General features: G+C 38.2%; 3 protein-coding genes across 4 annotated transcripts in view; 2 read left to right on the top strand and 1 right to left on the bottom strand.

The window, feature by feature from the left end:
- Positions 1 to 13416, top strand: part of PLA1A (phospholipase A1 member A) — a gene marked incomplete at its 3' end in the record, with an annotated part of 16126 nt that extends 2710 nt beyond the window's left edge. Inside the window, exons 3-11 of the mRNA XM_080363930.1 lie at positions 971 to 1148; positions 2502 to 2610; positions 4883 to 4984; positions 5847 to 5936; positions 6821 to 6988; positions 7955 to 8044; positions 8407 to 8515; positions 11945 to 12109; positions 13332 to 13416. Coding sequence (XP_080220056.1) covers positions 971 to 1148; positions 2502 to 2610; positions 4883 to 4984; positions 5847 to 5936; positions 6821 to 6988; positions 7955 to 8044; positions 8407 to 8515; positions 11945 to 12109; positions 13332 to 13416 — 1096 coding nt within the window. The remainder of the gene's footprint in view (positions 1 to 970; positions 1149 to 2501; positions 2611 to 4882; positions 4985 to 5846; positions 5937 to 6820; positions 6989 to 7954; positions 8045 to 8406; positions 8516 to 11944; positions 12110 to 13331) is intronic.
- Positions 13417 to 29633: 16217 nt separating this feature from the next.
- On the top strand, positions 29634 to 87741 carry TMPRSS15 (transmembrane serine protease 15; the record flags this gene model as incomplete). The annotated part of the gene is made up of 28 exons (XM_080359724.1): positions 29634 to 29778; positions 32217 to 32347; positions 32656 to 32723; positions 33442 to 33486; positions 35387 to 35520; positions 37212 to 37256; positions 41957 to 41998; positions 43526 to 43567; positions 45452 to 45571; positions 50936 to 51044; positions 54122 to 54231; positions 56194 to 56331; positions 57477 to 57626; positions 59915 to 60017; positions 60496 to 60646; positions 61819 to 61960; positions 66589 to 66678; positions 67998 to 68123; positions 68546 to 68677; positions 71206 to 71316; positions 73941 to 74073; positions 78237 to 78332; positions 81657 to 81706; positions 82153 to 82327; positions 84301 to 84482; positions 84729 to 84824; positions 85727 to 85866; positions 87586 to 87741. The coding sequence occupies 28 exons, from the start codon at positions 29634 to 29636 to the stop codon at positions 87739 to 87741; spliced, it is 3162 nt and encodes a 1053-aa protein (XP_080215850.1).
- Positions 87742 to 93024: 5283 nt separating this feature from the next.
- On the bottom strand, positions 93025 to 122985 carry CHODL (chondrolectin; the record flags this gene model as incomplete). 2 transcript variants are annotated; one of them, XM_080362366.1, is made up of 7 exons in its annotated part: positions 93025 to 93109; positions 97258 to 97360; positions 100007 to 100090; positions 100456 to 100518; positions 103821 to 103978; positions 104749 to 105061; positions 122895 to 122985. In XM_080362366.1, 7 exons carry the CDS (start codon positions 122983 to 122985, stop codon positions 93025 to 93027), a joined length of 897 nt encoding a protein of 298 aa, XP_080218492.1. The 2 variants fall into 2 exon arrangements, with proteins under 2 accessions (XP_080218492.1, XP_080218493.1); XM_080362367.1 differs by having other exon boundaries at positions 100456 to 100503.
- Positions 122986 to 144179: the final 21194 nt, after the last annotated feature.

The raw sequence follows: 144179 nt of genomic DNA, 5'->3' as shown, positions 1-144179 counted from the left end.
TAAGAAATTTTATTTTCCTTCCTTCCTTCCTTCCTTCCTTGCTTCCTTCCTTCCTTCCTCATCCTCTTACTCTTTCCTCCTTTACCCCTTTCCCTTTTTTTCCTTCTTTCAAACTTTTTATTTAAGAAGCTTTTTCTTCAAGATTCTTGTTCCTTTAACTTATCTCATTGGAGCTCATATCTGATCTATGAACAGCCTGGATTAGTCAGCCATTTAGAAGCCCTGCCAGACAGATTATACTTCTGTTCTTGAAATTGTAGGTATTTGAGCTGGGATTTTTTAAGTTGTCACCATTATGCAAGCTTATTTTACTGAGCCATTTTTCAACCAGTTGTGACCATATAACTTTATGAATTTTGATGTGCAAAAACCTGAGTGGAAAGTGCATAAAATACCAGGATGAAACCACAGAAGATGTTGCAGGGTCTTTTCAGAAAACCAACTGTTGCCCTCATGTGGCATAGCACACCTCCCAACAGGAGGTATTAGGGAAAGTGGGTAGGACACAGCCTCCTCAGTTCTCCTTGAATTCTTGGGTATAGAATTTAGTTTAAAGTTTTTGACAGATGAGGAAATGTAGGAGTGGAAGACTAGGTGATTTGATCAAGGACTTCCCTCCATTTGTTAGCAGAGTGGGATCCAGGTATTCCTGGTCAGCTCACTCCAGATGAGCTCAATGGGGGCTAACTGAAGCACCACACCAAGAATGAGATCTCAACCTGAGCCCTGCAAATGTTATTTCATTCATTAAAACATCTGTTTCCCTTCTGAATCAGCCCATTCTGGAAAGTGTTATTATACCACTGCAAAGAAACGGCAGGTGTGTATGTCTGACACCAGAAATAAACTTTTAGCAACTGTCTGGCAGCCTCCTCAGAGACATGTGAAGTTCCAGAACCAGTGAACAAAATATTGGCACATGCCCTACTTTGGAAGACAGTAAACATACTTGTTTCTGATGAATCCACAGGGCTTTGGGTACCAAACCTTCCTGGATTGAAGAGCTTGTCCATGCCATACTGCACACGAGCCAGGTGAATGTGATTGCCATAGACTGGGTTTATGGGTCTACAGGAGCCTATGCCTCTGCAGTGGAAAACGTCCCAGAGCTGGCCCTCTCCATCTCACAGTTCATCAGCAAGCTACTGGTAAGCTACTGTGCGCTTACAGTGAGGGACATGATGGCCAGTGAACTTCATTCATGCAAACAATCCAGAGAATTGCTCCCAACCTGCTGTCTCCAGGAGCTGGACAAGCAGGCTCTTTATTCCAGAGTGAGCACGGTGTAGCACTAAAGAGATTTCTTTTCCCTTTCTCTTAGTCCAGACTTGAGCATGACACTCTTTTTCTTCTTTCTCTTGAGTTTTGACATTTTCTGGAAAAACATTCCTGTTGTCAGCTGCCTCTCCAGCCTAGGATAAACCTGCAGGATGCCTTGGGTTTTCTCAGGTCTATGCTTCACTGGACATTCTTTTTCTTCTGCCCAGAAATTTTGTCCAGGGAGCTGGAGGGGGTGAGATTTGAGGCTCTTTTATATTTGCTATGGGCTGCAGATATACTTTCCAGTAGCTGGAAATCCCCAGATGTGTCACAGTTCATTCATGCACAGCACAGCACAGCTGAGCAACACTTACACAATGAGGGTGATAAATCTTTGTGTTGACCAGCCATGTGTAAACTCTATGTATAACGTTTGCACTGCAGATGTCAGGTCTAAGTGGCTGTGCTTTACCTGGCATTTCAGTCCATGGATAAATCCTTAATCTCTGAAAACATAAGCTTAAAATATTAATCAGGATATTGGTACAAAGATGGTATAGAGTGAAAAAAAATCCTCTGCTTTACTGAGAAAAATATTATTGACATGGTAATCACAGGTCGCTGAGCTGAGAGAAGGAAATACAGTCTGAAGCAAGCTGTGGAAAGAGAATCACAGAATGTTAGGGATTGGAAGGGACCTTGAAAGATCACCTAGTCCAATCCCTCTGCTGGAGCAGGAACGCCTAGATGAGGTTACACAGGAACATGTCCAGGCGGGTTTTGAATGTCTCCAGAGAAGGAGACTCCACAACCTCCCTGGACAGCCTGTTCCAGTGCTCTGTCACCCTCACTGAGAAGAAGCTTCTTCTCATATTTAATTGGAACCTCCTGTGTTCCAGTTTGAACCCATTGCCCCTTGTCCTATCATTGGTTGTCACCGAGAAGAGCCTGGCTCCATCCTCGTGACACTCACCCTATACAGCTACAGACTGTGTAGTTATGAACAGGAGCATGTGACCAAACAACCTGGTTAGGGTTGGGTTTGCATCTGTGGACCTGAAGAATGACTCTGAAAAACAGAAAGGGCAATACCCATCATTCCCACATGTATTTGGCTCTCTACCACACACCTCAAAAACAATCCCATATTAGAAGTGTTATAGAGCTGCTGCCTGGGCTGGGACAGGGTATTTCACCTTTCTGCTACAGAAACATTTATTTGTATTATAATCAATCTGCAGGCCTTGGGAGTCTCAGGAACATCCATCCACATCATCGGAGTAAGCCTCGGTGCACACGTTGGGGGCCTGGTAGGGCACTTCCATGGTGGTCAGCTGGGACGGATAACAGGTATCATAAAACCGAGTCTTGGATCATCAACTGCTCTTCAAAGGAGAGGATGAAAGGGCTAGGAAGGGGAGTCATCCATGGTGGTCTTTTAATTGAATAAAGGCTCTCTAGATCCAAGCTTATGGGCTTCTTCCTGGCTTCAGAAGAGCCTGACGATGGCTTTCCAAACATCAGTCCCCTCCACACCACCTCTAAACAATGCATGTATTTTCAAAAGGGTCCTTCTGCCTCTGCACCACTCATCAAATTGGTGCCAGCTTAAAACATATGAGGCTTCTTGACTAATGAAAACCCACAGCACCCACATGCTTTGCTTCCCCTTTTTACCATGTGTATGTCTGTAGTTCTTAGAATTAAAGCCCACAATGAATGTTGTTGAGGGAGAGCAGCAAGAGTGAGGTGCTCTGCAGGAAGTGGTTAGCTGAGAACCAAGAGACCAGCAAGGCAGGGAGGGACAGTGGCCTCACTGACAAGGGACACAGTCCTACTGTATCTGGGCAAGAAGAGCAGAGCAGATTCAGTGACAGGAACCAGGGTCATCCACAGTGCAATGATCACCAGGCAAGTCTGTAGTGCTGAGGGAAGTCCAAGACTGAGTCATAAAATCGAGTCAGCAAGATAAAAGCAGGACCAACAAGACACAGGGCTGGGCATGGCATCCCTACAATACAGCTCAGGCAGGGAGCAGAGGTAAGAGCCTGAACCTATGTTGGGAGGGCCCAGATAAGGCTGAAGTGTTTTCACATACCTTAAAAGAGCTGTGGAGCAAAACCAGAGTGAGTTTTAGATACCAGAGCATAGACTTTATTTTTATGAAGTGAGCTTCTTTAACCCATGCCTGTTCTTGTGGGTATCTTGTGGGTATCTCCCTGTGCAGGAAAGCAAATGGTACAGGAACTAGACTGAACAGCCCATATCCAAAATTGCTGAAGACCAATTTGTTTCAGTACTTGCAGAGGAGATGAAAAAGCATGAAGGAATTCAGTTGCATATAGTACAGCTTCAGTGAACAGTTTTCTTAGCTGCTGAGGATGTACATCTCAAGGAAGTTTATGCAGCTTGTGTTTGGAGGAGGTAGGCATAGAGAACAGAGGAAAGAAATGTGCTTGCCTCAGAGCTGTGCTAGAATTGACTGTTTCTCATGTTGTTGCCTCCTCAGGAAGAACTTTAAGCTACACCAAATAACACTTTTCAATATGCCTTAAAGCCTTCAACTAAAACTTGAACCTCAGTCTGTAGAAGTGGGTGAGGAACCTCTCAGCTTTTTGTATATGTCAAGATTAAAGAACACAGTAGAAAAAATAAAGCAGTAAAATCTTCTGATCAGTTGTACCCCTTTCTTTATGGAAAGAATAGGAAAGATTTTTTCTCCTTTCTTGCCCTTTTCCTCCTTCCCTTACCTCTCACAAACACAGACATATCAGTTTGTGTATTGTTGATATTTCCTTCCTTGTTCATTGAGAATTAATGGGACAGAGTCCAAGACAGTCAAACTGGCCAGCTCTGAGTCCAAGTGGCATGTGGAACAGAGCTGCTTCTTAAACTATTGTTATTGCCTGGGGAGGGAAAAAATTTTGTGCGATTACTTTTCTATGAAAATTGAACAGGATAAACCTCAGCTACAACAACAACAACAAAATTATCTTTATCCCACTCCTTAGTATTTCTGAGGATAATTTCTGTATTCCTTTGACTCCCTGGAAGCTTCTGTAGGAGCCAGGTTTAGGCAAAATTGTTAATGGCTTCTTAAGGACTCGATTTAATTTGTGGAGAGAGGGCTCAGAATCCTCTTTGTTTTAAGAATGTTTGATAGTATTGAGCCTTTGTAATCCTTAGACTGTTTAATGCCTAGGATTGTGAATTCATCACCTAACTGATGATCTTCAGTGACATTTCTCAGACTGTAGCATTAACACAGATGACAGTACAATGAGGGAAGGTGTTATGAGTTTGATTGTCTTTCACTGAAAATCCAAAAGACACTCTGCACCCACTCTGTCAGAGATCAATCTCAATCATGGCTTTGCAGCCTAGAAACCTGAGGTACAAAACTGCTGAAGGGTAGTGGAACAGTGGAGGACAAGGTAAGGAAGCTGTAGTGGAATTTAGCAGGGACAGAAACCATTCTGGAGCATCATCAGTGTGACCTGGGAATAACTTATCACTTCTGCCTAGCAACATTTTTAGTGTTTTGGATAAAATAACTGGTCCAGAAACAAGAAAGAGAGGGGCTGAAAAGCACTTGTTGTTGTGGCATTTGCTTTTGTTACAGGCCTGGATCCCGCAGGCCCTAAATTCACCAGAGCCAGCCCTGAGGAGCGCCTGGACCCTGGGGATGCCCTCTTTGTGGAGGCCATTCATACTGATGCTGACAGTAAGCTGGCTTCCATCATCTTTGGCCCATGCTTCTGTTCCTCCTGCTATCATTATTACTAAGGAGTCTGTAGGTCATTGTCCATTTTTTGCCAGATTACAATGAATTTAGCTTCACTCAGAGAAAGTTTCTTGATTACATAGGCTTTAATGATGAATTCCCGGTAGGAATTCCCAGAGTATTTCAAGCAACAGACAGGTAGAGATTAGACAAAGGCCAAACTTCTAGCAAATGTTTATTCCTTAACCCTGTTGCAGCAAAGTGAGTTTATGCAGAACCAGCTCAGCATGGCTTTTACCCCCCGGAAGGAATTTACATGTTTAGTCTCACTTTGCTTTTTCCCACCTGACATAAGAAATGTGCTACTGCGAGTGCTGGAAAGTAACAGAGTCAAACCAACAGCAGCAGGCAGCAGCAGAGTAACTTTTCCAAAGCACTTAGCGTCTATGTAAGCAGAACATGTGCTGAATAATAATGTGGTGCCTTTGAGTCACACCTCTTGCCTGAAGATCATGAAAATCTCTACCAACGTAACTCTCAATCATGCCTCGTAATACCTCATAAAGTTTGTGGTCAGTTTTGTTCTCCTTTACAAGATGTCACCTAAGTCACGAAGGTGGTGGTTAAATCACAGCTCTCAGTCATTTTGATGTCAGGGCCTGGAGCATGCTCTGTTCCATGCAGCAAAGCTACACAATACAGCTGTAAGAACACGAGATCTGTCCTTCTTGTCTCCAGTACTGGAGCTGGGTCCAGCACTACTAATGTTCAGCCAGTTATTGGGACCTGTCATACACCACATGGGGTAAAGCCTATAGAAGAGCTAAGTGAAAAACTGAAGTGGCATTTCACCTCCTTTCAGATTTTGGGATCCGAATTCCTGTAGGCCACATCGATTATTTCGTCAATGGAGGCAAAGATCAGCCAGGATGCCCCCGATTCATCTCTGCAGGTGAGAACACTCTGTGGCCAAGCAAGGAGCTTTCATGGCCATTTAGCAGCCTGTGAAAATGCTGTTTGGCAACCAGCTCCTGCTATAGTCAGGGCAGACGTCTATACATGTATTCATAAACACACATGGCAGCAGAGATTCACAGCCCACGCCTCCTCTCAGCAGTACAACAAGCAGCTGAAATTAAAATTGTGTACAGGCCAAGTGTCTTGGCAGCATCACTGTCAAGAGACATGGTTTTGGTGACACTTCTGTATGAGCCAAAACCCTAGTATCAGTAGAGTTTGCATCAATGAAGAAAACATTTTTGCTATAAAGGCTCTTAGGTACTACTAGCAAAAGCTGCATTTTGTTTTCATGCTGCAAGCTATGCCTATTCCTAGAGAGACAGCTTGTAAAATTACTGCCCTTTCCTTCTAGAGAATAGGACTTTACACAGTAAATAGCGTGGATAAATATTCAAATATGCTCTGGATGAGCCAGCTGCATTGAAGGTCAGTTTACAGGGGACACTGACAGTACCTCACTTCCCATAGCTGTGAGCACAGTGCAGGTGGGAGTCAAATCTATTGTACCCCCTTGCAGAGAGCTTGAGGCCTCATCAATGGTATACTGATGGCGTGGCAGCTGTGTGGTCCCGCTCTTCCAAAGAACTCTGTTGGTCTGGGAGATACACTTCTAACTTCCTGCATAACTTCTCCTTCGGTGGGGCCTGGATTTGTAGTCACAGAGATGCTCTGCAAAATGTTATTAATGGGAAGGGGATTGCTGCAGGATCAGTAAGAATGTTTCTTGACTCTCAGTTCCTTGGAAAAATGCAAAAAAGCTGAAGCCAACAGAAAGGCTCATGGCTGCTTTTCTACAGGTGATTTTTTTTCTTGCAGGCTATAAGTTTCTGATCTGTGATCACATGAGGGCCGTACATCTCTATGTCAGTGCCTTGACACATTCCTGTCCAGTCATGGCATTCCCCTGTGCAAGTCATCAAGATTTTTTAAATGGTCATTGCCTGAATTGTGCTGACCCCTTCCTGTTCTCCTGTCCCAGAATAGGTAAAGTACCAGTATGCTTTGGATCTCTTTGGGGATAGTGAGAAGCTGTTTTGTTTTCAGGTTTCTATAGATAAACTCTAAAAGCTCATATATTGCGTGAGGTAGAACACTAAAATTCATGAACATTTCTGATGTTTAATCATTTCACATGGCCCAAAAATGAGTTGAAAGAGAGTCTCCAGAAACACCTGCCTAACAAGGGGGCAATTAGCTTAAAAAGTGTCTGGTTTTGAGAAGCAGCTGGAAATTTTAGCCCAAGCCTGAAATCCCATTCTTCTACAAACTACTCACTGTTGCTGTGTCACCTCCTTCTCATAAATTCCTGCCATGACCACCTCAAAGATGAATTCCCTGAACTGGGAGAAGGTAATAGTTTCCTCTTTTAGGCTTCCGAAACTGGGTTGTGGCATTAGGAGAGGAAGTGTCCTCTGCTGCTACTTGCAGTCTGGTACCAGAGGAACATAAGGAGAGCCCTCTTTTGGTATAGGTGCTCTCAGATCAGCTACCCACCTCACCAAGCCACACTGTCAGCAACTCAGTGGTGCAGGCTTCAAGTTATGGTGGTCTTCTCACTTGACCAAGAAATTCAAGTTCCCAGCACCTTGTGTTTGCATTGTCATTTACAGCTACACTAAGTTTCCTGACTTTGTAGTCTTTAGTCTTGCTCATTTTGCAGAGGTGCAACTGATGACACAGTTTGTTAGCAGAGGAGTGAAACAAAGCCACCAAGAGGTACTCTGATGATGGTGACCTGGAGTAGTCAGAATAGTTTTTCTGAGGGAATGTTAACCTGTCAAACAGACACCACAAACCTGTACTTGCTCTGATTTGCACAGGTATAAAAAAGGGTCTGTCCTCTGAGACAGGCTAGTTGGGTTGGATGAATGAGGGTGAGTTAGGACCAAATATATTTCTGTTCTGGGTCATTCATGACTTTTCCTGCACTGGCTTTATTTCCTCCTGCAGGCCTGCTGGAGCAGGCAGGTCTCAACATGAGAAGGCTGCCCAAGGAAGTGAAAGTTTACTTAAAGACCAGTCCCTCAGCCCCATTCTGTGGTAAGTAGCATGAGAAAAACTTGAGTCGGAAGGGTGTTGACCAAATGAGATAGATCCTCTGAGGAGGACAGGTAGTATCAGAATCAGCTGCTGGGGCTCAGGCAGTCTGAGACACACATCTGAAGAGCAATAACCCTGCACACATCTCCCCCCAAAAAGCCCTTTCTAATGGATTTCTTAGTGTGTGCAGAGCCCTGGATTGCCCACTGTGCCTCTCAGAGCACATAGACTAGTTTCTTAATTGTTTAATTTTCTTTGTGCTGGTGGGGCCAGGGAATGCGTGCTAGAGGCCTTTTTTCGGCAGGGGTAGGTCCAAACAATAGTACGTGCCCTCACTCCCACATACTTTTCCTCTTGTTCAGTCCATCATAGCCTGGTTGAGTTCCACTTGCAGAAGAAAAGAAACATAGTCACCAGCATTGAGATAACTTTCTGCAGCAACAGCACCAGGGACACAGCGAAGATCACCATGTGAGTGAACATGCATGCTTCTGGCTTTTTTTTCCCCAGCTCTCTGTGTAAGGATGTTCATTCTGCTCCAGGAAATGCACGACAATAGCGTTTCTTCCTAAGTGCAGTCACTGAGTGACGAACCACAACCTTTCTTCTTGAGTCTTTCCACATTTACCTTGAATGCATCAGGCATGTGCCACCATTACTTGGTAACCATGGCTAGGTCCACCTCTTCTCTGTGGGCACAAAGCAGTTGGTATACTCTGGAAACCCCAAATTTGTATACTGCTGTGTTGCTACACTGGTTCCTTTTCTACACCATACTCTTGCCTGGTGCCAGTTCAAACCACAATCACTCTCAGATGGTTATTAGCCCTACTCTGACAGAGATGGCTACAGCAAGAGTCCATCCACTAGAGGTTCCAGACAGATGGACTCAGACATTACTCTTGATGCCCAATAGGACAGCAGTGGCAAAGAGAAGACATGTGCGTCTCTGTGCAGTCAGAAGTGTGTTCAGTAGCTTGTTGTCCCTGCAGTAATGCAGCAGAGCACCCAGGCTCCCATTGTAGGGAAGAGTCCAGGCGGCAGGGGACCAAGACCACGTGTATAGACAGATGGATCTCTCTTGAAAGCACCACCTTCATCCAAAACCTATCTGGATTAAAGGATGAGACTCAGACTTCTGTTCCACAACCCTTGCCTCAGGGGGATCTCCCCACCACAAAGAAGTTTCACAGAAGTCTTATTTTCTTTTTCTGACAACTTCCTGACCACTGCTGTGGGCTGGAAGCTGCAATAGAGAGACGCAGCCAGCACATGCTGCTGACCACTTCAGGAAGTCCGCTAAGGATCTCCAGCCAGCTTTCCTAGGCTCAGAGAAGTTCCAGTGCTGGCTCCCACATAGTCCTTACAACTAAGCCAAAACATTGTGACCTGAAGCTAACTGTATTGGTGCTTCAGTCCTGGGCACCACGAGATAGGGGTGAGAAATAGGGAATGGGAAGCTATTCTCTAGGGTGGGCTCCAGCGTGACATAGCTGCTTGGTGACAGACACTGCAATTTGGAGTTCATACTCCTGCCTGGTGGAGCTCAATCTCTCCAATGACTCCACAGCTTGGAAGCCAAATCTGCCCCTTCCAAAGATGCAGGAAGAAGAAAATAGTAACACCCGGGTCAAATCAGGACCCTTTATCTGTTCAGAAAGGCAGGCAGCACTTCTTTTGGCAGTTGTCAGACACAGGAGTGTCCAGCAAGTGGCATGTGAGCAGTGGAGGGAAAGGATGTCTGCGGAAAAGAGACAGGCAGATAATCCTGAGGCTTTGCTGTACCCTCAAGTTTTAATGAAACAGGGTAACCTAGTCAGAGATACCCTTACCCTGGCAGAACAGCAGCTGTGTTTCATTTAAGTGCCTTCCTAAGAAACACAAGGCTTACAGCGATAAATCTATAGATTTGAGAGTATAAAATTGAAGATATTCCTTTTAATTCACACTGTAGCAAAGAGTAAAGAATCTTCCCTACTCTAGGCAAAGTGAAGCCCTCCAGTGCAGTCAAGTCCAGAGTGTCAAAGAGGCATCTAAACATAGTTTCTAACCCCACAGTTCAGATGCTAATTGATCACTGACTTATTTCAGGTGATCTGCCATGCATATGTGGCATCCTCTCGTTCCCTGGAAATGCATAGGGACCTGAAGCATTCAACCAGTCTCATACCTTCAGCAAGTGACTCACATGGTTATATGTTGCTTGGCACTGCCCTTCTCCTCTCCCAAATATCAACTCTGATCTCACTCCTTAGGATGCTGTTGCCCTACATATTGCTTAGAGTGCCTCAAGGGACATGTCCCCAAGGCCCACAGCTGCCATGGGGCTGACAGTGTAAGCACCTTGTTACACTGCACACTTCTCAGCTTACACATCGCATAACATCATCTTCCATATCCAAGAAAACATACTTCTGAAGCCAGCCTAGAGTCCTATATCCACCCAAAGGTTGTGCGGGGCTGGACCAAATGTCAGTCCCGTGAGTGCCTTTCTTTAACCTGCTTAACCTTACCGTGCTCCTCTGTCGTAGGATAGGCCTGGATCCTGCCCATGGACAATATGCAGTAGAGAGATGGCCTCCCCTCTGTTTGTCTATTTGCTATCCATTATTTACCTTTATAATCATAATTTAATGATGTTTCCTATTTTTGGCAGCTTCAAGTCAGACACACACAACATCCAACATCTACCACTCCAGTCTAAGGGAGAGACTGGATGTACTGGTTTATGTTGGCCTCTCTGGCCTAGGAGGATGCTGAGTGCAGCTGTCAGCCCGCTCCCAGGAGCAACTTCCATTAGCAGAGTTATAGGCTCTTCCTGATACTTTTGTCACCTCTACCCTTTCCCTGCCATCATGTTTCTGATCAGGCAGTTGCCTGAGTCCTTCTGGGGTTGTGTTGAGTCAAGCTACGTGCATATTCTTCATGAATACAAGGAAATCAATGATCTCCAGGCTCTTAAAGGTGCCAGCTAGATCAAGCATCAGAAGGCCCATTGGATGGACTCCACAGAAGGGAGGTGATCTACCTATGTAAGATGGCTGAGCAGCACACCTTCCTACCACATGACCAACTGGGCTCCGATCATTGGCTGTTCACCCAATCTCTGGCATTTCTCATTTCATGTTGCCTGAGTAAGAGCATAGGGACAGACAAACATTCCTCTATCCAAGCATTCCACCTCCAACATGGTCAAAAAGTAAATACCTAGAGAAGAGTATACAAAGAGGCAGTGTAAACATGTAGCAATACTTCCCCAAATAGCTTCCCAGTGTCTGACTAATTACACTTTGGGGACTTTCAGAGCTGAAGGTGGGATCTTTGTCCTTACTAGCTCCCAATGCTTTTGTCTTCCATGAACTTGTCCATTCCCCCTCCTGTGACTTGTATAGTCGTATAAACTTTCTAACATCCACAACAACCCAGAGCAGGGACTTTAACAGCTTAAAATGAATGGTACTCTGTGCAGTGTGTAATCTTTTTGAGCCTCCCACCCGTTAACTTTCTTTGATGACCCCTAGTTCATGTACTAGAAGACATGAGGAACAACCAACCCCTAACCATGCCATTCATTATTTCATAGATGTTGACCTTACCTACCACTTCATTCTCTGTAGCAATCTATGTTTTAATCTGTATGTAATAGCATGAAGGGTTGTAATATAGCAGTATGATGGAAGGAAGGCTATTTATACAGAAATACTCCTGACTACAGAGATGAAAGATAGAGAGACAGCCAATAAGACTCTCATGCAATGTCCCGTTTTGGTAGATGAGTCTTCTCACTCCATTTTATTATGTGAGGGTTTCAAAACAATAACCCGGGTGCACATCTGCATACAGCCTGCGTCTGCAGATTGGTTGAATGTTCTCCCTCACATCTCTCACCCTGCCTTGCAGACCTAAGCACAAGGAGACGGGAAAGCGGCTACTGGCCCATAGAGTTCCCCTCTGCCAGATAAACAGCGTGACACTGAAGTATCTCCCCAGGAATCAGTTCTGGAGGAAGGACGAATCATCCATTGTTGGCAAGTTCTGTGCAGCCCTGCTGCCCCTTGATAGCAAGTAAGTTGCAGAAATATCTTGCAGGGATTCATATCCCGCCCCCATTCTATCCCACCCCCTCTGTGTAGAAAAATAATTTTCCACGTGAGATAGAAAAATTTCCAAGGTAGTTTTCTAGTTTTCTATGATTCTTCTCCCAGGATAAAAGTGTGCCATGGAAGTAAAATGGCTGCAACTCACATCACCTTGAAGATGCTGAAGTCACAAACAATGACAAAAGCTTATACGAACTAGAGGGTTCTCCTTTTGTCATTGCTTGCTCTCTCCATCTTCCCTCTGTGTACAATGGGCCCCATCTGAAACACGACAGACAGGATAAGACAACAGAACACCAGTAATGCATTTCTGCTTCTTATACTGAACAGGTTTATAAAGCACTAAGGCTAAAGACAACAATTCTGCATTTTCTAGGACAAGCATTGTAGAGTATATGCCTTCAGCCATAATTATCTTATTGAGAGTAGAAGCAGTCAAGTCCTTCTCATCCCCAAAAAGACAATGGTCTTCTCCATAATACAGTATTCTTACCAGGAGTTTTGCAGATCCAGAATTCTTGCAGGTAGGGAAAAATAGCTGTGTCTATACTCATAGATTAGACTCTGTCCACATTGCTTCTGAGTTGATGCTTATGCTGGCTCCAGGCTGAAGCAAGGTAGCGGGCTCTCCAAAGTGGGGAAACTCAGAAGCAGAAGGGAGACTTGTGTTCACATGCAAATTCTGTTCTTATGGGCAGCAAGGAGACGAGCACAAGGCAGTAGAAATATATCCAGTAGGTCCAGATAGAGATAGGTATTCTTATGCAAATACCAGTCACTCCTTTTACTGCTTTGCAGAAAAAAGCACTCCACAGTTGAGATGGGCTTTTTATCCCTTACAGATGGGACAGCATGGCACATTGCCTTAAAGGGGTGCTAACCTGCATGCCTGGAAGCACCAGACCTGGCTTTGATGGAGGTGGAAAGCTGTAGAGGTGCACAGGCTCACAAACACACTCTTACCACAAAACTGGGAGCACTCAGAGCAATAAAAGTGCTGCTAAGAGGAGATGGTGGAAAGGTGAAGGACACAGCCCGATACAAACCTCTCCAGCCAGTTAATCCCAGCCAGGACACATCACCCTGTTCGTCATATACTTACAAGGCAGCACAAAGTCCACCAGCAGCTTGCTTGCCTCTGTGTTAAGACAGCAACCTCAGCTGACTTCCCTGTGCTCTTCCCACAGCAGGACGATGTTATGCCTGCCTTGGAATGTCACCCTCCCTGCCAAGACAGAGATCTCCTATGAGCTGCCTGCTGCTTGTGCTTAGCACTGCGTTGGGAGCATGCAGACGTACCCAAAACTGAAAAGGAGTCCTAAGCCTATTGCTACTCTCTGCTCACAGATGGTACTTTCACCATAAAACTGGATGAGTTTTTCACTTGCTGCATTAGGGACAGGATGCCAAGGAAGAGTGTAGCAGATCGGTGAGTATGAGATTGACTGGTCACATCAAGACACCTCAATTAAAAGTCTGGATTAATCTCTTGCCTGTGACATTCGCCAATTTCCAGTCAACTGGGACCTCCCTGATTAGCCAGGACTGATGAGAAATAATGGAAAGTGTCTTGGTGAGCACCTCTGCCAGCTCCCTCAGTACCCAGTTTCCCATCTGGCCCCATAGACTTATGTGTGTCTAAGCAGCGTAGCAGGTGGCTAACCACTTCCCCTTATATTATTGGGGCTTCACTGTGCTCCCCATCCCTGTCTTCTGGCTCATGGGGGTGTATACCTGGAGCGTGCGTGGTCTTACTTTTAAAGACTGAGGCAAAGACGGCATTTAGGACCTCAGCCTTTCTCTCATCCTCCATTAATATGTTCCTCCCCTTAGCATCCACCAGAGGGTGGACATTCTCCTTAGCCCTCCTTTTGTTGCTGATGTATTTCTAGGAGCATTTTTGGCTCCCTTTTACAGCAGTACCCAGGCTCAGCCCTAGTTGAGCTTTGGCCCTTCTACTTTTCTCCCTGCATAACTTCACACCATCCTTGTAATCCTCCTGAGTAGCCTGCCTCTTCTTCCAAAGATTATAAATTCTCCTTTTATCACTGAGTTCCAGATGAAGCTCTCTATTCAGCCAGACTGGTCTTCTTCCTTGCCAGCTCATCTTTCGGCACACAGGAACAGCCTGCTCCTGTGCCTCTAAGATTTCTTTCTTAAGGGGCAAACAGCTTTCGTGGACTCCTTTGTCCTTCAGGACTGCCTCCCAAGGGACTCTGCTAACCAGCCTCCTAAACAGATCAGCATCTGCCATTTGGAAGTCCAAAGCAGCAGTTCTGCTGACTGCCCTCCTTACTTCTCCAAGAACAGAAAACTTGATCATTTCATGATCACTATGCCCAAAGTGACCTTCAACTGACATGTTACCCATGTGTCCTTGTCTATTCACAAGCAACAGGTTCAGTGGAGTGCCTTCCCTTGTCTCACTGACCAGTTGTGTCAGGAAGTTGTCTTCCCTGCACCCCATAAGTCTCCTGCTCTGTTTCCTCTCTGCTGTGCTGTATTTCCAGCAGACATCTGGTAAGCTGAAGTCCCCTACTGTTGTCCCAAAACCAGGGTTCCTTAGCCAGTGTACATACAAATAAGCCAAGGTTAGCACACAGAGACAAGATACTGTTTATTACAGAGTTGGGCAAGTCTGTGTGCTAAAAGAAAGCCAACATACCAGAAAGAAAAGTAGCAGGCATTATATACAAAATCTTATCACTACTCAGGGCAGTCCTAAAGAGCTAATTGGCTACAGATTTGCATATTGCATTACGTAAACCTTTAAGTGTATAAAGAGCAATGTTCAGCTAAAGGACACTTTATCCAACAGTTTCGAGATATGTGTTAAAGCAGGTCTCAACTTATTGTGCAGACTTCAAAATGTCTAAAGCTGCAAGGTCAGTAGTGTCTGTAGTTTGTGACTAGGTGTTTTGCAAGTTGCTCTTTTCCTGGTCAGACTGACCTGAAACTGAAAAGATTTGCATATCCTTAGGTTAGCATTTGTCAGGATTCATTCTTTTAAGTGCTAATAACAACAATTCTCCCCGTTTGGGGACTTATTTGTATACATCTATATATCAAATAAGTCTCACCTTTTCTAAAGTCTTTTAGTGACTGCAACACAACACTTCATCACACATTGCAACAGAGCATACAAATTTAACAATTGCTAATACAATAATGGCAATCAATTTCTTAATACACGTCCATAAATCAGGAATCCAGGATATCAATTATGTCCAAAATTCTTGAAATCCATAAGATGTGTTGTTTTTCTGTGGCTCATGTAAAATGGCAGTATCTTTCTAGATCTCCAACTCAGTAGTTTTTATTTTAGATTGACCAACATTCAAATGAAGTGTTTTCCCGAAAGTGGTCCCAAGATATGTTAATAGGAAGGGGTATTCCTAATACAGGAACCCCTTTATATGAATTTTCCAGGAAATGTGTGCCTACTCAGCAACTAGTCTGGGCATCTCCATGGTCTTCTGGATCACCATAAAATGTACATTTTGGGTCTATGGATTCTCATGATTTGTCTGTGAACTTACTATACCATATAACAGGCAAAGATTTATGTAACTGTAAAATGTTTAAACAAATATCTACAAAGAAACAAGGCTAATATTAATGCTACAATCAATACTAATAAACATGTGGTTGGTTGTGTTTTGGTGTCATTCGGCCCTGTGTGGGCAGCTCTGCTCTCTAGCCATCCAGTTTAATGAACTGGCACTTCTTCCCAGCATCTCAAAGTTCTTAGGCCTTGAAGACAGCTTCTCACACATGCGTCATCTCTGTTTAGACAATAACGTCTTGTAAGGGGCCATTACGTTTGACTCCTTTTTCTTTTGGGGTTGCAGTAGAGGCTTCTCACCTCACTGCAGTGTCCCTGTAGGTTCTTTTGCTCAACAGCGTCTCTGGTCCAGGGGTCATTCTTGTTGTTGAGCATTTTTGGTGCTGTTGGAGTCGCATTTTCCATAGTGTTCTGTGGAGTGTCGGTCTGCGCATGTGCTTGGAGCTTCTCTACCCAGAGGTGTAGAGTCAGGGACAGGTGGATTAGCACTAGGAGTCCATGATTAATCTGTTGATATGCCTAAACTGTGTAGGGAAAGGTTGCACAGTCATCTGGGATGCAGTAGCCATGGGCAGGGGAAATGGACAGTCCCTTCACTAGTGTTTTAGGGACTCAGTTGAAGACTTTTGGGAGTGGCTGTTCAGCGGGAGTGAAGTAGGTTTAATCTCCAAGGATTTCAGGCTTGTATGTGTGGGGCTTAAAGTTTGATCTATTTGTTTGAGTGGCAGGCTGTAAGTTTGACTCTAGGTGATATTTCTGAATGGAAAGTAGACCTGTGGAATGGTTAATTTGTTCATCACTATCTAGGACATGGGGGCAGCCTGGGGACATGCTGGGGCTCTGGGCCACAGTGGGCTTGACGCAGGTGTCAGAACAGCTCATCAGTCTCTTTGGGGAGGACAGAGATGACATGCTGATCGACCGCAACTTATGGGTACGACATTGGGGGGGACCCAGGCATCCAGGAGGGAGTCAGGCTTCAGGGAGAGGGAGGGGGTAACCCTGATGTTCAGGGTCACAGGGGTGGGGTGAAGGTAAAAGAAGGGATACGGGACAGGGAAGGTTTTGATGTGACATCAGGAGGAAAAAAAGTTGGACAGAACCAAAGTTCAGGGTCATGGGCTTGGGGTGGGGGGGGGGAGGTAAAAAGAGGCAACACAGGGGTGAGGAAAGGGTTTTGATGTCACACTGGGTGGAACCAAAGTTCAGGGTCACGGGTGTGGGGGGAAGGTAAAAGACAGGACACAGGGTTGAGGGAAGGGTTTTGATATGACACTGGGCAGAACCAAAGTTGGGTGGAACCAAAGTTCAGAGTCACGGGGGTGGGGGAAGGTAAAAGAGGCGACACAGGGGAAGGATTTTGATGTGACACCGAGCGGAACCAAACTTGGTCGGAACAAAAGTTCAGGGTCACGGGGTCATGTGGGGAAGGGAAAGAAGAGGGCACCGAGGCAAGTTGGGGACTGGATTGAGGGGACACCAAGGCCCCTTGGAGAGGGGTACGTGGGGGTTCTGGGTTGATGTGGTGTCCCTTGGGGATCCCGGTGTCCTAGGGGAAGGTAGAGGAGGGGACATAGGGGTACGTGAAGCAGGTGAGTGTAACAGGTTTGTGAGTGTGGGATTGAAAATTCTTGTGAGGGGTTTCCCTGATTTTCAAGGGCTCTTTTTTTTTTCCTTCTTTTTTTGTTTTCTTTTTTTTTTCCTTCTTTTTTGTTTTTTCTTCTTCTTCTTTTTTTTCCCTTCTTTTTTTCCTTCTTCTTTTCTTCCTTTTTCCTTCTCTTTTTCTTTTTCCTCTTTTTTCCTTACTTTTTTTTTTTTAATTTATTTTTTCTTTTTTTCTTTCTTCCTGTTTTTTCCTTCCTTTCCTATTTTTTTCATTCCTTTCCTCCCTGTAGTTTTTCAGAGCCTTCCCAGTTTCTGCTGTCATCTGATGGCTGAAGTGTTATTCTTGTGTGCATGTTTGGCAGGTGAGGGTCCAATGCAACGTACAGAGCTCCCTCATTTTCCCCCAGAACTCCAAATCACAGGGACAATGTTGCTGTGCAGCTGCTAATGACAGCCCGGCGCCTCATGCAGAATAAAGTCCTTCGTGCCGTGTGTGTGTGTTCTGTGTTCCAGCATCATGTATTGTACCTGCTGTGATGAGTTCGTGCTCCATCGTGTCACCGCAGCTTCGGCAGCATCCCGGGTTTCTTTGAACAGGTTGTCGGTGGAGCCGGCAGTTGACAACCTCCAGTCACATCAAGGTGCTCCAGTGTTTTTTCCTGGAAATTCCAATGGCCTTGGTTTTTATTATTTTAATTTTAACCAGTTATTTACTGTAAAACATTTAGAATAAAAACATTTAGAATAAAAACTTAAATAAGAGTAACTAGAAGAGTCTTTGGGAGTAAATAATGCCTACTCTAGCTATTACTTAAAACTCTGCAGACAGTAATTACCCACAATTTACATAATAGAATCAAAAATAGCAGAATACTGGAGCACTAATTGGAAGTAATACGTGTAGAGAAAAAAACCCTAGTTCATATAAAAAAAAAAAAATCGTGTGCTAGTTAATCTACTTAGTAGTAAAGTAACAATTAAAATGTTAGAGTGTAAATAAATGAAAGGAATATTTTGTAGGGGACTTCTAGAGCAGGTTCCAGGTCAGCACATGGTTCTGGAGCAGGGTTGGGTTCTGACTTGGGGGGAAGTCCTAAAATCTAGTTCAGGAGATGCTCCTATTTTGACATCTCTTAGAGGATTTGTGATACTTGTTGCTGGTGGCGGGTGATCCCTAGGCAGGAGTAGGGAGCCCTGGGGAGGACTGTGGAGTCATGAGGAACTGAATGGAGCCCTTGGTAGGACTGGGAAGCTCTGGGGAGATGAGACAAGTCCGGAGGAAGTCTGGGGAGTCCTGAGGAGATGAGGTTCACCCTGGAGAGCTGTGGAAAACTGAGGAGAGCCCTGGGCAGAAACAGGGAGCCTTCAGGAGCCAAGGAGAGACCTGAGGAGGACTGGGAAGATGCAAAACACTGGTGGGCAGAGGTGAGGCCTGGGGAGGAATGGGGTCCTCTAGGGAGGAACTAGGAGAGCTGGGAAACCCTGGGGAAGACTGGGGAGCCTGGGGGAGCTGAAGCAAGCCTTGGGGAAGACTGGGGAGTCTCAGAGAAATGAGCCAAGTCCTGGGGAGAAGTGGGGATTCCTGGGGAGCTGAGGCAAGCCTTGGGAAGATAAGGTGAGATTTGGGAAGCCATGGAGAGCCTTGTGGAGATCTGGGGAGCCCAAGGGAGATGAGGAGAGGCCTCGGAAGCCCTGGGGAACTGAGACGAGTCCTGGGGAGAACTTGGGGAGCCTTGGGGAATCGAGGTGAGCCTGCAGAGGACTGTGGATCCCTAGGGAGCCCTAGGAAAATGAGGCAAGGCCTGGGGGAAATCTGGGAAGGTGAGGGGTGTCCTTGGGAGACCTTTGGAGTCCTGGGGAGGCAAAGTAAGCCCCAGTCTCTTTTTTTATAAGAGATTCTTACAGAATCTAATTCTGCTTTGTCATTTAGTCCTACCCAGAATGTAGTTCTGGTAGAAGTTATGTAGTCCGTGTGGCCTTGCTAGAGTGTAGTGCAATAGCATTTTAATTTTTTATAGGAAATTACAGCAGACAATTTTAATAGTAATATAGTTACTGCATTTAATGAGTTACATTTTTACACAGGTTAGTATGACATCTATCTTCTTCTCCCTGTGCTCTAGAATAATTAAGTTTAAATCCCTACTCAGTCACATTGCAGATGCAATCGACGCAGTAAGAGAGCAGGTATTGTCCTTTTCAGTAAGGGTCCAGATGACTGTGGTCAGGGTGGTGGGTGAGGCCCGGGGTATATGAGCCACAGCCCCTCATCAGGGAGCTCGTTCTGCTCCTGGGCTGCTTTGGTGTTGGTGTTTTGCTGCTCCTTCGTTCCTGCAGTAGTTTGCAGCTTTTGAGCCGTCTGAGGTAGAGAACTGAAGGCATATATTTGAGGTAAGGGGTTCAGGGCCATTCAAGGTACAGCAGTGTATATAATAGAAAGTATGTTTGTAAGTGTGTTTGGTTTGGTTTTTGCTTTGCTTAGCTGTGTGTTTTGTTGTGGTGGATTTTATTTATTTATTTATTTATTTTTTTATTTATTTATTTTTTAATTGCAGAAGTTGAAAAGGAACCTGGCAACTACAAGAAGATGCCCATTAGCTAATGTGGTATTTTCTTCTGCTGAGGATGGTTTCAGACTCCTGGCCCTCTGAAAGCTAAGTGGAAGGACTGGGGCTGGGGAATCTCTAGGCATTGTAGGGAGGGGTTTTAAAGCTGATGTAGGGGAGAAGACTGTCCAGAAACAGTTGCTTTTGGGCAGGTAAAGGGTGCAGGTAACTTTTCAGCACAATGCTAGCTTGGGCAGGGCAGCTCCAGCCTGTGTCTGTGTTGTTGTGTAGTTTGGGAAGTCTGCCTTGTGCCTGTTAGACGTTCCTCAGGTCTTCATAGAATCATAGAATAGAATGGAAGGGACTCACAAGGACCATTGAGTCCAACTCCTGTCATTGCATATGACAACTCCATAGCTCACACCATGTGTCGGAGGTTGTCGCCTGCCTAGCCTCTTCTAGCTTTCTGGGAGGGGCCCTCAGTTCAAGAAGGACAGGAAACTGCTGGAGAGAGTCCAGTGCAGGGCAACAAAGATGATTAAGGGAGTGGAGCATCTCCCTTGTGAGGAAAGGCTGAGCGAGCTGGGTCTCTTTAGTTTGGAGGAGACTGAGGGGTGACCTCATTAATGTTTACAGATATATAAAGGGTGAGTGTCACGAGGATGGAGCCAGGCTCTTCTAGGTGACAACCAATGGTAGGACAAGGGGCAATGGGTACAAACTGGAACACAAAAGGTTCCACTTAAATTTGAGAAGAAACTTCTTCTCAGTGAGGGTGACAGAACATTGGAACAGGCTGCCCAGGGGAGTTGTGGAGTCTCCTTCTCTGGAGACATTCAAAACCCGTCTGGACACCTTTCTGTGTAACCTCATCTAGGTGTTCCTGCTCCAGCAGGGGGATTGGACTAGATGATCTTTCAAGGTCCCTTTCAGTCCCAAACATTCTGTGATTCTGTGAGGGGCTGTTCAGCAGGAGTGAATGAGGTGTGATCTCAAAGTTTTAACCATAATCAGACATTTTTGGAATGAGATGAGCATTTCCAGTGAGCTCGGGTAGTGGTGAGGAGAATGTGGGGTGGGGAACTTATCCCAAGCACTACAGTAATTTTGTTTCTTGCTATCTTAGGTGCCACAAGTGACAAGGGCTTTGACATCCGCCTCTGGAATGAGCAGGTGAATGGAATGCACTGACACTTTTGAGGAGGTAGGTGTTGTGGAAGTGGTTAGCATTGTCCGATGTGATACTTAGTGCTGGCATTGTCTGGTTTTGGTTATTTTTGTTTGTTCTATATTGCAGATGTTGAAGAGGAACTGCAAGAACGTCCCTGTTAACCAATGAGTGTTTTCTTTTCTTGAGGATGGATTCGGATTCCCAACATTACTTTTATTTTACATCTAAATCTTCTAAAGTTAAATTAGAAAGTGAACAGTGAGTCATGACTGTCTTAATTTAAATATAGCCTTTTTTTTCCTGTGTGAGGGGGAGTGGAGGAAATAATCATGGATATTAATTCTGAATTAAAATAAAAGTAGTGCAAAGTACATGTGATTAACAGACCAGTGAATCTGTTACATGTGAAAAGGATGTTCAGCAAATTAACCGAAAACTGCACCACCTGCATCCAGCATTGTTCAACAGAAAGGACCCGGTTCTTCTTCACGACAACGCCTGACCACATGTTACACAACTGACGCTTCAAAGGTTGAATGAATTGGGCTATGAAGATTTGCCTCATCTGCCATGTCATTTTTGCATTACAGGAATAAATAAACTTATTTCTGGTTGGCAAAACTGTGCTGATTTTTTTTAATGGTTCCTTTGTTGATAAAGATGTGTTTGAACCTAGTTCTAATTATTTAAAATTCGTGGTCCAAAACTGCAGTTACTTTTGCACCAACTACTATTTCTCTGTCCTTTTGACCATCTGTTCCCTGCACATACAACTGATGGATCAAGTTGATGGAGTCATCAGCTCTACTTGTTACATCACTGTAATGTCTATTTTGAGATAGCTGGAAGGAACATAATAGAGTTATTGATGACTTCTGAACTTGAAGTCTGTCCTCGAAGAGAACTTCAAAAAAGATATTGATATAGCAGAATACAGATGGATGCAGCAAACATGGCAGTTAACCAGTTGATGGCTCTGAATATTGACACTGAAGTGATTTGAAGTTAGTTTTCCTTTGAAGCTCCAGTCAGCAGGTTCTTTGGGTCCTACAGAAGAGATGTTCTGGTTGCCTCAGTTGTATTTTCTGCCAGGATTGTGAAATCCCAATGGCACAGGTACGTGGACTAGAATAGGCATGTAAGCTGGGATGCAGCTGTGTCAACTGGAATATCTTCTGCCCCTTTGGAACATCTGGGATGACTGTGCCATTCCAAAAAGGGCTGGCAAATGTGCTGCACAATCCACAGGAGCCCTATTTCCTTCTGGAAGAGTAGTTGGAAGCCAGGCAAGAGGTCTGTCTGTTGAGGCATCAGAATTGTTCCCCTGAGGCTAACAGCTTGAAAAAAGAGGGCCCAGAGGAGAGTTTCCCAAGTGCTAAGAGGTGGGACTCCAGTTCTGGAGCAGTGATCATCTGGAGAATGGGAGGAGACTTGGGAAAGAAGAGATGGTAAGGGTGCACTTCAGCAATGGAAGAAGGAAGGGAAGAATGTGATCTGGCCCAAGGCCTTGAATGGCAAGAGTGTTCCTGTTTTGTATGGCGTTTCTCCTGAAATACTCTGACTAAAGCCTGTTACCCCCTGTTATTGTCTCACTTCTGTTTCCACCAGGATTCCATGAATGTGGTCCAGAATACCTGACATTATTTTTCGGAGCTTTCTTTATCTTCCTCTCTGCTCTGTCGTGTTGGGAACTTGATGGTGTCTGGGGCTAAAGGGAGGAAGTGGGTGAAAGGGTGCAGAGTTTCCCATGTTGGAGTCTAGTTTTCATCTTTGCAGTGAAGGTTCAGAAGCACCAACTCCTTTAGTGTCTTTCAGAAAAGCTTGGACTGTCCTGTGGCCCTGTCCTGTGGTGGGCCGCTCCCTGCCCTGTGGCCCTGAGCTGTGCCCTCACCCCGTAGCCCAGCCCCATTTCTTAGCCTATGCCCTATGGCCATGTCCCTGCCATGCCCTGTGGCCCTGTCCCTGTAATGCCCTATGCACTGTTGCCCCACTTCCATGTCATGGCTCTGCCTTTGTGCTGTGGACCTGCCCTGTGGTTCCACCCCAATGATGCTCCACCCCTCACAGTATTGAGGGATTTCCCCCTTGCTTGAAAAGGCCAGAGTTAGCCCTGCTAAAGTCCAGGGTTGCAATTCTACTCACTATTCTGTTCCTGCCACACAAGATGCTGAACTCCACCATCTCGTGGTCACTGCAACCCAGGCAGCCTCCAACCTTTACTGCTTTGATCAGACCCTCCTTGTTAGTGAGGATGAGATCCAGCAGTGCACCTCTCCTAGTCGGCTCCTCCACCATCTGCATGAGGAAGTTCTCATCAATGCACTGGAGGAACCTCCTGGACTGTGGCTGGCTGGCTGAATGGTCCTTCCAGCAAACATCAGGGAAGTTAAAATCACCCACAACAACCAGGGCCTGTGGCTGTGAGGCCACTCTCAGCTGCCCATAGAAGGCCTCATCAACTTCCTCAGCCTGATCTGGTAGCCTGTAATAGACACCTACAACAGTGTCACCTCTGCCAGCCTGCTCCTTGATCCTGACATATACACTCTCAACTCGCTCATCATCCGCTCCTGGGCAGAATTTAGTACATTGTAGTTGCTCTCTCACATAGAGAGCAACTCCACCACCATGCCTGGCCGGCCTGTCTTTTCTGAAAAGGGCATAGCCATCCATGACCACACTCCAGACATGTGAACTGTCCCACCATGTTTCTGTAATTGCCACCAGATCATAATCTCCCGACCGAACATAGGATTCTAACTCCTCCTGCTTATTCCCTATGCTGTGCGCATTGGTGTACAGGCATTTCAAGGAGCGAGCAGAGCACTCCCATTTCTCCCTAGGGGCATAGGAGGCCACCCGGTCCTCATCAGTTTTAGAATGCTGCCCCACTGGGACAAGCCCAGCTACAACCCCATCCCCCTTTGAGCCTAGTTTAAAGCTCTCCAAATGAGCCCAGCTAATTCCTGCCCCAGCATCCTTTTACCCCTGTCACACCCACCACGCTGTGGCCCTGTCACTGGGCTTGGTACCTTGGCCTCCCGATTCGGCCCCTGTGCCATTCTGGGACTTGGATATTGCATTGCACTGCATTGCATTTTTTTATTGTTTTAGGTTTGGAAGCTGATCTGAAAGGGTATCTGCAGTTAGGAAGGTTTTTAGCCACTGGATGTATATAAAAAATGCTCACTTCTTTTTGCCATCCTTTTAAAAATATGTTTATAAAATAGGTTGATCTGTCTTACATTTTCTAAATATATGTTTCTCTCTCTTACATTTACTTTGCTTTCAGGCTGCTTTGAGTGGGGTGGGGGGAGGTGGGGGGTGGTGTCACTAAACAGAGCCAGACAACGTTAAGTGCTATAAAACATGTTGCAAAAAGCTGGAGTATTTACCAAAGGCTTATAACCTCAATAAGTCTGGAAGACCATAGCAAGAGTAATAGAATCATAGAATCATTTTGGTCGGAAGAGATGCTTAAGATCATCAAGTCCAACCATAATGTATATCTAGCACTAAACCATGTCCTTAAGAGCCTCATCTATATGTCTTTTAAATCCTTCCAGGGATAGTGACTCCACCACTTCCCTGGGCAGCCTGTTCTGATGCTTCACAATCCTTTCCGTGAAGAAATGTTTCCTAATACCCAATCTGAACCTTCCATGGTGCAATTTGAGGCCATTTCCTCTCATCCTATCACTTCCTACTTAGGAGAAGAGACCAACACCCTCCATGCTACAACCTCCTTTCAGGTAGTTGTAGACAGCAATAAGGTCTCCCCTCAGCCTCCTTTTCTCCAGGCTAAACAGCCTCAGTTGCCTCAGCTTCTCCAGACTCATGCTCCAGGCCCCTCACCAGCCTCGTCACCCTCCTCTGAACTTCAGTGTCTTTTTTTGTAGTGAGGGGCCCAAAACTGAACACAGGATTCAAGGTGGGGCTTCACCAGTGCTGAGTACAGCAGCACCATCACTTCTCTAGTCCTGCTGGCCACACTATTCCTGATACAAGCCAGGATGCTGTTGGCCTTTTTGGTCACCAGGGCACACTGCTGACTCATGTTGAGATGGCTGTTGAACAGCATCCCCAGGTCCTTTTCTGCCAGGCAGCTCTCTAGCCACTCTTCCCCGAGCCTGTAGCACTGCCTGGGGTTGTTTATTCTCTCATCCTGATTAAAAGCTAGGGAAGACAGAGGAGAACCATTCCCCTGCCATTTTAATTTTCTTTTTAGTGCTTCAATATTGGCCTATAAGGCACAAGTCTATATGCACAGTACTTTTGCTGTAATTACTTTTTTTCACAGAAAGCGTTACATTGTGTAAATTTACTGCAGTTTTCAGCTGCTGCTCCATACTAGCTTTCACACTAATTCCGTCAGAACAGCAATAATGTTGCTAATGTGTCTTGACCTTTGTCTTTTACCTGCCTATTTTGCCATTCAGTGTTATCAGTTGAGTTAAGACTTGAACTCTTTCTCATGCATGCCGTATCTGTTCCTGCCTCATCTTATTTACTTGTCATAGAGAACTTTTCATTGGCATGAACTTTTCATTACTCATATGGTTCATGCTATTATCTGTTTTCTTCTGCTATCAGCCTCCAGTAACTAGTGTTTGATTTATTGATTGCTATTATTTTCACTTTGTTCCCATCATCCACACTTTTTTTTTTTTTCTCCTAATAATAAGAGAGAATTTAAGGAAGCACATGCATTTAGGGGCGCAAAAACAGCTAACTAATTCATTATGACTAAGTAACATTTTCTGAATGGAAAGCATAATGTTATACTCAGCTCACCTCATTTTATCTACCTAAAAGTTAGATATTTATGCCAAAATATTTATTTATTATGTTTCTTTCAGTCAATGAAGAAGGATTAACTGTCTCCAGAAAAAAATTCTTCCCCTTTCCATTAGACCTCTAATGTATGGTGAAAGCATTCCTTCAATCTCAGTGCTAGCTGTTAGCTCTGATAGTTTCTGCTGAAGTAAACTGGATTCAACACAGATTTCCTTTATGGATATGCTTAATCTGCCCCACTTTTTATTACAATCTACCAAGAAACACATCTCTCTGATTCTGACTAAAAATAAGATCCTCTGATTCTGTGTTGGGAACTGCTGGATTCACTTGCTGAATATTGAGCTGAAGCTACCCAAAGTCAGACAAGGTATAGACTGGTCTGGAAAGGAACCTCAGTGTTGTCATGTGGAATCTTTCTGGATGTGCTTGAACAAGGAAAGTTATGATTTTGTTAGTGCCAGGTTGTGTTGATTGTGGTTTTATTGGTGTTTTTTGTTTGTTTTTGTTCCCCCCCCTTCCCAGTGTGTTGTTGTTGGTTGTTTCATTTTTAATTACTTTTTTTGATATAGATCAATTAACATGGAATCATAGAATGGTTTAGGTTGGAAGTGGCTTTATGGGAAGGGATAGCTTCCACTAGACCAGGTTGCTCAAACCCCCATCCAGCCTGGCCTTGGACATTTCCAGGGATGGGGCAGCCACAGCTTCTCTCAGCAGCCTGTTCCAGTGCCTCACCATCATCATTGTGGAGAACATGGAGGCAGATAAGTTCCCAGTAATCCATTTAGACTATTTCATTGAACAGTTAATTTCAATCCTTATTTCTTAATCCTCTTTAAGGGCTGTATAAAAACTGTGGAGCTTTTATGCTTTTTTATTTCCTTTCCATTATATGCTTATTGGAAGTCAGAATTTAATTAAATTGTGAGTACATAAAATAGTCTAGATGTTAGCTTGTGACAGGAATCTAAAACTCCTCAGGACCCTTTGTCAGAACGTCAATATGGTCTTCCATATAAAGTAAATGTATCAGTTATTTAGCTGCATTCAGTTACCCATTAGTGGTTTATTTTGCACACTACATATCCCATCTGTTTAGTGATCACACCTAAGAAACTCTTGTTTCTTGTCAGATGTGCATGTGAAAGTTCCTGGGTAATGTCATAGAGCAAACATCCTTCTTAGACGACTCTATGAGCAGATCTTCCCACTACCAGTAATCTTCTGATGTGATGAGACCTACCAGATATAAATTCAGAGTTTTCAACAATTGTTATTTCAATATATACTCAGAGCTCCAATTTGGGGCATGCTTAAAGACTAAAGGCAGGTATCAGTGTCCAGCTGCCTTCTCTATCTTCTCTACTTTTGACATACCTTAGCCTAATGGAGACCTATAGTACTTGGTCCTCTGAGCAATTATACTAGTTAAATGGCCCTGAAAACAGATTGGTTTCTTGGTTTGGTTTTGGAAGGGGTTGGTTTGTTGGTTGGTTGTTTTTAAATAGTTCAAACTGTAGGACTTCAGGGGGAAAATGGAGACATTGTTCCTTCACACCTTTCACTTGACCAAAATACAGGTATTTCCAAATTTGTTGAACATTTTTGTGTTCTACAGCATAGTTTTTTCATCATCTCTAGTCCAACTTAAAGAAAGTTACTCATTGCTCACATTTTTAATACTGTATGTAGTTCTAAAATTTTCTGATCCTGTCTAAGAACCTCAGGAGAGGAAATGCCGTTCTAGAAAACTGAAGATTCAGCAAGTTCTCCAAGTTGGATTAGCCTGGAAATAGGTAAAAATGGGAAGTATAAAAGACAATGTAGTTCTCTTCTAAGTCATGACTCCTCTGCCCAGTTATGTCTTGCTGGGTCAAGTATGCATGAAAAGATGTTTGAATAGCACATGATTGATTTATATTATGCCACTATTAGTCAAGCAATATTAAATAACGGATTACACAAGGAATCGTATATTTTTAACTACTAAAACATCTGCTAACTTGCTTACTAAATGAGGTCCATGTTTTTAATTGTGGGTTGGACTAGGTGATCTCCAGAGGTCCCTTCCAATGCCAGCCATTCTGTGATTCTGTGATTCTGTGATTTAGAGGTATTCTGAATGGATGTTCAGAAAAAGATAAAAACTTAAATCTCTTGCAATGAGGGGTATTGAAGTTATTGCTAAATAATTACAAGTAGTTAGAGATACTACAATGCCATAGTTCAGCAAGGTGTTCAGCAGTACAAATTTTATTTCCTCTTATACACACGTAACTGTACATATACATACACACACACATGTATTTATATTCATATATCTGTATGTGTGTCATATACAATATATATGAAAGCAGTTTATAGTCTGTCTAATATGATGACTCAAAGATCTTACCTGTTTGCAGGATACAGGCTGAGTTTACTTTTGCTCTGTCAGGGCAATATGATTAATCTGCCCTGAATTTTGCCAGTGTGAATCAGTTCAGCTGGACACTGAATCTTAAGACAAAATGCACAGTTCTGGTGTATCTTTATAGCTTTCATTTTAAATAAATAATGATTTACTGTTATTAATGCGAATTATCACTGGATTACTTTCAGCGTGTTAGTAATACACTAACTCAAAGATACTTTTGTCAGGCCAAGATTTTGATCATGGTTTAGAATGCTTTAAGTCTGGCTGGTTGTGTTGGAGATGCTTTCAAGGATCTCCATTCTCAAAGACTGGGCAGGCAACTGTAATGTTATCCAAGAGTTTTATTTTGGGCCTTTCTGACTTATTTCTAATATTTGTTATCTCAATTTCTGTCAATTTACAGTTACCTAGAACCTCCCTCTTCCAAAGATTGACTCAGACAAGTTTCTCTTTCCTTTTGTGGGTGGGAACATGGCTGGTTTACTTGAATTCATACCATAAATATGGATTTAGGACCTATGGTCCAGGGTCAAGAGTGGTATCTCACAGAACACAAAACATACAGTCAGTATGACTTTACTCTTCTGGAGCTGATTTATTCAAAAGTTTTCTCAGATTATATTTGTAGCAAGAACTTTCGGACTGGAGAGTGCATTAATTGTTCAATTTACCCTTGCTTTATTAAGAATGCATCACTGGCCATCCACAATTCTTTAACTTTATCAAAGGCTTGCTTCCCATATCACATTTATGCCTGGCAATAAAGTATAAAACAAACATACATTTCATAATTCTTATCTAGTTAGTTCTCTCGATACATGGACCTTACACAGATTAAATTTGTATTGCTGAATTACTGTTCAATGTTGAATTCTTGTTGCTGAACTAGAGCATAGCGCTGAACTCATTTGCCAGCATTACTTATACAAGTAAAATTACTTTTAAATAAAATTTTAAAGTAGAATACTAAAATGTATGGATTTCACTGCTGTCTTCATAACTGCACTTGTGAAGAATTACCAAAAAACGTGTATAAGCACTAAATCTGACACCAACATGTTATATTCAATTTCACTTTAAAATATCAAATGAAAAAGTAGTGCAAATGCAGTGAACAGCCTTACACTTCTGTGTTTTTGCTTGTTCTTTGTCTGAGACATAATCATGTTTCCTTTCTGAAGAGATTTCTTTTCTTCATATTGTGTATCTTGTGCATGAATATGGTTGTTCAGGAATGTTGTAAAAACTGATGTCAATGAAGTTTTATGGTGTAATTAATTTACAGGCTTCTCCTATAAATATCTGTTCAGGTGGATTATTACCCTCCTATTCAGGTTATTTGTGTCTTTTGCCAGTCCTTAATTTATACAAGCTTTTAAGACAGAAATGAAGCTGAGAAAATCATCTGAGAAGAAATATGTTCCTCTTAGTTACTATGAAATTTTGTTTGTTTCTCTGCTTGCAATTTTTGTACTTGTTTGTGTTGCACTGGTTGTACTTTCATGGCTAGCAATCCAGGAGTTAGAACAAGGTAAGTAGCCAGCCTTTAACTTTTTCAGAAGTTCTTCAGTAGATGTTCAGACTTCAAAGGCAGTGATGGTGTCATTGTAATTATGTTTAATATTTCATGCTTTTAATGCTGGGGGAGATGGGGGTAGTGTTATGTTTTTCTCCTCTCCTTCTCGGCAACTGATGAAAGCAAAACAGGCAAAAATACAAGCACTTGAAGCATGTTCTGTAGCCATAGAAAATAATTTTCATGGTTTAGACTTTGCAATAGGTTCTTGGAATACAACTCAAACTGTAAAGATTTGGTTATTCAATTATATTCATTAACTAGGGAAGGTAATACGGAAAATTGCAAATATTTGCTTTTTTTCTTGGTGTATGAGGTCTGACTCAGAAAGATATTGATAATCCACTGAAGTCTGTGGGGAGCTTCTACATCTCTTAGAATATTTTCATTAAAAAACAAAACAAAACAAAACAATTATTTTAGATAATTTATTGCTATGAGAGAGATCCTGCATTAGACAGTCAGCTCCCAGCCCTATGTACAGTTAAAGTACTTAGCCAATGCTCAGAGTGTGACAGAATCAAGCTACTGATACTCAGTAAACTAAACAAACAAAAAAAATCAATATAGGATGATTTTCAAATGGAACTGAAATTTTGGTTTTAAGATTTTGTGGATATATGCTAACTGTTTCATGGTAAGGCTACACCTGGAGTATTGGGTCCAGTTCTGGGCTGCCCAGTACCTAAGACATATGGAGCTACTGCAGAGAGTCCAGTGAATGGCTGATGAGACTGTGGAGTCTCCGTCCTCAGAGACAGTCAAAAGCTGTCTGGGCATGATACTGGGCAACTGGCTGCAGTTGGCCCTGCTTGAACAAAGAGGCTGGACCACAGGACCTCCAGAGCTCTCTTCCAACATCAGCCCTTTTGTGATCTAGATTTTTGTTTGAAAGAAAATGTATCTAGGTCTATGGAGCCCTCATAGCTAATAGCAAAAAGATGTTTTGAAATGAGGTAAAGGAAACAGGTTAAGCAAAAGGTTCAAGAACTATATTTTAAAATTATAATGATTTTCATAGGTGAAAAAATAACTCTAATACACTGAAGTTTTTGGTGCCTTCATTAACCAAGTGTCTACACTGTTTCATACTGAATAACATGAAGATTAAAGTAACAGTAAGCCATACTTTTTCAAAAAATGTTTTATCAGAATATTCATGTTTATGCCGTTAGTTGGTATTGTTTTTCATTCCTAATTTTAAACCTTGTTCTCCCTATCGACTTCCTTCCCCTCTAACAGAATACTATCACATTCCAGGGAAATAAAATGAGCTTAAAGGTAATGATAGTCTACTGTTGCATATAGTTAGAGACAGGCTTTAATGGCTTAGGTATTAGAAGATGAATAGGCAAGAATTTAGTTATGTGCAAAAGATAATTGTAAAACACTTAAAATATATATTTGACATATATAACAAAAGAAACATTTGTTTAAATAGATTTGCAATTGTCTTAAGGATAAATGACCTTCAAAGAACTCAAAGTGGTCTGCTACTAGTTGACAGTGGGAAGTCAGTGTCACTAGGCTATGTATTCTATCACAAGCAGTTTATTATAGAATTTATTAGTTATCTGCTTTTGTGTTAAAACTGATTTTGGATGTTAATGCCTTCAAACACAACGCAAAAATACCACTGGGACTGTAATTGGTAAGCAAAAGGCATTTTCTATTAACTACATTAACTGAGGTCTTGTCTGAAAATTTCCAGCGTGTTACACAGTGAGGAAATATGTTTGTGCATAATGAATTGCTTTATGCATACCTCATATGCTGTAACATATTAAAAATCCAGATAAAATTTTAAGTAAGGACCTGTTTCTAATTTTCTCATAAATGTTCCCAGAATTTCATGCATGTATTGGTAAAAAAGGTCAGGTCAAAAATAATTTAACTGGTCTGACACTAGTGTTTCCAGCGCTGTTATCAAAAACAGTGCACATTTATACTAAGAGTATACAGCAGTTAATACAGAGAGTGTGAAGTAGCAATTATTAGTATTTTCAATACAGAACACACAAAACCTCATCATACACTAACTATAATTCTTCCCACATATATTTGTCCCCTGTGTTAGACATAACTGGGCATACCATTGTCTCCTTTATCCATTCGCAGTGCAGCTGGGAAATTCAGCATTTAAAACAGAATTGGAGTAATGAAAGCAAACTACAAACAGTATTCATAAAAATATGTTTACAGTTGTAGATATTATAGACATTTTAAAATGTCTATCAGTTTTTTAAAATCAGGAAAAACATCTCTGATTACAAAGAAAAATAGAAAGCTAAAAGTTACTGTATTGATGATCTGTGTGGAATAAAATCTAATGTAATGCTTTTCATTTATTTCTATAAAATTCAGAACATTGAATTTTATTTTTAATTATCTAGCTGAAGCGGATGGGAGTATTCATGCCTACATGGGAACATTTAAAATACTCTCTGGGACATCCTTCAATCCTGATTTGCAAAACAGATCATCAGTTTCTTTCAAAGTCCTTGCTTTTGATGTTGAACAACTGGTAAGAACACATTGGTCTCTTGTTAATTCAAGACTATGTAGTAGGTACATTAATTCCCTAACACAATCTGCTGTTGATGCCCTCTTCTCTCTCCAAAATGAAATATTTCAGGTCCTAAGCCTGGTCAGAATTTAATATATTCTTTATGTGTGAAAATCAGTAAAGTATCAAAGAAAAAGTTTGCTTCTGTAGTCTAGAATTGAGAAGGAAATATTTAGTATTACAACCATGAATGCAGTGTGCAACTGGCTATACTTTTAATAACTTGTAGTAACTGTATTGGTTCAAGATTTCTCTTTTCCGCCTAGATACAAAATGTCTTTCAAGCAAGTGATCTGAAGAAAGAATTTGAGAGATGTGAAATTTCCCAGTTCATGTAGGTACAGTTTAATTAAACTTTACAATAACTTACCAATAACTTGTTTTTCAAGACATCATTGGGAACGTCCTATATTATTCCTTTCAGTTCTTATGTCTCCCAAGTGCTGCTGTGGGAAATTTGGCACTACTGGGTTTCCTTGGGAAAACTTCCTTCTTGGGCTCCTGAAAGTCCATGCCTGCTGTACGTCATGCTATGTTTGCAGGGTTGTTGACTCTTGCTGTCTAGAAGAAAGTTCATGTTAGAGATCTGCAGGCATCAGCTGAGATGAATGGAAATACACTCATATGTCCCTGTGGACACAGCTCCACTTAAATCATATTCCTTAAGGTGTTAGCAAGTAAAGCTGTCTTTTGACACCAGGAAAAGCTAGACCCTGTGAGTCCGAAAGAGTCGATAAAATAGGCACAGTAAGACCTGCTTCATTTATTAAATCTTCTTTTATCTCATTTTTCAATATCTCATTATGTTGGTCATCCTACTGAAGGTCAGCTGGCAAAAAAGTCCAGCATATACAGTAAAATCCATAGTGTTAATTCCATCTATACTGTTCTTTAAGAGGTCTTAATTCAGTGAAACACATGTAATACTGTCTCCCATTATTAAACTTTCAGAACCTGCTTCCATCCTGTTCACAAGATCGTAAACTCAAGGGGAATTATCTGCTTTTGTGTTGTGCTTTAGTTTATTGTTGTTTGTTTTTTTTTTTCTATAGGAAATCTGACGATGGTCGTGAAAGACTCGAGATGTCAGAGAATAGGTAATTGTATATAACAAAGCTTATTTAAAGTATGAGCAAGAGACAATGATATTATTAATTTGGAAAGTTCTTTTGAGGACAGTGACTGGATGAGAAAATACATCTTTAGAGATTGGATAAGGCCCTCTAAAAAGCATATGAAGCTTCAAGACATATCTTCCCTCCAACAACATCCTTTAGGATGAGAAGAAAAAAGATCTAATAGTTGCTAAGACTGTTAATTTAGAAAGAAAAACGGGAAACCTAAGGACAGTGAATTAGATAGGAAACTAGCTAGCAAGGAAAGGCTATCAGTTTGTGGAGAGCTTGCTTGTGGAAACCTACTTAAACTGGGTGGCTGATATCACTTCTTATCATTGGCAATGAGTTTTTGACAAAGAAAGGTCTGACGACATACTATGATAGGTGACGACAGAGCAGAGGACAAAAGATTAGGAGTCCAGAAGACCTGGAAAACCTTGAGAAATGAATTATTAAATTAGTTGCCTTGCAGGTGAGACCACAAAATTAAAGCGCACATTACGTGACAATGGATGATGCAGTTCTGTGATTCTGTGATACCAGCCGTTTATACAATAGGAATGTTTTCTGTAAATACATAAAGTGGATAAATACTCAGAGGAGAGCGTTCAGTTTGCTTGCAAAAGAAAAACAGGTATTAACCAACTGTGAATACATGTATGTTAACAGTGAGCAGCAGATTTGAATTAGATTATTTTTTTGACTGGAATAGTGAGGGCATAAACCTAATTGGTTAGAAAGGTGGAGTATGATCACTTTATGAAGGATTTTATAACGTTAAGGGAATAGAATACAGAGTGGTAGGAGTAGGTCATTTCCATTTTTTTGTCTTTGTGAAGATCAAATCAGCACAATTCGATTTCTGCACATAGAATGGGACTATTCTCTTACCAAATTTGGGCATAAAAGATGGAGACATCTCTGAGCTAGCTGCTCAAGACTGTAAGTGCTGGGTTTCCAGAATTTTCACATCTGGTCTATTTTGATGGGTTTTTTTAGGAGATCAGTCATGCAAAATGATAGCTTATTTCTTCCCATCAATTACAATGGGAATCTAGGTATCTGCACCGCAAACATCTATACAGATACTCCTGTATCTTGACAAAAAAGACCACTGAAATCACAGAAAACTTGATGTCAGTGGATGTTTTGTCTGGTTTTTAATAGATCAAAAAGGAGCTGTCTGCATTTCTGCTTTGAAATAATACTTGAAATATTACTTTGTCTCAAAAATTATTTTCTAGTTGACTATGTTAATTTAAAAGTTTTTACCCCTTTGGGCAATCTCCTCATTATTTCACCCTTGAAACTGCTGTGTCACAAAGATAGCAATAAAAGCTTTTGTTTTGTCAGTGTGGCCTAAAGATTATCAGAAACATGTAAGAAATTAAAGAGGAGAGTTTTTCCCTATATTGCAAACTGTAAGCTGTGCTAAGCAAAATAACAGGATTGATCACCCCTTATCAAAAACAACTGATGAGTCAGTTGCAATCAGGTAGTATAAATGCTTAAAAATAAAAAATTTTGCAATTAAATTTAACAGAGAAAAGCTTTAGCTAACATATTTTGACACTAGCTTAATCTTGCTACAAATATATAACTTGAAAATAATATGTAGAAGGGATGTGAAAATGAGTAGATTAAAAAAAAAAGAGTAGATAAAGAAAGAAAATCTGTTTCTCCATGGTTCAAACCTACCTGATAATGAAGAGGTTTTTCTTTATGTTTCATCTTAGCCAGCCAAGATGTAAAGATACTCTGACTTTGTAAATGGAAGCTGTGTCGGAATTAAATATTGTCTATGTGATACGTCATATATTGATTGGATTTTCTTCACTATCTTGCATATCTAATCACCTTTTCTGTCTTATGTTGCTAGTGTTATTGTGACCTTCGACCTTTATTTTACCCAGAAGATAACAGTTGAGAAAGTAAAAAATGAACTGGTTTTGGGTATCAACACAGATAAAACTCAGACTTTGAAAATTGATGTGAACAGCATACAAGTCACAGGTAATGCTAGCAAACATTTTTTGTCTGTACAAATCCTTGAGAACCACAGTTTACGCAGATTAAAACTTTGACTCCCAATCAGCAAAAGAGCTCCCATGGGCATTCTCCTTCCCTGTTACAGAACTTTCAGCAGCAGCTGAAAGAAACATTTACAATCTTGTCAATGAGAAAGTGTGAGTCAGCGTTGGGTGTGTTCATGAAGGAGGCAGTAAAGGACGAAGTAGTGATTTCCCAGTTAAAACCCCTCAATTTCATCTCATTTATGTAGCAAAACCTTTGTAATTTCATTTTCCCTCAAGTTAATGCTATTAAGCCCCAACCGTGTTGTTTCATCAGTAAATGCAATTATCATTGTGTTTTGCTAAAGAATAAGGACAAGGGCTCAGCCTCACAGAGAATGAGGACTCATTTATTGAAAAGATGTCAGTAAGAACAATAACCTGAATACAGGGTATGGCTTCTGGAGAAGTATGCCCAAGGAACAGACTTCATAATCCTTTAATGCTTAGGTGAAGTGTAAATGAAAAAAAAATGAATGAGGCTTTAAAGACTAGGTAGTTTTAAATTCTGCAAATATACAAATGTAATGACTTTATTTAAGTACTGGAAAATTTATCAAAGCCTAAGTGGAAATCCAGCAAAATCAATGTGAATCATTGTTTTTACCTTTGTTGAGGTAACAGGTCTTCACTGAGGATGAGGGTAAAAAGGTGGTTTGCATCCTTTGAAGTGGAAGTTGATTAGCTGATCTTTGAAGACCTATGGGAGATACTATTAAGTAGCAACTGATTGCTTTAGGAGGAGTGGGACATCTGGTGCACAATGTCTCTTACTCTATTCTAAAAGGTTCATTTTTTGCCAAGTACTTCAGATATTCAAAGGCTAAATTCAGAGTCTTGACATCTTTATTTCTCTTTACTGCTTGCACCACATATAAAAAGTTGTTTTAAATAACTGCACATCACTGTGGAAAGTGATTGCTCATTGTACTTCAAAAATGCCACCAAAGAAAAGTACGAAGAGCTTTTTGAAAGATTGTATATCTGTTGATGAACTTTGAAGTTGCCAAGCTTTTCTTGTTGTGCATCATTAAAATGCTGCTTTTCACATGATATGACCATTGCATCAGGAGTGCTTCGATAACATAACCTGTAACAACTGTAACTAATTAACAATTACAATCATATATGGCAAGATGTTGTGCAAGATGAGTATTATTTCAGTTTCAGAGGGGGAAGGAACTATGACACAGGTGCGACTTGCTTGAAATCACGGTTTTTTCATAGTGATTAAAAGTAACTTGTAAATTATCCCAGGTTAATTTTAACTCATATATCTGATCCAAATACTTTTCTATAAGACACAGGTGCTCTGTAAAGCTCCATAGTATAGAAAATGTCAAGATGGAGATTTTTCAGATGAAGATATATTGTATGAAAGACAATAAGTAAGGACTGAGGATTGAAAGGGATTATTATAGACCTTTCCTCCTGAGGAAGATCATAGAGTTTGAGAAAAGGCTGGGAACAAGTTGAGATGGTCAAAAGGAGGGAAGTGGGACACTGCTAGTGATTCAAAGTGAAACAGTCATAGCTAATTTATTTTATTTTTTAGCCTTTCTTTCTGAGTTATATAAAACTAGATACTGTGCTATAAAAAGTGTTCATAACAAACAATATGCTTTCTTCCAGTGGCTGCTGAAAATCCTACTACAACGATGCCTGTAACTTCATCAGGTCAGGATCTTTTATAAAACAGAAACTATTTTTTATTATCAATACAAGATGAAGACACTTGCTATTCAGACAGTATAACTTAGTAAAGCTTCCTTGGCTGTAGTTATGGCTTGATTGTTTGGGTCAATTCAGTGATAGTTAGCTGCCCTTCATCATTTCTGATCATTTGAGAAACTGTGATCTGAAGTCTGTAGGAAAGCTCCAAGAACTTAATTAGAGGATCAAAACAAAACCTGAGTCTCTGTCAACCAGCTGAGACACAAGCTGAAGTTTTTGCAGCTTTAAACAGGTAGATGAGGCTGGAGTCCTACTCTTATGCTGTGGTTGCTGATGCACTGAGAAAGGTTGACAGACTTTCATTCCACTGTTACTAGAAGTCTTACAATGAGAGCGTATGGAGCAGACACAAATCCTTGGTCTTGCATTTTCACTAAGTACAAATGTGCCAAAAGTCAGTCAGACAGCTGCATAACACAGCAGGTTCTTTGTAGCACTAGGTGCAGGTATTGTTATGACGTTTGTTCATGAGTAAATATGTATAAGCATAAGTATGTACATATGCCTGTGTGTAGACATACAAATACTAGACAGGTTTGAGGGTCTTCTATTCACACTGCAATAACTGATTTGCTGAGCAACATTATTTATAAGAAGATGCACACACACATTTTAGTACTAATATTGAAGTTGTCACAACTTGTTTTGTTTCAACAGATCCCGTGAGTCTAACTACAAGCCCCTTGACAACAACTTCAGGTCAGAACTTCTACATACCGGGGAAGACAAGAAAGCGTTGTCATGACGTATTTTGATGGGAAAGAAACACACAGAGATCTTTTGAAGTTATTGAAAAGCATGTGACTAGATCTAAAAGAAACACATTTCAAATTAACTTGGGTTTCACATTAATTTTCTTACACTTATGATGACATTTGACCTTCAGGATCAAACCACTCAAGCAGGCATTAACGTATCATTACCTAAGCTGGGGTGTGGGAATACAGCAAATACTGCACATCTCATAAGGGCAGATTGGTTGCTGCTTAGTTCTGCCCAAGTAACTGCAGAGACACTCCCAGAGAGCAAGAAGTAATGTTCTAATGTTGCATTGTGTTTGCCCAGGTTCAGGACAACTCACCACAAGCAGATCCTCAACAACTGCAGGTAGGTAACTATGTATGGGGAGGAGCAGGAAAGTTGTATGAAACAGTCCTCCATCATTCAGTTCTTGCACCCCATTGCTACAAGTATGCAACATGAGGGTTTACCTTTGATTTGATTGAGGAGATCTCTTCAAAGAGAAGGGACTTGTAAGATTCTACATTCTACAGAAGTGGTATATGTGTTCTTATGTTGATGTATATATTGACACTTATACTGACTGCTTGTTTTTACTTCCCATCATTTCTTTGGGTTTTTTGAAAAACAAAACAAAACAAAACAACCTGTTAGCAGACTCTCACATGACCTCCAATGGAAAGAAAGCAAAAGCTGATGAATCTTTGAAAACCTCCACTAGCCTTATCAATCGATAAAATACATATGACAGATAGATCTTTGTTCCACTGCAAGCATTATGGTAATACAACTCCAAAGTGTTAGTCAGTAGTTCGTTTCTGCTATCCTTCTGTTGTTTTGAGACATGGTTTTTGTTTGAGGTATTGTATATTGTATCATATTATATTTTAGATATCACTAAATAAAAAAGTGCAGATCCTTACAGTTAAAAAGTAGTATTACACATCTCATCAAAATGAATGATTTTTAGTTACTATGACTTATTAGGTTGGAGTCTACAAGTTTTGCTCACATTTTATTAAAGATATTACAGTCTGACCTGTTCTATAGGACAGAATTTAATTGATATTCTTACACTGGTAGATACAAACAAAAAAAAAGCTAACCCACTTGCAGTCAAAGCTATGTACACATGATTTAGCTGTGCCCTGGAGGCTACACAGTAGTTTAAGTTATGAATTGTGCTTGAGTAGAACTTTGTAGCTGAAGTGTAGCCTCTTATGTCCACAGCTTTTGGATATGATTTACATCTCTCCCTGAATCACTACCAAATATAAGTTGTGAATGCCCTCTTCCTTTTTAACTAAGGATGTTATTTCTTAAGCAGTTTTAACAGTCACTGAAGAATACGTGCAACTGAGCTGAAAATGTCAGTGATGTGCATAGATGTAAAAATAGACAGAATGTCCACTTCATGGAGCTGGTTGATTTTTCCTCTTTTCATTTTCACTGATGCCTGGTATTTCCAAGCAATTGATACAGTTACCATGGATTTAGCAGTTTCAGCTCATAACCTCACAGAAACACAATTCTGGCTGGAGGACAAATTGTTGCTTCATGACTCTTATGTTACATTTTCAGTCTTAACACTTTCCATTCAAAAGCTCAAAGCTTTTCTAAATTTATATATTTAGGTTTCTTAGCAGACTTTGCAAAACCAGTGGAATGAGTGGCAACAAGCCATATGTGCGTTTGGGATACCTGCCAATTTTTCCACCTTTTTGAATTTTCACTTATGTGAAAGTAAAGCACAGTTACTAGGGTCACTTAATACAGTCATATAGAAGCTAAAATTGTCTAGACTTTCAGGAGTGCTTCAGGGTTTCACAACAATGATTTACAGTCAATTCATAATTCGTGCTACAAGTGCTCTTGCACACAATGGCACTGTTGCCCTTTAGACAACTTGGTTTGTTTTTTCATCATGATTACTATTCCCTTTAATACTTCTGATTTTAGAATATGTTAGTAGTTTTAAAATATGGTAGGTGCTTTGTAGCACTAGATGCAGGTATTGCTATCACATACTACATACAAATTAACACATACAAATTCTCCAGGGCAGGTTACCAGACCAGAAGCTTCGTGCAATTTATGTGAGTTAAAGAAATGCACCTATGAATATAGGAGCCAAGTATCTATTGACAGTCTGATTATAGCCATAATGTTGAAAGGCTTATTATTATTAGTCCAGTTACAGGCCTAGTAATACGCATAGTCCAAAGTGCATAGTTACTAGAGATTATTCCCAATGATATAGCTAAAATTGCTAACATAAAATTTTTCTCCTATCTATACCTTCCTCTGCTATCTTGATGCTCTCCTGATTCATAAGTTCAATGTTGCTAATCTTCCTGAAGAAGAAATGGGGAGGTGAGGGGGAGGTGCCAGAGGAAGGGGTAGGAGAAATGGGAGTTGTCAGCATCCCAGGATGGAAAGGGCATAATGTTCCTGGTGTGGATTCCTTCCCTCTTGCTCTTGGCTCTGTTTGGGATCATTTTTTTTATGTTTGGTAACACTGTCTGCTTCCTTGTTCTTTCTATTTCAGTCCAAAGCCTACGTTATACACAAGTTCTAACACATGTAGTATGTTTACATCTATTCAGTGCTTGGGGTTTGGCTCTGTTGACCCTAAAAACAGCTTTATCCACCTCACGTGTTACTTCAGTGAGATTGCCCAGTGACTGACCGTTTGTGAGTTGTGCTTATACCACTGATGCCTCTGTCACTGTCTTGTGCTTTTACTTTCATGGCTTTTGCTGTCAACTTGTGCATGCACTTTTGGGAATGTCTGTAACAATCCCAGTTTTTTCAACAACCTCCAAGATACAGCTTCCTAATCACTTTTGTAAGGACTTCCTGCTCTTGCGTGCATCCATGTCTTAGATCTTCAAATGTTTCATTCCTTCTGAAATAATGATCCTTTAGAAAATGTACAGACAAATATGTAGGTAGATATATGTATATAAGACTTTCAAAACTACTGTGAAGCTATGAATGAGGCTTCCTTCTCTGAAAGCAGCTGTGTGAGAACAGTCTATCCATCTGCACTTTCCCTTCATCTTCTGCTGGGCTCTCCTGTCTCTCTGCTGGTAGAACTTCATCCTTAAATTTGCCGACACAGGATGCTTTGTAACCTGTTTAATACAAAATGGCCTAGCTTAGTTTAATAGCATCTGCTAAATCAACATGTTTTGACAGATAATTAGCAGGAAGTCCTCATGCAAGTTTGTGCACTGGTAGGTCTGGGAGAGCAGGGATATCTAACAACAGCAAGCCTGTGATGGCCAATGATCAGCAACTTCTGCCAGCAAAACTGGTAGATGACAAGCTATAGGGTAGGCCTTACTACACCTCTCACTTTTTTCCTTCTAGCCTTTCATTTTATAAACTAAGGGAGGGATCCTCTAACTGTAGTGACATGCAGATCTTTTCTGCTGGGGACATTGTCATCCTGCTCACATATTTGAGTCTTAATGTAGTAAGTTAAAACAGTAAACAGGAAACCTAATGCAAATTCAAAGAGGCAAAAAAAAGACTATTTGGGAGCTGAAAATGCCACAGGCATCCTCAGTACGAAAATAATTATTAAAAGCACCACTAAGTAGGAAGCTGTGTTGAAGCAATCACAAATAAGCATTCATATTTTCCACAGTGTTTGGCGGTTTACTATCACTAATTCAAATGTCCTTATGTACTTATGCATTCTTTCACGTGTAAATATGTATAAGCATAAGTATGTACATATGCCTGTGTGTAAACATACAAATACTAGACAGATTTGAGGGTCTTCTATTCACACTGCAATAACTGATTTGCTGAGCAACATTATTTATAAGAAGATGCACATACACATTTTAGTACTAATATTGAAGTTGTCACAACTTGTTTTGTTTCAACAGATCCCGTGAGTCTAACTACCAGCCCCTTGACAACAACTTCAGGTCAGAACTTCTACATACCGGGGAAGACAAGAAAGCATTGTCATGATGTATTTTGATGGGAAAGAAACACAAAAAGTTCTTTTGGATTTATTGAAAAGCATGTGACTAGATCTAAAAGAAACACATTTCAAATTAACTTGGGTTCCACATTAATTTTCTTACACTTATGATGACATTTGACCTTCAGAATCAAGCCACTCAAGCAGGCATTAATGTATCATTACCTAAGCTGGGGTGTGGGAATACAGCAAATACTGCACATCTCATAAGGGCAACGAAGATGATTAAGGGAGTGGAGCACCTCCCTTATGAAGAAAGGCTGAGGGAGCCGGGTCTCTTTAGTTTGGAGAGGAGGAGACTAAAGGCGGAGCTTATTAATGTTTATAAATATATAAAGGGTGACTGCCATGAGAATGGAGCCAGGCACTTCTTGGTGGCAAACAATGATAGGACAAGGGGTAATGGAATCAAGCTGGAACACAAGAGGTTCCACTTAAATTTGAGAAAAAAACTTCTACTCAGTAAGGGTGACCGAGCACTGGAACAGGCTGCCCAGGGAGGTTGTGGAATCTCCTTCCCTGGAGACATTCAAAACCCACCTGGACATGTTCCTGTGCGACCTCACCTAGGCGTTCCTGCTCCAGAAGGGGGATTGGACTAGATGATCTTTTGAGGTCCCTTCCAATCCCAAACATACTCTGATGCTGTGAACACTGTGATAAGGGCAGATTGATTGCTGCTTAGTTCTGCCCAAGCAACTGCAGAGACACTCCCGGAGAGCAAGAAGTAATGTTCTGTGCTGGTTTGACTGAAAATGGGTTAATATTCTTGTTGCAGTTAGAAACCTTTATTTTTCATAGCTAGTAAGCTCATTATTCGGACTTATTTTGAGAACAAGCAGATAACACCCTAGCACAGAGCTAATGTTTTTAGTTGCTCTAGTCTGAGCACCAAGGACACTGAATGCTCTGCCTACAGGTGTGAAGCAACGAGGCACAGCTTGACTGACACCCACACTGATCAGTGAAAGTATTCCATTCTGTTAGTGTCATGCTGATTATTTAAGAAGTCAGGGCCTTCTGATTGTCCATTCTTCTGCTTTTTCTTGCTTACTTTTGCTATCAAAGCTGGGGGAGTTTTTGGTGTGGGACATTTAGTCTGGCTTTTGCCATTTTGCAGAGACCTCTGAGCCTTTCTGCCTTTTTCCTCTCTTTTCTTTATCTGGGATTGGCTGTGGGACCAGGTGCTGCTTGCTGGGACTGGCTGCTCAGTTGTGGACAGAGTTAGTGAGGAAATGCCTTGAGTATCTTTTATTTCTAATTTATATATATATATTTCCTAGAAGTGCATTAGTATTTTTTAATTTTATTAAACTGTATTTATCTCAATGCAAGTTTCTCCCTTCCCTTTCAATTTTCTCCCTTATTGGGGGGGCTGGGGGAGAGGGTGAGTGAGCAGCTATCATGGTGGTATTGTTAGCTCAGTTTAAACCATGACATGTTCTAACCTTGTGTTGTGTTTTCCCAGGTTCAGGACAACTCACCACAAGCAAGACCTCAACAGCTGCAGGTAGGTAACTATGTGTGGGGAGGAGCAGGAAGGTTGTATGAAACAGTTCTCACATCCCATTGCTACAAATACACAATATGAGAGTTTACCTTTGATTTGACTAAGGAGATCTCTTCAAAGTGAAGGGACTTGTAAGATTCTACATTCTACAGAAGTGGTATATGTGTTCTGTATGTTGATGTATATATCAACACTTGTACTGACTGCTCTTGTTTGCTTCCTATTATTTCTTTGGGTTTTTTGAACCAAAAAACCTGTTATCAAACTCACACATGATTTACAATGGAGAGAAAGTCAAAGCTGTTTGAATTTTTTAAAATCTCCGCTAGCCTTATCAAATTGTAAAATACATATGACATTTATATGCATTTTTGAATGGGTCTAATGTATTTACTGCCATTTTTGAGTATAGCAATCACATTGCAATTTAAGGAAATCTGCTTTTTAAAAAAGAAGTCAAAATGTTTTCTAGAAAATGTTAATTTCTTTACATCCAGTAGGTGGCAATGCTGTTTAGTTTTCTGAGTTGAATAAAACTGGAATTGATTATGTCCTATATAAACAACGTTTTATTGCATATTTGGCTTATGACAAACATATTCCTAGATTATAGGCTGGGTTTTTGTTCTGGATCTGGAATGCACAGTTTCGACCCTGCTCATCTGTGGCAGTTAATTCATTGGCACTGTATCACCTCCAACACTTGACTAAATATCTTAATTTGTTTCAATTACCAACTGGATGCAAAATGGCAGCTCTTTTGCATTACACTGCCTGTATTGCTAATACTAAAAGTGTTTTGTAAAGCACTTTGAAAAGCTATATTACATTCAAACCAATTCCAGTTTTTGTCATTTATACTGATATCATAAAACACAATATCATACAAGTATTTACTTAATCTAATTACATAACTAACAGTTTTGTGCAAAAATAAATCAATCAATAATGGTTAGAGGCTGCAAGACCTATTTTACAAATTAATATTTTACCTTCTTGTGTAAGAAATTTTGACCTTTTCCAGTAAGCATTTACTGAAGTAAATAAAAGGAATCAACTGAATAATTTTAGGTGAATAGTTTCCATAGCATTTAATGAATTTTTCAAGAATTTTAAAATGTGTATTTATTTGAAGCTTATTTTAGCTGCATGTTTTTGTTCACTTTAATGAGACCCACTTGAACTCTACAGAAGTCTGAGACCAAAGCCATTCAAAGACTAAAAGAGCAGGTTTTCAGTGGATGAGCATTTATGCTGTAGGAAAATACTATTAGTGTGATTCCACAATTTTAATGATCTGCTCGTGTATTTTTTTTTTGCAGAAATTTGCTCTTAACTTGTGAATTTAATTTATAAATCTGAAAAGAATAGGGTTTCTGATATTCCTTGCATTTTGAAATCCGTTCTTAAAGGCTTTTGTTTTCAAGATACGCTGGTTAAAATATGAGATTCTTTAGTATGATGAAATGCAACATTTTGTTGACGTTGAAGAAATTATATTAAATTGTACTTAAACTGGAGATTTTCAGTCTTATTTAAACCAAAGTCTACTTTTCTCATTTTATTCAAGCATAATAAACTGGAAAATGTCATTTATTATATTGCACAAAGTAGTTTATTCAGGTAGAAGAGGGAAATGGGAGTTCATGGAAATATTCTTCCAGCCCTACTTCAAGCTTAGATTAAAATAATATGTCACTTTCAATAACTTCCTCTATTCTGCTTCAAAATTATCTTTTCAGTATGTGGTATTTCATTCCAGGTTTCTAAACATGCAGATTTGTAAAACACAATAGAATGGTTTATTTGATTTGTGCTAGAGTAACCAGAAGTAAGTCAGTTTTCCTTTGTAGTTTTCCTTTGCTGTTGTCCTTATTATTTCAGTTGAGTGTTTGCCACCTGCTGAACTTTGTAATGATGGTGTAACTTGCATTAGAAGATATTTATTTTGTGATGGAGTCTCGGACTGCCCAGATGGTTCAGATGAATCTGAAGAAAGATGTGGTAAGAACATAAACCCCTGTAAATCAGTCTTTTTAAACATACTTATACCTGTCAATAGTTGGTAAATAGTTTATAGGTAAACTCCACAGTGAAGTTCAAATCAATTATACTACTACTACTAAGAATGACTTATCTTTCGTTTGTAAATGGAAACAATTTTATTTAGAATTCTCTTTAATGAAGAATATGCTCAGTAAAAAATGAAGAAATATTACAATCTGACTATATTAATATAAAATAATATAAAATTATTGTTTACAATCTAAATATTAATATAAACAAATATAATGTAAATGATTAAAAATGTAGACATTTCATATGAAGTTGTGCACCAGTAATATGAAATAATGTTCTTTCCAAATAAATTATAATTATGATGCTATACAGACATGAAGTCAGATTACCTCATATTAGAAACCACTTAATGACATATTTGGAGTCAGAAGAGAGGCTTCTCTTTTGATTCCAGCATAAAGAATATCATAATACAAAACACTACAAAACTGAGATGGGGTGGGCAGGGGGCTGGCTGGGCAGTGGCAGCATTTTGCAACCAGGGCAGTTGAGCACAGCTGCTGCTACGGCAGGATGGAGCCCTGGCAGGACCTCCAGCTCTGCTTGTAGGCTGCTCATCTGCATCTCACTACACCAAGCACTGGGAAACAGGAGTGTTTGTGTCACTCCGACGCAAAGGTTCAAGTTGCTGCCACCACAGTGGCAAGGTGGTGATGTGAAAATCTGGGCAACCAGCTCCAGGTGGCCCTGCTTGAGCAGGGGATTGGACCAGGTGACCTCCAGAGGTCCAACATCAACCCTTCTGTGATTCTGTGAAAATCTTACAAACCTGAAACTTGATTGGCTTTTAACTGAAAAAGTTCATATCCTTCAGTGCCAATGAGTTTGTTTGCCTTTATCTGACTGTGTGGATTCCCCAAGCACCTTTTTTTGTACAGAGCAGTCACTGCTCTGTGGAACAGTGAACACAGTGGAATTGTACCAGTCATACAAAAGCTAAAACTGTCTAGATTTTCAGAAGTGCTTCAGAGTTTCACAATGAGATTCACAGCCAATTCATGGTTTGTGCTACAAGTGCTCTTGCACGCAATGGACTATTGCCCTTTGGACAACTTGGTTTGTTTTTTCATCTTGATTACTATTCCCTCTAGTACTGATTTTAGAATATGTCAATAGTTTTAAAATATAGGATACAAGGGTGAATTTCAATAGTATCTTCCTGCATTACACTGAATTCAGTAAAACCTCAGATTCTCAGAAGAGACTCAGGCAACTGAACACGTTTTTGGTTGTCTTGTTTTATTCATCAAAATGATCTTGAAGTGTTTCTCTCCAGCTTTGCAATGCAGTGTAGTAACAAAAGGCATTACAAAAGTGCAGTTAGCAATTTCAATTAAAGGGTCTCCAGAGAAACATGAAAAACTGAACAGCATCTATTAATAATGGTTGGCATTGCTGAAAAGCAGCCATAAGTGTACTCATAAGTGTAAGGAAAGGGAGACTGGAGGCTGATTCCAGGAGCTGTTTGCAGTTATTGTATGTCTAGGATAACATTTTGTGATTACCTACCTCACAGCATCACCACAGTGCTGAGAGAGATTAATCATATGGAAGCCAGGAAGTAACATAATGCCTTTGGCACAGAAAGGTCCTGTCAAGTGAATTATGTGGGCTTGATCTGACCAGTTTGGGAGCTTCTCCCTGCAATTCAAGGATAACAGGATTAAGCCCTCCTAATGTGACCTGTATCCAACAGAAGTAAATAGAAATGGACAGCAAGATGCATGTTGGGGACGCAGTGTAAGTGGTTCCTGCTAAAGATGTCTCCTGTCTCATTAGGTGAACAACTGAGGCCTTCCTGAGGGCTCCAGGAGGAGGCAGAAATGTAATGACTTCTGTAACCCTGCCGACCTTTAACTACAGCTGCCTCCTCCCTGCAATGAGGAAACACTGTGAGGATCTTAGAGCTGGCTGAGGTCATTGCTGGACCACTTTCCATCATCTTTACCAAGTCTTGGGAAATGGGAGAGGTGCCTGAGGACTGGAGGAAAGCAAATGTTACTCCAGTCTTCAAAAAGGGCAAGAAGGAGGACCTGGGTAACTATAGACTGCTCAGCCTCACCTTCATCCCTGGGAAACTGATGGAATGACTTATCCTTGGTGCCATCTCAAGGCATATTAGGGATAAGAGGGTCATTAGGGGCAGTCAACATGGCTTCACCAAAAGGAAGTCAGGCTTGACCAACCTCATTGACTTTTATGAGGACATAACAAGATGGATGGTGGCAGAGCAGTGGATGTGGTCTACCTTGACTTGAGTAAGGCAGTTGACACAGTCTCCCACAGCATCCTCACAGCTAAGTTGAAGGAGTGTGGTCTGGATGAACGGGTAGTGAGGTGGACTGTGAACTGGCTGAAGGGAAGAAGACAGAGAGTTGTGGTCAATGGGGCAGAGTCTAGTTGGAGGCCAGTATCTAGTGGAGTGCCTCAGGGGTCGGTAGTGGGGCCTGTATTATTCAATATATTCATCAATGATTTGGATGAGGGAATAGAGTGTACTATCAGCAAGTTTGCTGATGACACTAAGCTGGGAGGAGCGGCTAATACACCAAAAGGCTGTGCTGCCATCCAGCGAGACCTGGACAGGCTGAAGAGTTGGGCAGGGAAAAAATATAATGAAATATAACAACGGAAAGTGTAGAGTCTTGCATCTGGGTAGGAACAACCCCAGGTTCCAGTATAGGTTGGGAAATTACATATTAGAGAGCAGTGTAGGGGAAAGGGACCTGGGGGTCCTGGTGGACAACAGGATGACCATGAGCCAGCACTGTGCCCTTGTGACCAGGAAGGCCAATGGCATCCTGGGGTGTATTACAAGGGGATGGTTAGTAGGTCGAGAGAGGTCCTCCTTCCCCTCTACTCTGCCCTGGTGAGACCACATCTAGAATATTGTGTCCAGTTCTGGGCCCCTCAGTTCAAGAAGGACAGGGAGCTGCTGGAGAGAGTCCAGTGCAGGGCAACAAAGATGATTAAGGGAGTGGAGCATCTTCCTTATGAGGAAAGGCTGAGGGAGCTGGGTCTCTTTAGTTTGGAGAAGAGGAGACTGAGGGGTGACCTCATTAATGTTTACAGATATATAAAGGGTGAGTGTCATGAGAATGGATCCAGACTCTTCTCAGTGACAACCAATGGTAGGATAAGGGGTAATGGTTTCAAACTGGAACACAAGAGGTTCCACTTAAATTTGAGAAGAAACTTCTTCACAGTGAGGATGATAGAGCACTGGAACAGGCTGACCAGGGAGGTTGTGGAGTCTCCTACTCTGGAGGCACTCAAGACCTGCCTGGACACATTCCTGTGTAACCTCATCTAGGTGTTCCTGCTCTGGCAGGGGGATTGGACCAGATGATCTTTTGAGGTCCCTTCCAATTCCAAACATTCTGTGATCTTCAGGGAAATAGGACCAGCGCCAGCTATTTTCCTGCTCATTCATGAGACACTAAACCCTGACTATCACTGTGGATGAGCAGCCTAAGGACTTTTGCCGGAGTCTTTCTGTCTCATTTCAAGTTACTCACTGTCTCTTAAGAGACAACAAGAAACAAATAAAAGGAAACAAGAACAGAAATGAATTGTTGAAAACAGTAAACCTTTGCATTAATTTTATGAGAACAGTATGTTCTCATTTTCTTACTGTCAGTGCTATTAACTCCATTTTAAATCAGGGTATGTCTTGTTACCCACTTGTTAACAGTATCACTTTTTTGCAATCTTCATTAATAACAAGCTGAGCCTTTTTTTTTTCCTCACACTGATTTTATTATTCTCAATGGGAAATGGTTGTAAATATTGGCCTGTTGGTAATGATAGGAAACACACTAATTAAAATGGACATAAAAAGTGCTTCTACACCACTATCCAGCTCTAGAACTATAGCCTATTCTGATAAAAAGATTATATAAAATAGTAACCATCTCTTTCATGTACCTTCTTTCTCTGTGTATTTAAAATCTTATGTGTTCTGTTTTCTGCTCAAAAGCCATGAAGATTATAAAAGGGAATATGTTTCTATTCCATCTCATGAATTAGACATATCATCATTGATGAAGTTCATTCTGCACAGTCTTTATCAACAGTGCATGTCTGAACCTTACTGAAACAAAGCTTAATTTTTATGTTGTGTTTGCTACAGCGACAGTCAGAAAGAATTTTACACTTATAAAATGAATAGACAAGGAGCCCAAATTTATCATTTCATGTAGCATTTCCCAGGGGAGGAGTAAGCTCAGTAAAATTTCCATTTAATTTTCAGTACGATTGATTATTCATAATTTGGACAGTCATTATAGGTATGGTTTCATTTCTGATGTTAATGAAAAGCACCATCTAATTTCTGACTATGTCTCACATTGATGATCTTGTCCTTACCTTTACTGATAATCATGTGTGGTACTGATTTTGTCCTTATTTGAAAGCTCTATGATGCTTTCTGAAAAACTGAAGAAAACCATATTCAGACAGATTCCTAAAGTACTGTTCATGAAATGCAGAAAAAGTTTCAATAGTGCTTCAGTGTCTGCTGAAATAAAATAACTCTACATGAATTAGCATTTTAAATCTTGCTGAGGCTTAAAAATACATTTTTTTAGGTAACTGATTTTTAAACTGAAGAACATGCATTGAATGGAATAGTACCACCAAGGAAAGAAAACTAATAAAAGCTTTTGGAAAAGATACATGATGATGGATGACATTCAAATCAGATGAATGAATTTGATAGCTGGCAGGAAACTTGGGATATCCACTTATCTCTTTGAGTACTTAGTAACATACAAGGCAAGGGTCTAGGAAGCTCATAAAAGTAGAGGCAGCGATATTTAACCATATCCCTTCTTGCTCTTATTCGCATGATATGAAGTTGTTTCTGGTAGTGCACACTCAGTTTCCTGATTTAAAGTAGCAGTAGGTAAGGACTGTTAAGGCAAGATCTTGTTTCCTTACAAATGTATAAAATAAAATGAAATTAAAGAAGAAGAGTTGCATCAGTTGAATCCAACGGTTGGATTTTAATTGTTTGGATTGGTTTGGATTAGTTTAGTTGTATTGTCTCTAATTTAAAAGTGAATTTTCTGTACTGCTTTTCTTCTCATATAGTACTTTGAGATCAAATAGTCATAGGAATTAAAAGTGGGAGTAAGCTGGTAGTGTGTTTTACTTTGTCTTCCCATTGTTTACAAAACACTTCCAAGGTAATCCATGTAAACCGATATCTAAGGTTGCCCTCATGTTGGTTCTGATTCTGTTTTTCAAATGGTATTTTGACAAATGTTCTTCATTATATCTTTACAGCTTCAGTTTGTGATGGAAAATTTATGTTGACTGATTCCTCTGGGTTTTTTCACTCTATGAATTATCCAAAACCATATAATGAAAATATCATTTGCCAGTGGATTATACTGTAAGCCATTTTCCAATGATTTTCTATCTAAACTTTTTGATTATGAGGTGATATTGTTTCCTGCACACTGACCGTATGCCATTTGTTTGGATTCCCAAATACCCCAGTGTGGAAAATATGTAATAGCATTTTCTCTTTATGCAACTTTTATTAAAAAAAAAAATAAATGCCTAAATCCCATAACTATATCAATAATTTTCCCACTTACTAAGATTCTTAGGTATAATTTGAGAAATCTTGTGTATTATATACATGCACAGAACATATTTGTAAGTTCAGAATAAATTACTTAACTCAAAATAATGACAAGATATATGTTTCAAAGTATTACAATAAATACTTCTTTTTAGATAATGGTTTTATATTATATAACTGTTACAAACAGATAGAGTCATCAAGAACTCCCTTGTCATTTACAGGTACATATTTCATTTGAGAGTTAACAGTATCTGGGCTCCTCCATCATTTAGGAATATGTTTAAAAAAGTGCATGAGTATCATTTGACATAATAGCACCAAATGCCTTTTGAACCCTAGGCACAAGAAGTGGAATTTGTTTAATCAGGGCTACATACCTACAGGGAGAGACAGCTATTTGACTTTGGCACTCTAGGTGCACTTTAGAGGACAGGGAGAAGAAAAGGTTAGCCATAGTATGTGATAAATCTCATCCTAAAGCACACATCTGAAATGTTAGATGATTGCAATCTGGAAGCTCCTAAAAATACTTACTATCATGGTATCACAGTATGTTTGGGATTAGAAGTGACCTCAGAAGATCATCTAGTCCAATGCCCCTGCCAGAGCAGGAACGCCTAGATGAGGTCACACAGGAACATGTTCAGGTGGGTTTTGAATATCTCCAGGGAAGGAGACTCCACAACCCCCCTGGGCAGCCTGTTCCTGTGCTCTGTTACCCTCACTGTGAAGAAGCTTCTTCTCATATTTAAGTGGAAACTCTTGTGTTCCAGCTTGATCCCATTACCCCTTTTCCCATCATTGTTTGCCACTGAGAAGAGCCTGGCTCCATCCTCATGGCACTCACCTTTTATATACTTATAGACATTAATAAGGTCCCCTCTTAGTCTCCTCTTCTCCAAACTAAAGAGCCCCAGCTCCCTCAGCCTTTCTTCATAAGGGAGGTGCTCCACTTCAGTAATTACTGCTTTGAAAGGCAGTAATTCAGATTATGGCTTTGTAATAATGGCCACTCTGATTCTGAGAGATATTGATTTGGTAGAAGGGTTTCAAAGGAGACTAATGAAATGCCTTTAAAATTGGATAAGATTTGGAGTTCTCATTCCTAAGGCTCCTTTGGAAGTGCTAGCCTTTGTGTTTGTTCAGAACTTTCATCTTCCCCTTGACACTTCAGGAGAAAGTAATGGTTTTTCTTCTGTTTAGTACGTTTGTTCCTTTTCATCTTCAGCAATGCTATCCACCAATAATTACTGGCTGCACCTGGTTTTAAGATATAGGTGTGTCATATGAAAAGCACAAAATTGTATCCTTCGGAATATAAGCCTGACTTGTTCCTGAGTTCATGGCATCACAGAATTTAAGCAGGATAAATAAATCAGATCTCAAGTGCACTGCTTCCTTCTGAGCAGTTGATTTTGCTTCAAATGCTGCTATAGCTGCAAGAAGCATTGATTAGGTTGATATCTATACCAGGTATGCAGCTAACAAAAGCTCAGTTTTGGAAAGTATCATGAGTAATTGTAATTAATATAGTACAGGTGCCACAGATCTGTGTAGCTGCAGATTGATTGATGAAAAAAGAAACCATCTGATTTTATTTGCCAGTTATTTGCTTTAAAAAAATGTGGCAACACTTGACAGTAAAGGCCTGAAAAATTCAAAGTGATACTCAAATTTTGTCTTAGTTTCAAACAGAATTGTTTCTATGAGGGAGCCTTTTGGGTTTTTCAGTAACCAATGAGAGGCATTTTGTCCTATTATTTTTATTAAGCCTGTAAAAGCTGTTAAAAGTCACCCTATAATACATACTAAAGATAATTTCTCTCTACCTTTTTTGTCTAGAAAGATTCCCTCATTGTATTTAGGAAAATTTAACTCCTCCTCAAATGAAGATATAATTTCCTCTCCTTTTAAGAGTAAGAACAGTATGCCTAATATTTTCCTGAAAGATTAGCTTCCTGAAAGATTACCTTTCAACTATATATAACTAACACACACACATAAAAAACAAATGCAAATATTCAAATATTTTCACCACACTTCCCTACAAATTAGTACTGACAAGCACCAGCAGATTGCTGTGTAAAAGTTGTCTTCACTGGGTCTCTCAGTTCCAGAAAGCAACAGGAATAGGTATAGGAAGCTAACAGATTGTGATAGTAGAGTTTTAGAATGTGGACTACTGTGTATGTTTAGTGCAAAGGCAATGAGACAGCTAGTTAAAGACAGATTACTGAAAGACCAGAACTGCAGCAAAATAAAATGCAACATTTTTTACATCTAGTTAAAATTACTTCTTTTATTAAACTTGCTAGCTGATGGTTAGGTTTGATAACATGTTCCCAGAGATCCTCAAATCTTCATGTAAATCCTGTTTTTATCATAAGAGACATTATTTTGGACCTTCAGGAGAGAGATTCTGATTTCTCACTATTCATATTGATACTATGATACTATTCCTTTGACTTCAGGAACTCAACTTGAGTAGTGAGATGTAATCTATTAGTAACATGTCTGTAAAAATAATTGTAAATTAATGAGATTAGAGACCAAAAAACAAACAAACAAACAAATGAAAAAACCCACAAAACTCTGTTCACCTGAATATCACATTCTAGAGTTTAAAAGATTCAGTTCCTAAAATATATGTAACACCAGTGAGAAAAGGAGTACTTTTACTGTTACAAAAGTTTTATGCCCTATTCCTTTGCTAATGTTACAAACTAGAAGTTAGCTGAAGAGTTCATCTTGATTAAAAAATTTCGCATCGTTTCTGAACTTGGCATCATTCAAGCATGCAATGAATTTACTGCAGTCAAAAAAAGATTACTAGAATATGAATTTAAGTTTTAAGGTTTATTTTTTTCTTGCTATCTTAGGGTGCCTCAAGGGTTGTCCATTAAACTGAACTTCACCTCTTTTGATACACAACAATATGCAGACATTTTAGATATTTTTGAAGGTATAGGACAAAACAAAATTTTAAGAGGTAAGTTTATTTTTTATTTAATATTACTTTTCCATTATTAAAATGTAAGTGGCAAAATAAGGGTCTGAGGTGAAAAAAATTGCATACATATGTTTAAGTGGAGAATTAATATGTGTTAAATTACTGTGTTAGACAATTGATCTTGATATATATATCTACTCTTACAAAGTGGCCAGATAAATGCTTCCCTAACATATTAAGAAATGTCTACCTGTTTTTTTAAAAACTTATTTGAACAATCTTGATAACTTGACCAGAACTATGGTCTTGTGGGGTCCACGTTTCATTGGAAATATTTTGTCAGAAGATCCTGTAACATCACACATGGTAACATAAAATTAAAACATCTAAACTTAAACTGTTGAGAGAAGTACTATAATACTCCTTGAAACTCACTGGAAGCATGACATTGCTTTCCTCAGACCTTGAAATGTAGATGGTATCTCTGTCTCTATATTCTATCATGGGAAACCGAGATTTTTCACAAGACTCAGTCTATCCAACTGAATTCCATCAGAGGTGATATGCATGTACTTGAAGACAAATATATAGAGATTATTTATCCTTACTTTTGGAAACAGGGAGAGAGTGGGAATGTCAAATAGTAAAAGACTCAGAAAATAAAGAATGGAGAAATTCTACCCTTTCAGTACTGTTTTGAACTTGACCTCCCTTTGGCATTTAAATTTATTTGTGAGAGTTTCCATCGATAACATTCTCTGCAACAATGATTATCTTGCATGGTTTTAAGGAGTTCTGTGGGGATGATGAGTGATACCACAAATACATAAAGACAGCGTTATAGACTGTGGATTACCTAAAATTTTGCAATTTGAGTGGCAGATTTCCATGTATTGGAAATACCAAATGTAGAGGGAAGGAGGACTACAAGGCATTTACAGATTAAGACTCTCCTCGTAAGTAAGTAAAAGAATATGAGAAGGAGGAAGGAAAGTAATGCACATATAATTAAAAGTGTGAAAGATTATGCCCATTGTCTTTCCCTAATAATTTGATGTTGTTTCAAATATCTAGTAATACAACTAGGTAAACAGCTCCTCCTCAGGAAAGCAAAAAGTCCCTCTGCCTGTGCAAAACTGGGTGAGGACTTCAGAAGAGAGAGAGCAGAGGTAAAAACTTTCAGAAAAGAGTGAGAAATTCAGGATTTTCTTTATCCTGAATACAGTTACTAGTCTAACTGTTGTTGCCTGGCATCATATCCGCTTTAAATGGAGAAGCAACTATTTTACTGTATGATGATTTGTATTGGTCCTTTCATTTCACACATATGGAATTTATATGAGTGAATTTAAATTAACTTAGCATTTGAAGTCAAAATTTAGATACATTATACCTTAGAATCATAGAAGTGCCTAGTTTGGAAGGGACCTTGAAAGATATCTGATCCAACCTCTCATGGGAAAGGGAACTTAGATGAGATTATCTAGCACCCTGTCCAGTTGCTTGTCAGAATGTTGTGATTGTTCCTGTGCCTTCATGTGTACATCACAAAATTAAATTCCTATGCAGTTTCAGAGTTTCCTTATTCTTTGAATATTGGTAAGTGTATGTGTTAATTATTAAACTGTAAGTATACGTAACAAAACCATGTAATCAATACTATGATTCTAGAGTTTCAGAGTGCATATCTGTAAATTTTACGAACATTTACAGCATAATTACCAAGGATATGAAGATTATAGTGTTGAATATGTGTACTATAAGCTGATATCCATACTTAAGGATATGAGAGATGGGATATGCAAAATACTTACATGGCAGCCAGACAGCTAAATGTCTTTAGGATTTTGAAGCTATTGTAGGCAGGATCACAGTACAAGAGTGAAAACATTCTTTAAGACTCAGAAAGCTAATCCACTGTGTTTTTGTGACAACAGTGGGAATTTCGATACGCATGGAATTGTTTTTTCTCTGACTATATTATTCTTTATTTGTTCTCAGCTTCTCTATCAGGGATTAATCCTGAAACAATTTACATTTTTTCTCATGAAGCTACAGCACAATTCGTATCTGATTATTCTGAAAATCATGATGGCTTTAACGCAATGTACACTGCATTTAATGCAAGTGAACTAAACAGTAAGTGTTCTTTTTTGTATGTGTGTTTGTTAGTGTCCACTAACTAGATCCACTTTGAGAAATTTCCTACTATTTTAAAGATCAATTTGTTGATTTCACTAAGATTGTCCACTGTTTTACAGGCCTGTAGCTAGCAGCGGGGTGATGTCTTACAAAGTTAATCTGTTTAAATAAGAGAAAGACTCTGGTCATACCTCCATCAGATGCCTCTCAGCCAGTTTGTTCGCTAATGGACACTTTTAAATCACTGACGCTAATCATTATTCTGCGATAACACTACAGGATCTGTTCTCCAGAGTTTCTCATGTCCTAACATGTGCTCCCAAATGGTAAAATTAATATCCAGGAAGATACCTACTTCAGCAAATAGGCATTGGAAAAAGTCCAGATGCAGTAAATCTACAGTGACAATAATACACAGTAATATGACTCATGCATTTGTATTATTTAGTAGTCAGAAAAAAATGTTTAGATGCAGATTGGACAAGTGAAGGCTTCTTCAGCTGCTAAATTTTGAGCAGGATGTGAATAAGGGATGTGACTGGCAAGGGCTATGCTTCAGGAGGCACGCAGGCTGCCAGCCAACACTTGTCATGTGGAAGCCTTTGCTGGGGGCTGACCAGGCTTCAAGGCACCATAAAAAGACATTGAGCAACATATCATGGAAAGATGAGGATGTTGCAGTGAATATATGCAAGCAAAGAAGGAGGACAAGGAAAGGGGCATCCCTGGTGCATAGAGCACAGCATCTATATTGGGAGTATTCAGTTCTGGTGGTGGGCCCTGTCAGCTGGGACAAACCAGACCCTGGCAAAGAAAAGAGTCAAAAAGCATGGTTAGTCCTTGGTGTTAGCTATGCAAGGGGTCCTCTCTCATTCACCCACCACTTCACTTGTGAAAGAACAAAAAAGAAGGTTGATGAACAACTGCAAGAGCATGAAGGCCCACTTTTAGCAATTGTGTTTTGTTAACAGGTACAAATGACACATTTATTTGAGCAACTATGTTGCATTGCACAGAAGAAGTAGTTGAGTCACCATGGGTTCCAGAAAAAATTTACATTGCTTGGCACTCATCCTTCTGTATTTCTGAGAAAATACTTAACATCTCTGTCATTTTTATTTACTAGAGGTTCTTATTCACAGATTATGAGAAAATCAATTGCACTTTTGAAGATGGCCTTTGCTACTGGATACAAGATTTAGATGATGATTCAGACTGGGAGAGAGTTCAGGGACCCACCTTTCCTTTTATGAGTGGTCCTGATTTTGATCATACACTTGGCAACGAGTCAGGTAAGTTCAAATACAAGTTGCTTATAGATTAAAGGAGAAGCTTGATTAAGCTTATGTTATACCACTGCACAGTGGGTTCTTCATAGTGGTAGTGCTGTGACATATTTTTATTCTGCCATAAAAATGAGTCAGGACTACCAGACAAAATATTTTATGCTACTCATTGCCATCTTGTGGAAATATACCAAAACTTGAAGAAGAGGTAAAGGAACACATAAAGTGATTAAAATGTGAACTATTGTCAAGTTTCAATGTAATTAATGTACCAAAGTGCCTTATCTGAGAAAGGAATTTCTATTGTGCAACAGTTTTATAGGTCGAATAGCTACATGTGTACCTTAAAGAAAAGTGTAGTTATACAGGGAAATCACTTCTATTTCATCCCTATCTACTAGTGACATCCTCATGGTTGCCACAGAATAATTTTGATTTAACATAAAGTTGACTTGCAGGGTACATAGGGCACCTGTGTCCCCAGTTAGAGTAGCACACCAAACACAACAATTTTCAGCACATGCAAAAGAAGCAAATGTTCCAGCAACTGATATAGCAAAACAACTTAATTGGAAGAGTGATCATATCAAATGTGGGTTTTAATGAAATAGATAATACTGACAGGAATCAGATTTTGAATGTGTATCATGAATGTATATACCAGAATTAGACTCCAAAACTTTTTCCTGCTTCAATAGGAAAACCAAATAATCTCTTTTTCAGATGGTCAGTCCAGTGAGAACTAATTAACTTAATTTGTATTTTGCAATGGTTATTTGTATTCTATGCAAGACTTACACAGAACTTATTCAGTGACAAATAACTGGAAAAAAAAAGCAAATTTTTCTAGAAAAAGTTACTCCCAGGGAAAAAAAAAATATTATTCAGTACATTACTAGACAGAAATTATTCACCTGTCTCTGAGTAAATGCACATTTTCTAAACAATCTTCAGAACACTGTTTTATCTTCCCACTTAAATCACAGAATACAAATAAAATGAAATAATATAAAGTTTGCTTAATAAAGCACTTGACAATGATTTCTAGCTCCCTTGTAAATAATAATTTATTTTAGGTGCTCTCTGTTTCGCTGAGTTACATCTAAGCTGACATATGCAATGTTCCTATATTTAGTGTTGCTATTATATTGAATGTTCAAATTTCTATGACCTGTATTTGAAATAAGAATGTGATCTGCATCATCAGTATCTAGCTATTACATACTTTCAGGAAGACAGTATATTTTTGTTTTGCTGCTCTTGAAAAGCAAAAGACTTAATACACACTCCACAATTGATTATGAATGCTCAGGGAACTGATGAGACAAAGGCAGAGAACTGTCATTTTGTCTGCATGAAGACCTCTTCTGAAAAAGAAAGCTATGCCCATTTCTATCATTTCTAAGTCAATAAAGGAAATGAAAGGCCTAATTCAGATTTCAAAGTAATTTTCAGTTACTTCAGCCTCCCACAAGAAAAAGCTAGCTATTCTAGAAGTATAAATAAGATAATATATTATATGTAATTTAAATTATATATTTATTTGTATATTCTATTAATATAGTATTTAAATATAATATTAGGTAGGTAGATAAATTAAATCCAATACAACCATGATTTCAATACAGCAATAACTTTATTTTAGGACTTTTAACTCTGCCTAATTTTGCTTTTCTTGTGACAAATCACAATGTTTCTGTAGCCTGACCTCACATTATCTTTCCATATGACAGCAAGAAGTCCAAAATCCTATCTACAGGTAATGAACTCACAAAAATCTAAAAACCCAGTTTTCCCATGTAATATATATATAGTTTTTGTTTATCATGCTTCACCTTGCTTAAAATACTAATGTAGTCATTTTTTCCCCCCCTCAACATGCAACCCATATTTCCCATTATTATATGGATAAAAGTTACAAAAATATCGGGAAATTTACTTGCAAAATTACAAGAAATATTGAACAGGAAGACATTTTTACAAACTAAATAGAAAAAGCTCAGGTGAATTGTTGCTTTCACTAAATAAAAGATAGATTTCCCACTGATTTTGAAAGGACTAGTTTCCTATATCATGTTTAGTTCTGAGGAGTGTCCAAAAAGCTTAAAAGCTGATTTTAATCTCATTGACTGATGAATGTAACTTGGGAAAATCATTCACATCTGTTGTGTAAGGAATCTTCCAAGTCATGCAACACTATCTGTGCTATTATTTTTAATATAAAAATTCTCATATAAAACAAAACAAACAAACAGTAATTCTGTGCTGACTAACATGTGCTCGTTATCTTGCAGGATTTTATATTTCAACACCCATAGGTATTGGATTCATAGAAGAGAGAGTCCGGATTCGGAGTTTGCCTTTGGTGTCTTCAGATCCATCTTGTCTAAGCTTTTGGTATCCTTACAGAATTCCTAAACATATACTTTGTTTAAGAATAAAACCAAATAACTTTCTTTCATATAAAATATTAATCCAAGTCAGTGTGCCAGCAACACAAGCCTGCTTCTGTTTGGATTTCCATGATCAGTCTCAGTTCCAGGCCTGAAACATTGTCTCCTTTAAAGGCTTGATGGTTGCAGCTAGCTTCAATGTATTTTCTTTTTCATGCTGCATCCAATATTAATTTCTATACAGAAATGATGTTAAGAATCCCTGATATGTTTTTTTGCTATAAAGCTTAGCTGGGCCGCTGCAGAAAATACAGCAAAGTACCAAGTAAAACTTCCAATTAAACATATAATCCATTTTGTTTTCATGCTTATTGAAAATTTGTCTTAATTCCATAAAACTGTTTATAAAATAAAAGTCTTGATACTTTTTCGTGAAATTTCACTTTGTCCTAATAATACTAAAATTGCTCTTCCCTCTCTAGGTATTTCATGTACAGTCCTAACGTTTACCGTTTAAGAGTTATCATAAGTAATGAGCATGGCTCAGAAAAGATAATTTTCCAGAAAGAAGGAAACTATGGAAACAACTGGAATTATGGACAAGTAACTTTAAATGAAACATATGATTTTAAGGTTTGTTAAACTACTAGTTCTTTAAAAATATTTTTTAACTAAACTAATGTCAGAATTTTCTGCTGAATGAACTCAATGATCCACAGCTCCAAAAATAATATCTAGCACTGTTTACTAATGCATGTCATTAAATAAAAGTTAGCATGCAGAAGACTGGGGTCCCCATTTCAATTGTCATCCACTTCACTACTCTGAAATTTAAATTATTATTATTTTAGAAAACAGAAAACCTTAACATTGCCACAGGAAAATCAATGCTATCATGAAAAAGAGCTTTCTACAAGAGTGTTCAAAGTCTATCAAAATCCAATGTGGAGTTTAAAATCTTGACAATGAGTGTGATATGAGGCACTTAGCCATGAAAAGATTTAAATTGAGTAACTTCAGATTCTGAAGCAGTATTTTCACTAATTAATTACAGAAAAATTCACTGGAAATGTGTTCTGTACAGAAATGTATTTGGTATCACGTAGTTAAACAACCAACCTGACTTATCTGTAAACAAAAGAAAACTTATACTAGACAATTCTTTCAGCAACTCTCTACTGAAAACATTTTTAATAAGCATTTGGGATGGCTGGTTCTACTGTAAAAGCTTTGATTGATGCAAAAGCACTGCCAGAAAGATGCATTTACCATCTGAGGAAGTAAATGCATCTGCAACCTGACTGTGTCAGATTTCCAGCAAATGTGTGCTTTATGGTCTCAGGATGAGTGATACACCTAGCAGCATTTCACCAGCGTAAATTCCTTGGTAGTAGGATGACTTTAAATATGCGGAAATAAAACACAATAACAAACAAATTATACTAATGCCAGTTTTTCATGGGGATATGCCAGTAGGTCTGGAGAAGTTTGGACTGATGAGTGATATAAAATTTCTATTTCAAAAATCACATGTATTTATGTATTAAAAAAATAAAATTATTGAATAGTTTTAAATCACGTTCATTCTTTATACAAGAAGTTACTGCATTTCTGAGAATGATCCACTCCATTTCCACAGTGTTTTGAACGGAATCCTGTCTCATCCCTGATGCCATTGTCTGAGTGTAGCACCAGTGTAGATTTCAGTGGAAGTAATAGCATTCAAGAAAGAAGACAGAATGGTTCATTGTAGGAAGCTGTTTCATTAAGTTAAAAAATTCTAATTCTTTTTTCATGAACTTCAGGTTATATTTGATGCCTTTAAAAAATCTAGTCAAAGTGAAATTGCATTGGATGACATTGGCCTGACCATGGGAAAGTGTGATGAAAGTAATTATGTAGAGCCAACTGCGATTCCAACTGTTACTACTCTCCCTTCAGTTCCTAGTAAGTAAACACTAAATTACAGTTGATTGCCATTTCCTATTTCTGTATGTATGTGTTATTCAGAATCAACCTTCAGTTTTATAAAAATGTCTCTTCAGCATTATGAAGTTGTCTTCAGCATAACATACTAGGGATCAGGTTCTCTGCCCGTGTCTCTGTTCATAGCAACAGAACCGCTTCACAGCTTAAGTTATCAGTAGAGTGTCTTCCAAAACTTGAATAGTTGAGGATAACTGAAGAATTTAGATTCCTCTCTAAACTCTTTAATTGGTAAAGCTTCTAGGAAGCTGCTGAAGGGGAAGGAAGATGAAATATTTGAAGTTATAAGCAATGTAGCAGTGGAATAAGAAATTTAGCAAAGTCACATAATAATATCACCAGAGGTCTCAATATTAAAAATTCACCAAGCTCTGAAAACACATGCACACTGAAAACTCCCATATTTAGGGAAATGAATCTATAAGAGTGCCAGAGTGACTTAAGAATGGAGCACAAACTATGTGGGTGTCTAAAACCTCAAACAGTGGTATTATCTGGAACAAGGCTCACAATGAGAGACCAATTTCCATTATACATTTGGCCATATTGACATTCCTACTATATATGACTGCACTAAAAAGGAAAAAGAAAGCAATATTTGCTTTGAAAAAATATAAATAGGGAAACAGAAAGGACAGAAGGACATTTAGCAGTTCTTCTGGTTTTGGAGGAAATGAGTGGACAAAAAAAAAAACAATCAAAGGACTCTCTCCACTGCCTGATCTAATAAGAGGTTTCAATATTTGTGTAAATGATGGAATGAGTCAAAACCTAAGCCTGATTTCTTCATTTTCACCTTTGTTAACTCTACTCCTCATGGTACAGTAGGAGTGACGAATAGGCACTTGGTCTAGTAATGATGGATGGGACTTTTTTCCTGCTTGAGAAGTCCTCATCTTGTTTTATCTCACTAAATTCTTGGCACTTGTTCCAAATCCCAGATTCAGTGGGAAACTGGAAGAGGGTTGGCTCGATTTGCACATTATTGCTATCTTCTTCAAGTCATGTAGAAGTTAATGAAACACGAAATGTCTCTATGCACATATGCACTTCTCCAGACAGGTTGTACAGGCTGATCCAGATCCATCACATTGCAGAGCCTTTTAGAGGAAAACACAGTGATTTAAGCTTCCTCAAAACATTCCAGTTTCACAGAGCTATTTAGAATAATCTCACCGAGAAAAATATGAAAAAAATACCCACAATCATCATTATAAACATAGAAAAAGTATATAAAACAATGAAAAAAGATTGCATATGATGTTAACCAGGTCCACACACATTCAAAGCAGAATCTGGTACAAATATGAATAGAGCATGTGGGAAAAATAATTAAAATATCTTATAGGGCTTTGTAATTTTTAGTGAAAGAAGGTTGAACTTTTCAGAAAAAAAGAGATTTCTACAAAAGACCTATCCACAGATGGCTTCAAGTCATTAAAACAGGGAGTATGTTCCAGGACTGGTTCCTGTTGGATTTACTGTAATTTACAAAGCACAGCTAGTTGCTTTCTTGACGGCATATAGAAAATAAATATGGTCTATAATTAAAATAATAGAAAGACTGTTTGCATTGTGTTCATGTTTAAGCACTGTGTACTAATATTGTCTTTCTGTCAAATCTATCACCTCTAAATCTACTACATCATGACAGGTAAGAAGGAAAAACCTTTCAAATATAAGAGCAAAATTCAGTTTTAGTCCTGAGACACAGAGAAGTAAAGTTCAACAAGATGTCTCTGTCAGCAAAATTAAATTTAAATAACACTAGTAAATTCAATCATAATTTACCAAGTGAGTTTTGGAATTTGATTGTTGTTTTCATTAAAGTAATATTGTGGAGAGGTGCTGATGTCTGCCACCTCCAGCCATCTTTTAGTTGTTGTAGGTAAATGCACTTTACAAGTTAGCATCATTCTAAATACCAGCTGAGTGCCACTGTCAAAACTGCAAAGAAATGTCATTCAAACTATAGTTGTCTGCTCTAAATATGGTGATAAACTTTTAATATTTTAAAAAGGAAGTGGTCATGTGGCACATAACTCTCTACGAAACAGATTATAAAGGATCCGTATTGTCCTTCAATATGATGCAAAAGCACAGCCTAAGCTGTTGTTGGGGAAAAACTAACTTGTTTAATTTTATGCATGCTATGTACACATTTATCTGTAACTGGCAATAAAAAAAAAAAAATAAATTTAACAATCATCTTCAAAGAAGTATGAATTCACTTTGATGGATGTCATGCAAGCTTACTAACACTAATGTTTTCACTACAAATGTCATGTCTATAAACAAGAGATGAAAGAATTTGAGCTCAGTTAATTTATTTTGTGAGGATTAGAGCTTTAGTAAGCAGCACTGGCATCATTCACAGTGTCACAAAAGCTCACTGAAAAGTCAAAAAGTTTTTGGTGGTGGGATACGTAAGCTGAATTTGCTTTTGTCTTTTACATAAGACTGTCAGCTTGCAGTTTCATCTAAACCAAAGATTGCTTTCATCTTCATATTAATTTATAACATGTCTTTTAAAATAAACATCAGTGTGGAAATTATGGTGTAGATTCCACACTTAAGATGTGTTATGTGAATATAAATTATAGTTTTGTATGGCAATATAAAGTTTTGGCCATAGAATGGACGAAGTGTTTTATGAATAGGCCATATGTCATTTTCTACAGTGTTGAGAAAATAATCTATTGTGCTCAATGAAAGGACCAAGATGAGTAAAATCAATTACTTCTATGCCTTTTCCATGTAAGAGAAAGATCACTACTAATGTGCCTTATGTGTAGTCAACACCAGATCTGATTTCATAATAAGTTGCCCTTGTTCTGCTATTAAGAAAGCTGATTTTGCTCTGGTCATATCGTCAGATGATACTGGCTAATAATCATATATTTTTCATGCAGCTTTACAATACTTGTGTGTCTGTACATGCAGTAATGTTCATTTAAAAAAAAAAAAAAGCCACTGCAATCTTTGTTTGTTGTTAACGGCATTTACAGAAAGTAGTCTTCATTGTGAGCTGTACAGATGAGACATAATATCCCTGTTAGTCAGCATGTGTTTGTTAACAGTTCCTTTTCCTTTCAGAGAGTTCACCTTTTCTTGCCAGGAGTGATTTGGTGAAATGGAGAATTCTATAAAATGGCTGTCATGAGAAAGTTCAAACCTTTCTTGTGTTTAGTGGAGCTTCCTCCCAGTAGGATTCAATGGGTAAACTCAGTAGGACTTGTAGATTTTGCAGTCCCCAACTAAGTGGCTTAGAGTATGCAATACTGACAGACATAATGAAACACAAAATTTGAGCCATAAGGGGGTAGCCAGGAGTGTTGAAGTTTTGCCAAAGTCTGAAAGTTTAAAAAAAAAAAAAAAAAAAAAATTAAAGACAACAACAAAATGAAATAAAAAATATGGATTTATTCTGCTTTAACTTCTATTTCATGAAGCAGGTGGAGGGACACTGTTTATTTTTGAATAAAGTAATTGCGAAAAACAGAAGTGGAAAAACACCAAAGTTCATTCTGATGGTACAGCTAAAATGAAAATAAACAATATTTCTCACCATGAAATGAAGTTTTGGAATATGAAGCTGACGTATTTCAGATGTAAATCACAGTCTAAACTAAATATTGAAAGATGATATTTAACACTTAAAATACAGTTAGCTATGTCTATGTGTGCGAATAAATGTATGTGTATATATACATAGCTGCAATATTTGCTTTTAAATACATTTTATTCATTTTTATATATAAGTGCATAGACTCTATGTTAAAGACTTTTCTGAGTGGAGTAGTTGTTTCAAGGAAAAAGCAAATGGTTACTTTTACAACATAAAAGGTTTAACAGCAAAAGTTTTACAGTCCTGATGAAATCAAAGTGACAGTATAAGGTCTTTTTTGCTATGAATTTTATTTGCTAGATGACAAAATGGGCATTATGCTTGAGTATCTCTGCTAATGCTACAAGATCAATCAGATAATAAGCAAGGCATACCAGTTAAGTGTATAAAAAGATTATATTTGCAGGAGACAGGGCTTTCCTCTTTCTTTGACATTTTCTAGCTTTTGTATTAATGTACTAGTAAGTCATGCAGTTAACTGTATCACACTCCTTTCTTCATATATTCTGTCATCTGCACAGCTTGGCAGACCAATAATCATCAAATCAAGGGCAGACTGTGTCCTTTCCCTAACTACATGGGGAAGACTTCTCATAGCACCGTCAGGAACACAGTTGTCCACCTGGGCACTAGCACTTCACAAACAGCAAGATATGAACTCTAACTGTAATTAACACTATGGCATCAATTGTATGTGTCAACAGGTCTGACTTAAGGCACTGTAACTAATAAGGACAGAGAATTTCTTACACACCTTGTTTCCTCAATGCTCTGTGTCCTTATCTTTTTGGCTTCTCACAACTCATTGTTTAAGCTTTGTACCAATGACACCATAACTGAATCATTACAGTGATTAAGTTAGCTCTTCATCAAATTACTTTTTCCAAATTATCTTTGTTACGATGGATTTCAGAAGTAAGACAATAGTTTAATAATGTATTTGAAATATTTTCTTTTTCAGCTGACTGTGGAGGGCCAGTCGAACTCTGGGAGCCAAACAGTACATTCAGTTCTGAGAACTTTCCAAATAATTACCCTAATCAAGCTTCTTGTAAGTCATTCTTCTCCAAGTCTTCAGGAAAAATTTAGCCATATAAAAGTACAGATATACTAAATCTGCTTTCCCAAGTCAGGTCCTGTGAGGCAAAAAAGATGTAAACTATTTACAGAAGGATCTTTTAACTGAAGCCTATATGGTACTTAGCAAAAGCTAAGGAACCATATGCCAGTTGATTAAATGGATGAAAACAAGCATTAACCCTTAGAATGGGTTCAGACAAGCCAATTCCATCATGCCTATTATGTCAAATATCTGTATGTCAAGAAAACAACAACAGAAAAGGTCCTGAAAGTCCTCGTTTTACCATTACACCTCAATGTATTTGCCAAGTTAATATAATAATCTCTTCTGTTAAATAGCAAACCATTTGTAGGGGCAAAGAATGTGTGTATGCATTTTGCAAGGGATCCTCTCCTTATTGAATACTTCTTAGCATACTAGTGAAAAGACAGCCTCATTCTACTGATGTTACTTGATTTAGATTAAGCTACAGCTGGCAAAAGTGAAAATGTTTCAAGGTGGTCCATTATCTGTTGTTGATGGATGAAGCAAGGAAGAACACTTTGTCATGGCTTCTTAATGAAATTTTAAGTATCTACTGCTTCACTTTTAACTAGAGAATTGTGTTGGGATGCTAATCACAAGAGTTGTAATTTTGTGTTTCTGTCTCAGTTGAGGTATGGCTCCCATTCCCAGGTATTAATTTCACAAGTTCCCAAATTAGATTCCTACTAGTGAGAAAATATTTTTCATTCTATGAACAGCTAAAAAAAAGTGGCTTTTTGTGTGTGTTTACTTTTGTTTTTGTTTTGTTGACTTTCATTACAAGATTTCCATAGTATCTACATTTCCATAGATTAAATATGACAAAGTATAGGCTAATCAGAAGCAAATACTTTTTCTCTAGAAAGACATCTAACTTGAAAGACAGGCTCCTGTGACTCAGAACAGAAATCATCTTACTGTCAAATAAGACTTAAGTGACAAGACTATTTGTCACATTTATACAGTTAAAAAAGAATGAGCTTTGCTACTTTAGAGAAACTCACAGTTATGATGAATAGTAAAAAATGCATGTGTGTATATCTTGGGAGCCTAAATCCAGTTTTCAAAAGTGTTTTAGACAATGAGAGTCAACTGGATTGTGACAGCATAAGTCATTTATAAAGGTCAGATTTAGACTTCTAAGTGTCTTGACTGATTCTTAATAGTTCAGCAGATATTCTTTTTCTCCAAAATCCTTGAACATGAAAATGATATAGTGAATGTAACAACTGAAAAGGTGATTTCTGTATGTTATTATTTTCTAGGTGTGTGGTATTTAAATGCTGAAAAGGGAAAAAACATTCAACTTCATTTTCAGGTTTTTGATCTGGAAAGTATTTATGATGTAGTTGAAGTCAGAGACGGCAGAGGATCAAATTCCTTACTTTTGGGCAAGTAACAGCATTGGGGACTAAAATGATTGTAATCAAACAACTGGAGCAAACTGATACTATAGTATGAAGGAAACGAATTATCTCTAATTTCATTCTATAATTCTTCACGTATCTGGGTCTCAGTGTGACATCACATTTCCCAAATTTTTACACACACTCAGCTTTCTATGCAATCCAAATGAAATCAACTTCTCAATAAATAAGACTGCTCATGTGTGTGGACAAACAGAAGCACAACCTCTTAGTCAAACCTTTTATTTCTATACTGATGTGTCAAACTTAGGGTTGAGCTTTGATCAATGCAGTCTGATAGTTAGGAGAATAATTGCATGTAGTAACAGTGTTTGCTTTTGAACCCAAATTTTTGAAACATGTAAGAACAAAAAGCTTAAATGTATTTACGTTCTCTTGGAGAACAGCTGTTTATACAGGACGAGACCCATTGCCAGATGTCTTCTCTACAACAAACCAGATGACGGTAATCTTCCTTACAGACAAGTCCACAACAAAAAAGGGATTTCTTGCAAACTTCACTACTGGCTACAATCTAGGTAAGAATATGAACCCACCTATTTAAGAGGTTATAACACTGGTCAAATACATTTGAGAAAAAGTGGAGATTGGAAGGTTACTCTCAGTTCTTGATCAACAGAAATATGAAATGTTAAAGAGAAAAAGCCTAGTAGTTACCCATCTATACTTTATGTTTTCTAGCATGAAAAATGATGTTTTTGTTGCTTTAGTGTAACTGGACCAATGTCGGTATAAACTGCAACTCTATGTGATATTATTTGAAACATTGACTCAATTAAAGACGGACTATTCCCCATACAAGCCCCAGAAAAGATCACTTTGTGACTCATTTAAGGATGTCATTAATATGTGTTTAAATGCATTTGTAAAATAGAAAAACATATATGGTAACTCTGATTAATGTTTGCTATATGGTCCTTCTTGCCTCTTTAAAATTTGGTCTTTAGCATGTGAAGGATCTGGGAAGAGATAGTCTTTTAAATATTTGGACAGCAGTGTTTCTGGTCCCAGCCTGTCCACTTCTGAAAGATTCCTGTTTTTGTTGGGAATTTTAATTAGACTTGTCACTCATGTAAGTAATTCAGCAATCAGGTCTCCAAAAAGATTAAAAATGGAGCCAAATGCTGAAGTATTTGGACAGACTAGCAATATGCTTACCAGGACAAATACTTACACTAACTCTAGGCCAAATTTTGATGGAATTAATTAAAGACTTTGTATTACTTCTGTGAAAGTCTGACAGCAGAAGGAAAAAAAAAAAAGAGAGAAATAAAAAGCGGGATGTATTCAGAGATGTGTGAAGTACCATTTATTGGCATGAACAGAAAGTCAACGAGTATCTAATACATTCTTTTCCCAACTTCAAATATCATAAAAGGCAAGTGTCTCCCAGGTCTCCCAGCATGTTTAGCTAGCTGCAGCTTTTTCATAGGTTACTATTATTATTGTTAGCAATAACAATAATAATAATTTTCTCAATCTTTAAAAAAATCTTAACCATTGATTTATCTTTGTAAAATCAACTCCATTTAGTCTCATTTTGCAAGACTGAGACGTAGGTTTATACAGATACAACCATTTTGCCACTTCTCGTTCTGCCTTCTCTACATCATCTGCTCAGTCCAAGAACACTATGCATTTGGGTTTTTTTTTAAGCCAGTTCATCATCTTTGCTGAGCCAGCTTTGCACATATTTTGTTGCAAAATAAAGATTAAGCTTAGCAAAGCAAAGTTCTCAAAGTGGTCATTGCCAGTTCTCGTTAAATATATTAAAAAGGTTTCATTTGCAAAAGAATTATGCTTATTCATGATCTTTGCAGCCAAAGGGCAGAGACTAATAGCATTAGCATGCATGCCCAAGGAGAAAAGGATAGATAGTATATCAATTAATTTTACAAGAAAAGAAGATTTTTCTTTCTATTTTATTTTTCCATGAAATACTGAGTTTTTTAAAAGAATGTATAATTTGAAAAGATTTTTTTTTTTCTTTTTGCAGTATGCAATATAATAAAAAACCCATCTACATGAGAAATAGGTCCTGTGTAAAATCTGGCATTAGTTATGGCTACTGTGTGTATGAAAATCTGGTTCATGCCTTTTCATAAACAGATTCTTTTGCTTCCATATTGGACAACAAGCCATACTGACTGACGAATGAATCATTTTGTATGAATATTAAAAATTCAGAAGCAAAGGAACTACCTTGACTTAAATAAGACTTCTAGAAAATTAAATGTTTCAGCCAGTAAGTCCAGGAAACTAAAATAAAGAAAGTAAAGAATTTTCAATAGAATTTAAGTTTATGACTGTATATTTCCTGCAAATGTAAAGAATGATACCATTAAAAATACACTTTGTCCATAGAAATCATTACATTTTTATATTTTCTCTCTATCTGATTTGTTACATAATTGCTACTGAAGTAGCTTAATACTACTGTGGTGAATGCTTTCCTCATTTATTTCTGTTTCTCCTGCCTCTTCCACCTTTCCTCCCAGACAGGTTTTAAAAGGAGACTCCTGGCTTCCAGTGTCTCTAGACTTTTATGTTTGACTTGACATAGTTTATGGCCTTTAAACTTTTGTGAAAGTGCTGGATATCTGGCACTCAAAATCATTAGTCACTTTTTGACAGGATTTGATCAGAATTTGACTTTTCTCATCCTTCCAAGGTTTAATATGTGTAACAGAAGAATGCTAGTAACTGAGCAATGCTAACTTTATCAGAAACTACAATGTATAATACCATAGATTTTATTCTCATTTAGCGTCTATTTATCTGAAAATAATATTTGTTTGGAAAAGGGGAGGGGAGGTGAGAAAAGAGGGGGAAGGGAAGGGAAGGGAAGGGAAGGGAAGGGAAGGGAAGGGAAGGGAAGGGAAGGGAAGGGAAGGGAAGGGAAAGTGAGAGGGAGAGGGAAGGGAAAAGGAAAAAAGGTTTCACATACTGTCCATTCAATTTATCTTTCAGGTGAACTGTGTGATCTCTGCTAAACATCTACCTTCCTCATAATTATGGATTAATTTAATTTCCTGTTTTCTTTCAGGAGCTTGTGCAGCTGATGAACATCAGTGTGGTAGTGGGGAGTGTATACCCTTGCACAACCTTTGTGACAACATACCTCAGTGTGAAGATGGGTCTGATGAAGCAAAGTGCAGTAAGGTTTCCTTCATACAAAGAGAAGGAATGCATGAATATTTGGTGGGAATTACCTAGGAAAACAGCCACAAAACCACTACTAGCATAAACTGCTGCAGCCTTAGGCAGGCCATGCCAATTTACACAGCAGTATCTTGTTCAGTTTGTCAGGACCAAAAAAACAAAATCACTTTTCTAAGATAGTATATGTATGCTGGTGAAGATCTCTAGAAAAGGTAGGAAGCTCCTCTGTGTTTAAAACTGTGGCTCCTTATAGTGGTCTTAAAATTAAATGAAAACTCATTACATGCTTTCCTTCTGTATCCATTTCGTATTCCCAAATTCTACCATTTTTTTTCTGTAATAATTTGAGTTTCACAGTAGTACTAATTCTGCAGTGCAGGGTAGAGAATAATGAGTGTGCTACCTATGGAAAAGAAAGGTTTCGTGAAGGCATTGCCACAGAGTGAAGGGATGGCATAGCTGCAAAAGCAGCATTCATTGATCATAGTTGATGTGCATGTTCCTGTAACAAGGAGATCAACAGCTGCTATTGCTTAGTCATCTAGTAAAATGGTTCTTTCCAAAAGGTAGGTGTCCAGTGTATGACTTCATTTCACAAAACATGGAAATAGCATTCTCTAAATAATAATTTAAATGTAAAACTGATGTTAAAATCATGTTGGGCCTAACACAGAAATTAAATTTCTGCTTCAAAACAACTGCTGTTCTGGCAATTTATTAGGGAGCACTAATGGAAGATTTGAAAGCAGACTTTTAAGCTCAGTACAATATCAACTTCCTTCATTTTAAAGGGGACTGCTAGGGATTAGATATGTCCTTCTATGTGTGCTGACAGTTCCCATTGATTTCAATGTCTGTAACATGCATATATATATAAATTAATGTATATTAAAGTATGTAGACATGTATATATGTCCAAAAGCACATATTCACTCTTCGCGTTAAATATTTTGTTGCAAACATGTTCTTCTTTCAAAATGTGTAGAATAAAATTTACTTCAGCTTCTTCTTAAGCAAAGAGGACTTGAATGTTTTTTTTTTTCAGCCATTGCTAAAGAAGATCTGAACAAGTTAGCCATCACCTACATTAACATGATGTGCATTTTTGCCAAAGATTTATTTTGTTATAGATTGTCTATTACTTCATAACAAATTACCTCACATTAAAGAACTGGCAGAAATGTTTCCAAAAACCCATTTAATCCAAACATTGGCTGAATCTGTCTAAGCCTTAAAATAAAATGAAAATTCAATTATGCATCCTCACATGAGTCTTTTCAGTTTCCAAAAGTCTTGCTCATTTTCCTGAAACCAATTTCAATTTCTGATCAGAAGTGGCAATTTTAACTAGACAAACTGTCATTTTCAAATACTCCAAATTCTGAGACTTCCCAAGGACTGCAAAGGAAAGGCATAGGATATCTCTTCCTTTGTAGAATTCTAGAAATATATGACATTTGAATTAAGCAGTTGTTAAGTGCTCAATGACTCTCTTATTCCCTACCAACAATGTATTTGGAGAAGAACATAGATCTGGTGAGGAGAAAGAAAAAGGAATTGTAGTCCAAGTAGAAGAGAGAGGAGATGTCAAAAGTAGTTTGGAGAAATCTTGCAGTGCAAATAATTCTGAGATTTTGCAAGACTACTTGAAAATTTCTCATGATTGAGGTTTATCATTAATTAATCACTTCTATCATTCACATGCTCTGCGTGCCAAAGAGGTATTCCTAAATTTCTAATACTTTTTCTACTATAGTGGGTATGTTTTACTTTTTTTGGTGGAAATATTTTGGTGGAAAATGGTTTTCTGAACAACTAAGATTAAAAAAAATATAAAAAAATTGGCAATCAGTAAGTTTCAAACACATTATGTGTTTTCTCCTACTTCATGCTGGCAACAACTGTCATCTGTCTGCAATGCAGCTGTAGGTCCTGAAACATATGTGGGATTCTGTTGACCTTCTTATACCTTATGGTCAAACTTCCTTAGTCATTACATCAATAGCATAAGATTTTTCACCAAATACTTAATCAGTTTCTGAATTTTTGTTCTGAATATTTCAGTTTGGGAAATGTTTTAACAGAAAGATTGGTTTTCAGGGAGCTTTTATTTTTTTATATGTGTATGTTTTAGCTAAAGCTGCAATGAAAACAGTGAAAATTCTTGTAGCAATCGGAAATGGAGAATCCAATTTTTCTATCGTCTCTTGTTTTAACCTTATTTCCAATCAGTGTTACTGAGCATCAGATAGCTAAAGCTTCACACAGCATCTGGAAATGACATAATTCTGGCTAAGAAAAAACATTGGTTAGAGTCAATGGAAAATGTTGTTTTTATTGTCTATTCATGAGACATTTGCAAAATACAGTGTATGAAATTCTCCTGTGACAAAAATATAGAAGGAGATAACAATAATATTTCCTTCCTGTGGGAACACAACATCTGGAGTTACTGGGCTCATTACCACTGTATTGTATTTTAACTTTTTGTTTTGTTTGGTTTTGTCATTCTTTTTTGACAATAATAAATCTGTTTATGTTACATTTCTGATTGTTTGGAGTGGTGGGGAGGATGGTTTACCACCTATCTAAAGTGCTTCTGTCCATTTTAATCTGCAGTGAGATTGCTTAATGGTTCTCTATACACCGAAGGGCTGGTACAGGCCAGGATTGGGAAGACATGGTACCTGGCATGTGCAGATGATTGGAATGAAAATATTTCAGACAGTGTTTGCCAGATGCTGGGGTTAGGGTGAGTGAAAAATATTTATTGTCCTTGTAATTTTTTGCAGGTTTGTTGAGTCTATTTATTGATGTTTTCCTCATCATTTTACTGCTGTCTTTACCATCCAAAAAAGGGCAAAAGTATTATTCTGTGGCAAGTGAATGCTTGATATGACAACAAATTTGTAATTGTTGCAAGCCCTGTTTTAATGGCATCCATTGCAGGACTGATCACTCTGAATAAAGTGGCCCAAGTGTAAAGCTGGAGCAAACAGGTGCCTTGGATGCTCTGCTATCATACTAATGTTCATTTCAAGTAAATTCAAGACGATCACTCAGGTATTCTGCTGTTGGGCTTCTGATGCATTTCATACCTATCATTAGACCTGAGCTGTTGGGAAGGGAAACTGTTTCTCTTGAGGAATACTTAGAAGGGGAGAGAGGAGGGAAGCATATGACTTATAAAATAGATTTGGCTTCAGTCACTGTTCAGCAGAATTTCCAGGGAAAAGGTGGGGACAGTTGAGTGATGAAGTGTGTTTTTCAATCTATGGTAAAATTTATGGCTGAAATTCTGGCATTACTTACACTGTGTGCAACTTCATTGCCATCAACTGGACAATAAATGGCTTTCCTACAGTGCTGAGGTTTTAAGGGAATGCCACTCATTCAATTAATAATAAAATTAAATTCTAAGCTTGCAATTCATTATGTTTGTCTCTGTCCAAAGTAGGATATCTGCAAATGCCCTTCTGATAAATTGATTCTAGAATAACAGAGTTAGTAGGACTTAGACGAATATCCAAATGTTATTTGAAAATACTTGTAATTGTTGGATGAATGTGTGGTGGTTTGTTTTTTTACTTTTCTCCCTTTGGGTAGGTACTGCATTTACATAAATATCAGATAGCTGCATGCACAAATCCTGATTGTAATTTATGTATATAGTTATCTCATTTACTCATGCATATAAGAACATATAAATTACGACTAAATGTTTTTCTAGTCCAACACCTTATCCTTTACAGTGGCAAATAGACTTCTTCCTCTTTCTCCTGCTCCCCCTTCTCTTTTGTCTTTATAACTTTTGGACATGAGTCATTTTGTGGTCTGTTGATTTAATTTACATTTTATATTTTATAGACTTCAGTGAACTTTGTCTTCCATGGTACTTTCTGTTACCTTTTAAAAATAACTTATGGTTTTGTCTCCATAACTTTCTGTGGCAATATGTTTTACTTTGTTTCTATAAAATAGTTGGACAATACTTACTAAATGAATTTCTATTAAATTTCCCAATTAGTTCTTTTTAATTCCATTTCTCAGTTTATTACATATCTTTAAACATAAATTTCATCACATTCTTGTATCCTGGGTGCTACAGTTATTACTGATCCTATAGAATAGGATAAAGTTCTCATACTTCTCATATATATATAAAGTTATATATATATAAAACTCCTGTAAGCATCATGCTATTTCTGTCTTTCATGAATCCCCCTGTAGTAGCATTTTTGTTAATAAGTGGCACCATATTTGTTACTAAATGGATGTTTGTAGTAACAGGTCTTGAGTCAGATATAGCTCATGCTCCTATACTGAATCATGATTTGTCAAATAAGAAATGTATTTAAAATAAAAAAATAACAGGGGAAAGAATTGTAGCTATCAGACAATTGCATTTCTATCCTTACTCTGAATATTTTTTTGAGCATGGTATAACATTATCTGAATCTTCCCCAACAGTTGCTACTGCTTATTGTTACTGAGCACATCTGAGATAGGGTTAGAGACTGAAATCATAGTGATCCACAGAGTATTTAGTTACATGAGGACCAGTAATATCTGAGGAACTTACTGCGCAGGTATCTCTGTAGTTCTGTGTGTAAGAAACTTCTAAGAAAATTCTCTAATTTTCTGTAAGTTTTGCCTAGTGGCCACACTGAATTGAATGAGGGTTACTTTATACCTAGGTTAGCCTCTTAAAGGCCATTTTTGTCACAATCTGCAAGATCTCTAAAAGACCATTTTCATTAACAGAAGTAAAATAGCTGTGATGCTCCATTTCTGGACCTGCAAAACAAATTATATTCTTGTTACTAAACTGAATATCTCCAAAGAAGTGTATTATTTCTTATGCTTACAGAAATGCTTAACCCACATCATTTGCCATTAAGGTAATTAAAAGAGTAGCAGATTGATTTTTGTGGTCGCTTATAAAGCTTAGATATTTCCAGTTGCACTCCAGAGCACTAAAAAACCAAACAAAATTAACAAAGGTTTTTCTCAAGAAAAGGCTTAGATTTTATTTCAAAAAGCTGGGGAAGATTAATAAAGCCCCTGTGGTTACAGAGATGCTCGGAGAAGTTCCAAACTGTAATCCAGAAATTTCAGTGTTCATAAAAAAAATATGGATGCAGAAAAGTGGGAAATAGCTTGCTGAGTCTTTGCTGAAACAGACCAAGAAAGATGATGAGGTGAGATGAGAGACCTTCACAAGTATTATGAGGTTGGTGGAAGATTTGACTTGCAAGGTTGATAGTGTTTGCGCTGTTACAGAGTCTGTTACAGTAATCTAGTGAAAGACACATGAACTGAATTGAAGTTTCCTGGCATAACATGCCATGGAAATTGTAAGCCAGTAATATTCATAAATGTATATACTCTAAGCTTTTTCTGGTAGCACATTTATTTTTTACACTGGTAAAAGCTCCTGCTCACAAACTTTCTCAAGAAACAACTTCACAACTTATTGTAGCTGAGTGATATACTGGTCTCAATGAAGTTCCTCATAGAATTTGACTCTGCATACCTTTATTGGCACTTCACTATTCTCCTGGACCATCCAAAAGGCTAAATCAGGGTTCTGGGGGAATCTCTGAAGTTTATATTAGTATACGGGTGGTTTATATTGCAAAAAGTCTGTACACAAGGCTGTACATATATCTAGAGAGAGAATTAAGTGGGCTTTGTCATTTCCAGATTGAGAAATGCTGCAGTAATGATTTTTTCAGTAGGATGCATCATACAGCTCTCCCAGGGGCACAGCAGGGTTATTGAACAACTTCTTTATCTCATGCCTACCCTTACTTCCCATACACAGTAGATTTGCAGGCAGATTCTAGTCTTCATACTTCCCAGGAAAATTAGATTTAACGTACTTGCAGAGATGGTACTTCCTTGATACACAGGTATTCCCTGTGTATTAAACCTGCACAAATGGTTCTCTTCTTTCTCCTGAGATATGTATGTCTAAAGGGTCAGATGGAAGTAGGCTGTCACACGCCCCCAAAATGAGTTACTCTGACCACAGCTATCTTTTTTGCCCATGCTTTCTCAAGTGAAAGAAAACATGTTTCCTGGGTGTCTGTTCCAAGCTGATCATATGCAGTATCACAAAGTATATAATACAGAAGGGATTATAAAGTAAATCTGGATAGGGGTTGTAAACATCAAAACAACTTATCTCACTAGTAATACACGGAATTCTGGGTGTACAAAAGCCCATTGTTACCAAAAAAAACCCTAAAAGCAAAACAAAAAACAACAAAACAAAAAACAAACAACAAACAAACAAAAAACCCAAAACAAAACAAAAAAACCCCACAAAAATGTGAGTTGAACCATCCTGTTCAATAGCAGACAACCTTGACTTATTCCACAAACAGTTACTTTGATTTCAACAGATTTATTAGGTGAAACTTATCTTTCCATCAGATTCATCATGACATAAAATATAGCTTCATTTATTCTCTAGGCACAGAGGTATAGTATCAATGTAATTACCCCCCTCAAAAAAGCAAAAACTGTGTTCTTCCAAGGTTCGGCTCTTATAATAATGTTCCAGTTTGCATGCTGTTTTACTTCCATATATGTAAGAACTAGTACTGCAAACTCTTCATTGTGGCACCAAAAATCAGAAATTGATAATTTACCACTATTAATGTAATTAATTTATTTCTCTTTCAATATCATTGTAACATTGGAAGTCTTAGAATCAGATGTAAGAGTGAAAATTGCATTTTAATCCGTGTGAGTTTCAAGCTTCAAAAATATCCTGATAAATAGTAATTATTTTAGGAAAAAATATTATGCAGTTTATTCCACCAGCATAATCATGTCCCAAACATTCCTCCACTGGTGGAACAGGATAAATAGCTAAAAATACACATGTGTATCTTTTCCTTCCAGGAATGCAAATATGTCATCAACTGTATTATTCACTGGAGATGGCCCATTTGTCCACATCAGCAAAGCAGCTAACGACAGCCTAATATTTCTAAAAAGGTGGGTAGACTGAATTTTCTTCCTCATACAAAGGATAACTTGAAGTTTGGTGGTGATCATCTTCACACTAATTTCTAACTCAAGTTTATCTGATGGGTAACATGATTCTGGATGAGTTCTGGACTATTATTGCATCTAGGTTTTATTCTCTGTCTATAGTTGATTTCTATGTTACATTGGGAAACTCATCCCTCTTCCATTCTTGTCCATCTATTGTAAATTTAAAAGGATGGAGATGCTTGCTACATTTTTAGCTAGCATTCAGTACAATCTTAAGTGAAGTCTTTATACATTTAGTTTGGCAATGATAAATGCTGCTATTTTTACAAAATATTTTTTATTTAGACATCTCTACAGTATGAATATACAACGTAGCAGAAGAATTAAAATGGAATGCCATTCACTCATGGTTATATGGTAGTTATCACACTAGGTACTCTCTGTAATCAACAGAGAAAAATAAGCACTCCAAATTGGATATATTAAGGCATCTCTTGAAATACCATGAGTCACACTTTGTAATCCACTGATACTATTTATACAGAGTTAGGATTAAGTGTGGATTGCGAAAGTAAGCAATCCACAGACAGGTATGTTTATACAAATTAGTTCCACTCGAAATATATTTTATCATATTCTGATATTTCTCAGTCCAAATAACAGCTGGAGTGATTCTAAAGGGTCCTACAAACTGGTATAATTTCTTGCAGATTAAATTAAAACATACTATTAACACAGGATTATATTCTCAGGAAATGCTGGGATTTACAATATACCTCCAAAAGGAGAAAGGCTTGCCATCTTCAATTACTGTCTTTTTGCTTGTAAGAGAGCTTATTATACACATTTTCCTGGAATTCTACCAAAGCACTGAGGCAGAAAATTACTGTCTAACTGCTAAAATGCTGAAACCATGTTGAGAATGGCAAGAGCCAATGGTCTTTAAGGTTTCCTTTAGAAACATACCACATAGTAACAAAGCAGGAGAGAATTCTTGATTTGCTATGCTATATTTTATTTCCAGCAAAAAAAGAAATTAAAAAAGATACATTTTGTGTTCTAATTTTACTCTGTTAATCCCAAACATTTATCCTTCACACTTGTGGTTAAAGTACCTTTAACTAATGGAATACCATTGCAAGCAATTTTTCTTTCTTTCTTGAGTGGATGTCTAAACCAGCACTGTTACAAGAGATCTTAAAGAGCAGTAATGATTTAAAGATGTCTTCTCTTAATATCTATTAAACACTAAAAAGTGATTAATGTATGGGGAAATGGAATAAGTTCATTTATCTTAGTTGTATTTCTGTTGCAGAAATAGGTATCTTCTACCATGTTTCATCTTGACAGCTGATACAAATCATTTTACAGGATGACACCATTACAGATTCACACAGTTTTTTTGTACATATAATCGATGATATGACACAGATGTGATAATTTTTAAAAAAATCGTTAACTGGTAATCAAATTATAAAATGTATTTCTCACACTCTCCTGTATCTTTATTCAAGTGTAACAACCATTGAAGCAAAAGAGGGCACATATAATACTACTTGAAAGCTGTGGCGGTGGAGATAGTAAAACTGTTCTCTGATGCTTTTAGGTAATGTATTTCTTGGCAGGATAGCTTTGTGACAGGGCAAAATCCGCCTTGAAGATATATGTCAGCAGATTCCACAGGTATAATTGCTTTTGCCAGTATTAAGTAAAAATCATACTCACAGATGTCCCAGCTACTCCAGATTTCTGCCCAGCATGCTGCTTTGTAGATGACACTCAGAGAGGCACATAGATGGGTACATGCAATGCCTCTGTTGCGTTTTGGATTCTCCTGTGCTGACCAAGAGGCAGCTGAGGACTGGTGGCTTAAAGTGCAGGCAAGGAAGTGGTTTTCATACTGTGAGGTAGCTTCAGAAAGCAGAAGAAGCAGAGGGCCATTAAATAATTTTTACTGAAGTGATCAGTAGGTACGAGTGGTTGGACAAAGACCTTCATTGCATGTGACTGCCTGCTTCAACATAAAAAACAGGGAAAAAGCTGACATGTTGAATGTTAGTTTGGCTGGTTTAGGCATCTACCTAAGAGAAAAGCACAGGACCAGCTACCATATGGTACCACTGACTACCATTTTAAAGCCTATGGAGGGAGCTTGGTCTATGGTAGTTGCTACGAAGTTTTTGCAGAAGACGGTATAGATTTCCTGTGGGTTTATGCTTTTCTAGTTGTCCTACTTAACATTTGTCTTACTACCAAGGGACTCCCTTATGAAGTCAATACAGATTTAAACACAAATTACAGAATTTGTTTTCCATTTTTAAAATACAGCTTTAAAATTATGCATCTATCTTGAAGTGGAAAATGGCTATATGGGACTTCAGGACTAGAGGCGTATCTCTTTATTACACCCTCTGTGGCGAAGATTTAACTTGGGAGATGGGGGATGGTTACAGTTCCCACTTGTCCTTCTTGTACCACTATGCCAAAATGCTGGGTCACGTCATGCGTTATTATATCAAATTTTAGAGCAAATATAGTGAGAGATACATAATACCAGATCATGTTTAAAGTACCCTTCATTTTTCTATTCAAAAATGATGTGGGAAAACACAGTAAATAAGCTGTTGGCAGACTTTTTCTTTCTCTATTTCTATGTGTATCCACTCTAAAATACAAGCACACACACTGTCCCAAGTGTTTGGATTCATTACAGGCTATGACAACAATCTTAAACATTCTGGGTATCAGAAATGCTTGTGTAGTTTTGATCTCTGGGCTTGGGCTTTTCATGCTCTTGCTTTATATCTCTGCTAAGTGATTTCTAAGCCTGTACCTGCAACTATATATTTTACAGTGCACTATAATATTAGTAAAAAGATAGAGTGGTAATAAACTAACCTCTTAAATTCTTTGATCACACTGATCTCTAGTGGTAAAGTATTGAAAACGTCTCAAAAGGTAGAAAAAGTACCATATGCAGGTACAATTTTATTTGGAATCTGTCACAGACAGATGACTTGTTTCCCTGAAACATGAGAGGAGTCTACATGTAGTTTCATAACATACACCAATTAAGTGTCCATTGAAAAGAAATATGTACATTTAATATCATGTATAATATCATGTCCTATATTTGTAATTAAAATATAGTTAAAACACAGACAAAATATTATATTTAACAGTGATACTAATAAACTAATGTACTTATGTATGTAAGTATATATATGCTTATATACATGTATGCATATGTATGTATGTGTATTTGACAGTCATTTTGTGTTACTTGGTGTGCAGACACGTGATTTAATTGCAATTTCTTTCTAGAGAACACTGTTCGAACAACCTGGTGGTTCATTTGCAATGTAACATTAAACGTAAGTACACAAACCCTGGGAATATGTCACACAGAAATCAAAATGTTTACTCCATAAAGCCTAATGTTTAAAGTTTGAAGTGAAAGGTTAGGGAATGGACTATAAGAGCTATTCTTGTAATGATATAAATACAAGAAAATTTGCAGTCTTCACTTGTTTTCAGAAAGAATACAAGTCGTAAAGTTGCATCTTGATTTTGGCTATAAAACACCAAACTTTTTTCACAGTAGTGGTATTTTCAAATAATAGTTCGAATACTACAAAACCTATTTTTCCAAGAATATTAGCCAGAGTAACAAACCATGCTATATGCCCCTAAAATATAGATATTTGTTTTTTAATTTTTAAAAGGTTGTTTGTTTGGTGGAGTTTGTTTTATTATTATTATAATTACTATTCATTCATTCATTCATTCACTAATTTATTTATTTATTTATTTATTTAAGCTTGTGGAAAACATCTGATAATACAGAACAATCGAACAAGGATTGTAGGTGGAAGTGATGCCAGAAGAGAGGCTTGGCCTTGGATAGTTTCACTCCACTTTAATTCCAGACCTGTTTGTGGAGCTTCCCTTGTCAGTGATGGATGGCTGGTGACGGCGGCACACTGTGTATACGGGTAATGTTCTCTGCACTCAGAGCCTAATGCATCCTGATACTCCCACAACACGCAAGTACCCAAATGGTGGATAGTTATCAGGAAAGCTGGGTTGAAGTATGACCTGAGCCATCGATCAGTCCTGTGTAGAGCAAAACACACTTTCAAAGGACTGTACTGAAATCACTAGGGAGCAGCACTTTTTAGAGTGTTTCTAGATGCTTGCTTTAGAATATAAAATTAATATAAATCCACAAGTGCTTCTTCTGACTCCAGGGCATCATTCCAGCTAGCTGAGATGGCCATATGACATCCATGTCATGTCTTGTGTTTTTGATTTTAATGATGATGAAACTTGGTTTTTTTGCATTTGGTTTATGTGCAGGTTCACTAAGGAAGCATCAGATTATAAATAATTTGTGAGACTGATATAAAAACATTAACAACTAGCTCACTGTTTAATTACTGTGTTTTGAATCACTTAGTGGGCGCAGTTAAAGGCTCTTCTGGTAAACTCTCAGTCCTTACTTTAAAGCAGAGAATCATGGAAACTAAGCAGCACTTTCTGAACAACGAAGAATTGCTCTTTAAATATATGGTATTAACAGTGAACATTTACACTTAACCCATAAGTAATGTGGGCCTTCATTAATTAGTTGAATCTCTGCCCGTTGTATACAGGATGACATCATACCTCATAAAGGTAAACCCAGTGTTGCATGTTCCTCCTGTATATTATCATAGATTGATCAAGATTTACTGCGCATCATTGAAATGAATCTCGATTTATGTGCATTCATTAGGCAATATTGAATATTCTCTACATGGTGTTATTTGTGCCATTCAAAGAAGTGATGTATATTTAAATATTTTCTAAGGTTTGATTCCATAACACCTGTAATAAAAACAAGTGCTGTAGAAGACACCTAGAAACTGGAATGGCAAAAAAAAAAGACAAACATTAACATTCAGATTTACAGTAGAGCCTTCATTATAAATAGCTAAGTAGTAAGGCAGTGGAGACTCTGCCAATACATTAATGCTGCCTCATTGCATGATAGAAGCTATATTCTACACAAAGACATTGAAATGAGAAGGATCAAGCCCTCTTAGTTTTTGTACAGTAAATCCACACCTGTCTTCAGTACTTTTCACTTAAATAACTTTTCTATTTTCACTTAAATCTCATTTTATCATCTTGACTTTATTGTAATTTTCCTAAGCAGGAGCTTTCCATTTCACACCTTAATTCTGAACATTTAACTTCAATGCTCCAGATTTAGAACATGATAACTTCTTGATGTCAAAGCAAAAGATCCGCAGAAACCAATTCAATACTGCAATCAGGCTGAATTCGTATTTTTGAAATCACAGTCTGGTTGATTAAAAAATAGCAAATTATTATGGTTGATTAAAAAATAGCAAATAATTGAGTTTTTTAACTTAAATACAGCCTGAAACCAGCACACATAGCTCAGCAAAAAATGCAGATTATCTCATATTTTGGCTTAGCATATATTTTTCAATTTAGATTTAAAAATTAAGAGACCAGTGTTCTGAATCTATGAGCTGCAGCATCTTCAACAACATTTTGGACCAATTTTTCTTTGGATATTCCATAATAATTTTCTAACTGTGACTGATATTAATTACCTTATATTAATTACCAGCTGTATTCTTCACAGTGTTTAAAAAGCTCTAGTAATTTAATTCATGTATTTTCATCCTCTGCGCTACTGTCTGATTAATTCTTTATAAATAATGCATTGTAAGCATAACATAACAAATATCAACCACATAGTTCTACAGTGTGGATGTTTAAGATAGTATTACTATGATTAAATTGGAAGCACATCTGCTACATCCTGTTTATTTTGACAAAATGTGCAAATGCTATGAATTACCATGAAGTTAAAGATTTGTATTTTGCCTAACATATTTTTTAAAACCTTAGTTAATCATTCATAATTTTGAATATTCCTTGCAACTTCCAGGAGGCAATTAAAACCATCTCAATGGAAAGCAGTTCTTGGCTTGTATGACCAATTAGATACGACACAAGCTTCAACAGTAGTTCGAAACATTGATCAAATAGTTATAAATCCTCATTACATGAAGCATACAAAAGATAGTGATATTGCTCTCATGCACCTTCAAGACAAAGTGCAATATACAGGTGAGTTGTTATTTTCTCAAGAACAGGTTTATTCTATTATGCAAGACTCTAAATGTGGTAAGCACATCAGAGTGATGGGGTGGTTGTACATTTTTTACAACCTGATCATTGTGGAGTCAGTCCAGTACTTCTTGGATATCTTGCCCCCAAAATGGATTTGCATTAATTAACATTTTCTTACATAGCTTCATAAAAACCTGAATACAAGGAAGAGGTTGAAATTGATTCTTTGTTTCTCATTCACAGATTACATACAACCTATTTGCTTACCAGAAAAAAATCAACAGTTTTTACCAGGAATTAATTGCTCCATTGCTGGCTGGGGTACTATTACCCAAGGAGGTGGGTTGTCTGCTTAGAAAATTACGACCGTGATAACACTGTGACGCAAAGCTTGCTCCTGATGCTGCAGGGGTTGCTGAGGTGAAATAGTTTAGAGACATAGTGCTTCATATGAAAATTTGGGAACTATCCCCCTCCACTGTTGCTTCTCTAAAACAAAGTAATAGACTTATATTTATTAGGAAAAGTATATATCTAAGATCATTGAACTATGAAAAAAATCTCATTACATCCTCTTAGAAGTTATGATGACTACTTTTCTCAATATGAAGTATGTGCATCTTATTTGTAGATATTGTATGGAGGAAGAGGCAGATTAGTCTTTCTGACAATGTGCAAATGATTTTCCCCAGAAGTCAGGAATACTGACTGTAGCATGAAATGTATGTTCTGTTTGCATATCCCGTGCTACAGATTTGGAGTCTCTGTGAAATAATAAGCATGACATTTCACTTTCACAGTTGCTTGTAAGCATTTGCTTCTACATTTTCAGAATAAAACTGTGTTTAAAATTTTGGGTAGGAATTAGTAACAGAATTTTTAATAAAAATTTGAACTAATAAAAGCAACACAATGAACAGTGAGGAAACATTGAACAATCCAAACTCCTAAGCCCTTAATTATCCCTTCTATCTGCCCGCAGTGAGTTCATAGTCATGGATTTTAGTAATCTGGAATTAATTATAACCAAATTCAGTCCCATTACACAAATGAAAGACAGGACTCAGTTAACGAGAACTGTTTAATCAGTGACTGTGTTACAGGGCCTGAATGATACAGCAGCAAGGCCAGGCTTCCTGCTGTTCATTCCAGCGTGCTGGAATGGGAATAAAACCATCCACATTCTGAGTGGGATGTACATACTTATTACAGTGGGTAGACATACTTTGTATTTTCATCAGGTCCCACTTCAAATGTATTGCAAGAAGCAGAAGTCCCTCTCATTTCAAATGAAAAATGCCAACAATTGATGCCAGAATATAATATCACTGAGAATATGATATGTGCGGGACACGACGCAGGAGGAGTAGATTCCTGTCAGGTAAAAAAATACAAGTGACTCATTTCTACTGCTAGCATACACTACATCTAATTACTGAATAAAATGCTCCCTGATTCTCCAGTCATTAAAAACAGGAAAATCACTGTCCATGATGCAATTTCTACTCACAGTATGTTGCCCATTTAATACTTTTTCAGGATACAAGTTGAAAAGATAAAAATCTACTTTGTATTATCTTGACATGAAGGGCCATGGAGGAAGATAAATATGAGGACTGGCAATTAATTTTGTGTACTAAAGTTTGAATAATTATGGCTGAGTAATTCCACGAAGGGAAGAGGGACATGCTTAGGGAAAAGCAGAGTACAAAGAAATAAATATCAAATAGACTGAAGTCTCAGAAATGCTTCGTGCAGGGAAAGTGAGAGAGCAATGATGCTTTTCCCCAGAATCCATAGACTCTGGAGACCTTTTGTAAGTGAATGCTACAGTATTTTGGAGAGTCTGCCTTTATGTACTGATCTTATATGCTGCTTACTCGGGATCTAGTTTTTATCCCTTCCAGCTCTGCTTATAACATGATACTTCTCTTTGAGAATGTAGTCAGAGTTGGCTGTCACATCATTTTTCTTCCAGCAATATGGAGTCTATGGCACAGAGGCTGGCTAGTTGTCCTCAAGTCTGTCAAGGAGCACTCACATAATTGCTCTTGCTTTGCCCTCACAACCTAAACCTTCATCAGGTGCAGTGACATTGGCTAGTTTAGTCTAGAAGGAGGAGTGTATGCAAGCCTAATTTCACTTGCCATTCCTTCTGCCTCTGTGGCTTTCCTTTTTCCTTTTTGTCTTCTGGACCTCATACTGAAAAAAAGCAGTGTACCACCATAGGCTGATATACAGTACAAGTGACCAGCGTTGTGATCAATGACCATTCAACCATGAGCAAAGATGAACAAGTGAGTCCCGACTGTGCTTCAGCCTTTAGGCTGCTGTCACAGCCTTTGAACTTTTGCCAATGCCCTAGAGTTATGGGCAGAAGTATTTTAATAGCCGAGTCCTTGCAGAACTCCCCTGTAAAGCTCCATTCACAAGACCATGAGAATATAAAAATACTACGGGTTCAACTAACTTAAGAGACAACGAAAATAGCCATTGTCTTTTTTCTCATCAAAACAAGACACTCATGGCTGACTCATGCCACACTCAGGCTGTGGGACGAATCAAATTTAGTCTCCCACACTATTGTAATGCTACATCTGCTGAACTATTGAGAAGGAGGTGTGAGAAAAGGACACCTCTTCTGACAATCTTGCCATCTTTTTCTCTAAATTTGAAATCGCAGAAACTCTAGGGTGACTGAAAATAGAACTGCATTTTGGCTGAATAGATTTGACTAAAATATAATTCCTACACATTTACCCAGGCTTTGTGAAAGATGAAGGGCTAAATGTAAAGTTAATAAGCAAAAAAAATATTTTTAAACCCAATCCTGTATTAAAAGACTGATAAGAGCTTAAGATCACATCCTTTAAAACAAACAAACAAAAATCCCAAACCAAACAAACAACTAAAAAAATGGAAATGGACTATCTCAAGATTTTTTCCACATGGAAGAATTCATATTGATCTCACTTCAGTGCCCAAGACATACTGGGATACAATGTCTGCAATAAAAGATAAACACAAACAAAACATCATAAACAGGCTCTGCTTCAGAGTTGACACTGTTCACTTTTAACTTTTGAATTTCATGTTGCAGGGAGATTCAGGTGGCCCTCTGACATTTGAAGATGGTAACAAGTGGGTTTTGATTGGTGTAACATCATTTGGCTATGGGTGTGCCCTTCCCAAACGACCAGGAGTATATGTTCGAGTCACCATGTTTGTGGACTGGATCGGAAAAATAATCTATTAGTTTGATATCTTTTAAATGATAGAAATAAAATTTAAAGGTGGAAAGTTAGCTATTGTATAATGATATAAACCAGACTGGCTCACAGTTAGATAAATTGAATCAATATTTAAATTTGGGGGAGCAAACTCCATTACCAATTGAGAGCAATATTTCAAAACAGATGTTGTGGTTTTCTTAATAAATGGTTTTATCATTTTACTTTTTTCTTTTATACGAGACCATGGTGAAACAGTTTCTTTGAATACCACTGTATTAAATGAATAGCTTTACGAAGCATAGGCAATAAAAAAACATTGCAAACTGCAAATGCTTTGTTGAAAAATGGTCTAAATTATTAATTTCAGGCCAAACGTTAATTGTTTTTATGTTTTTACATTGTATTTTTCAATGTGCATTTTCATTTCAATGCATAATCATCTCTTCTCAGTAATCTCACCACATATCAAAATGAAGGTATAGGTTGTCTGTTTAAACTGGGCTCATGGGAGTTCTGTCTTGTCTATTACAAAAAGCTCTAGAATAAGGTTTATGGATTGTGCATAAAGGCTGATCGTGTATTATGCTGCTTTCTAATGAATAAACTGAATGTAAGCCAAAAGTTCTCTGTGTGTAATTCATTGGAAACTAATACAGTTAAATAAAGATTGAATATAGCTTTTCAGTTTTCTTTTTAGGGTAGTATTTTGGCAATTATTCAAACAATTATAGGTATGTGCTTGTCTACACCCAAACACAGACCCTCAAAGCTGCAACTTCCTTTCATAAAAAGTAATGTTTTTAAAAAACCTCTGACAATAATGAGTATCAGCTGTTCCTAGTGAATAAAGAGTAATAGGGTTCTATTTGATATAATACATACTTTTTCTGCACTGGTGACTTTTAATACTGATTTTGTGCTTTGTATAAAACTATGATGACAGCCAGTTACAGCATTCTAAAAGGGAAATAATATGAAAAAAAATATGCGTGTGGGGTTTTTTTTTATTTGTTTGTTTTCAAATTTCCTTGAGCTCTTTTCTAAATAAGTTTCTCTTAAAATATAATTATCTGCTTTTTGAAATGTCTTAAATTCAATGATGTCTTCTCAGTAGTGTAACATGATGCATTTCTTTGATTTCTGTTTTCAGCCTAGTGTAGGAATTTAATATATTTTTAATTCCAATGTACTACATGAAAATACAAAATGCATTCTAGTTTATTTTGTATGTGTATCTACACATACACACATAGATCTATGTTTTTTGTAAGGATCTCCCACATTATGTGCTTACAATGCTGAATGCAAATACAAAGTGCTCAGAATACAAGGCAAGCTTACAAACACAAGCTGGCAGTCACTGATAAAAAATATCAAGTCCCAAAGTGCTTTCAGGTCTTTATGAAGCATTAGAGTACCAGGTCCAGGTCAAAATATTTAGCTTTATCACCAGATCTGTGACCACAAGGACTACAGACAGATGTAACTGAGCCAGAGAGAAGATAAAAGATGGTTTAGACACCTTTCATACAAACCACACAGCTTTTAACATTAGAATATTAGTTGCAAACCCTATAGTTTGTAGTACTCTACTGTTTCTGCTGTTACTCTCCTTCACTTGAAAACAGCCACTGAAAATAAAGTGCATTCTGCTAGCCGTGTAAATTGATTTGGATGAAGCAATTATGTTAAAATGCCTAATTAAAATGGGACATGATTTCAGCAGTATTTACCATACCTCACTCTTGTAAATGGTGTTTCAGTCTGTTAATGAGGTACAAGAGCCAACTCAAAGCAGATCCAGTTACTAGAAAATATGCTTCCCAGAAATACAGTAATACACTTCTATTTATGTGTACTTTTTCCTTCAAAAATGCAAAGCACAGATGTATTTGTGAGGTATACATGAATAAACCATCCCCTCAGACTAAAAAAAATCCTGTTATAAATGCTGGTATAAAAACATATGTTAATATAGACTAGTATAACTAAAAAGAAATATTTTATTTCAACTAATTTATATCTAGATAAAGTTAACATAACCTTAGTCGACTACATTCTAGACTTCATTCAGAATCCATTACCTCATTTGTCTGCATATTAACCTTTGGAGAAACCAGTTGTCACTATATTAAAATATGTGGGCAGAATAGATTATTTTCAACTGAATCACAGGCCCAAGATGCTTTGAAATAGGTGGTGGAAGCTTGAGCTAACTTACACTTGTTTGCACCCAAAAAAGTATAAAAGATTAAAGGAGGATACTTCTTCCTTGCAAAAGGCCAAGTTCACTATGGGAAAAAAAAGAAAAATTATGTTCCTCAGGAAAAATAGGGGCAGTGGAAGTATAATGTTTCCATGATGCCAAACTGAAGCCATGCCAAGGACCAGCTAAGGTTTACTGTTCATCCTTCAGTCCTTGCCTCACCTGCTGCTGCCATTTGGAAGAGATTTAGACGCAGTGAGCAGAAGGCAACATGGTCATCATGAGGGGACCCCATAGTTGTAGATAAAAACCAATGAGCTTACCCAGAGTATCTCTAGTTGATGAAATCTGTCACCTGAAACTGGAAATCATTTTGCTTTCTCCATTCTGTACAGTTTAATGTGAATATGAAGGAAAGAGTTTTTTGGTTTTGTTCCTTTTCTTTTTAAATTGGAATTCTGTTGCCAGTAATGAACTATATCACATAAATATCTCTTGTTTTCTTGATAGCCCCAACAAAATCCAAGGGAAATAGCAGCATGAATTCTAATTTCTAGGTATTTTCTCTACAAGTGTTAAACACACCTATGTTTCTACCTTTCCTCTTTTACCCACGCTCCTATCTCCTTTTTTTTTTTTTTTTTTTTTGGTGGAAGTAAAGGAAATAAAGATGAAAGAATTTGTTTATATATGAGATTTGTATGTTTTGCACGGAGTAGAATCACCTACTTAAAGTTGGAAGTCATCAGACCATAAGTTTGATCTGGGCTCTGTTTGCAGTCTTCGAAACAGATTCTTAAGATTGTTTAGCTTTTACCTTGTACCTAGGAATTACTTACTCCTAAGTGAAGGAAATACATGGAAGGAAACTATTTCCTTCCCCTAAGCAGGTGATATAATATGGAAATATTTTGTTCCAATAATCAATATTTCTTTTTACATACAGAATTTGAGTTCATTATAATAAAAACATTGCATGACACTTTCCATTCTTCCTTCACATAGAGTTTAAGCCTAGTCCATGCTGATAAATGCCCAGCAATCACCTTCTCCCTGTAAGAAAGTAATCTGAAGGTATTTGCATTCTCCTAATTGCTACATGGAAATTACTTCTGTTACTTCTGCTGCATTAATCAAAATATCAGTTGCTACACCTTTACGTGTCCTTCGGAAGCATAATGTACTAAGAAATAGTTTTATGTAAATCTTTACTCTCCTGTCTTCCCGATTTTATTTGAAGAATTAAGCCTTCAAGACCACTAATAAAAAAAAGCTAAAACCCATCAGGTTTAGCAACTGTTCCCAAGAAAGAGGATTCTCTTGCCCCGATTTGAGTTAAGCAATACTTAACTCAGGAGAAAAACAATTCTGGTCTTGGTGATCATACAGGATTATAGTATTTTCTCTCTATTTACAACCCCTACAAGGGAAATGGAAGTTAGTAACCGAACAAAGAAAGAAGTTGTGACTGACTGGGAAAACTATAGAATATTGTACGTATGAACAGCACTACTTACCATACAGAACTACAGAAGAAGGCTTCTTCAAAGAGGAAGTAAAAACATGGCATAACAGCAACATCAAGATGCTTCCAGAAGTGCTTCAGCAATAGCATTGCACAATTAGTATTAGAGGTATTGAACTTTAAATACCCTTTTAATTTTTTTCCCTATACTTAAAAAAAAAAAAATGATACACATTTGTCTTTAAAATTCAAAGCTGTGGCCAACATCAGCTAGCACAGTGTAAGCAACCCAAAGAGTAATATGCTTTTGCTTCTGTCCTGCTCTCCCCAACTTTCACCAGTAATAGTTTTGCATCTGTGTTAATGGAAAGCCAATCGGCTTGAATTTGTGCTCTTGAACTCCTGCTGCAACTGCAGCAAAACCCCTTAATGATCTGCTACAGCACCAGACTGTCACCAACAAATCAGCCAAAGTGCTATTGCTACCACCTCAAGATCTACTCCTGATGACTAGCAAAACCGTTCTTATGGCACAGAAAGCTCTTAAGGAGCCAAAGGGAATGGACATTAATGATGTTAATGATAACTCTAAAAGAAGACTTCAAATGTATCAAGGTTACATCTAAATCTGTCTATCAATTAACATAATTAATGCTTTTCTAGCTAATAGTCTGAGTAATGTCGGAATCTATTAGTTTCACTCCCAAGAAAAGCCATATTTCTTCTCTTTGATCCAACTTTACGTTAGTCCTAACAATCTATTAGCTATATTTAAATGATCTTTAATGTTTTTTTTTACATAGATTTACTGAGACAAGTAATCTTAAACTCTTACCATTGTGATATTATTTTTCTTCCCCAGAAAAAGTAAAAATATTTTACTTAAATGACAACTAATGGCTGCCTTCAAAAGACACCCATTAATGAGGTACCACTTGCCAAGTGATTTATGCTGACCTTGGACCAATATGTCAAAAAGTTATGGTCCTTCCCTGGCAAAGTGGATTCATTATATGACATCAAATGACTTTTATGCATCCTTGAATTTTGCCACATCAGATTGATGTCACAACACAGTGGCTATCTCTGCTAGTGACCATGTTAGTCAGTAATACAATAATTTGTGTGCTTGAGGATCAAAAACTGTTAGGTGTACAAATAAATACTAAACAAATATTTTGTATCAAACATTTATGCAAAGATAAATAATTGTTACATTGTAAAATTGTCAGTTCCATTTACAGTACATCAACTACGTTACAATGCATGAGAGACTAAAGGAAACAAAGAGGGTTTGTTTAACTACAAACAATTGTAAAACTGATATACATTGTAGATATTTTCCCATAAAAACTTCAAATGCTCTGTTCATTTCATTGCTCACAACCAGCTAACTTACATCTCTTAGCAAAATAAACACATACCCTTTATTTAGCATGGCATATTTTGTTACTGAATTAATAATCAAACACTATATAAAAATGATCTGAACATTTGCCTCAAGGGGGAGCTTACAGTTCATTCTTGTAGATCCTTTGCATTTTCAAGCCATTCCAAGCTAATGTTCTTTGATGACATTATAATACATCCTGACTGCAAAATGTTATTTTTGCTTTGTTTTCAGTCAGTAAACTGTTATACCTCCATGCTACTGTCCTTCCTAGGCGTCTTTGAAATCCATAGTGTGGACTGGTTTGGACTGGTTTTTGTTCTTCCTTTACTGAAAAATAAAAATATAAACTATTTTCAGTGCATGTGTGCCTTTGCAATCCTGATTTAAGTTTGTGATCAGACCAGGTATTTCATCCCCTATTTGAAGGCCATCTTTGTTGCTTTCATAGCATCGGTTCCCCCTCCACAAAAGGGTCATGCCCACTCTGCACCAAGCAAAGCACTGCAGTGGCAGGTCGAGGTAAGCAACTGTTACCAAAATTACCAGACCACCCTGCTTAACAGCGCTCCTTCCAAGAACTAAAATTACTTGGCCTGATTTTTTGTTTTGTTTTTTGTTTTCAGTTCACATTTATCTAATCCACACCTACTCATACAGAGTCGCCTTTTCAGAGATGGGTGCAGACCCCATTTGACCAGGGTGGTGGGAGGCTGGGTGCTTCCCTTGTCTGAGGGGACATATGGGAGACAAGAGGGCACACACCCCTGAACCCACGTCCAAGGTGCTCAGGGTGCAGCCCACCCACCCCAGGGGGCTACTGCAACCCTGCCCACGTGCACCCCAGAACTGCACCCCTGCGACCACGGTACACCAACAGGTGCCAGCACATACTGGTATGCCAGAAAGTCTCTCCCCTTCAAGGCTTGACCTAACTCCAAATGAAATAATGGCACATGAATCAGACTCTTAGCAATGAATGACTGGTAGAAAGCTTCCTTAGGCCTAGTTTTCATTCAAAACTGTCAATAGTAGTTTTTGTGTCTGTTTTTATTTTTTTAAATTAAAAAGAGAAAACTGGTTCCAAAAGCACTTGCTCTGCAACACTGCAAAAATTTTCACTCTGATCTTCACAGGGAGCCCTGAGGTATCCAGCAAGTTGGCACCAGTCCTTCCACATAAGTAGCACCTCTGCCATGACTGCCACAGCACACCACCTTCCCTCCCTTAGTTGGTAGATGACAGTGCACTCAAGTCTAGTGAAAAGGCACTTCATGAGCCACTGCAGCTGCATTTCAATCAAAATGTTTTATTCTCTGGCTAGGATTTTTCCACTGCTTTGTTTTGTTTTGTTTTTCCAATTAAGTAAAAACCAAAGGAGAAGAAGTGGCTGTACAAAATTCTGCAAGGTGGAAACCTGAGAGCCAAGATCCCAACAGCCCTATGCATTCAGTTTTCTTCCTTCCCTGGTGTGTAAATGCGAGCCTGAGTTGATTTAAAATGTACTTTGAGGGAGCTGGACGGTACAGTAGTTTTTAGTTCCTCCAGACTTACCTCTGAAGTCCTACCAAGTAATGCATTATGTACCTGAGCCCATTGGAGTAATTTAAGAGACTCCCAGTGGTTTCAGTGGACTTTAGATCAGGCCACAATGCTATAAACAAAGCAATTGCAATTAATCAAGTAGTTTCAGCACTTCTTTCTTTAAGAAATTGTTTCACTACTTACTTCCAGATTAATATAGCAAAATTAGGTATATTTTATAAATTAATGATGAAATGCTTTGAATGGAGACTGCTTGCCACACAGCAGGAACAATTTCTAAATACCTTGGATCAGAACTACAGCTGTATAAAATGAGCTTATCTCCAGCGAACCCATGCTGATTTTCAACAGCTATACATTCAGTTCAGGAAATAGGGTTTAGTAAGAGGGGTAAGGAAGATACAGGAAATAGCTTGAGCATATCACTATTTTGACCATCAAATGCAATCATAGAAACTGAGACATATACCAGGTTGGAATTTAAACTTTCTGCAAGGCATTCAGATGATAATGGAGATGGGTCTTTGAAGCAGTTTCTCCTTGCTTCCCTGGAAGAAATGAAAGGGAGAGCATCTAAGCATGAATGAGCTGACCATTTCTGCTAGCTACAGGGAAGATGTTTTGCTTTGCCTTATTACTACCCTTTAAGAGCCCAACGCCAGGCAAAATTAGTCATGACCTTTCAAGCTAGGCATGTCCTGGTTGGCCATGGATTGTGGCTTTCAGAGGAAAGGTCACCATGCTGTGGAAGCCTAAAAAAGAATGAGAAGTCAGGTTCATTTGGAAAGCTGGGGATCCCTCGTTCCCCAGAAGGATATAATACCTTTCCTAAAGCTCTACAATGTTCAGATGATCAATTCAAATAATTGCCTTTGTTGTTTGTTTTTTTTCTAATTTGCTTTTTACCCAAGAAGTGTTAATTTGAGATGGACCAAAATGATTTGCAAGGTAGGTCATATGTGGAAATATAACTGAAACATATGGAGCAACATTTTTTTAAAAATGAAGTTCTGTTTCAACAGATAAAAAATAAAATACTTCATTTTTGGTGATACCAAAATGAATTTTTGAGAAAATTTGTTTTATTTTCTTTAAATAAAAGCTTTGGTGCAACCCAAAATGAAGGTTCTGGAAAAAAAAAAAAAAAGCTTTGATTTAAATCCATTTCTTCCTAATTTTTGTATCATTTAATCTACCAAACTAATCAGTTAACAGAAAAATAAAATCTTCCAAGCTGAATTTCCAGTATCTGTGTCATACAATTTTTAAGTCTTGGAAGTTCAGATGAATTACTTCTGGATGAACTGCTATAGCATCAAAGGCCTGATCAAAGCCCACTGAAGTCAACAAGGCTATTTCTATTGATTTCAGTGGGCCATGATTCTCTCATTTTTCCCCAGGAGTTTTTGAGAGTTAAACCTTTTCTGGGGAGCGAAAGAGCTGCCAGAAAAGATATGAGCATGTATATCATACTTACCAAGAAATCCAGGTCCATTGTAGTGAGGGTTCCAGAGTTAGATTACCTTTATAATTGCTATATGGTTCCTTTATTACTCTTTTTGCTTTGTTTCCAACATTCTACAGCCCCAGCACTTAGGTTTGGATACAACCTTTCACAACAATGAATTTGCCTGCCATAAGACAGGTTGGAAAGTGCACATTTTCCTTTTCTTTATAGGAAAATGCATAACATAATGACACAATCTAGTTTATGATGCAGAGCTAAAAAGATCTTCTCCTTATGTTCACTTGTTTCAATGAGACATCACTAAAGAATGCTGCAAACATCAGTGTACACTCACTCATAGAGCCATATGTAGACTTGACACTTGGAGTGTTTTCTCACTTGAAATAAGTTATTTCAGCTATTTTCAGAAAGTCCTAAATAAAACCCAGAAAGAAAAAATAAAGACTAAAAGTAAGGAGGAATTTCTTTTTCTAATTTCCTAAAATAGTGCTGTCATATTCCTTACTAGTATTCCTGCTCTTCAAGAGGGTTAACAGCTTGTGAATCTGTTTATTACTCTCGTTGTTTTACCAAAATAGGGCTTATCTATAAAACACATTTTGGTTGAAACTTTTCTGGATTACATTAACTTGAGAATGCTTCCTGAAAAAAATTTGCAGTATGAAAAGCATCCTTGAAATTTTCAGAAAGATTAGTTCAGGAAAAAAAAAAAAAAAAAATTACATGTTGTCATGTCTTGGTAAATCACATTTTGAGAAAGATAAAAAGTTCAAAGAATTTTAAAACATGAATCAAAACATATCCTGTATCACAGACTGAAATGTTTCTTATTTGCATAATAATATGTTTTATGCTACATCTGTGTGCACATGTGTGTTTACTTTATGCATCTTCTTTGACAAATACATGATGTACAAAGGATTTGCACTGGTGTGTGGCTAAAAACATGTTTTTGCTTCTTTGTTTTCAGTTTGTCTGCTCCAGTGGCCCGCCTGTTGCTCATATGGGACAAACAGCATTAAACAGCTGCTGGCCCTTTAGATTTCTCCTGGGAAAAAACTACACTTTTGGTCAGAAATTGGGGAGACTCCTTGAGTTCACACTGTATCAGTGAGAATCCCACTATTATGCCCCAAAGCCCACATGCTGTATAGGTGGTAATCATGATGGAAGAGGTAAAGTGCTGACAGAACCTCAGTATAAAAAATGGTCAGCAAAGATATCTTCTTCAGAAACAGGTGAAGTCCTAATGGCAATGTACTTTGGGAGACCTGGAACTATTTCATTGTATTATGGAAAAACCTAATGATGAACGTTCAGCTGTAAACTACTTGGATTTTAATGGATGAAGAGATGCTTATTTGCATATTTAGAGACAGATGTAAGCAGTCTTTCAATATGAATAGCTTGCCAATGGAAACATGAATTCTGCCTTATAAAACCATTCTGTATTAGAATATTTTACCTTTTATGAAGCATCTGGAAACAGCAAGTCCCAAAAGCCACCAGTATCAACAACAGTAGTGGTATAGTAGGTATTACGACGTAAATTAGGTTTGGAATTATACCTATAAGACAGAAAGTTCTCATTAATGTCTTCCATGCTAAAATACTCTTAACCACATGAGTAAACATCTGGAGTAAAATATCGGAAATACATTAAATTACAAAAAGAACACTTACACATTCCTTCTATAAGAAGAGCTCCAAAAAGACGACACAGCAATATCAAGAATAAAATAGTACTTCTTCAGCAGTGTGCAAAACATATCTTAAGGACTTTAAGTCTGATATTTTCTATGTGTGTCAATGCAAGCTTTCCAATTTTATAATAGAAAATTCAAATATTTAAAGACAGTGTATTTCACAGCCTATTATTTTTACGGTCCATATAACCCGTCTAGTCAGTGGCCCTTACATCTGGGATTCCCAGCCATGCACAAGAGGAACAAACCTTGCTCTTGTCTCTCTGTTTCCCTTAAAATACAAATTTACACTGTCCTTGGTTAATGTGGAGAGAGCTAAAGGTGCTCCCCTGCAAGTTCATAGGCAAAAGGAGTGGGAAATGATAGAAGATGGCACTCTATCTGCCCAGACTAGAGGGCAGGGTCTACAACTTCCAGAAAGTGACTCTTTTTCAGTAACCACATGCCCTTTTTATAAAAATATACCTTTATATGTACAAATTGTGGAGACTTTCTTAACTGTTGTCCTCTTTTGAACAAATTTTCACTAGCAAGAATAAATGTGAATGTTTGAGTTTGGTTTGTTTATGAGTTTCAGGTAGATAGTCTTTGCATTGTTTGTCTAAACAGTATTATCTGTTTTAAAAATCAGTTCATCTGTATATCCATTTCTCTCGAGTTACAACAACAGGAACATCAGTTAGGAAAATGGCTCAAATCCAGCCAGGCATGGAAAGGGAACACTAGCTTTTCATAGTCCCATGCGGTAATCCTGTAAAATCCTGAGTTCCTCCTCAGAGGTGTTCGAAAGAGTTGTGGTGAATGGAGCCAAATCCAGTTGGCAGTCAGTCATGAGTGGTGTTCCCCAGGGCTCAGTGTTGGGGCCAGTTCTGTTTAACCTCTTTATCTGGATGAGGGGATTGAGTGTACCCTTAGTAGCTTGCAGATGACACCAAGTTGGGTGGGAGTGTTGATCTGCTGGAGGGTAGGAAGGCCATACAGAAGGATCTGGACTGGCAGGATCATTGGGCTAAGCCCAATTGTACGAGGTTTAACAAGGCCACTTGGGTCACAACAACCCCAGGCAGCGCTACAGGCATGGGGAAGAGTGGCTGGAAAGCTGCCTGGCAGAAAGGGATCTGGGGGTGTTGCTTGACAGCCAGCTGAACATGAGCCAGCAGTGTGCCCAGGTGGCCAAAAAGGCCAACAGCATCCTGGCTTGTATCAGGAATAGTGTGGCCAGCAGGACTAGAGAAGTTATCATCACCCTGTACTCAGCACTGGTGAGGCCCCACCTGGAATCCTGTTTTGGGCCCCTCATCATAAGAAGGACATTGAAGTGCTGGAGAGAGTGCAGAGAAGGGCAATGAAGCTGTTGAGGTGCCTGGAGCACAAGTCTGATGAGTAGCAGCTAAGGGAACTGGAGCTGTTTAGCCTGGAGAAAAGGAGGCTGAGGAGAGACCTTATTGCTGTCTACAACTACCTGACAGGAAGTTGTAGCATGGAGGGTGTTGGTCTCTTCTCCTGAGTAGCAAGTGATAGGGCAAGAAGAAATGGCCTCAAGTTGTGCCAGGAGAGGTTTAGATTGAATATTAGAAAAAAATTCTTCACAGAAAGGATTGTCAGGCATTGGAACAGGCTGCCCAGGGAAGTGGTGGAGTCACCATCCCTGAAGGTACTTAAAAGGCATTTAGACAAGTTTCGTAGGGACTTCGTTTAGTGCTTGAGTTTGTTTATGGTTGGACTCGATGATCCTGAGGGTTTCTTCCAAACAAAATGTTTCTATGATTTTATGAATCCTTTGAATTAAGGCTATGCTACAACTCTTCTTGAGCCACAGGACTCTGTTCAGGACATGAGTTGCTCAATTAAGGAGCTGGGAGAACAACAGCAGGCTCCTAGGATCTACGTATCCATTTTCAAAATATCAAGTGCTAGAAATCTCAAAGCATTTAACCCCTCCTAGCATGTGATACTCCTCGAAACACAGGGTACATATGGGAGGTATGGCACAGTGCTTATTCTGCAGAGAACTGAAAACGTCACTCCCTGTCTGTTTTAGGAGTTATTTGTGCCTTTTTTTGTGGGCCCCAGGTATCTGATATAGTATAGTGTATGCACCACGTGTTTGTTACATCGGTTGAGGAAGAGGTGGGTAGGAGATACAGAGAGGCAAGGCATGCGGTATAACAGCACAGGAGACCCTCCACAGCTGGGTGAACACAAGTGAAATCCTGACAGACTCACTGGGGTCAGAGACATGGTGCAGATTGCAATGACTGCTAAAGTGTAGGTTTGGATTGAAGTTTGAGAGACATGCAAATAATGTGTTCCCACAGTTACAAAGAAGACTGACTAAAACATGTGAAATGTTACTCAAAGCTATACTTTTTCAGGGCACTTCCTGGGGAAATAGACTGACAATAATGGAAACAGTTAAAGATTAATTTAACTGAGTCTACTGCTGATATTTTTTACTAGAACTGCTAATACTTTTACCAGAACACTTGATTCATATGAACACATTACCTGTTTCAGTAGCAATAACATGATACTGATCTTCTGGTTTGCTTGTGTCATAAGGATTTCCTGCTGGGACTGTTGGAAAAACACCTGTAAAGGAAACAGTGCATACAAAGTGTGGCTGTTATGTTGTTAAATAAATCAATAGTAATTACATCTTAATTTATATTGGAAAAGTGAACTTATTCAGGGTTGATTAAACTGCTAGATATAAGCATTTAAACAGGATTTTATTGCCAAATTAGGATTACATCTGGAACAAGAGTTATGAGCAGTGCTATCATGATCTACAGCCATCTATTCATACCCATTGCTCTCTAAAGGATTCATTTTTCCTATGCCCCAGTTTTAAACTATGGCTGTTAAACTTGAGTGATTTTGGACGTTCTTGTAAGCTATCCTTAGAGTTATGTATTAACCATTAAAACTCCATTTAATATTTTGAAATCTCTTACCATAATCTGGCTCTGCTCTGTCTCCTAATTCTTTTTCAAAGACGTTATCTGTTAAATCAATATCTGAAATCAATTGTTGAAGAATGAAAAGTGTGTGTAGTAAAACAGATGTTTTCATTATTTTTCATGCAGTATACATTCTCCAAAGCAATAATTGTTTAATTCTTCAGCATTTAATGTTTTTACTAGACTATTTGCAAAGTAGTGTCAAGTCGCTTCTAGTTTGTACTTTTTTTCTCCTTAGGAAAGGGCTATAGTTTATTCTAGTTCCAATGCTTGGTGGCTTCTGCTAGGTTACTGGCTAAATCACTGAATCCCTTGATTTCCTGTGCTGAATAAAACTCCTAACATATTCAAAGATTCATTAGGGTAGATGACCCTAAGACAATAGAAAAGAAGAAGTGTTCTTGATTAATACTTGAATCTTATTCACATTTTCAAAATAATGCTTACAGAATTTTGGCTATGAAGCAAAACAAAGCAGCACGAGTTTGTGAGGCTGGATGTCAGCTTCATATAGTTCAGTTTTCCAACCGGCAAACCATGGACAATGGGTTCTAACACAGCACATCAGGAAGTGAAGCTACCAACAGAAGAATGATAGTTTCATATTTCTTGTAATGCATCAGAAACTGAAGAACCACTTCATGGCTTTGAGCTGTATTGCAGAAGCTTGCAAGTTTACTTATGGCTATTGTTACAACTAAGTGTTTGTGGAGATTATAGAAATAATTACCTCATATTGAAAGGATGGGCACAGGAGTGGAATCTGCATGACTGATAGAATACCATGCCTTTATCATAAGATTAGATTAATATAGTGCTATTAGCCTGCAGTTCTGAGTCTCCTGATAAACACAAACTGCTGTAAGAAATCAAAGGAGCAATAAAGCCTACTAGAACAAAGGCAATTATTTCATTTGCTCTGCTTAAAAGTGGCTACATTTGGCCATATATAAAGAAAGATATTAAAATACCAAAAAGAACTGAGTTCTGGCTCTAGACAGCAGAAGAGGAGATGAGTTTTTAATTTCATTGTACAATCAAACCTCCAGGAGTTGGACAGGAACTAAATGTGGTTGCAATTACCAACCTATAATTAAATTTAAGATCATTGAATGATCAATATCATGTAAAGCCAGACTGAACATTGCAACAGTAAATGCTGTCAAGGGAGGTACTATAAAAAGGGGTTACAAAAATGGAAGTGACTATCAGAACTGTAAATCCTGCTTGAGTAAGACCACCTAATAAACACTGATACAATTTTAGGCAACTTCAGCATGGTCACCTACAACCTCTGTGTTTCGGTTGATGACTGGTATCACATACCCTGTATTCAAAACATCCAGGACAGTTGTGAAAAACCATATACTCAAATAACAATGTGAAATTCAATATGCATGTGGCACTTTAATACTCTTGGTAAAATGGATGGGTTTTGTATTGCAAATGGCTGATGTTGAAGTGATTACAGTGATTTGGTGAGGGGGAAAGTCATTTGCAAGTCTCACTAGGTTTTAGATAATAAATGTAATTTTCTTACGAACATTGTGGTACTTTCTTCAGGCAGTGAAAGAAATGTCATATACCTGTTTATATACATTTATGCATCTACTTTTCTCCATGTGATAGAAAAATATATTTCTTGAAGAATAGCCTCTTTTCCTAAAGAGCACAATTCCAACAGCTTCAAAAGTAAATATCTACAATTCAACAGCACTGCATTTAGCTGCATAACAATGTCAGTCCCAATAATAATCTACCTACATATTGTTTGCCTTATTATATACCTTATTATACACTAGTAATCTATTTCTACATAGTGAAAGAAATATAAATTAATTTTCATTGTTACTGTTATCATTTTGTTTTCTGCCCATCCAAAATACTCAGCATTTTTTCAGTGTGTGAAAGAAATAGAAAAAAAAACAGTTATCACATCACATCACATCTAGAATGGTAAGTCATTCACTATTAAAGAATAATTATTTCACTTATATTTGTTTGCTTTTTAAGATATGAAATATACTTCAAACAAAGTCTTCTTAATCAAATCTGTATTTTCTGACATAAAAATGTTTTTAACAACTTAAAATATTTTTATTATGTTCTCTTATTTCAAAATAATTGCAATCAATTGGAAGAGCAACAAAATTTTATACATTACAGTTCCTTTAACGGCTTGTGTGACCAAAATGATAAGAGATCACCATAAGACAATGATAGTCACTAATAATTTTAGAAGCAAGAACAGATTTGAAGGGAGGGATTAGATGTGTGAGTATAGCATGTGTGGGTGTATCAAGGCTTCCAAGTATTTAATACCTGCTTGAACTATTAATTGCCATTAATATCTCCATTAAGATATTAAACAGTGAGAAAGCTGTCTACCCACCAAAACAGGAGGGAGAAAATAGCCTGGATCTGTACAGACAAATAGATCCCTACAAAGAGAGTCATTATTGCTAGATCATGAGGACAGGGAAAGCAGGTAGGAAACTGCAGAATTAAGTAGGTCAAATAGCTGCTAAGAGTAGGATTTCATATTCATTCTTTCAATTTATTTTTTTGAAAAGCAGACACATCATTAACTATTTGAAAACATTTGCATGATAGTGCCAAAAAAACATGTTTGCATCTAATATAAGTACCAGCAGAGGTAGAAAGTGTTACAGGCTCAGCTTGAAGGTTTACTTTTCACATTCTTTCTCTGTTTGCACCAAGTTCTAGTTTACAGTTCATGTTTCCTCTACTGACATATGCAGAACCTATGTCATGTCTGGAAGTACAGCCAAATTGCTTAAGATCTGGATTTTTCTGTCACCATATGAACTAGCGTGCATCTGCTTTTCACATCTATAAATGTACATGCATGAATGCAGGATTTTCTTCCTGCTGTTCTGGACTTCTCTTTTCTTTCTTCAAGTCAAAACTTTTAGAAGCAGACATCACACAGAAGTTGGTATGAAATGTCAGAGGTTTGAAAGTGCAATGACATAGTAATTTTTTTTATAACAGGACCAAGAGATCTCTTGGTCATTCACTTGATAGCAAGAAGGGAAGTAGTAAGTAGCCACTTGAAACACATTGCGGAGAATAAAGTTAAAAACATAGCAAACCTGGGAATGCATGACAGTAACATTAACCTTGAAAACATTCTTATTGGATACAAATAGATTTACTTAAATAACCACTATATTTGATATATTACATCCCCTGTTAAGGTCAGCTCAGAGACTCACACATCGAAGGAATGAGTATTACGGGCCACAAGACATTTGCTGATTCCTTCACAAAACAAAAGGCAATTGTTTTTCTTAGAAAGTGTCCCACCTGTGAAATATAACTTTAGTTTCACATACCTGGGCCATACTTGCAGATAAAATTGTGCTTCATGTTGCATCTATCATCATTCCATTGATAAAGGTATGGCCCTCCCAGACCAGGGTTTGCGGTTGGCTGATGATACATCACAACACAGGCTTCACTTCCACAGGAAGGCTCATCTGTATACCAATTTCTAGTGGCACACATAAAGACAGACTTTAAGATTTTGAAGGTAAGGTTCATAAGGATGCCAAGGAAAGCAGTTTACATGAGAAAACTTGTCAACCCCAATGGTCCCATTCCCATTCTCTTCAGAGACATGCTGCATTTCCCACAACACCTCTGTGAAAGGAGTTTAGAGCCTGTGCTCCATATCTCTGGATCTTAAATAAAATTCTGACTAAAGTACCTCTGCAGAAATAACACACTACTGCTCTGCTACCTGTTTTCTTTCCTATCTGACTGTTAATTGTTCTGTTCTTCTCAGAAGAGTTGTGTGAGTTGTTGCTACTTTGGTCTTTTGCATAACCAGGAAATTAAAGGCTTTTCAAAAGACAAGGCAGAAATAGAGTAATTTACACTAAGTAACATGGATTAAATTACTTGATATCTGTCTCCCTGATTCAAGGTGGCCAGAATCTTGCAGAACTTGTCTGTTTGATTTCAGACCACATCCGAAATCCTCTGTGTGGGGCAGAAATCCTCCAAAAGCCATACAGAGACAAACTCACGAGACATGAGCAGAGATAATTGTAGGTTGAAGCCACACTATGTCATCCTTCACAGCTTCAAATTCAAACCCCTGGTTGCCATCTTCCTGTTATCTGGGGAATTTAAGGAAGGATGCTACTTAACTTAGTGTGGCCGCAAGCCTTCAAGCTTCTTTCTAGAAGACTTGCTGTGCATTTCACTCTCAATTTTTTTTGCATGAAACCTTCTCAATAAGCAGTCTCATAGACTTACCTGAATGATGAAATACTTCCATCAGCCCATTGATAGAGGTCAGGACAGGCACTTGAGGTGGCTAGTCCATCGCCACTTCTCCACAAGCCGATCCAGAAATCACCATCCGAAATCCCAGAGCCTGATTTAGTGAGGTTTTGCAACATGTTTTCTATTAGTTGCTGCTCAGCTTCACTTTCCAGGCTCAGTAAAGCCCCACCATCAATTTCACAAGCTTGGCGGGCCTCCTGAAAGCCCACACGTCTAGACAAGTCCTGGAAATACGCTAACTTGTAACAGGAACGCTTCAGTTCACCGTAGCACACCTTTTGACCTGAAAAACATATATATGAGAGTGTTTACCATATGCTAATGAAGATCACAACTGAAACAAAAATAAAGCACAGTATGCTTACAGTAACAGAGGACAGTACCTTTTTTCTTGTGCCTCTCTATGAAAGGACTCACAGTAATACAGTGACACTGTTGAAAACTTTAGCTGTAACTTAAATTGAAAATATTATACATTTCATAGGAATCTATGGCTTTCTTCCCAAGGCCTGTGAAACTCTAACTTGTAGAAGAATGTTCTCTACTTTAATGACTGTACCATCAGGCCTGTCTCTTAAAGCCAGGATCTATTTGGAGAGTGTTTTCTTAACTGTTTCATACTAATGGACCAACTTCACTTTATTTGGTAATCAAAGTTATCCGATCAGTAGGGAAAAAAAAAAAAAAAAAGTGAAAAAGTGTCTAAAATTCTCAATTTTAGTGGCAAGAAGAAGCTAGTATTTTCTTGATTCTGCTATCTAACCTCAGAAGTGTATTCACAAGGACCTTGTAGCTACTCTTTGCTGTAATGTGTTTGAATACAACCTGTAAGGGTGTGGGGAAGGAGAGTGTCTGCTTCTTTAAGGGTATCCAGTCAATGACTTTTTCAGTACAAAAAGGGATAATAAGAAAAGGAGGAAGCCATAAACAAAATATAGAGACACAACAGAAAAACTTAATGGAGAAAAACACAAGAAATAAACCTCATCAGACACGCTAATTGGTGGGATATCAAGAAACTGCAGGTGAACCGGACTTCACAACTTCATAAGGATGTACACCTGGGGACCCAGGATGTTGGGGGGTTGGTGAGACTATGCCATCTGATAAGGGACCATGCAGGGTTCGGGAATGGTGAGGAACAAAGAGGGAACAGACAGAAAGGGGCATTAATGGGGCCAGTCATGTAAACCAAGCGGAGTGTGTGTGGGTCTGGATGTGTGCCTTCCCTAGTGACCTTTTATCTCTACCAGTTGATGATGAGGGTCTTGGCTTTCTATGTTTACATTTTATGTGGGTCCTATTGAAAGCAGTGCCTTGTCCATGCTAATCTGTGTGATGGATGTGTCATTGTCCTGTCTGTGTGACACTGGGAAATCTGTTCAGATTTGCTGCTGGTTGAACCAGCAAAGGAGAAAGTGGCAGCTACATCCCTCAGCCCAAAGAGAGAGGCCTTGCATATCGGGGTGGGCAACAGTGTCCAGGAAGGGGGAGACCTGGGACTGGAGGTGCTGGAGGAGGCAGTCACATCTTAACATCCCTTAACACAGCCAACAGAAACTAGAGATATGAGCAGATATCACAGTGCTATCCAGATACCAAAAAGAAGCCCTGTGAATCTTTCAGAAAGCACTAGATCTACTGCAGTCAAACAGTTTTTTACTTGCTCTTCAGAGTTATGTCTATGGAAAGAATCAAAAGCTAAACGACAAAATAATGCTTTTTTCCTTCCAGTTCTTTGGCTAAGACACATGCCTTTTTTCTAAAAAGGAAAAATAATTATCATGTCCTTCAACCAGTGAAATTCTCTAGAGTTTACTCAACATATGCAAGATGTGGAATGAGCAAACTCACTTATCAGATGCAAGTGAACTCCAGTGTTTATTGGGGGAATGGAGAAGTGTTATATGTATATATACATACATATAAGAAAATAAGATTTCCATCTCTTAAAAGATCAAGGTTTTTTTCCCCTGTGTAATTTCATCATTGGAGATGAAAAGCAGGATGGTTTCTTTTGCTATGTAAGAATTACCAAAGGATACCAAAATAATAAGAATTTCTAGGCATTATCTAGAATGTTTAGAAATCAACAGGTTTTATGATTTTGCAAGGAGAGTATTTTGTTGTACCATGTTAGTTTTGCATTTGAAAAATTTGGTTTTACTCCTAGTCTTAAGCAAATTTGGATACATGACTCACATAAATAACCCTTTGGCTTTTCCTTTGAACAGGTTTTATCCTATTTTACCTTATAAAAACCTTGTCACTTGGAAACAGCAACATCATCTTATATCTTAAGCTGTACTTAAGTTTTTTGAGGCAGTGTTTTTCTATACACAAAGAATAAACATAAAAGTGAACAAAGAAGTCTATAAGATACAAGAAAATTAATCCTTTTCACTTTAGGGTTGCTCATTTTCGTATGTAATGACAGAGTAACACACTTCCTATAGCAGATTGCATACAGCACAAGATCTGACTGAAGACTTCTCTCTCTTTGTACAGAGCATAGTTCCAAGGTTTTCCAGAGAATAATCAGACTGTGTCAAAGCTGCATGAACACAGGAACATAAAACCAGGATCATCTCATACTTTTTGCTAAATCTGAAAATACCACTTATCATGGGGATTTTTTTTATTGTGAAGAGCTATCTAAATTATAGGGTCAGTTGGGATAAATGGTGTCTAGCTTTCTAGTGTTTCCTATGGTTCTTATAACCTTCCTAAAACAACAAAAAAAATCTCTGAGACCTTTTCTTTATGACACTCAATTAAAGTTCATCTGGGAGAAATGCAGTCAGTAAAAGAAGTGTCTTTGTGGTCTCATTCTGATTTTGGCTTGCCAAACAGACTTCTAAAAAGCCACTTGTTTCAGTAATTAATCTGCCAAAATAATACAGGAATGAGAACAACTGAACATAAGGACAAGTTTGCACCACAAATATCTGTGGAAAAAGCCAGGCTCTGAGATCAAGAAGAGATCACCTATTTGGACTTTCTCCATTAATGTCCTGATGACACTCTGTATGTCTCAACTCTTTTCCTGCCATTTCCTTTTATTCATATGGGCTAAGAGCTTTGCTATCAATGAACATAGTAAGAGCCATAGTCCTAGCTGGCAAATGATCCTGAAGAATCAAGAAGCAGACACTTTGCTACAGATGTGTATAAAATAATGGGTTTCTTCATAAGACTTCTTTGGACAAAAAAAAAAACTACCCCTATTATCAAAGTAACAAAGTTGTAACTCTAAATGCTCAAGAGCAGGGAGTGTAAGAATAAAAGTTGCATGTGAAATCGCAGCTTGTTTCCTTCATCTATAATGTTGCGACTCAGATTTTGCAAATGTGATTGCAACCTTTTTATTTTCCCCAGGAGCTCTGTCTCATTGACAAGGTAGAGTGCACAGTGAAGGAGAAGCTGTTCAACATTTTAATCCTCACCATTAGGTGAGTGACTATGGCTTATTGCCAGAGTACACATATGTACATAGCAGTGCAAACACCCAAAGGCTAGCACTGAATTATGTAGGACACTAATCACTTGCAAGGAAAAGGGACAACACCTCTTCCTGTAACTAAAGGCTGGATTTAAAACATTAATTCAGGATTAATCTGCAGATTTATGGAGAGGCCCTTGTCCACTGTCTTGTTCTTTTTATTTCCCGGACAATTTTTAGAAATAAACTTTTCTGTGATTCCTTTCATTCTGTGCACATACTCCTCCTTGACACCAAGTAGTAAGTTATGAGCAAATTCAGGTATCAAAATATCCCTGTCATTATTTCAGTCATGCAGGAACACTGAAGCCACTAAGATGAGCTGGCTGGTCACTACCAATCTCAGTGCCTATGCTGCAACTCCTTTTCATGGGAAAATAATTTGCTTTCCATCCATAACCCACGCATCTGCTCCCTGACCCTGTATGTCTCTCAGGTGGCTGAAGTGACTCTCTCATTCTGTTCTCATTCACAGTCTCTGCTCTTCTGTGATTCTCCCAAAATCTCAATCAAATAACCTCTCCAATAGGACAAATTGGTTCTTGCTGCCTGACCAAGCTCCTTCAGTGTACTTATCTTCCAGTCAGTTCCTGCATGGGGACTCACTTTGAAAAATGGCACATGCTGTTTCTGAGCTGCTATAAGGCTCGTGGCCATAAGTTGTGCTTTATACTTGTCAAATGCAGAGATTTCATCAATGTCAAGGCTTGGCTTGATCCCCCACACCAAGCTGAGGAAACCAGGTAGAACTGTATGGAGCTGGGAGGGGAAGAACAGGCACCTGTGATGTACATCAGCAGCAGAGCTGCTAAATAGGTGCCACTGGAGCCCCTAACACGTGCTTATTTTGTGGAGTCCAGTAACAGCTTGTCCCTGTTATGTACTCAGAGCAGGAAGCCTCCTTGGAGTTATCCAGAATACAGATGTGAAGGCCTAATCTGTATCCAAGGGTTTATCTGAAAGGGTAAGTAAGTTGAAATGTTGAAACTTTGGGTGAAGGCTTTTTTTTTTTTCTTCCCTTAAACTGATATGAATCATTTATGACACTACTATTGTTATTGCAGATGTTTGTGCAGGATTAAATAACTCTAAAACCAAGTATTATAAAGTGAAATAATTGAACAAGTGAAAATTTGCATACAAATCCAACTCCTAAATTACTTCTTCATCTTTTGCTCGATACACCTGCAGCAAAAGAAATAATTTCCTTCTTATAGGCTGATCACTTTTGTAAGAATATACCTCTAGAAAACAACAGATAAAAAAGCAAGAAATTGATAAATATTTGGTGGTAAGACCTGTGTGAATGAAGTATGCATTGCAGAGTAGTAAGCTTTCTGAAAGAAGCTGTGAATTTTTTTTTGTTCTAGTTAATTTAGGTAATGACCTACTCCAAATCTTTTCTTTCTTCTTTTGAAGGGGACTTTTATCTGTTATAGCAGAGCTAGTTCAATGTGTTAATGGAAAACCGTAGTTGTGCCTGAAGACCTGGCAAATCAGTTGACGTTTTAGTGCTCTTCTTGGAGCACGCTGAGATGTCAAGTTTGAGCTTCATTTTTTTACAGCTTTCTCTCACTACTAATTTCTGAACTACAAAGCAAAAATTCACCAGTGATAAAATGACAGAATAGACAACATTGTACAGAAGATGAGATAAGTATAGAAACTTTGACTATGGGCTATTTTACTGTCTCCTAATGTCTTTGCGGTAGACAAGACTCCATTGTTAATTCTAAAGCAACATTTGCAATTTCAACTCTGTAAAATGAATTCTGATTTTTCTATCACAATTGAATAGAAACTTGATTTGTAAGCAAGTCTATTGGAATGAATCAGGCTAAGATACTATGCAATGTGAATAAATACAGGTAAGTTAGACCTTCACAACCTTTCCACAAAATCTGCCCTGTGCTGCCTGAGATATGAAAGAAAACATTGTTTCATTACAGGGTATCCAGAAAGGTAAAAAGAAAAGCATGTTATTGTATTTAGTCCTCCCTTCAGCATGAGACCAAAGCTAATTAATTTAATAAGATCTAAGAACTCATTGTTTTCCCTTACAAATGCTCACACAAGTTCAGGTTTCTATCAACCCTTTCTGACTATCTGAAGATGTGAAGGTGTCCTGATTGAAGCTGGGATAGAGTTAATTTTCTCCCTAGTAGCTGGTATAGCGCTGTGTTTTGGATTTAGTATGAGAAGGTTGATAACATACTAATGTTTTGTTTGTTGCTAGGCAACGTTTATACCAAGTCAAGAACTTTTCAGCGAGAACGCTGCAGGTGCACAAGGAGCTGGGAGGGAGCAAAGCCAGGACAACAGACCCAAGCTGGTCAAAGGGGTGTTCCTTACCGTATGATGTCATGCTCAGTATATAAACTGGAGTTGGCCTGGGAGCAAATATCATTGCTCAGGAACTGACAGGTGGTGTCATGGGCCACAAGCAATTGCATTGTTCACCGCTTGTTTTGCATATTCTATTATTATTATTATTATTTTCTCTTCCTCTTTGCTGTCCTATTATACCGTTCTTATCTTAACCGATGAGTTTTTTTTCCTTCCCCACTTTTCAATTCTCTCCCACATCCCACTTATGGACAGTATGCAAGCAGTTGCATGGTCCCAGTTGCCGGCTGGGATTAAACCATGATACCTTCCTTTCACAGAGTGTTTCAGCTCCTTAATCCTTAACCCACCTTCCCTCATCCAATCAGAACAGTTCAGGCCCTTGTCAGAAGTAGGCACGGAAATAAAACATGCACTTGTCTTGGTGTCATGAACTCCCACCTTACCTTTTCATCAACAATTGCTTTATTGCCTGTTGAGGGAAGAGTGCTGTGTTGAAGCAACAACTAACTGACAGACAAAGACTCCTCTCCTTTTTGCCCCACTTGCAAAACTGAAAGATTAGGTTTCCCCAGATTCCTTAATGGAAAGGTCTCCAGGTCTTTTCTTTCTACCTCTCCTGTGTACACCAGTCATACAACATAGCTCTGACCCTGTTCCCTCAGCCTTAGGAGCTCTAGCTGCCTGCTGAAGAGAACCCGAACTGGCTGAAACTCCCTTGCACTCACTTTGTCTCACAATCCTGCTAGATGAAGAAAACAGGTGTACAATACTTGCTATAAGAAGTGCTAGCTACCATTTCCATCTGTATGGATCAGTTTTTATCCTTGGGTATCACACAGTATCTCCATAGTAGAATGTTTTGATATCAACATTAAAACAAAGATAGGTTTTAGTTGAAATACTCGATACTTGGTTAAAAGTTTTCTGCAGATAATTCTGTAGGATAAAAAGAACCTCATTCAGGAAAAGGAGGATCAAGCAAATTTTCTGCTGGTATTTCAGTCAATTATATCTCCATTATGTTTTCATAATGATGCCTCATTAAACAGAAATAATAGGTTCCTTTAGGTCTGTCGTGACAGAAGTTGCAGCAAAATGTCGTTTAGAAGCAAAATTACTGAGTACCCAACTCAAAGACTCATCTCTCAAGAGCATCAGGCTCAGCCCTAACTACACCTCCATGGGCCAAGAGGGGCACAAAAGTTGTCCTGAGTAACAAATGTGACAGAGCTGGAGGTTTTGAAGATGTCGGGTAGAAGATAACCTCCCTGATGGTAAATCCCATCCCTCTTGTTCTTGAACCTCATAAACTGATCTACAATCCAACACCCGCTACCATTAGTAACCACCTAAATTAGTGGGGAAGAGCAGCTGCATGTACATAGTGTGTGCAAGGAGACGACAAAAGAAAGCACAAGGCATGCCATAGAAAAGTCTATTATGTTTACATACTGTGACTTTTTTACTTCCCAAAATAATGGGTTCAGCAGAAAACACAGAGGAGCATTTGGTAAAAAGGAATGTGAAATATTTAATGCTAACCAGAGTCCCAGAGGTCAGCATGAGGCTGATGGAGGTTTCTGAAAAAATAAAGTTACAAAATAAAGACACAAGAACTTAAATGACAGTGATCACAAAAGAATAGCAAGACAGAAATCTATGTAATTTAACCAAAATATTCCACTGGCTAAATAATATTTCCTTGCTTATGTTATAAACACTAGTCTGGTTGTGAGCTTGTGTGAGCACGGTGACTGCAGGGGCTATGTAACCGGCACGTGAGACACTAGGCACAATTTGTTTTCACCCATCCCTGTGTCATAGGATGCTCCATGCCAAGTCTCAGTAATGCATTTCAGAATGTGGCCAGTAAGAGGCTAAATGGTATTGAATTAAAATGTAATGAGAAAATTTAAAGCTGATGCATCTTGTCAACTGACTTTTGTATAATCCAGTCAAATTTTGATTGGGTTCAGCTGCTGGTCATGTTTTGATATATTATTGCTGTTGATATTTTACTGCATCATATTTGTGTCCATCTACTGAATTTAATTTGTTCTTTTGATGATTCATATTACTTTTTAAAAAAATACTGCTGTGATAAGATTTTGTAATTACATTCTGTCTTTTTTTATGATAAAAGCAAATTGCCATATTTTCTCTCAAAGTTTGTAATACTGAAGACAAATCATTCTCTAGTTGAGTCATTATTCAAATCACAGATGTTGCTCAGCTCACACGCCTGAGCAGCTTAAGTAATTCCATGTGCTAACAAACTTGCCATTCAAATACAAACTGCTATGCAGATCATATGCCAGTCTGTATCTGTATTAATATCCTCATAGCTAACTCTTCCATACCTTAATAGGTACTTTTTCCTTCCACCCTCATAATAACCAAGCCTGCAGAGAGAGGAAACATTCATTACTAATTTATACTTTTTTTTCTGGATTAGGGGTTATGCCTAATTGTCATAACACAGACTTTCTAAAGTGATTTTTTCTTTTGTGAAAAACTTTCAAAGGTTCCAAGTCCATTTTAAGGGCTTATATAAAATAAGTGAGGGGCACATTTGCCTATTAAGTAGATGTACTTCAGATAGACAGATGTACAGGCAAGTAGTTTGCATACATCATAACAAATAGTCATTACCATGTAGAAAATGTGTAAGATGGGTTAATAGAGGCTAACCTCAACCTCTCTTAAGCAAAACTCATCTATTAGTCAGACTCCTTACAATACCTGTTGTAATGGAGTCCCTTTCTTCCTAAATTCTTATGTATTAGCATGTGAAAATTATAGATAACATGAAGGAAATGGTAGGTAAAAGGCAATTTTTTTTCCTGTTCTCTCTCAAATACAGGTCAGATACCCTATCTTTAGCCATTAACTGTCCCATATCTTGTGAATTAGCAAATATGATGATAGAGGTCCTCAGACACTAGCCAAACAGCCATCTGTAGGATTAATGCAACTTTTGCAGAGAGAGAAAACAGGCGACTATGGAAGTTGCAAGTAAAAAGAAAATGCTGTAATATAGCATTCACACAGAGATTTAGTACAGGTACACAGAATATGAAGCTACACGAGAAGCATTTGTCCCAGTCCAGTCTCTGTTTTTATTTTCTCTTTCACCATGTGAAGTGTTTTTCAGTTCATTTATCTCTGAAATTGATTTTTCACCCCATATCAGCCTTTACTAGTTATGGTATTGTGTTTACAAGTGCTTTTGAGGACAAGAAGTTGACTTGGTTATTTCTAAACAATAGTTGTTCTCAGTAGACTCATAATAGCTACACTTTTAAAAATAGAGCAATCAGAATGGAGACTGTTTGTAAAGGAGCATAGGGCAGTGCTGATTTGAATATTAAAGAACATTACTTATCACTAACATCTGCATTTTGCCATCTGGCTAAATACAAATGCCATTAATATGAAATCTGATAGCTTCTCTGCATATTGCAGCAAGATAGCTGGTTAGTAAAATAGGTGGTTAAAAAAATACACATGTGAACACTGATGACAAGCATTCATCTAAATAGATTATATTGGGGGAGTTTTGTTAAAACCTCAATGTGCTCAGAGCCTACATTGTTCTAGGTCTTGGGAAGACACAAGCAAAGATGGCTTGCTCTGCAAAACACAGATAAATTCATTATTTTGTTGAATAAGGCAGTGGGAGGATTTATCTTGCACACGGCAGACTACAAATTTGTTTGGATCTTCAAAATCAGAGATGTGGTGTTTCAGAAACTGGTTTGTTCTTGCTGTACAGGGAACTAGAGTACTTGCCCTCATGAAGACTGCCATCTTCACCAAGCAACAATAGGTTTATTCACTCATTTCACAAAGAAAATACTGAATCACAGAATCATAGATCACTTAATCCAACAATTAACCTAACTCTGATACTAAACCATGTCCCTAAGAGCTTCGTCTATGCATCTTTTAAACACCTCCAGGGATGGTGACTCCACTGCTTCCCTGGGCAGCCTGTTCCAGTGTTTTACAACCCTTTTCATGGAGAAAATTTTCCAAATATCGAACCTAACCTCCCCTGGCATAACTTGAGAGGAATTCCTCTTGTCCTAATGCTTGCTATATGGGAGAAGAGACCAACACGCCCTACGCTACAACCTCCTTTCAGGTAGCTGTAGACAGCGACAAGGTCTCCCCTCAGCCTCCTTTTCTCCAGGCTAAACAGCCTCAGTTCCCTCAGTCGTTCCTCATCAGACTTGTGCTTCAGGCCCCTCACCAGCCTCATCACCCTCCTCTGCACCCTCTCCAGCACCTCAGTGTGTTTTCTGCAGTGAGGGGCCCAAAAGTGAACACAGGATTCAAGGTGAGGCTTCTCCAGTGCTGAGTACAGGGGGACAATCACTTCTCTAGTCCTGCTGGCTACACTATTTTTGATACAAGCCAGAATGCTGTTGGCCTTTTTGGCCACCTGGGCACACTGCTGGCTCATGTTCAGCTGGCTGTTGATCAACACCCCCAGGTCCTTTTCTGCCAGGCAGCTTTCCAACCACTTTTCCCCAAGCCTGTAGCACTGCCTGGGGCTGTTGTGATCCAAGGGCAGGTCCCAGCACTTGGCCTTGTTGAACCTCATACAATTGGCCTCAGCCCAACAATTCAAACATCCCAGATCCCTCTATATGGCCTTCCTACCCTTCATCAGATCAACACTACTGGCCAATAATGCACACATTTGTTTTGTATAGTTAGCTTCTCAGCCCTGGCATACATGGCAGGGATCTCAGGCCACTGATAACAGAGTTGTAAAGAAATAGCTTGATGTCTAAATCTCATTAGAAGCCAATCAACACTTCCCCATCCATAATTACCCTTGCAGGAAAACATACAATTACAATTATGTAAATCAATACAGGGTGTCTTCAACTGGAAAATAATAATCCATTTTTATGAAACAGTTTTAGTTACTGATTCAAGCAATGTGTCAGTGTCAAACAAAACAAAACAAAACAAAACAAACAAACAAAAAACAAAAATAAAAATTATACAGTATTTCCCAAGTACTTCTTTTCCTCCCCAGTTCAAAACATTAAAGCCTTGAGAGGTTTGCTCTCTAAGTGAAATATACCTACTTTTTGGCATTGGCTCTGTTTCAGATATCCAGCACATCATAAATGTAAAGCCTGAGATCTATTTAGCTTTTCCTGTAATAACGGTTTTTCTGTCTTCTGACCATGTGAACTTTATGGGTATATATCACAGGGCTGATCATGGCAGATAGCCACTTGCTTCTGTAAGGGGCCCGCGCAAAACTGCACTGCCTCAGGGTCATGCGAAGTGCCAACATAGTTGCCAAGACAATCCTCTAAAAATTTCAAGTTGCCTTCCCTTTTCTCATGTTAAGAAGGAACTGAGACTGGATTGGGATCTATGTTTTTCCCCATTTGTCTTTCAGAGGTCTAGTGACATCACTGAGCATGGTGAGGACAATGCACTTAGATACTTAGCACTGGTATCCACAGAAAGGACACACTTGCACTTCAACACAGCACAATATGCACCTTCTCAATTAGCAGTAAGAAAAAACTCATCATGAGCATAAAGACATGAAGCACAAACATTTTCTTTTGCAATAGATGCTTAGGACTTCAGTTTCTCTAACAGTGAACTATGTTTGTTGAGAAAAAAAAAATGCAAAATTACTCAAAATATAACACTCTTCATAGGTATAAATAACCTTACTCATTTCCACAGGCACAAGCAGGTAGGTCAATAACAGCCAAATGTCAATGGAATCTATTAGAACCTATTCAAAAAAAGAGGAAACATGATGTGTTACAAAGATCTACACAAATCTCCTCCAGGATGTGGATTATTTAGCCAGGACTTTAAAACAAAACAAACGAAAATCCAAACAAACACAACAAAAATTAAACACACCTACTGCTGAAGCTGCTACCAGTGTAAATACTGCCAAAGTAGTTAGCAGAATTTTTGCTTGATTGTTTTCATTTTTCTGAAGTCTTATTTATTATATTAGGGGGGGTGTGTGTATTTTTTATATATCACAGTGTAAAGACACACCAAGTGTGTTCCATCATTTCAGCTGCTTAACAAAAAAAAAGCATAAAGGCTGACACAAACACTGACAAGACTGGCAAATTAAGTCTTCTCATCAATAGTTTTCTGGGTAGCTGTGGAGACCAGAACAGATTTCCCAGATACTTTTAAGACAGACATAATATGGCAGCTAGTAAGTTGTCAGCATGTTTGGGAATAGACTTGACAAAAACTGTAGAGTCTGAATGGATTAAGTATAATGTGTGCTGGCCTAGGGGAGCAGGGAGTATGCTTATTGTCCTGTCCCAAATCAGGAAACATTTTCACACATACCTAATTTTGTATACATTAGTAGACTACAGGATTTCTCACAGACATAAAGTAATTCAGAGAGTTTCTGCTGACTGCTCATTTCTTATTTTTGTCTCTAGAATGAAATAGTTCATAACTCTTTTGTCATTAATATATACCTTTGATCAATCATTATCCAGAGTATCATATTTTCTCTTGTTATTTTTCAATGAAATTTGAATGCCTTTTTCCAAGTTTATTTTTAAGCATTTGTTACCAAAATACCTGTATTTGCTAAAGATATAAGTAAATATTTTATATATATATATATATATATGTACCTATATATGTGTGTGTATATATATGTTTGTATATATATGTGTGTACATATATATGGATGAGGAGTTATATTAATTTCTTTGATTTATGGACTTTCCTATGGAAGTTTCCTGGGGTGTAATACCCTATATGCATCTCAGTGAAGAGTGCAACGGACTGCTCATGTTTTTGCAGTTGTTCCACAATTAAAAGAAAAAGCAACAGGCAAGTCCCTATACATTCATCTTCTACTAAAAAAGGGGGAAAAGTCAATCCACATGGGATCTTAGAACTCATGACAGCTCACTTAGGGCAAAAATAGAAGAGACCTTTGAGGGAAGGAGAAATAAAATAAAATGTTTTTCTCTTAGGGTGAATTATCCTTTCAAATGGAGTTAAAGCATGACTGGTTAATTCATATGACATGCATACAACCCTGCATGGGAAGAAACCACTGAGATATACAGAGGGGGATTAATCTCATCAAAATTTAGCCTTTCACAATGTGCCTGTCCATATCTGAGCTGGCTCACTGACCTCGCTGTGTAGACAACTGAAAGAATCAAGCATTTTAGGGATATCTGCAGTATTTTCAAGATCTATGTTAAAATGCAAAGAAACACACTTTAAGACTACTGTGTTTTGGTTTTTTTTTTCCTTCATTGCTTATAAAGCAAGTCTAGAATGATTACCTGTACACTACAGGTACATTTAGATTTACTTAGAGCCATGCCAGCTGTTTAGTTAGGACTCACAACAAAATTCCGTAAGATTGCTTGGAAGTGAAGCTCTTACTGTCTGTCAGTGGTGGGAGTCAGAACTGCTTCAACAAGAGACTCAATTTCCAACTAGTGAGTGACAGGTATGAGTATGGCATTACAGTATGGTAATTACTATCAAGTCATTGTTTCATTTTACTTATTTCATATTAGTACTATACATTCTTTTCTGATCCAAGAGAGATTTGTAAAGAGAAGGTTATTATGAGAATTAGTATTTAAAAAATGGTGCTGTATGGAGCACTTTTTGAACCAAAGCAAAGAAGAAGTGCCATCTACACAGAATCAGACCTGAACTATGGAGAAGTAAAGTCAAGGTACAGAACATGACCTCAACAAGGCAAGAGGCTTTTTTTGCACCTACCTGCTGCACTGGGACAGTGCATCAGCCTTGTCTCACTGGGAGCAAGAAAAACCATGTGAAAGATATGCAGACTATCCATACTGTCCCGCATACTATGTATCATAGCTCCCTCCATGGTAGGTATTTTCTGTTGGGCCCATTAGCCAAGTGGGATACCAAGGCCTGGCAATCATGAGTTTGATAATTTCAATGCCTTTTGCTATCTTTGAAAAAGATACTGAGAAGGAGAAGTTGTATTCCTGGAAAAGTAGCATGCTCCTCCGACACAAAATGCTAGAACTTTTCATCACTTTTTCCTTAGCCCCTGAGTAGAGCTGCAGTCTGGCCAACCAGCACAGCTCTCCCCTACAGGCAAGGAAAGCTTTACAGGGTTGATAAAGAGGGATTGCCTCTAATCTAGATGTCTGATTCCTGAAACTGATTTAAGTACTTTCATATTTTGACTCTGTTGTAGAAGGACTCATCCACCATCACACATCTGGGTCCTTGTCTATGAGCCATAGCAGTTTACCTAATATAAAGTGTCTTCCCACAATGTGTAATGGAATTTCTTGGTTAGGGGCAAGAAATGTTTAGTAGAAACATGCATTATATCCAAGTCATCAGCTCATTTCACATTAAGAAACCAGATCACTGACTGTTCCCAACAAGACATTGCTAAGACCAGGTGTACAAGAAGAGGAATTAATAAAGGAGTCTAAGGGAGTTAAGTTCTCAACTTCCCTTGCAGTTCTCAGTGTCTCAATTTTAGTGATTACCAAGACCTACAAGTGAACGAAAAGATCTTGTACCATGTTGGGCAGGTATATCCACTAACAGTATGAAACCAAATGTTGGGCATTCACAACAAAATTTTGTGTTCAGTAAACAGCTGTTGCATGTGTATCCTCTAGACAAGACTGTCAGTGATTTTTCAAATTATAGTTTCTCAAATTCTGAGCTACAAATGCAGCATGAAATTAACAGTCCATACCCCCAAGCAAAAAAACAAAACAAAACAACAAAAAACCCACAAAACCAAACAACCAAACAAACAAACCTCACAACAAAACAACAACAAACCACCACACTACAACAACAAAAACCCCACAAACCACCAAACAAACCCCAAAACAATTAAAAAAAAACCCCGACAAACCAAAAGCCAACTAAACAAAAACCACACACCACACACAATATAAGTTTTCTGTAGATGAAACCTTCAAGTCTGGCAGACAAAACTCAGGTGTAATAAGCAGGCCAAGCCAATTGAACTAAATTAAATTGTGCCATTTGAGAAAGAGTTTGTTATCTCTATTCAATTCATTACCTCTGAAGATACTTCTTTAATTATCTTACTTTACAATATTTTATGACCAACTCAAATCCCGTCATAAGCTTTGTGAATGAATATATCCATATCCTTCAAGGCATCTGAAGAAATAAGCCTACAGTTTAGGGGCAACCCTTGTTGTTTCAGAACCCACCAAATGTTTTTCTTCATTAAGTGTTTCATATATCCAAATACTTTTATAACAAAAGAGATACATATTGCTTTAAAATATTGTATCAATATTTAATCTGCACCTGATGCATAGTAATAGCAAAAAAACCCCAAAATTTTAAAAGCCATAGAAATACAAAAAGATGGCAAACAGCAGCCATTAAATTATAACATCTATGATTAATACATAGGCTGTTAAATGATTAGTAATAAGATTAGCTTGCATCTTTCCTGCCCAATAGATACTTAAAGTAATTGCATCTTTGCAAACTGCATTATCATCACTTCATGTTCTTTGTGATGTCATGGGACATCAAGGCAGACTCAGCAGTTTCTCCTGAGCCTGCTTCGATTTTTTTTTCTTTAAGAATCAATTCTCTGGCAACACTAAATATTCTGCTATGGAGGCTGTGAGCACCGCTCACAGAACATCCCTCTGACTACATTAAAAATTACAAAGCATTTTTATTACTTCTCTTTAACAATTTCCAAACTAAAGATGACAAAGAACACCTCAATAAGAATTGTTTGATACAGATAATAGTTTTTATTATAGTCTAGGAAAATTAACATACTCAGAAAAAGAAAGAGAAAACCTTTACCTAAGGAAGTGGCATTTTGGAAAGATAGGCCCTTCCTTTTCTATCTTCTTGACACTGTGGCGAAAATGGTTGCAATTTTGCAATTACCGCCAGGTCTGCTGCAAATTTGCTGCAGTAAATGAGAATCTTTCCACAAGTTCCAATCAGCACTCAAGTCAATTTCAGGAACACTTTCTACTTGAGGAATAGGGATTATATATTTAACTTATTTGGAATGAGAGCAGTGAGATTTCCATTTATTCTAGATTATGATGACTGAAACATAAATTAGCAATTTTTCAGAAACAGGTCTGTTTAAGATGTAGACTTATGATTTTAAATGAAAGCCTGTTTCAGCCTATAGAACTGATTGTTCTTACATGCATTTAAGCTAAATGGAAGCCAGGTGGAGAGCACACATGGATCAGTAATTCCATAGTACTATTTTTTGTTTCAAGAGTGCAAAGTACTACTAGTACTAGACCTACCCATGTGCATGTGGCAAGATAGGAGTGTGGTCCTCATGAGAAGAGTTCACCTGACATTATTTCAGAATATTCTGACACAAGCATGCTAAGTATCTTTGGCTGTTATTGCCTAGTATGGATTCCCTTTACCTAACGAATACAACTTCAGCTTATAAACCTGATAGTACATAAATGGTTCCTTCTGTAAGCTGCTTCAAACCCTTTTCTGTATTCTACCAGCCAAGTATTAGCCACATAATACAGTGGCATGAGACTCATCACATGCTTTGAAATGCCTCAGTGAAATATGAGGTAGAGCCTGTATTGTTTCAAAGCCCCAAAGCCCTACTTGCATCTAGGAACAGTCTGAGTAAGCAGTATCCACATATTACACATTGTTTTAAAAGCTGGACCTTTAGTCAGTTTGTTACATATGCCACTTAAATGCAAAAGCTTGAGCTAGAAGATGAAGGGACAGGGTTTCCTCAGCCACACATGGACTCCTGCACTGAGAATACTAATGTAAAATGCATCTCATGGATGAGTAATCTTCACTGTTCCTTAAAATGAAAGTGTTACATAGTTTTCATATAAATTGTTAAGCTAAGAGCTTTGCTGCATTGTGTATTACTGTACAATTTACATTATAACAGAGGCAGATGAGGCATTTCAGGGTACAGTTCAGGCAGGCAAGCTTTATCAAAATGCTGGAGTACTGCTGCTTCAGTATTGTTTCCTGGAAGATACAGCTTCACCAGAAGCCCAACAACACATCTCTGTTCTGCACATGAAGTTGCTTCAAATAAGACATCACTGAAATGGTTTAGTGATTGTATTCTATCAGCAACTATGAAAATTACCTGAATTCAGCAACTCAATGTTTGCTACAAAAAAAACTACAGGAAAGTTTTCTTGGCATGCTACAGCCTCTGAAACAATTGACTAAAAATAATTTGCATTGCTCTGAAATCATTTTGTAAAGACACGTTCTTACATACGTATACAGAGATTTACACATAATTGGTCAACAAGTGCAGTCAAGTGTGTAAATCTTTGTTTCAAGACAAATGTATTGGTGTGCTTGCACACCCAACACGTCTCTGAGAGCCTGTTAGCTTTAGCTTAGAGGGTTTGATCCAAAGTGCAATTTAAAATAGCCTTTCTTTAGCCTTAAATTTAGCAGCTTCTGAGCATATGTACCTGTGTGCTGGAAGTAAAATGTGATCCTACAGCTCTTAAATGAAGTCGAAGCTCAAATGTTAGATACAGATTTCTGAAGCATTGTCTTCCTCTTGCGTTAGCAATTTGTAGATATATCCACACATAACAAAACTATTTATGCTGTATGTTCTTAAAAGTTTGCTTTTTTTTCTCCTAACTATATTACAAATAGGAACATTCCTGTATAGATGCAAACAAATCTTAATGTTCATGTATGTTCCTTAAGAAGACATTGTAGCAAGTACATGCACTACCTTTTTAAACAATTAAAACAGAACTACATTATGCAGGCAGTCGATCAAATCTTAAAATTTATCTGTACAAGACAACTCCGTATTGGCAGGAACTGATTTAGGACCGTTGCAGAAGTCTGCCCACCTGGCTTTCTCCCTCTCAAGACCGAAACCTATAGCTGCCTCCAACTCTGACGGATGCGCTAATCCCAGGTTAGCCTCATCGGCCAGGACAGGTTTATCAAAGCCAAGGCTGCAGCGAGAGCTTCTCGAAATCCGCCGGGGCAGGGATGCTCCGGGTGAGCTCTGGCGGCGCGCTCAGAAGTAGGTTTCACAGCTCGCCTCTAACACGTGGGTCATTTGACGAGTGGGTTTGGTCCCTGTTCTTCCCCTCGGGGGTTCCCTGCTCCTGTTAGCGCTGAAGTCCCACAACGGCCCCCGCACCGACGCCGGACACGATCCGCGCCCCAGCCTCTCCCGTATCCGCGCACTCACCGCTGAGGACGCGTCCGGCGAGCCCCCCTGTTCCGCACAGCACAGCGGCCGCCAGCACCGCCGCCAGCCCCAGCCCGTCTCCGATCCCCATAGCGGCGGACCCGCTGCCGGCTCCCCTCCGAGACGCGTCCCGGGCGCTCAGGGCAGGCCGATGCCCGCCAGCAGGGAAGGGGCACCCGGTCGACTCCGCGCCGCTGCCCACCACTGTCTCTCCTCTGCGCTGCGGTCCTGCCTATATCTGCTCCCCCCGCCGAGGGCCGGCCCAGGCGGGCGGCCGCGACCGCCCCCGCACCGCCCCCCGCCGCCCCCCGGCAGGCCCCGACGGCAGCCGGACCCTGCCCCTGTTCCTGCCCCGCCAGGGGAGCGGGGTGGCTGCGGGGGCAGCGCCTGGCGGTCGTTCGGCTGAGCGGGGGGCGCGAAGGGTCCCGCTCGTGGCAGGGGGCGCGGGGATGGCCACTCGTGGGTGTGGGGTGTAGGTCGCCCCTCGCAGCAACCCGATTTCGGGCGGTGGGGGACCGGTGCCCGACGAGCAAAGGTACCGGGTGTGCGGCCCCAAGCTCGCTGCCTTCGGGGCTGTCACCTCTGCTCCCGGCCTGGGATCTGGGAGGGGCGGCTGCAGCCAAGCCCCACGGTGACGGGTCATCCGGGGTCAGTAACTGTCTTACCGGCTGGTGAATGTGATGAAGACCCCAGTCTGTGTGGATTTCATGTCTGTTAAAGGCTTTATAGGTTTTCCTTGTCTGTGTTTTCCCTAGCAAGAATAGAAATGTACTATTGCCAATTTAAAAATGTACAAATATTTATGCATATACACAGGTGTACATTCTGGCAAGTCCCCTTTTGTCACTGTCCTAGAAGATGGTATAGTTAAATTCACATTATTGTCACTCTGAAAATATGCTGCGGTAATTCTTTTGGATCTCTTCAAAGGACCACTTTCAAGAGTTTGTTTCTCAGAGTCATGTTTCTCAGATTTTTCTTGCAAACAGAGTTTGCAGATTTCTTTTATTATTTGTGTACTTGTTAATTATTTGTTTTTAAATGGGATAGATCATTATAGATAGGTTTAAAGGACATCTTGTATTTAAATTATTTCATGGTTTGCCAGTCAACTTCATCTTTCCCAGAACTGAGTTAGACATGACATATATATGGCACGTTGGTAAGTCATTTTCCCTTTGGTTGTTTATAGCCAGGTTTTGAGTCAATACATCTCAGATTACTATGGATTTTAAAACACTTGATGGATTTCCTAGCTGCCTTAAAGCTACTTGAGATCAGTTTCTTACTAAAAAAAAAAAATGATTGAAGTTTATAAGTACCAATGGAAAATTATTTCAAGCATTGCTGTGTTTTGCTACCAACTTTTGTGATTTAATAGCAGAGTTTTTTATGTGTTTGACTGATACAGATTTTTTTTCCATGTGGCTTCAAAACCATTAAATATTTTTTTTCTAACTCCGTAGGTAAGTTGTTCTTACTGAAGAATACTTTCTGAAAAGGAGAAGTTACCTGAAATCTTCACGGCATCTCAGGTTCCACCTTCTCTTCATGTAAAGCTGATAATATGCAGAAATAAAAGAGCATGAACAAAACCTGTAATGAATACAATGACAATTTTAAAACATGTTTGGTAATCGAACTCTCTCATTCCTATGTGTTTTTAACCTACTTTTATGTGGCAAATACGAGGGAGTTCAAGTTGTTCTGAATTATCCTGAATCTCAAATGATGCTCAGCCAAAGGATGTGGGGAAAATTAGAAAGATCTCACAAGTTTTCCAGAATATAAAGTCTCCTGCTGTCTCAGAAATGACACCCTCCGAATTGGTGAGGATCTTATGTTGAATACCAGCCACAGCCACTGAAAAGGTCTTCTTTTTCTTACTCCTTTGTGAAGCTCTGTTAGCTTACCAGTTTCTAAAGCCACATTGAAATTAAATTGTTGTGTACTCGCACAGCTAAAGAACTCTCTAGACATCCACACCACCATCTCTTTTCCAGTGGAATGAACAGTGTGCAGAACGAAACAAAACAAATTCTGTCTTGATTAAATTATGCAGCACTTTTTTGACATGCTTTATGCTGGTTTATTAGCCAAAATTGTATATACAGTGACTGTTCCTGGAATTCTGCTGATCCTTGCTGCACTTCTCATCACACAGGACTCTTGGTGGGGAAAAAGAAAAAAACAACAAAAAAAAAGAGAAAAAAAGAATAAGTGCAGTTGTGAGACCAAACTGCATTTTCATAATGATCTGCAGAAACTTTCCAGGCTTATCTTCATCTTCCTTGCAGCCACCTGCTGCTTGCTTTCCTGCAGAAAGAAAACACAGAGCCCTGTGACACTGCATCAGAGGAGCTTTCCTTACCAGTGCCAATTCACACCAGCTGAGAAGGTTTCTATTGATCTGCCTACTTCTCCCTGTCCCTTTCATAGCTGAAGTATATTTCTTTTTTTTCAAGAAATGGTGATTTCACTTTCAGTTAAAAATAATCACTTCCCAGACCCGGCAACTGCATAATTTGCGGTAGTTCATCTGGGCCTTATAAACAATTGAAACATGGTTTCCTGCTGGGACCAGATTTATGGTCTTTATAATATATTCACTCTGTTGATACTGTAGTTTCACCTGCAATATGTGTCCTATCTCAGAACTGCACATAAGGTACAGTAGCATTGTGAAGTGACTGTGCAACCTAGGATTTTAACAAGCTACAATAAGTGCATTGCAACTCAAAAAACTAGCAATGCATATTTCAAAGTTTTGGTATCCAGAATACAAAAAACTTTTGGTTAATTAAAAGTTTGTAATAATTATTTCAAAATCCTAATCTCTTGTATGCTTCCAAAGCAACTCTTTGAAAGGTGGATTATCTTTTCTCCGACATCAGAGAAAAAAGAAGGAAGGAAAGAAGGAAGGAAAGAAAGAGAGAGAGAAAGACAGAAAGAAAGAGAGAAAGAAAGAGAGGAAGAGAGGAAGAAAGAAAGGAAAGAAAGAAAGGAAAGAAAAAAAGGAAGAAAGGAAGAAAGGAAGAGAGAAAGGAAGAAAGAAAGAAGAGGATAGTTTAGCTGAACGAAAGCTTCCAAAATATTGCTATCTTCAAATCAGTGCTGGGTACTTTTCTAAGGTAATTTTTAGTCTGAGTCAAATTGTTTGCCCTGTCACAGAAGAAAATAGGTAAACTTGAGTGCTTTCATTCCATAAGGTTGTCAAATCATTGGAAAACTTAATGGTATTTATCCTATGAATTTGTGAACTAGTATAATCTCTAAATACTAATGTGTTTCTCCTTACAGCTTTTTAAACACTTTAAAGACCAGGTTTGGCCAATCTTAAAATAAGATCACTACTTAAAATAAGATCTTATTTAGTATCTCTAATAAATTCTCAAACAAGCCCAGAAAGGGAAAAAAAAAATTAATTTAGAATAGCTGCCTTTTGGTGTGGCTTAAGAGTACGTCTGTTTTACCATTCACCAAAGTGGTAGCACTATATGCTTCACATTCATGAAGTACTGCTTAAAATCTAAGTTACAGCTGTTTGCTCAGTTCATTTCTCAGCAATGAGTATTTTTATTTTCTTTTTAGTTTTCTCAGTCATATTTCAAATCCTTCTTTCATTTGCCCATGAGCATACGTGATGCAGTCTCTAAAGCTGGCCCAGTTTATAACTGAAAGTAAGAGGAGAAAATAATTTTGTACTTTTACCATGTGCAATGGCTTGCCTGGGATAATTTATTAAATAGCTTTGCTAGAGCTCTATCAATTTGATATCTCATTTGCTTCCAAAAATGGGCTTGAGCTACTTAGCTTCCACTGCCAATTTTCTTGGGACGATAATAGCATTATATTTTTAATGCAGGTTTTTTGTTATTATTATTATTATTATTATTATTCTGTAGTTATGGAAAAGAATTCAGTAGATGCTAAAAACATTTGAGAAGATGTAAGATGTACTGGAGAAGGGAAAGGATTAGAGACCTTTTAAGCTTTCTTCATCCCCTTTAGCAGCATCAGAGGTACCATCCACCCATAAAGTTAGTACCGGTCCAAAGAAAAAGAGGAGCAGGAGAGAGGAGAAAAGAAAGGAAACATACCATCATTCTTGAAGTGCCTAAAAAAGTATGCCTAGCCTGCACAATACAGTGCTGCTTAGAAATTCCCAAACTGCTTGTGAATTAGTGGTTTGCATAGCCGGGGCCAGCAAGGCGCACTGGCTTGGATTGTGATACCCCGGTCAGAATGGCTCTGTTCCCACTTTAATTTGTCCCAGCTCTGAAGCCAGCTAATTCAGTGCTAACTCAGGTATTTCTGCACAGTGCTGCATTGCACAGCGCAAAATGCTGTTGTGGCTGTACGTGCAATGCAGTGTGACTGACAGTTACACCAAGTTCTGCCAAGGAGGACCAAAGTAATTTAATTTCCTTCGATTATAATCCATTTAGATGTAACATATAGCAGAAGTAGCTTTAAAAAAAATGAACAAAACCTTTTAGATAAACAGGGTTTCTTAAAGGCCACAGGATATTTTTTAAAATATTAGCACAAAATCTGTAAGTTCACAGATTTTTTAAGCATTCTTAAACCATGATATCTTATATCTACTAAAATAAATCTCTTTCCCACTCCCTCCCCCTGCCACCCCTCTTGAAATCCCATTAAAACTAGTTCTTCAGCAAAATCTTCATGACTACAGAGCCAATTCATTAATATTTCTTGGGTTTGGATCAGACTAATCAGTAGAATGAAACTCTGTGCATGTTAATTAAGCCTGATCCTAAAAGCAGATGCAAAATACTAACTTTCTGGACGGTAAGTTTGTTCAGAAATTTCATGAGAGTCACTCAGCAAATTTTTCAGATCTTGTTTTCACTGCTTACTCTCAATTACTATTGTAAGAACAGTCAAGCAGGACAGGTTTGCTAGGAGGGTCAACCAAGCACATTTGTGAATCAGTAGCCGCTGGAGAGGGAGTACAGATTTTATCTTGTACTTCTTTAGTCGCAGTGTTATTTTCTCCTAAAAACTGTGTCTGTTTTTTATAGCATGATGACCAGGCCAACACACCTATTCTTCCCTTCTCAGCTACTTTCAGGCATTTGAAAAGAAAATGGGATTCAAAGATGTGGTCACCAATCAAGGTTGACGACCATTTGGTCTGCTTAGCAGTAGACATTGCCCGACTGTCCCGGAATCCTTCCTTTCCCTGTGGAACATGAGCTGTGAGTTGTGTTTTGCCCTTTCCTCTTACCATTGAAGGTATTTGTACCTAGCAACAGAAGGTGTTCCTCCAGGCTACTGGAGATGAAGTGAGGATCACATATTATTTTTGAGGATGTAGTGATGTTTCCTTTTAAACACTTTATTACAATTCATTTCTCAGTTTTTCTCATCTCTACCAATGCTTGTTTTGTTCTTCTGCTTCTTAACCCATTATCTTAACTTGATAATTCTGTGAGTGTTTCTGCAAGTACCCTGCAGTGTTACCCTGTCTCGACCCTGTTCGTGGAGAACTAGGATTCCCTACTTGCAGATACTGAGGCCTGCAGCTCATTCTTGCACCTCCTAATCAATCTGAATCACGTTTGGTAAGCCCTGTAATACTGTGAAAGCAGCTTGGTCCTGATCTCGTCCTAACAGCACTGATACGGACATATGCAGAACCTTATTTTTTCCCTGTCATACCTTTCTTTTTCATCCCAGTTCACCAATAAGCCTATTTTCCTTTTCAGGTTCTGCTGTCTCCTAATGCTGAGACATGAGGTCTATATGTCAGCTGAAGAGGTGATTGTACTCAGCCATCTGTGCGTGTTAGGGTTGTCCTCTCTCTGCTTCTCTGGGAAGGACCTAGTGTTGCTTAAGTAGGAGTCCTGCCTGTCACTCAGTGTTTGCTTTTGTCAATGTCTCAACTTTTTAATTACCTAAATAACTCTAATGTAAATCAGTGTTTGAGTAGAAGAAAAACAAAACAAAAAACCCCAAACAAAACAACAAAACAAAACCACAAAAAAACCCCCAAACCCTACAAACCCACTTTTATTTCACAGTCTTGTTCTGTTTCCTAATGTGTTCTGATCAAATCCTGCAATTCAAATCCTGCAATTTGTTAACAAGAGCTAATAAAGACCTAACCAAGTTACAGCTTTATGTATGAAGTTTGTAGAGCATCTGCTTCCGTCTCTTCCAAGAAGAAGAAGAAAGAAGAGGCAATATTGATCCTGGCAATTTGTTATTCAAATTCTTCCTCATATAGGTAACTGTTTGAGCCTGTTCCTCATGGCCTGGATAGTCAGATCACATCCCTTAGCCAGCCCACCTGATGTGTTTGCCTACAATATAGAGGGAGTGAAAGAAGATATCTTGCATTTTTTTGTCGAAGCAGACGAAACTATGCTTAATGTCAGGCTGGATACACTCACAGTGCGAGACATGAGTGTTTCCTGCACCTCTGCTGGCTGAACTGTGTGGGCTGTAAGTTATTGGAGTCATGACCAACTGAATTAGAAATGCAAGGGCAAAGGGAAAGGGACATCAGAAATACACAGGAGCAAGATTGTCTTGTGTTGCTCCAGAGGCTGTCACACTTCTTTGTCAGCAGCTGACATTTCAAGATTTTCCCACTGCCCTTCTGACCCTTTCTTGCCAGCAATAAAAATATTACTTAGAAAACCTCAAAATAGAAATACACTCCCTGGGAGTTTATCCTTCTTTAAGAGCCACAGTTCCTTAGAAGAGGTCTAACACAAGGAGGTTATCTTACTCTAGTACTATGTAGTCAGTGTTTCTCAATCTTGCTTGAACTTTCAAGTTGGCAAGGCCTGTCTCCCTGGGACAGAAACTGAAATGAGACATCCCTACATCTCTGCATCTCTGACCTGCATTTCCCTGTTGGCCTTGCGAAAGCCTATGGTTTGACATTTTTACATTGTTTCCCAGCTCATGAAGTCCTCATGTACAGGAACTATATCTGATCAACCTCTGTCACTTAAAACCAAGTTTCCTCTAAGAAAGCATTCCATTTAGTCCTCAGAGAGGACAACCTAGATGGTATTCTGGAGTATGAATTCTCTGGCCTGGCTATGAGGAGAAAGAGGCCAAGGTTTCAGACCCTGCAGGCTGTAGTCTAACAGTGGGCTAGAGCTGCAGAAAACTGAAGGATAATGACTAAGGACTTCCTTCTCATTCAGTGCTTTAGATCTTTAATTCCTCTGTATGAGAAATGTCTCTTCATCCTAATCCTCAGGCTTCAATACTGAGTGTTAAATGTTAGGTGCTGCTGCCCTTGCTACCTCTGTCTTCCTTTTTATTCCATCCCCACCTTCCAGCCCCCTGCCTCCCAATTCCTACAAAATAGTCCTTCACAGGCCTGTCTCTGTTCCAACCAGAATCCTGCAAATCCCAAAATCTGCCCCTTGCTGGAAGCAGAAGGGGTGGGTTAACAGTGGTGTTCCTGCAAAATTCCAGATTCCTGACCTACTGTATTTCTGGTTCAACTGCTGGCAACTAGAACCCAGGGAAGGTGGATCTCAGCCTTTCTGCCTGGGCATGGAGTGTTTCAGATGTGTGTACATTTGCGCTTTTTATATATAGGTACAGTATAAAATTGAAAGGTTTCTGTGATGAAGGTGGGTTGCTTGTATAAATACAGCTTGAGAAACAGGTATAGGCTGAGATGGAGAAAAAAACTGCAGTCCAGCTGGTAGCTACCTGCAAATAAGGCAAATACAACTAGCCTTTGGTGTTTCAGTTAAGGAAAATGCTCAGTATTTGCACAGGAAAGTAATCACCTTTCATTCTTATCCTACTTTGCTATACCTATGGTGGCCCCTGCCTTGTTTACTGGGCTTTTAGCATTTCATTTGAAAGAGTAGACAGCATGGCTTGTTAGCATGATCTAGTTCTCTGCCTGGATCAAATGAGCTGTTGATGCTAAAGCTCTGAAAGAAGCTAAAGCGAATGTCATACTGCTATTCTAACCTAATGTGTAGCACTAAAACAGTGATCCTCATGGAGCTGTTCTCTCGAACTATAGGTGGTAGTGTTTTCCAGATGCAAAGTCTATTAAGGCTACCTACACCTTGAGGGGTTGTTTCTCTAATACAGGGTAGCTTTGTCATAAATCTCTCTTCAATAAAGAGAACTACCATGGTCTCATAACTTTCACTAATTCAGATGGTAGTAACAGGGTATCAGTGACTCCTTGCTGTTTCATGATTCTAATTCCTGGAGAGCTGGGATTAACTTACTTGCAGTTGTTGATTGGTGCTAATTCAGCTCTACAGCAAGAAGGTCGCTGATTCAGCAGAAAATGAAGCTCATTCTGTTCTAGACACGTTGTGGTATCTCTTTTTATAAGCTATTTGTGATCCTCCCAGCCTTGCAGAAGCAGGAATGCCAGTTTTCAATACTGTTCATGCATTCCCAATGAGGACTGATTAATGCTGGGGACACCAGGAACTCCGAAGGCTTGGCTCTCATACTTCTGCCCAAAACTGAGCTTTGGCAACTGATACCATCTAAACATGCTACTAATCCTAAATTATTCTGTTTTCCTCCTTTCCTTTCGTCCTCTTTTCCCTGCAACTTTCTGAAGTGAACCATTTGCCGGGGGTCAGGATGGAAGAGTCAATCCACACACAGAACACCCTGCAGGAGTGAGTTTAATGGATAGCATGCATGAAATACAAAATCATCCTCTCTACAAAGTCTGATCAGTAGATCTTACTTGATCTTTACAGAGAAAACTGAATAATCTCGTGAGACTCATTGAATTAAAGCTTCAGTTGTTTCAAGGGTAGAAGGTTTTACTCAGGGAGGAAGGAAGGAGAGCTGCTGACATCTGCAGCACAAAAAGAAATCTAGGAATTTAAGAAATAAGAATTCCTATATGAAAAGTTTGATTAGTAAAAGCTTGAAAATTAGTGTATAACTTTATAGAAGGAGAAAAGAGATTATTCTGTTCCTGGAGAACATTTGGCAAAGGTTATTTTTTTTGCAAGAGTATGTACTATCCAGGATACTACTTCAAAACCAAACATCTGGGGGATTTTGTCTTAGCTAAACCTAAGGAAAAACAAATACCAGCATGCCAAGAATGCTGGTCATACTTGCTACAATGAAAGTTCTATGTAATAAGCTTATGCAATACATACTGTGATTTAAAATATGTGGAATACCTTAAGGATATCTGCTCGTTAAAATGATTCTTGTCAAATGTTATATTGCACAAGTTGACCTATGGCTTCATGAGTTTCCAAACTTGGAATGCCTTCAGCTATCTAGAATTGAACATCAAATGACAGGCTGTATTTTTGAGGGGATGGGATGGAAAATGCTTCATGTCCTCTTGGAGGCAATTCACTGCAGAAAACTCATTTGAATGTTTAATGTTCCTTTTGAAGTCACCTGTCCATTCTTCTGTATGTAGTGTAAACTTATATGTTTAGTTTTGTAAACAGGCTTTAAAACAACTCAGGTATTAGGGAATGTATGCAGTGAAAATGGTGGAGTTAGTATGACTGGCAAAGCTTCCACCATGTTGCTAATGTTGTCATGGTGAACTAACTAAGGATTGCACTTTACCTTTAAGGATTATCTTCCTAAGACTACTTAACTAGTCTCTGAGTGTGTTTGGATTCTCTTCTTTCACACAATCCTGCCAACAGGAAGTTTGGTGAGGTAAATATGCTACTTACCCAACAATAAAAGTTAGTTACTTTCCATAGTTCAATGAAAGAAAATTAAATGTACAATTATATTAAAATAGAACAAAAATGGCTAAAAGTTGCAATCAAATCAGTCTTTGGTGTCCATTAGCTTTGTACAGATTAACAATTTGCAAAACATCACGTTAGTAGAACCGGTCACGCAAACTGAAGTTATACCTCAAAGTAGCAAGAGAAAACCTTATAATTCATTTTTGAAAGATCACATTATGGGCAAAATCTCTGTTCTCTTGGAGTTGTGTTTAATTGTGATTGATTCAATAGGAAAAAAAAAAAAAACCCTTTTTGTTTACTCCTTAGTTTCAGGGAGACTCAAGCTGCATCAAGAGTTAGAGAAAATATATTATGTACACATATATATATATTGTACATTTAAATATATATTACATATTAGAGTATAATATTCCTTGCTATCTAAGTACAGTGATGATAGCTATAAAATAATCAAGTGCTGCAAGCATGAGTTATCTGCCTCAAAGCAATGTAAAACCTACTAATTCATATGTTCTCTATAAGCTGCTGCAGTCATAAAACTGAAAAAAGAATGATAATTTCATTTGGTGCATGTATCATTCTTTTTACTGGAATTCAAAGAGTTTTAGTGACATATCTGATACAATCAGGCATGTTAGATTGCCATATCTTCCTAACTTAACTTTAGCCAAGTGATTAATGCTAGGTAGCTGTGCCTTTTAAAAGTGTTTGAAATTTTTTGTTTGGGTTGGATTGGGGTTTCCTTGGGAAGATAAAACGTTGTCACACACATAACTAATCAAATTACTAAAGGGTCAGGGACGTGGCTGTTTGGGAGCAGAATATGGTGATAGGAAAGTACCTTCATACTTGTAAATGCATAATTGCTTTCTTATTACTATCTCTTATTATTTCCCCCAAAATATGAATATCTGGCTATTTTCCTCTCCTTACTTTGTGGATTCTCGTTTTCCTTCTTCAAAGATTTTTACATGAGACCAGTCTGTTGTCCTGTCTTGCACTGAAGTTGAGCAGTCCCACCCCCAACAGAATCATCCAGTTTTATCCAGGGATTTGTTAATCTTTCTCTCTTTTCCTCTTTCTCCTTTTCTTTCTACCTTTCTCCCTTTCTCATCTCTCCCTTTCTTCCTCTCTCTCTTTCCTTCTTTCTTCCTTTCCTTCATCTTGTCTAAGCATTTAGTGTTCTTCAGGTTAGAACTAAATTTCCCACTCATGAAGCCAAGTCCCCTTCAATACATCATAACCTCTCACTAGTTGAATCTTTTGCTTTGGATACTGTTTTATCTTCATTTAACCTTTCTTCACTGTCACAACTTCTATTCCACTAATATTTGTTGCATACAGTTCTCTACACATGGTCCCCTTTCTTCTCTGTAGAGGGAGAATACTAATAACATAACTGTCCTCTAGAAAAGCACTTGAATATATATATATAGATATTTATTATTATTATTATTTTTTTTTTCCATAGATGAAATAATGTAATTCCACATACACAAGGTGATTGTTTCTGTTCTCTGAGCAGGGAGTAAAATTGATTAAATCATTAAATGCAAACCATCTTAGTGTTTCTGGCCATTTCAGCTGCCTAGTATGGAAAATCTGAGAGTGTTTCTTAGTAAGATGGAATAAGAAACTGCAGCCAAGTGACTGCGTGGGATATATCCTAGAAATAGTGGTCCTAGTCGGCAGAGTTTGGTATTGGTATGTTGTGGTGCTGAATCAGATCAGGAAAATATTAGTTCTGTCCAATTGTTAAAAGAATAAGAAAAACATACATAGTAAGGTACTGTATATCAAACTATTTTCTAAGCATGTTAATGAAAATAAAATAGTGGCAAGTTAACTTTATAATCACAAAGAAATTGCAAATAGTGCTGTAGCAATACCTGAGTAGAAATGGATTTTTAATTTAAAGTTTGTCCTTATTGTCTCTCCTTTAGTATTCTTCCCCAATTGTTTATTCTCATCAAGACTGTCTCCTTCTTGAAATCACAAAGTCTAGGAATAAGTGATTCTGCTATCTGTTATAGAAGAAGCTGTATTTGGAAATTTTTCAGTATATTAATATCTTAAAGATAATTTTGTTTATCTAGATGTCATAAAAAACCCTTGAAAAAAATCACAAAGCATCCTGTTCTGATCCCACATGTGTTGTAGATCTTGCCCTAGTTGCCTTGAGGCACATGAAATACTTGCTGCCCTCTTGAATAACCCAAGACTTGGACATCATATTTCTACAAACAATACAAACTCAGAATCTTTTCAGGGGCCTTATTGGTCTTGAATTGATGCTTTTCCCAAATATCTAAGATACTTTCCCAGGCTACCATGACCTCATACAGCCACAACCTCATGTAGCCATGACCACACGTAGCCATATCTAAGATTGTCCTAAGCCACATGATCTCTCCAAAATTGTTATTGATCTTGCAGGGAAACCAGGACTGCTTTAATTTGGGGTGAGTATCTGGGAGATGTGAAGTACTGAAAGTCATATTCCACAAATAACTTCACTGATGCTCCCACTATGTGCATGCACATTGCTTGTTAGGGTAGCTGAAACGTCCAAGGTTTTGGGCAATGGAAGGAAGCTTTCTGGAAAGGGATGAATTCCTCTGTAGTGAATGTGAATAAATTCATGGCACAAATTTTATTTAAAAAAAAAATGGTGATGGAAATTCAACAAAAATGTTACCCTTCTACTGAATATTCCGTAGAGAGTCCTACATTGCCATCTTCTAGGGGCAGGAAGTGAAGAGAACTGAGAGACTGACAAATGAGGAATGCGGAGCTTAAGGAGAGCATACTTTGTTTTCAAAGGCTGAAAAAGCTTCTTATTGACTTCTCAAACCAGTTCAGGAAATAAGGGGACTGTTGAACTCCATTTTTGCATCTTCTCAACCTTTGAATAACCTATTCACTTATGTTTCTAATGGTTGAATACTCTGCCCTGTTTAAGTTTTTTGATCTGTGTGGCATATGGCCAAATAACAAAGAGGATCTGCTTGCATCTTCAGACTTCTATTAATACATCCTCATGGGAGCTATGATAGAAGTTGACCAAGGTAACTTTGGAAAAGTTGTTAATTTTCAGTTAAGAAAATTATTTGAGTTAGAAGTTTGAAAGGTTTCACTTTTGCTTTATAAAAAGAAAATTGATTTTATAGAAACAAATATTTATTAGAAACATCAGTCTGTGGAGGCATATTGGTTGAAAACCCCCCACAAAGTAAACTCAAAGAAAACAAATATATAGGAAATATATTTTGGTAAAATTAGTTTTCACCTAATGATTGTAATTGCAATGAATCTAGAAGCTGATTGTCAAGTTAGAAATTGACAGTGCTAGATTAACGGTTGGTCTTGATGATCTTAAAGGTCTTTTCCAACCAAAATGATTCTATGATTCTAAGTGCTCCTTTGAAAAAAAGTAGTTTTTCTCTTATATTTCTTCATTCTGTGGCACTGACTGAAGTTGCCCCTTTCATATTTGTGCTTCCACACTGACACTTTTCACTTTATGACAAATTTGATGTTCCCCATTAGAGCTTTCTGTGGTTAGAGACACGGCTTCAGAGAATCCTAATGGCACAAGAAGAAGTTCAGCAACTGATATTTAACTGAAAAAAATCCTTCTTATGATAGTGTGTTAAAATAAACTTTTGCAGTTTACAATACCTTCTCCAAGTAATGGACTTTTCACCCTGTTATGAGATCATCACATATGGTCCATATTCCGTAATTTATATTTCATCGAATTTTCAGATTTCAGAGCTGCTACCTTGTCCATGAAAATCAATATAATTTCTGTGTCCATTTATTAAGTTGTGATGGAAAGGACATGAGTCATCACTAGATAACTTTACTTTGTTCAATATGATACAGCATCAACTTAATAGCCTCTGAACATCTTGTCACATTCAGCTATACACCACTATTGTGGCAACCACTTCTCCTTTAATAGTCATTTGTATGCCCTACCCCTTCCAATGGCATTAATGTGTTTCAGTCTTTAATATTACTAGATGCAAGACAGGAAACAAAAGTGGTAAAGGAATAGAAATGTTGATTTACTTCAGTGCTTGCTTTATCTGTATTTGTAGATATTTTGAATTTGTAGAAGACTATGAGACTGCTTTCTCCAAAAGTCACCCTGATATCATCTTCAGATATTTGTTCAGTGAAACAAAAGAAAATATTGCAATGACAGTTACAAGGTCTGTGAAAGGATAAGTATGATCACCTGTCTGTTTAAGAAATGGCGAAGTAAGCAATTGTTTTAATTTTGGAAGATCTACAAAAAGGTTTCCAAAGCTTCTAGCTTAAGCTCTAGATACGTTTACCTCTGCAACTGCAGGACTGAAGTGGTTCTCTGGATTCCTTAAGTTTGTCTTTTGACAGATCATCCTGACAAATCATCCTTAGCAATGCCTTGGATGCCACATTCAGAATTTTTGTACTTCTTATATACCTTAGATACCATTTTGACCCACTGATAAACTTGAGAGGCTTAGTGAATGTCGAGGGTTAGATTGTGGGGCGACAATAAAACCCTGGCAGATGTGTTGTTAACCCCCTCTCCCCCACACTTCCCCCTTTTTGCCCCTCCCTCTCCCCCCTTCCCACTCAGGACAGGCAATCGGGAGGAAAAGAAGGACAGAGAGAAGAGAGTTGGAAAAATTAACAATGTTTTACTAATGCTACTAATAAGAATAGAAAAAATAATACAAAATACACAAAACCAATCTTGAAAGTCTCAGCAACTGCAGAGCCGGCATCCAAAGTCCTGGACTGGCCTCTGCAGCCAACCGGAGCTGGATTCAGTCTCTCACTAGGCCTCAGTTCGCAGGGACGACTAGCAAGGTCCTCTCCTAATGTCAGCCATAGGGAAAAGAAGGCGAGATCCTCGTGATTTCCCACTTTTATATGAAGTATTCATGTGAATGGAATGTTATACACAATTGGTCAGTTTCTTGGTTACCGGTTTCTCGTCACCCCTCTCGCGAGATGTCCATCCATGCTTACCAATAAGTTTGCATTCCATTGCTAGGTTTACCAAAACATGTATCTGGTTCTCCAGGAAAATGCAGTTAATATGAAGGCTTTAGCTGACAGGCAACTTCACTAAAAGAGAAACTTGTTTTTAACAAAACCAGGACAGTGAAGCTGTTATAGTAAAAAGGACTTGGACCATCACTAGGGAACTTTCTGGGCTTGGAGTGATGAATTTAATCATCACAAAGACATTTTGGGTGTGCTATTAATTTCTTTATGGAACCTGTTTTGTGTCTGTGCATTAATAAGATCTGAGGTTTTCCTCTTCCTTACTTGAGGGACAGACCAGACAAAAGTGCAGTATTAAAAGTAAGCTGAACAAGACGATCAGGAAACCCCAGTTTCGCAGTCTGTAAGTGCAACTATAAAGTTTCTTCAGTTGTGGATGCTGAGAACTTCTTAGTAAACAGCAAATAAGCTGCCAAAGAGGTCTCCAGAAAGATACATTTTCATGTGTTGTTTTATGAACTTTGGATTATTTGAGGCAAGAGAATCAGATCAAAACTGTCTTAGGTCTTCTGCAAAGGATCATGTTGAAAGCCAGACACAAGGTGTTATGAAGCCAGTGGAAATGCTGTTCTTTCAGTGGGCTGAGATCCATTCTGTAGCTATTTAATCTCATCTGCACTCATAAGTATAACACTGATACTTGCAGCCAGGGCCAGTGGAATCTGATCCAATGGGGTAGAAAAATTGTAATGTGACAATCTCATACAGAACCACACATTCCACCAACTGGCATTACTGAATAACTCTTCAACTGCTAACTATCTTGCCCTTTTGCAATATGCAAGCATCCGTCCCCATAACTATTGGGAATTATACTATGTGGATGGCATCCTTGAAAATTATCACATAATGAGTATTCTGCTTTTTAAAACTTACTTCCTGAATAGTATTATGTGAACAGTAATTAATTCTGGTAGGCTCAGAACAGGATTATGAAACTACTGTCTAGTCTATCTAATCAATTTATTACATCAAAACACCAAATAAAGAAACAGAAATTGGAGAAAATATTCTGTCCACAAACTAGGTTTTCTTGTGCTGTGAATAAAAATATAAACTCCCTAAGGAGGAAGAGAATTATGCTGTGAGTCTGCTGTAGCGTTCATGGTACCAGAGCTAATGTAATAAACATTACTCACGTCATCTTTGTGAAATAGAGGAAGAGAACAAAGGTGAACTAAATGGTCATAAAAAGTACTTGAGTTAGGGAAGGTGCTTTTCTGGAATACAGACTTCTCTGCCTGCTGTGGTTTTAATTTTGATGATTTGAAATAGACTTGATCAGAAAACAGAATTTTCCCTCTGGAGGAATAGGCTAATTTTTCCACATGGAGGTCCTAAAATGAAATGTGAATTAGACGATTCAAGACCAGTAATTACAATAACAACATTGTAAATGTGTAAATACAGAGGTTTGTTTTCATTTCAGATCTGATCAATAATACCTTACTTCTAGTTCATAATGAAAGTGAAGTTTTTAACCTGAAAATGAACACTGCATTGGAGTCACCTACTAAGAAAATCAAAACAAGTGAACTTTTTCCTCCCAGGAGTGAATGACCAGTTTTGATTCTCTGCTCTTGCCATTGACCAAATTCAGAGACAGCATTATTACAAAGATTAAATTCAAAGACAACAATTGTAGGATCGTGGGAAGGGAAAGATCCTATAAGAAAATAAAATTGCCTTGGGATTGATATTTATTGTATATAGCCATTTCTGGAAAACTTTTAGTCTAAGGGAACACAGTCTGGAATATGAGGGTTGAAACGTGGATTAGGAATGTGCTCTCTTTAGCCTGTCTCTCTCCTTATCAGAAACAGGTGCCTCGGCACTTCAAATGGATCCCAGCCTGCAGGGCAGAATGTCCTGTTGCTGATGTTGGGTTGGACTACCCTACACATTTCTTTTCCAAGTACATCCTGCACACTGCCGAGGTCCTGAAGGTCTGTTGCACATCTGTGTTGTGCTCAGCAGAGACATTTAATTTTTGCTTTTCTTTCTTGTTTTAAATTTGCCTAGAGATAATGTCCAAAGTGTGTATTTCATTTCAGGCCACCATAATTACTGAAAACCTGACCCTAATTAGTTCCTGTTTTGGTTATCCCCTTCTGTCTTTCTCTCTGTTATCTTTCATCTTCCTTGCTTGCTTATCTCTGCATATTTACTTCTCTGAAGTTCATTCACACAGTGTCAGCTCACAAAGCTGAGTGTTATTACTTGCATTTAAGGTCAGAATCCAGGAACAGTTGTCAAAATGGGTGTCAAATTTTGCAAATAATCATGTGCCTATTTCAAAGCTTGGACATCTTATATGCACTAAGGAAGGTTGTTTCCCCAAGTCAGGAGGGCTGCTGTTTGTCTGTAAGCTGGTGTCATCAGATGGAAGTTTTAAGGCAGTATGTGCAATCAGTAGGAACTCAGAAGCACTGCGTAAACTCTATTCTGTTCTGATTGCTCATCAAAGTAATACCTTAGTAATACCAGAAACTCCCCTTTACTGCTCTAAAGGCTTATAAAGTGAGCTCAAATGGAATCAAATAATTTGAGATGTGTAACCAGCCAACTAGATACCCAGCTCCCCAGAGTGTAATAACAGTATGTTAACATTCAGAAGAACATCAGATACAGCTTTCAGATCAGTTACAGTTGTCAGTCTCTTTCTATCAATAGTTAACCGAAAAGCGAGGAAAGGGTAGTTTTGTTACCAAGGACAAGATTTGAGAGGGGCTTCATTTCTAGTTCTTATAACATACTGGAATCTATCTAGCAGTACTTCAGATCCCAGTCAGCAAAGTAAGGTTAACAGTACTTATATTAGTTACCTATGTTTTCTTTTTGAAGTACTCTGCTATTTAAGGAAAGCATGATTTTCTTTAGATCATACAATAATCATCAGAGCTTCTGGGCAACTGAGCAGCACAAGTAATAATAATGTTGAACACAAATCATTCCAGCAAAGAGCTGAAGAGTATCTGCTTGTATAGAGATTCTGAGGATCTACTAGCTTCTCTTTTATCACTTGCAATTTGTGTCTATTCTCTTTCTTAGCGCGTTGTGCTTCGCTGTCATAGTTGAAGCAGAACATTAGAGCAGAATACTGTCTTTTGATAAATTTCATCTGCAAATTAATCAGCCTCCTTCCTCCTGAAAGAGGAAAATGTATGTTTTCTTCTGCCATTTGAGTTTGCTCGTCTTCTGGCCTGTTTGTCACTGGGACATCAGCAGGCAATTGAAAGTCTTGCAACCTATTCAGCTGATAGATAAGGCAGTAAAAACAGTTTTGTTTTTCTATTGTTTTTAATGCTGAAAAATCTCAATATTTACAATATTTGTAAGTTAGATGCTCAGGATTCACATGTCCCTACCTCAGTTCTTACCATAATGCTAACCAGTGAAAAAATATATATTTTTTTAAGAATCATGTTCCATACTTATCAGCCTTGGGCAGCATGTCATTTGCACAAATAAGCTCAATATAAAAACCCTGAAGAGTCCAGAAAGACTAAAAATCATAACAGTGTAAAGTATGTCCTTTCTGTAATAAAAGTGGCACTATGTTAATCAACCTAGAGGAAAAAAAAAAGAGACCTGATTAAGTTGCACAGATCACTATCAAACTACACAAAGCATTACTATGAACTTACCTGAAAAGTGATTGGGGAAAAAAAAACTTCTGATTTTGCTTTAAGTGGTCCTGTTGCATATCTAAAGAAAGCAAGTAAGTGTTACAACATGTGTTTTTTTTTTTTTTTCTGATCTTCCTAACAATCCGAAAGGAGGGTGGTCCACATCTAGCTGTCACTTGTTACTTTCTCATGTGCTGCTTCCAGAATGTTGAAGTTCATTTTGATTTTGTCACACTGTTGCAGCTGTGGAAATCCCGTGCCATAAAGTATTTGGCCTAGTGTCTGTAATCTCCTCATTTGTCTCACCTTCTGTAGAATTGCACAGGTTGAAGCCATTATCAGGGATAAGACTGATACCAATTGAAGCAGAGATGAAATTAGGTCATCAAAAACTTCATTTTTAATGGAAAATGCATGAGCTGGAAAAAAAAAAAAAAAGTAGCTTGGCCTTCAGATTTAAGGATGGTCTGACAGAACTGGTAATAATAAAATCCAAATGAAACACCACTTTGCATGTGAACTGAGCAAGTTTGATTTGAAAGTTACTGCTTCACAGTGTTCACAGAAGCCTGAAATCAGTGTGGTGTGGCATAGACATACGGCCTTGTCTGACAGAAGCTATTTGAAATACCCAAGTCTTGCATACTATTCCTTATGTACTATTTTAAAGAAAAGTCTCAGAGGTTCTGTGTGAAAAATGAACAGAAAATGCCTGCCTGACAAAGGAAACAAATTGAGATGAATCTGCCCAATCATAATAATACTTCATAAATATATATGTATACCTAGTCATCTGCCTGTTTTTTAATACACTTGCAATGCCTGCTACAGATGGTATTGTGTTCCCATGTACAAATTGATGGTTCCATCAAAATTTTTGACAAGCCAGCCTGAAGGTTGTCTAGCAAACTGCTCAGCCTAGACACTGAGAGCTAAGTCCACCAAATGGATCCCTTTGCTGTTTGGGCTTTTTAATTTACGAGCAAAATGTTTGGAAAAAAAAAAACCACAATACTGTAAACCTTCCTGCCAACTGCATTAGGTAGTCAAAGGATCGCTCTGATAAGGTAAGGTTCTGTCCTGAATGCAGATCATTCTGGCTTATGGCAGGCCATCCAGATAAGTAGGAAAGGATATGCTGCATAATTAACTGTGGGTATCTATTTTACTTCTATATCTGCCTTTGAGACAATTGTTTTATATAACCATACAGTTTCAGTAAGTCTGAGGCTGTCAGGAGCTAGAGGTCTTCAATACAGATCTCCTGCAGAAGCTCTACTAACCATACAGATTTTTTTTCTTTTCATTTATTTTTTAAGGAAAAATAGATTAAACATATTTCCCACTGAATTCAAAGGAGCAATGCCATAGGGATGAGGTTAAAAAAGGCTAAGGTGTCTCAGGGTATTTAAAAACTGACCTCTATTAGAGCGTAAAAGTATGCTTTTACTGGCTCACTGCAGAATTTACAGTTACAGTTAAGAACATTACCTTACAGTATATTTCAAAGAATTCTATTTTCTGTACCATACTACCTTAGCTGGTAAAAATTTTGCTTGATGTATGTACATTACTTTATTGACTTGCACTTTACTCCGTGATAGATTTATTCTTTAAAGTGACACTGAAAGCAATAAATATAAGACTTCAAATGAAAAACATTTTTATTGGCACAGTGGAGAGAGAAAGAAAAAGCAGAGCATAAAATCTTGGCATGAGACATTTACACTTGTGAAATGAAGCCAAATTAGTCAGGAAAAACAGTTAGAACAGAGCTTCAGCAGGCTGTTCATTTTCCAATAGTTTAAAAAAAAAAGAAAGACTGAAGGCCTGGTTGTGAATTTTTCACCAAAGTGCAAGCAGTGGTATATTTTATTGCATTATGGAAAATGGTGGATTTTTCCTGTTTCCAAAAATACTGCACTACAGTATTTGCTACAGTTCAGTATTACTGTGTGTGCTGCTCAGAAGTATACTATGGGTGTTCAATTCATTGTAAGAGTTCATTATACCGTGTAGGAGGGTTGAAAAAGATGCCACGGCAGTAGGTTTTAGTCATAACTTTGACACAGCATATACCCTGAATGGTTTGCAGTTAAGTTTTGTGGCTTGCTAACCCAGAGACAGAGGTCAGGCCTTCCTTGTATGCATAATGAGAAGCTCAAGAGCTGTTTTGCACTGAGAAGGTGCCAGGTCTTCCCACATCCCATAAGAAATGCACAAGCACTTGCAAAGCAGATAACGATTAATTAGTAACCCAGAAAAGGTGACAGCCAGTTACAAAATCCTATTTCTAATGCCAGAGCCTCAAGATGATATGGTATTGGTTGGACTTATGCTCAAGGCACAGCACACAGCACAAGTCCCATCTATGGAGAGGTTCATCAGCTCTAAGATCACCAGTGTTCTTATAGAGTCTTGGTAAAAACACAGATTTCTCAATCAATGGTGACAGCAGTCAGGACTGAAATATGGGCTTAGCTTTGAAGAGTCCCTTGGACAATGCACTCTAATATTTTTATCTTATTAAAAAAGCCTCCGTTCCTGAATAGGTGCATGTAATATTTCAATTGAACAAGATAATGCAGTATACATATACTCAAGATTAATACTGTTTGACTACATGTACATCTACTAACTATACATTGGCTGCGTATATGTTGACTAAATAGCAATCATATGATATCCATGATACAGAGACATACACCTAGATTAACTGTTATGTGGATCACAGACTCCTTGTAAAATATTTTTCCAGGCTAACCACTACAAGGGTGCTTTGATCTTTGTTGTTGAGAAATAAAGACAAGCTACTGTGTATGGACAGGAAGATTGACAGGTTTTGGGGAACTAGGATTTCCAGTGAA

This window comes from Nesoenas mayeri (genome assembly GCF_963082525.1).
Source record: "Nesoenas mayeri genome assembly, chromosome: 1".
Classification (NCBI taxonomy): domain Eukaryota; kingdom Metazoa; phylum Chordata; class Aves; order Columbiformes; family Columbidae; genus Nesoenas; species Nesoenas mayeri.
Note: the sequence above shows the minus strand (reverse complement) of the source record. Positions and strands in the feature narration are given on the sequence as shown.